This window comes from Engystomops pustulosus, chromosome 2 (assembly GCF_040894005.1).
Source record: "Engystomops pustulosus chromosome 2, aEngPut4.maternal, whole genome shotgun sequence".
Taxonomy (NCBI): domain Eukaryota; kingdom Metazoa; phylum Chordata; class Amphibia; order Anura; family Leptodactylidae; genus Engystomops; species Engystomops pustulosus.
This window is the reverse complement of record NC_092412.1, coordinates 160731337-160861032: the sequence shown is the minus strand read 5'-3', so window position 1 is coordinate 160861032 and position 129696 is coordinate 160731337. Positions and strand designations below refer to the sequence as shown.

The window sequence follows — 129696 nt, the reverse complement described above, 5'->3', positions numbered from 1 at the left end:
ATAATTGTAACAAGTGTTTGGTTTCCTGTAAGAACGTAGGTGTGACCCTGGTTAAAGGCTGTAAATAATGGTTGATCCATTCCCCCAGGCTTTCACCCAAATTACTGATCCCAGAAACTATGGGTCTAAAGGTGTGGGGGGGGGGACCCCCTTGTGGATCTTGGGTAGTGACTGAAAGACTGGGGTAGTTGGATGATCAGCCAACATGTACCCCTTCAATTTAGCAGATATTAGTTCTTGATGTTTGCCTTATTCTAGTATTTTACTCAACTTATGTGAAAAGGTATCAGTTGGATTCTGTTTCAAAGGGCGGTAGGTGGTGTCATCCTGCAATGTATCCTTGTTCCATTTTTTGTACAAGGGAGCATCCAGGACCACCACCGATCACCCTTATTTGCAGGTCTCACAACCACATTAGTCTTTTTACGTAAATGTTTTAATGCAACTTTTTCTTGTAGTGTAAAAATTCTGTTTATCAAAAAACTCTTTCCTTAGAGAAACTAAGTGCTTCTCCACTAACTCCTGGCATCTATCCAGGATTGGAAGGCTGTGAGGCTACTGGATAGAATTCAGGGTTATGTGTGGTGCTTGTCCACACAAGAGTTTGCGTAGCATAAGAATATTACTTTGTACTGTAAAACTCTGACAAACATTCGGTATTGCCACATCTGTAACAACCTGTACAATAAAATAGTCATTACTGAACCAGCACAGTGAACGCCCTAAAAAAAATTTAAAACACAGCAAAAATGATTACTTTTGTGCATCCAACTAAACAACAAACACCATAAAAACTGATCAAAAAGTCCCATTTCTCTCAACATGACAGCATGAAAAGTACAGCTCGTCCCACAAAAACTAAGCCCTAAAACAGCTCAATCAACAGAAAATAAAAAACGTTATGCTTCTTAGATGATGGCAATGCAAAATCAAAGTATTTTTCTCTACAAATGAGTTTTATTCTTTAGAACGAGTCAAATATATAGTCAGCTATATAAATGGGATATCCCTGTAATTGTACTGAGCCATACAACATAAGTAACATGTTATCTATGGTATTTGGTGTATAAAACACAAAAAAAAGGAAAATACAATGGAAGAATTTTTTTTTTCATCTTCCCCCCATAAAAAGCTAATAAAGGTTAAACAAAAGTGTATTGGGCCCCAAATATACTGCTTACTGCTACTGTATTCCTTGAGGGATTTTGGAGTATTACTGCCCTACTATCTTAGGGGCTTAGCCAGTGCGACAAAGTATCTGAAATCTGTTCCAGGAAAATCCACTCCCCAAAAGCAAATAGACACACCTACAACACTTTGTGATCATGTGTGATATTACTGCGTTCTGAAGAAACTGGGTAATAAACTAGGTGATGCGTTTTCTTCTTTAATCCCTTTAATTTAGGGGCCAAACTTTTTTGGGAAAAGATTTTAACTTAAACAACCAATGTTAATACTTTCTATAAAACATCTGTGGTGGTAAAAAAAAACTGAATAGTTTCCAAAATAGGATCAATTGTAGGTGGGTCATTGTAGCGGGGTCATTGTTCTGGTACTTTTCAAATGTGTAATGGCACCTGAAAACAACTTCATCAATATCTTCCCTTTAAAAGCTCAATGGCCCTCCTTCTGTGTCCTGATAGGGGCCCCTAATGTAGTTTACATTCACATGCTAATTGTTCAAAATTTTTACCAAATCTCCAGTTTTTTTTAATAAATTAGTGCAAAAAATTTCAACCGAAATATGGCATTAATGTGAAGTATAACATGCCTTGGAAAAAAAAACTGTCTAAAAATAAACTTGGTAGATTTGAAGAAACAGGCCTAAAGGTGAAAATGTTAGGGGATTGACTGATATCATGTGAAGAGTTGCATCCACAGCAGTATTGTCAGTCTGTGCAATGGGACTCCACAATGCCATTGTGAAACTAACCTAAATGAATCTGATGTTATATGTTGCAATTTTATTGCGCCTTCAGATTGCCTTTTGATAAAGCTGTTAAAATTTATACTAATACATTTTTCAAAATTTTTTTGACTATACTGTTTCCATTTCATTTTTAGAAATAACATTTTAACCCCTTATCACCGACACTAGTTTTCAGCTTAATGACCAGACTCGATTTTTCAAATCTGCCCTGTCTCACGATATTTGGTTATAACTTCAGAACACTAACATATCCCGGTGATTTTGAGACTGTTTTCTTGTGATACATTGTACTTCATGTTAGTTGTAAAATTTAAGTGATAAGTTTTGCGTTTCGGTCTGAAAAAAGTGAAAATTTGGCAAAAGTTTGTAAAAAGTTTATAATGTTCTGTTTTCTAGGCAGGAAGTTAAACTACCAGAAAAACTTGATAATTTACATTTACAGAATGTCTGCTTTAAGCTGAGATATTTTATGCATCCTGTCATTTTTCTAGGATGTTATGAGGCGCAGAACTTTAGTGCGATTTTTCTCATTTTCATGAAAATCCCCAATTCAATACATTAAAGATTCAATACACAATAAGATACAGTAGAATATGATTAGAATTTCTTATTTAACATTTTTAATAAAATATTACATAACCAATAACTGAATACATTCAAAAACAGTGAACGTAGAGATTGATTAAAACTCAAGTCTATATCGGTGTTTTTATGTATCATATCCATATATCATCAGAATCCATTGAGTTCAGGGTAGCACCATCTAGTTTTTCTTCTACACAGGATGGTATAAGTATTGAACCTGTGCTGTGTGTGATTTGCAGGCTGAATGACGTAAAGAGCTAGAAAAAAATGTAAAGAAAATTAAATTATAGTTGTGGGTGAATGGTAACATCACTTGTTCTTTGTATCCTTACCAGATCATAGGTGTACAGTAATTTTTAACAGTTTATAACATTTTAGAGCCTTATTTACAAATCTGTCCTGGGACAGAATAAAGCCTTATCGGTCACGCCTAAAACTTAACTTTTACTAAATTATAAGGTAAAAAATAACCTAATTGAGATCACGCTATTTTTCTTTAAAACTACATGTTTGGGCTGTTAACGTGACTATATATGCATAGCAGAATGAGAATTAGCTCAGTACGTAAATCTCAATATTGGATCTCTGCAGTGATCCTACTTATTGACAGCCACAAACATGACACTTAAAAAACACACTCGAGCCCCCCCAACTTAATATTGATATATGTGTTGGCAAATAGGTGTATAGGGTAAGCATCACTCCCTTTTAGTCGGACAGGAAATAACCCTATAATATAGAGACTGTTCCTTAATTGGAGAAGGCAACCTATTAACCCTTAGCTGTTCTTGCCTAAATCCGGTAATCAGTTTCCCAGCTATCAGCCTAGAAGCGTTCTGGGCACTTGTCCCACGTAAGGGTTATTGCCGTATTGGTCCTCAGTGTAGTGTTATCAGTGCACCCTTTGTGCCATTAGTTGTTACCGGAGGATCCCACAATTTTGATAAGTGGATTATTCAGCTCCCGTGGCAGTTCAGCCACCGCGCCAGCCAGCTCTCGCGATGATCATGTCGAAACTTTGCGCATGGGTCATAGGTCCTTCGCGCATGCGCGCAGAGATAGAAATTATTTGCTTGAGCCGGTGTGATATTCTAAGCTACTGCGCTGATGCTGGTTAATAAGGATACTAATATTTAGTAACTATCGTCTGCTCGATCAGAATTAGTATTTTAATAGGGTTAGTCTCTTCTAAGCAAAATTTGTACTGGGGAAATAAAATTTGATATAATGTTTATTAATGTGATGTTCATTCTATCCATATCCTGTATTTGGTAAGTATAGTTGACTTTACATATAGGAAATTAAGTCCTACATAAATCCAACTTAGGGATTCACACGACCGGTGCCGGCCGTACCGTAGCACGGCGGGCACGAAGCAGCGCGCGGGGAGAGGCGGAGGGGGAGAGCGCTGCTCACCCCCGCTCCTCTCCATAGGGATATATGGCGCACGGCGCCGTATGCCCTGAAAAAATAGGACATGTCCTATTTTTTCACGTGGCGCGGAGTAGTACGGTGCCGCATGTGTGCTGCACCGTACCACTCCCGCAGGGCGCCGCGCACCCATTGCCGTCTATGGGGGACGTATATCGGCTGTATATACGTCGGCCGTATATACATCCCCCTTGCGGTAGTGTGCATGCAGCCTTAAATGAAGCTTGAATAGTGTAAATACTGACACTTAATTCTTATAATGATATTATGTGACCTCCATTCTGGAAAATTACTCATTTTTATATTAGAACTGCTCAAAGCAGGTCCCACTAATTCAACTTCATGCTCTTGCAGGTTTATTGTTTCTAAAAGGAGAAGTTAATGTAGCTATGAAGATAAGCCGACTTAAATTACAATGGTTCCTAAATTGCGTGATTTATAACAATTCAATCATAATGTATAATACAATAATTCCAACAGGGCAAATCCAACACATTGAGATAATTTAACTCCTTAAGGACGCAGCCATTTTACAGCTTAAAGGGTAGAGAATGGCAAGGAAGGATAGGGAGAGAGCGCTAATAGTGTGACACCTTTTTTGGAAATAATCACAGGGTATAGGAGAGAAATGTGCTCACCGTGTGTGGTTGTGCTGAGAGTAGGCACAACACTACGTTCAGGTATTGCAGGTGCTGCCTTCAGATAGAGATCTCCTATGTGTCGTTCGCCAAAAACGACACAGGAGATGTGGGCGGTATTTGAAAGGGGTAGTCTAATCGAATGGCGCACTCTGGGGTATTGGTAAAAGGTATTTTATTGACAATTGATTTTATAAGATCTTTCAGTCACAACGCATTTCGGGGCGCAAGGACCCCTTTATCAAGTGGAGAAGACTAAGTACAGGAATGGTGGTGAAATAAAGAAAATATAGGTGGTAGTTCGAAATTATGGACATAGGTTGGAAAAAGATCATTGTAAAAAATTAGGTAATATTAAAAATTTATCCTTTCGAAATGTTTGAAAGAAAAGATATGTCTAAAACGTACATATGATAATGAGTGGTTAAATCGATTGATAAATTAATAGATTAATAAATTAATTACATAAATGTGTGCATAGATCAATAAAATTAAAATTAAAAATTGATTAGCTGTATACATACAGATATAGAAAACAATACATTAAAAGGCAATACATATGGTGAGATTTCATATAGTCGAATAAATAATGGTCATAGGTATTTTATCAACAACTTAGTAAAAATGCTAATAATAGCAATAACAATCAGTGGATGTCACAATATATAAATATGTCAATATATAAATATATATGTATATAAAAAATACATGAATAGCTAAAATGCATAAATAACTCAACACTTGCATAAATAACTCGGGGTCATGCTAAAATATGTCCCAAAGAAACAGGAGAATTGGCTAATTGGAATGGTTATTACCTGATGCCACAGGTAATGCTGAAAATCCGGAGGCATTAGGTATGCGTGCCTGCGCCTGATTTTATCTATGTGTGGTGGGGAGCGGCTCGCGCCTGAAATTTGATCCGGCGCATGCGCAGTGGTATACTTGTAACCTAAAAGATGTCGGTTCCAGTTAGGGCGACAGAAAGGTAACGGAGGCTGCGCATGAGCAGTGGGTAGAGAGCAGTGTCGTGCGCGCCTGCGCACTAGATGGAAGAACTGCCGTGTAGATAGACTGTGTCCGGGTATTTAATGAATACATAGTGGATCGACTTAATAGGTGAGTGCTGTTGGGGCAGGCTGGTAGGGTGAGTATATTTGGCATTGTAGGTCTGTACAAATAATTGGGGAAAAAAAAGGCTGATCAGGATATTATTCAGATTAAAATGAGATATTGGGAGATATATGCTATATAAGTTGAATGAGTAGTGTGGGATATAGAAAAAAACGGCTTTCTACACTGCTCTCTACCCACTGCTCATGCGCAGCCACCGTTACCTTTCTGTCGCCCTAACTGGAACCGACATCTTTTAGGTTACAAGTATACCACTGCGCATGCGCCGGATTAAATTTCAGGCGCGAGCCGCTCCCCACCACACAGATAAAATCAGGCGCAGGCACGCATACCTAATGCCTCCGGATTTTCAGCATTACCTGTGGCATCAGGTAATAACCATTCCAATTAGCCAATTCTCCTGTTTCTTTGGGACATATTTTAGCATGACCCCGAGTTATTTATGCAAGTGTTGAGTTATTTATGCATTTTAGCTATTCATGTATTTTTTATATACATATATATTTATATATTGACATATTTATATATTGTGACATCCACTGATTGTTATTGCTATTTTTAGCATTTTTACTAAGTTGTTGATAAAATACCTATGACCATTATTTATTCGACTATATGAAATCTCACCATATGTATTGCCTTTTAATGTATTGTTTTCTATATCTGTATGTATACAGCTAATCAATTTTTAATTTTAATTTTATTGATCTATGCACACATTTATGTAATTAATTTATTAATCTATTAATTTATCAATTGATTTAACCACTCATTATCATATGTACATTTTAGACATATCTTTTCTTTCAAACATTTCGAAAGGATATTTTTAATATTACCTAATTTTTTACAATGATCTTTTTCCAACCTATGTCCATAATTTCGAACTACCACCTATATTTTCTTTATTTCACCACCATTCCTGTACTTAGTCTTCTCCACTTGATAAAGGAGTCCTTGCGCCCCGAAACGCGTTGTGACTGAAAGACCTTATAAAATCAATTGTCAATAAAATACCTTTTACCAATACCCCAGAGTGCGCCATTCGATTAGACTACCCCTTTCATTTTACAGCTTAAGGCTTAGGCTGCATTCACACTGCCGTATGGAGGACGTATATACGGCCGACGTATGTACGGCCGATATACGTCCTCCATAGACGGCAATGGGCGCACGGCGCCCTACGGGAGCGGTACGGTGCAGCACACGTGCCGCACCATACCGCTCCTCACCCGGAAAAAGATAGGACCTGTCCTATCTTTTACCGTAATACGGCGCCGTGCGCCATTACTTCCTATGGAGAGGGGCGGGGGTGAGCAGCGCTCACCTCCTCCTCCTCTCCCCTTGCACTGCCGTTGCCCGCTACGATACGGTACGGGCGGGCAATGGCAGTGGGAATATAGCCTTAGTCACATTTTTTCGATTCTGACTTGCGTCGCTTTATATGGTTATAACTTTTGAAAAATGTTACTTATCAAAGCGATTCTGAGATACAGACCTATATAATATAAACACACATTACAAATACAACTATTAGATTTCTTTCAGGTCTGAATGTAAACTGTCTGGCCCACATTTACTAAAAACAGTGCAAACTACACTATGTGCAGTTTGTGCACTATGTGCAGTTTGTTTGCAGAGGGTGGCAGATTCAGGATTTTGTGGTGCCCTCTGCACTGCTCCGACAAAGTGCACCACATCACAATTCTTTTGGAATTGGCATGATAAAAGTGGTGCATGGCCCTACTAAGCACAGAAACGCCAATTTCAGTGCAGCTGTGACACAAATGTGTCTTGGAAACTTCTTAAATACATGTGCATGCAGTTTGCACTGAAAAGAATGTGCAAACTGGCGCAGGGGCTTTAATAAATCTGGGCCTCTGAGCTTGATTCTGCATGCTCAAGCAGTTTATATTGCTCTGCAATACAGTATTCTACAATACTATATTGCAGTGGTGGCAAACCTATGGCACGGGTGCCAGAGGTGGCACTCAGAGCCATTTCTGTGGGCACTCAGACCATCACTCCAGGATAGAGTTCACCAAATCTTCCTGCAGTACCAGGCAACTTAAGAGATGCTGCTCTCAGTGCTATTTTAAAGTGACACTTCATTGACTGTTTGGAACTGTGGGAAAAGTGAGAAGGTGTGGACAGAACTGCAATATCTTTAGAGGTTCTTATTGTGTACCCACTATTCTTCCTCAACAGAGACCCTGAAGATAAGCTGCAACGAGAGTCTGAATTTGCCCTCCTTATTTCAACTGTATTGGTTGCCTCCTGGGGCCGATATGATTGAAAGATGTGGAAAAACAGGTAGCAATAAGTTACTGCTTAAAATATTGGCACTTCATGGTAAATAAGTGGATTTTGGTTGTAGTTTGGGCACTCGGTCTCCAAAAGGTTTGCCATCACTGCAATATTGTGTGTGTATATATATATATATTATATATATATATATATATATATATATATATATATATTGTACAATATGTGTATTGTAAAGCAGTGGCTTGGACTTTAACAGACAATCAGAACATCACTCCAAGTGTACATAAAGGTAAAAAAGCTAAAAACATTTTTAAAGTAAATAAAATAAAGTCTGTAAAGTAGCACATTTCCATAGAAATACCTAATAAAGTATTAAAAAACAAATACACAAAAAACACATTCTGTATTGGTACACCCAAAACAATCTTTCAATACATCTGAATCATTATTGGACCTGTACAATGAATGCTATAAAAAAGAAAAACTTGCCAAAATATTATTTTTCATCAATAGCCATCACAAAAAAAGTTCAAAAAAGTGATAAAAAAATGTTTCATGCTTCGCAAAAATTAAACCCTCCCCAACAGGAAAATACAGAAAACATGAAATATGAAAATATGGCAGTGCTTAACCCCTTCACAACTGACCATCCTAAATATATGTTGGGCAATTGTTAAGGGAAGTATGGAAAGGGTTCATGGACAAAGCCCTCTACCTGGGAAGTGTTACATTCGGTCATGTAAATCAGAAAAAAGAGGCGACACTCACTGATGTGTAGATCCTTTTTATGTCGTAAACGGTGCAGTACAGGGATAGAGCGTGGCCTGGCGATGGGCCATTTCTTACCAACTGGCACATTCTCAAGCCTTTTGCATCGTCCGTCTGCGGCGCGCACAATACACGCATTGCGGATGTCATCAAGGAGACAGTGTAAACTAAGTGTGATAGTGACCGGGTGAGTCATGGATGCGTTAAAAACATATATAGGTAAGATCTCATACACTCTGCGTTTGTTTTGAATTTCTAATTTGATATTGTTTGTGTTTTTAATGCATCCGTGACTTACCCGGTCACTATCACACTTAGTTTACACTGTCTCCTTGACACCATCCGCTGGCCGCGTTGCATATATTGTGCACACAGCAGACGGATGATGTCAACGGCTTGAGAATGGCACAAAACGGCCCGTCGCCAGGAACCGCTCTATCCCTGTACTGCACCATTTATGAAATAAAAAGGATCTACAAATCGGTGAGTACCGCCTCTCTTTTTCTCTGATTTACATGCACGTTTGGACTATACCTTTTTGGAACCTTGTGACTAATATTGCCATTTTGACCAAATCTCCACTAATGACAGCTGTTGGGGTCGAAACATATGTGGATAGTGCCGAGAACTTTTTGCTTTTATGTGGATTTTACAGTTGCATTTGGTGCTGGCACTGATTGTGGCAGTTAACCTGTTGCTGCATGCATGCTGCAGGATGCCACCATCTTTAAATGCCAGTTGGCGCCCTCAGTGACAGCTGGGAGGCTATTAAAGTTTCCCGTAACTCTCATTAGCTATATTATATTACAGTCTGCGACACACTGTAATATAAAAGCAGTATATTTACCGTTGTTTTACCGTTTATTGTATACGTGATCAGGGCTGAAATCATATTAAAAAAAGTTTTAATAAATAGAAAATCAACCCTCTTATATAGGGATTGCTGCATCCTAAAATGCCAACAACTATTTTCAGTGGGGAACACTACAATGGAAAATAGCGCCTAAATGTCTGAATCACCACTTTCCATTGCATCCCCCATGATGGCCCCAATTGGAGGATGACCAGGGACAGGAAGCAGATAAATTAAATGCCCCACCCCTGCATCTACACACCAGTGTGTCCCTTTAGGAACAAAAATAGGTCTCTCCTTGTCTCCTCCAGTGAGATAATCAGGGGGATTATTCCCTTACCCTGTCAGTTGGGCTTCGATCTGTGCCTTGGCCCCTTCCTGGCCTTTCGTGTTTAACGGCTGCCGTCTATCTACAGTGATGACTTCTGCTGGGGACAAAGTATGCCGGAAGTTATTTCATGGAGAGCGAGTTCAGGAAGACGGATTGGTAAGTTTAAAAGTTGCAGGCTCGCATGGTGCTTTGAGGAATTCCTTCAGGTTGGCCATGTGTGCGCTTCCATGATCGGATACAGTATACCATTTGCAGTCCTTCTTTGGAGGTACAAGTGACATCCATATATGTTATATACATATATATACCATGCACTTGGACTTATTGTTTCTTTTACGTTCGCTTTGGCTCAGGCAGTGGGGCGGAGATTTCAGGTCTAAGTCTAAATTATGTGTAATCCCGTTTGAAGGAGCATACATGATCAGTACCGAACTAAACACTTTTCTGGAGAAAGCGGCTGATAAAAAGAAAGGGTTCCCAGAGTCAAGAACGGGCCAGAAGAAGCAGTCATTTCATGAAAACAAGGAGAGAAGATTTCAATACACAGGCAAGGAGAAGCATGATAGATGTATCTACCCTAAAAGCAGTAAAGGAAGAGGCTTTCTACTTTGCTCCAGCAATTCCACACCGCCTTTCCGAAAACAATTACACCTGAGTGGGGGCAAAATTGACGTCTTTTTATCAACAGTGGCTTCAGATCACATCAAATCCTTGGCTCCTGTCGATAAAAAGAGAAAGATACAAACTAGCATTTGGTTCTCTAAATTACATTGTAACCAAACAACCCTCACAGACTACTTCATCTCAACTGTGGCTGGAGACCCAGAAGTCACTCAGAATGGGTGTGAATATACCAGTACCTCCAGAGGACCCGAGCAATGGAGATTATTCTCCCATGTTCTTAACTCGACGCAGCCATTTTACAGCTTAAGGCTCAGTTCCATTTTTTGGATTCTGAATTGCGTCACTTTATATGGTTATATAGCTTAAGGCTCAGTCCCATTATCAATACTATTCTGAGATTGTTTGTTTATTTGTTTTTTTCCTCACATGTTGTACTTCATTTTAGTAGTAAATTTTGGCTGATGAGTTTTGCGTTTATTTACAAAAAAATTATGAATTTTTTTAAAAATTTGCCATTTTTAGAAATTCAAAATAAGTTGCCGAATAACATTTCCCATATGTCTGCTTTAGATTTTCATAATTTTTGAAATGTTTGGATAATTTATTTTGACGTGACGTGGCTAACAAATTGAATATCGGTTTTCCATGTTTTCAGAATTGACCATTTTGGGGATAAATACAGTTTTGAATGAAATTTTACATATTTCACATCAAAACCCCCCTATATAACCAACCCATTTTCAAATCTGCTCCCTTCAAACAGCTTTTACAAAGATTGTTAACCCCTTGAGGTCTTCATAGTAATTACATCAAAATGGAGGTGAAATTTAGAATGGTCAAATTGTGTTGGTTATACGTTCATTTAGCCCTAAAAGTTACACATTTCCAAAAGATAAAACGAGAAAACCCACCATACAATTTGTTCTGCAATTTCTCCCGAGTACAGAGACCCCCCCCCCCCACATGTGGCCGTTACTTGTTTTACGGGCGCACAGTGAGGTCCAGAAGGGAAGGAGCACCCTGCAGCTGCCAGGATTTTAGTTTCCTCATTGGCCCCTTTTGCAGGCTATAACATTTTTTCGGTTTTTCATTATTGGGGCCATGTGATGGCACTTTTTTTGCGGGATGAGATGCTGTTTCCAATGTTGCCTTTCTGGGGTTGGTATCCCCTATTGTTGAAAATTTAGGAATATTTTTTTGAGGGCAGGAGTAGAAAAGCATTAATTCTGTACTGGATTTTTAACTTTTTTCTTTTTCGTGTTCCCCGTATAGCCTAATAATCATGATATCTTTATTCTATGGGTCGATACGATTTCGAAGATACCAGACATGGATATTTCTTTTTACATTTTACTAAATTTGCCAAATAAAACCTAACACTCCGATCTCTGGTGTTACACTGGGATGTCGCCTATTAGTTATAGCCGGCACCCTGTGTTTCCCAATGCCAGTTTGGCTCAGATCTTGACCTGAACTGGCATCAGCATTGCGTCCGATATATCGGACGCTGAGCACTAAGTCACTGCACTCAGCGTCCGATATATCGGACGCAGAGCGCCAACAGGTTAATTAAAAAAACAAACGTGTTGTTCCGATTAATCTGCAATCTAAACATACATATTTGTTACAGAGAATTCAGGATGGAGTCTGTAAGGAGACATCAGCGACCTTTATACAGCCTGGAGCCTACGTGTGCACAATCGACCTGAGGAGCGCATTTTATCATGTGCCAATTGATCAATCATCCCAGAAGTTCCTCAGGTTCAGAGTATGGATGCCGGAAGAAGAGGAGACTTGTTTCCAATACAACGCCCTCCCTTTTTGAATTTCACTGTGGCTTTACTTCTGCTGGAGTGCCCGGGACTTGTGGGGGTATAAAGTACATAATCATGAGAAGTTGCTACTAAAACTTGAAACCTTTTCACATCCGTAAAAAAAAATGGAAACGTGAAACAAATAATAAAAATAAAAAGACGACAAATGGCTAAAGGTTTCTACCAAAAAAAAAAATTTGTGGTGTGATTTTTTTCCTAAATTTTTGAATCCCCCCCCAAAATAAGGAATGGATCACCGAAATGAGGATTGTCTAGTTAGTTAATACTTATGACACGTTAGGGCGGGCACATTTACTTACCTAGTCACTGGAGTTCACTGAAAGTTCATTGTCCATCTACAATGCAGCGTGCGACTATTCCCTTACATCGTGCGCCGGAAATCATGAATGTGTCGCTTGACCACTCAGGTCCGACAGAGTTGATCATCTTTTTTTGTGGTGCATCTTAAACACAGGGCATGCGACACAATTTAAAAGTACGGCGCTCAGTCCCAATCAGTTGGACTGTCCAATGGCACGCCCCCTAATTTGTGTCGCATGGAAGCCAGCGCAGCTACACCACAAAAAGTCTTGCATGTACCACAATCCCAGTGCACACACTTCTTAAAAACATGTGCAAGCTGTTTTAGCCCTGACAGAAAAGTGTGCAACGTGGTGACCCTTAGTAAATGAGCCCCTATATATATATGTAGGAAAGAGGCAGCACTCCGAAGTACGTGGAAAAGGGTGAAGCGTTTATTCCATGTACAACGCTTCACCCTTTTCCACGTACTTCGGAGTGCTGCCTCTTTCCTACAAATATCTTGACGGACCCCAGCCAAGGGTCCTACGGCTGCTGCACCCTCGCCTGCCTGTGCTGCTTCAGCCTCTCCTTCTTGTATATATATTATACCTTTTTTTTTTTTTTTTTTGCACTCTTGGATATGTTATAACTGGTATTATCTAATAGTGACTGTGAAACACTATATAGCTATGTTTACACATGATGGGAATGGTGGTCCCGTCATTGGATTGTGCATCACCTTATGTGTCCCATCTTGGCTAAATGTAGCTATAAATTCTTCTCATAATAATATTGTAATTGTTCCCATTATATGTGTTATGGATTTTCTAAATTAACTTTGACTGTTTTTAGGACGATGGGTCAATGCTTTGTCTTTCTTTTGGTTTTTGGTACGCTCTCAGCCCTACATCTGAAAGGAGAAGAGAACAAGGAAGCAGTCTCCCTCAGCAGGAAAAAGATTAACCAAAACGAATGGTGTCTATACAACAACATATTTTCAGATCTAACTGTGAAGTGGGGTCAACCAATGATAGATCTGTTTTCTACCTGTTCAAATACCAAAAGTATGCATTTCTTCTTGCTAGACCCAGAAGTGCCAATATCTCAGATGGATTTGTTTAGTCAAACCTGAAACGTTCCGTTAACTTATGCATTTCCACCCATTTCAGTCATACAGAGAGTGGTTAAGAACATACTACAGATATCTGCCCAAGCAGATCCCATTCTTCTCCCTCCTCGTGCCGACCTTTTGTTCCAGGGACCAGTCCACTATCTGGACCCGCAGGCTCTCCAGCTGTGAGTGTGGATCTTAAAAGGAGCTTGCTAATATGGCTATAGGCTTATCAGATATAGTACTATTAACCATGAAGGCAAGTCATAAACCTGTTACCTATGCCATCTACTGCATATGATGCACAGGATTTGATAATGGCCTAAAAACTTTCTCCCTTAAGGTCCAGATATCGTCTATCAGCGCCTTCTTTGATACATCTCTGGCAGATCATAGATGGATCCAAAGGTTTGTGAAAGATGCTGCTAGACTAAGACTACATTTTAAACAGAGCATCCCCAACAGGTCCTCACTGGTCCTCTCTTCGAACCTTTAAAGGAGGCCATCAGCGAGAAGGCTTGGAGAGATACAAGCCCTCTCCACTAGAGAAACGCACCTTAAAATTTATGACAATAGGGTTACTTTATTACTTGACAAAATTTTTGTTCCAAAAGTATCGTCTAGTTTTCATTGTAACCAGAATCCAAACACCAAATAAGTCACCTGGCATTCTCCTGATGTTAGAAGAACATTTGTTCATTATACAGGCGGTCCCCTACTTAAGGACACCCGACTTACAGACAACCCATAGTTACAGACGGACCCCTCTGCCCCATGTGACCTCTGGTGAAGCTCTCTGGATGCTTTACTATAGTCCCAGACTGCAATGATCAGCTGTAAGATGTCTGTAATGAAGCGTTATTGATAATTCTTGGTCCAATTACACCAAAAATTTTGAAACTCCAATTGTCACTGGGGCAAAAGAAAAAAAATTGTCTAAAACTTCCATTATAAAATATACAGTTTCGACTTACATACAAATTCGACTTAAGAACAAACCTCCAGACCCTATCTTGTATGTAACCCGGGGACTGCCTGTATTGAAATATTAAAACCTTGGAGGAAAGAGGGAACATACACGTGTGTGTGTGTGTGTGTGTGTGTGTGTGTATGTATGTTAATAATATATTTTCTGGCTAATTTTTCTATGTATGTGAAGTGTAACGTGCAATAAATTGGGTTGCATTCACTGCTGGTGTAGTTATTGTAAGACACTGGAGTATGAATGCAGGGGTAACTTCTCTGCTTCCTGTCTCTACAGAGGTCAAAAGGTCATCCTCCAAATAGGTCCGTCATGATGGAAACCGAATTAACAGTGAGAATAATTCCCATTTTTTGTGATTTTTGCCTCCAATAAAAATTTGTATAAAAAGTGATCCAAAGGTCATACAGTTTTCAAAATGCTATCAATGAAAACGTCTTTCCATCCTGCAAACAATGACACCTTACACCATTCAATGAAGTATAAAAAAGTTATAGGTGTCAGAATATGGCGATGCAAAGAATTATTTTAATAATGCAAAGCTTTTGTATTGAGACATAATTAAACTATATAAATTACTATATAAAGTATCACTGCGATCATACTGATCCAAGGAATAATGAAGTGTTATTTCGATTGCACGTTAAAAGATGTAAAAATAAATCACATCAGAATATGGTGCAACTGTGTTTTTTTGACAATTCCGGCAAGCTTCTCAATAGAAGCCACAGAATATTTAATGGTGCCACTAGAAAATAAAATTTGACTTGCATATAACAAGTTATATAACATATAGCTTTGTTAGACAAAAGAACTTTTCTCCAATTTTATTTTTATTCATTATAATTTGGGCATAAGTTTAACCCCTTAAGGACGCAGGGTTTTTTCGCTCATTTCTCGCTCTCCACCTTCAAAAATCCATAACTTTTTCATTTTTACGTGTACAGACCTGTGTGAGGGCTTATTTTGTGCGTAACAAATTTTATTTGTCCCTTAATGTTATTTATTTTAACATGCCATGTACTGCGAAGCTGAAAAAAAATTCCAAATGTTGAAAAATTGAAAAAAAAACGCACGTTCTTGTGGGCTCAGTTTGTACGACTTTAAATGTGCACTCAAAATAACACCTCAGCTTTATTCTTTGGTTCGGTGCGATCGCGGTGATACCAAATTTATATAGGTTTTATTGTGTTTTAATACATTTTCAAAAATTAAACGAATGTGTACAAAAAAGAAAAAAAAGCTAATAACTTTTTCAACTTTTAAATGCCGCCGGCGATTTTGCCGGCGGCAACGGAGGGGTTAATAGCCGCGATCGGTGCAAGCACCGACCGCGGTTATTAGCGGTGGGGGTTTTCTGCAATATGAAAAAAGCCCCACCTTTGTATGAAGAGGACTCAGCCCGTGAGCCCTCTTCATACACTCCTTATACCTCTGCGCCATAGAGCTACGGCGCAGAGTGTTAAGGGGTTAACAAAAACTATATAAATGAGATATTGCAGTGACCCAGAGAATAAAGATATTGGGGGAGATTTATCATAAACCGACATATGATAAAGCACCGCTCCCTGCGCCCACGGTGTATACATCATGAGGCTTAGTCCTCATGATCTATCTGCTGGCCATGCGCCAGGCCCAACCTGGCATAGTTTTGAGTAAAAAGCATACAGACACAGGGCAGAAATACAACTGCTCGCTAGTGCTGGTGGAAACAGTTGTCTAAAATAGTAGGTAAAATAGTTGCTAATGGATAAAATTGTACATATACTTAAATCTGTGTTTGAGTATACTCTAGATCAGTGCTTCTCAACCTGTGGGTCGGGACCCCAGCGGGGGTCGAACGACCAAAACCGGGGGTCGCCTAAAGCCATCGGAGCCGAAATTTTACTGTGTTTTTACTGCGAGTTGCATGGTTTGGGGGTCACCACAGCATGAGGAACTGTATTGCGGGTTCACAGCATTAGAAAGGTTGAGAACCACTGCTCTAGATTAACCTGTATTTTTTGTATTTGTCATATATTACAGCTAACAAGATATTATGTGGGTAAAAAAAAATAAAAGTAACCATAAGTTACTAGCCATTAAATAACTAAGGTTTGACACTTTATTGAGCTATTTCTACAGAACTTTTTTTTCTTTTTGCCAGCGAAAACCTTGGAAACACATTATTGTATGCAGTGTCAGACTAGGGGACCGAGGCACCCACCAGTGAAATTGATTGTAGGGGCCCACCCAGAAAATTAAATGCACTTTTTTAGGCTATGCTGAAAAAAGGAATTTTTGATAGTATGAACTATGCTTAAGGCCGTGTGCACAAGATGCAACTGAATTACGTTTTGAAAAGCATTTCAAGCAAATCCAGAATCACTACTCTCAGAACGCAGATGTGTCTAGAATGGAATGATTGTGTCTGGTAAGTAACCAGTGTTTTGGTTTAACATGGCAAAACACTTGCTGCTACTGAACACAATTGTTTAGGTCTAGACAAATTTGGGTTCTCAGAGGAGATATTCTGGTTGTGCTTGAAATCCATTTCAAAACACAATTCAGAAGCATCTTTGGAACATGGGAGCATTAAGCAGGACCTCTTATTAAAAGCAATTGATGTGTCCCCAAATGTTGTGGCCCCTTTCACATCCCTGCTCTTATTGTGGTCCCCCCTCACAACCCTTTCAAATTATGACTCCTCATTTTCCCTCATTTTGACATCCCGTCTCACCCTCATATAGTTTGTCCTTTCATCTCCCACTCTCATTGTGGGCCCCCTTTTATCTCACTTCTCTTATTTTGGGCTCCCATTTATTTTGAGCCCCTTTAATCTCCCCCTCTTAGTGTGGCTTCCTCTCATCTCCCCCCTATTAATTTGGCCCCATTTATCTCCCCACAATTCGTGTGGCCCCCCTTTTATCTCCCAGTGAAGATGACATCTGGCTTACGTCCAGCGGTCTTGCCAACATTTGAAGTGACATTAAAGGAGAGAAGATCTCTCAGAATGGCACCTTGGAGGTGCCCATGCATGTATCTATTCTACTAAGATTCCATTTTTTGTTTATGCATATTAGTCACTAAACCTAATCTATAGCCAATGAAACCATGGTGAGCAATGACGTAACTAGGAGAGGCTGGGCCCCATGGCAAACATATCTACACATATATATACAATTACACACATTAATATTCTTATATCTCATTCGCACTCTGCACCGTACAGAGCTACTAAGGGTTATGAAGAGGCCGCCATCTTTGTCAAGATCGCTGCTTCCCGTGACATCATCGGGGAGCTACGATTGACCGCCGTGATAGCCTCAGGTTTGTTATATGGCTTCTGGAGATTCATCACAATGTGCGAGTGGCTCACTGTAATGAATCCTATGTAAAAATGCTAAAAATGCCAAATACTGCAAAAACCTAAAAATTCGAATCGACGCATTGTTCTCAAAATGGTAGCAATGAAAACGTTGGCTTATTTACCAAAAAATGACACCTCACAAAGCTTTGTACACCAAAGTATTAAAAGTTATTAGCATCAGAAGATGGTGAAACAATTTTCTTTTTTCGTACACACTGGGGCAGATTTATCAAGTGTCTGAAAGTCAGAATATTTCTAGTTGCCCATGGCAACCAGTCATAGCTCAGCTTTCATTTTACCAGTGCTCATTAATATTTTAAAGGGGAGCTGTGATTGGTTGCTATGGGCAACGAGAAATATTCTGACTTTCAGACACTAGATAAATCTGCCCCACTGTTTCAATTATTGAAAAATGTTAAAACACAAAAAACCCTATAAATTTGGTATCACTGTGATCGTACCAAACCAAATGGAGTTCTGGGAAGAACAGTCGCAGCGGGAGGGGTCTGGTGGTACGTATCAGTGAATTATGACCCGGCTGTGTCCCCCCGGGCCTCTCCCCCTAATGTACCCGGCCATGGACGCTCCCTCTGCGACAGCGATTGTTACGCCCCTGATGGTGAGCACCTTGGAGGCTTATATCTTAACAACAATAATAAACTGCTGTAGCTAAACGATATACTAGACATTCTTTACTCAGATACCAAGAGTGTCTTTGGGGGAGATTTATCAAGCTAACTAAGAGTAAGTATGTGCTAAGTTGCCCATGGCAACAAATTACAGCTCCCCTTTAAAATATTCATGAGCACTGGTAAAATGAAAGCTGAGATGTAATTGGTTGCCATGGGCAACTAAGCACATTCTTACTCTTAGGCATCTTGACAAATCTCCTCCTTTATGTCTGAGTAGTTGATAATTACTTCATTTGTAGCAGAGATCAATACACCTAGTAGCAAAAAGGTTTTAGTTTGATATCCAAAACATCCTATTCTCCCCTTGTTATTGTGGGCCCCTTCATCTCCCCCTCATATTGAGGCCCCTCATCTTCCCTCATATTGAGGCCCCTCATCTCCCCCTCATATTGAGGCCACTCATCTCCCCCTCATATTGAGGCCACTCATCTCCCCCTCATATTGAGGCCACTCATCTCCCCCTCATATTGAGGCCACTCATCTCCCCCTCATATTGAGGCCACTCATCTCCCCCTCATATTGAGGCCACTCATCTCCCCCTCATATTGAGGCCACTCATCTCCCCCTCATATTGAGGCCACTCATCTCCCCCTTATATTGAGGCAACTCATCTCCCCCTTATATTGAGGCTACTCATCTCCCCCTCCTATTGTTGGCCCTCTCTCATCCTTCCCTTGCATTGTGGGCCTCCATCTATTATCTTCCCCTCTTAGAACTCCCAGTGACCCCCATCTTATATTGCCTCCCAAAATCTCCCACTAAATTTGTCAGCCCTCTCATTTGTGATCCCTCTTAATCAACCTCCAATTGTGATCCCCTTTCCTCTTTGCAATGCAGTTAAAAAGTAATGAATAAATAATAATAAATGTATTAAGGCTTCACTTAGCTTTAGCATGATCATATTCCAGAATGCTTTTCAGATCATGCGGTACAAATACAATAAAAAATAAGATATAACATGGAATTTAAATTGTTAAATCAAACAATTAGAGTGAGGTCCCCAGCCGGAAGAGCTTAAAGGATATCTACCATCAGTTTAGCCGATGGTAGATGTGTATCATCTTATAACAGACAATTTTTCTCAAAAATGAACTTTATTACAAAAGCTAATTAGCTCAAGTTGCTCTGTAGAGCATGGATGGGGAGATGAGTAATACACTTCTACCATTGGGTGAACTGATAGTAGATGTCCTTTAAATCTATGGGGAAGATTTATCACCGTTTCTACGCTAGAAAACTGGCATAGAAGCAGTGATAAATCTCACCCTACAATAATTTCTAGATTTTAGATTATCTTGAAGCTTGTTAAGCCATATATAAAAAACATTCTAATACTAAAATAGAGTGTGCATTCAGAAGAAAATCCTAGGAAAACACATTTAGTTGATGCAAAATCACAAGTCACTAATAATTGACATCTGATGCTTCTTCCAGTCTTCCCAAGTTCCAGTAGAGAAGTGCTGAACTTTGTTATTTATTCAGGCATACCAAGATTTTTTTTAAATTTCCGTTACTCATTACTTAAATCCTTAACGACCACAAACACTTGTTTCATGGTTAAAGCTGAAACACTTAAATAGAAAATAATGAATATTTAACAAATATAACATCTAATTGTCAATGAAATATTGAATTAGCGGTTACTTAAATACATAAAAAAATCTTCAGTGATTTACATACTTTGTAGAGAGCTCTGTGGAATTGGCTGAACACGGGACATGCCGAACATTGTGAAGTAGATTTAGTTATATTTAAAGGGAGCCTGTCAACAGAATTTGACCTAACAAACCACTACCAGTATGTTGTTAAACAGGTTAATACCTCCCAGGTGATGTCTTTCATGTTCCAATGTGGTGGTAATATCTGGAATATCAACTTTAAAGTGAGATATAAAATGGTCTAACATACTCAAGGAGGCAGAGAGTTTAGCACTTAAGGGGGTTTGCCCATGAAAGAATATTCTCAAATTTCAATCCACTAGTGATGTTTACACGATAAAGATCCTTTTTAACCCCTTACGTTATAATTTTACTCAGTTTTATTGCTGTTTTAGCTCATATGACTCAGTGATGGTCAGTGTAAAATTCCAAAGTGTGGACTGGGACTCTCTAACCAGACACTTCATGATTCATCTAGTTCTGTGTGGTTACAATGTGGTTAGATGATCAGGATACAGTGTTATGTACACTTTCGTTTAGCTTCTGAACATTCTACTAGTATCTGACACATAGAAAGAGAGATGAAACAGATCAGAGATGAGAGATGAGATCCATGAGATGGATATAACACACAATGACACTCTCAGATCTTATGTGTCTGTAGCTTGTAGCTTTACTCTCCTTGCAATGTGTTGTTTGCCGGCAGTAAGTCAATGTATGTCTGTGTCAGCTCGTCCTGGAATGCAAGGGTGGGGGCTAGAGGGAGAGAAGCTCAGCTCAGAGCAGTGTCAGACAGATGAACAATATTGTCTGCCTACCCTTAACTCAGAAGATACAGGGTCGGATCTAGGGGCAGCCAAATTTGTGTACACTTGGACTGATGGAGACTGGTTGGAAATATATCTGTGAAATGCTGTATTTTTGTTAATAACATTGAGAGAATGTGTTATTTTGTTATCCTGAGTACATTTAAGAAACTTGCTTCATGGGAATAATACCCCTTTAAGTCAAGTTCTAATGTAAGAATGCCACTTTGCTGTAATTGATGGCCTTGCATCGAGGAACATTGGTAACTGTCCCGCCAAAGTCCATTGCACAATGTCAATCACAGCAGAGAGAGTGTTCTAATGCATCAAAAGCTTGACTTCTGTGGCAACTGGCAAGTTCTTATCATCTGTGAATGTATATAACCAATTTACACCTCCCTTCAAAGTAGATATGTCTCTTTCATGATGCAAGATATTGGTATCATCCAAAATAAGTAGGAAAGTTTTAATCTCCTGCACAACATAATGGTGGTGGTTTATTAGGTCAATTTCTGCTGACAGATTCTTTTTAAATTGGGGATTGGGGTGTGGAAGAATAGCAATTAGAGATGAGCGAGCACTAAAATGCTCGGATGCTCGTTATTCGATACGAATTTTTCCCGATGCTCGAGTGCTTGCATCGAATAAAGAACCCCATTAAAGTCAATGGGAGACCCAAGCATTTTTTCACTGAAAGAAAACATTAAAAGAACAGTGCAGAATAACACATTACACATGTTTACAGATGTTTTCCTTGTAAGAACACATTGAAATAACACAATTCTTCACTTTGCAGGTGTTCGTGCATGTCTTCCGCTAAGTTAGGAGATGTGCACGAACATCTTTCAATGTGTTCTGCACTTAAATGGTCCTGTGTTCACTGTTTTCACTATTTTTATTCTATTCTTCACGTTGCAGGTGTTCGCGCGTGTCTTCAGATAAGTTCGGAGATGTGTGCGCACATCTGCAAAGTGAAGAATAGAATAAAAACAGTGAAAACGGTGAACACAGGACCATTTAAGTGTAGAACACATTGAAAGAACACTATTCTTCACATTCCAGATGTCCGTGCACATCTCCTGCGAACACCTGCAAAGTGAAGAATAGTGTTATTTCAATGTGTTCTTACAAGAAAAACATCTGTAAACATGTGTAATGTGTAATTCTTCACTGTAAACACTGTTCTTCACTGTCTTCTATTAATTTAAGGCTTGATCTCGAGCTGGCGAGATACTCGTCCAAGCAACGAGCCGGTCCGAGTATGCTAATACTCGACCGAGCAGTATACTCGGACGAGTATACTAGCTCATCTCTAATAGCAATACAATACACTCCAATAGAAAAGAAAATCCCAAAAATATTATAAATACGAGAAATGGTGTAATCCATTGGTGTAATCCAATGGTGTAATCCACAGAGGCATTACGAGGGTAAGTGGGGAGTCCTTTGACTCTTGCAGGGATCAAGGGGTATACGTCTGTGCCTCACATTGTGGTAGTCCATTGTGGTGTTGGACCAGTAAGAGTTAAAAACATGTTTTTTTATGTTTTTACTTTTGTGTTATGTTATCTCATTGTATGAATTTTTATCTTGCAGACACATTAGACAAAAGTGGTCCACTGTGACATCAAAGAACATCTACAAGAAAAAGGACATTTAATGAAATATAATTTCACACACAGGGAACCAAACAACAATTACCCTCTGCACCAAAACCAGGCTATAAAATATGGTATAATATTCAGTATTGTAGCTAAACAATAGGGAGGTAGGAGCAGCACTAGTCAGTAACAGATTTCTGCTTTCTTGGCTGTGTAAAAGCCTGCACACAGCCGACCAAGCTGAGATAAATCCACCAGAAAAAATAGCAATGGAGAATCACTCTATAAAAAAAGTACATTCTTTTATTCCACCATAACCAAAAAGTGACGTTTCGCCCTCTTTATGAAGGCGTGATAATGCCTTCATAGAAAGAGCAAAATGTTGCTTTTTTTGCTATGGCTAAATAAAGGAATATACCTTTTTATGGAGTGCCTCTCCGTTGCTAATTTTTCTGGTGAATTCAGTATTCTATATTTTATTGTGTGGCTAAAATTATGGTTGATTCAAATTAAGTCCAATCACATCTATCTGATGTGTACCAAAAGGTTGAAAAAGGTAATATTAGTATACAGTATTAGGTGTATAGTTGAATAAGTTAATATTAAGAATAATATTAAAAGTCAATAAAATAGGCTATCTTCACACTAATCAGAGATTCTGTTAGTATTTTGTAATTTTAGATTTGGCAACTTTCCAAGTTCCTTTCTGAATAATAAAAATAAATGTGCCCTGTCCACTGCTAAGTAACAGAAGACTCAACCTCAAGAACACTAGATTTCCAAGTTGTTGTAAAGGTCTGTCTCTGTCACTTTTAAGTGCCAAAAAACACAACAGCAACGATTAATGATACAACGAGAAACAAATCGGATTAATGATTATCATTATTGGTATGCCTCTAAACCCACTAGTTCCAAGTGATAAAACAACTTGCTATCAGTCATCCCAGCTGTTAAGTATATTCAAATACATGTCTTGAGGATAAACGAATAATGGTTAGAAATAAAGATATCTTTCCCTACCCAGGGCATGATGGAAGATTAACCTGTAATTTCCCAGTTGATAAAAAAGTTTGAGGCAGTCTATATGCATTTAAATCTACAATGAATATAATCAAGCACATTTATCCAGTAAAATAATTTTCTTCTGCTTAATCAGTAGTGTGAAAAAAATATGTACATTTTATGGTAAATATAATATCACTAAATTTTAAGAAAAATGATGGACTGTCCACCACTGGGTTCTACTGCTTGCCAAACATATACATACATATATCACTGACTAAAATTAATAGCCTAAAAGAAAAATCCCTGTTATTAATGGGTTTATCGGCTATCCCTTCTGGACTCCGATTCTGTACTATTCTTGCTATCTTGTTGTGACCCGGGCCCCGACCTCTCTTTCCGTGTTTTTTGTTTGTCAGTCTCGTTCCGGGTTAGGACTGTGGCTTAGGGAGGGGCCGACACCCGGTTAATGCCCACAACTTATATAGGCAGTAAGTAAGTAGGCAGGGGACAGCTTGGTTCAGTTTAGGGCTCACATTCCTGTCTGTCTTTCCCTGTGCTCCAAGCCATCCCCTCCTTACACCCTGTATAAATAATTTATACAGTCAAGACTCAACTGGTGTGTAATGAATAACACTATAAATGTATACATTACATTTAACAGTTTAAACACTTGTAATAACAAAGAAGAGTTTGTATGTGGATTTGTTAGGCAGCCAGTTTCTCTGTATAATTTGTATATAATGCCTATAATGACTAGTTGCTATATAGTCAGAGGTGGAAGTAAGCTAATCTGGGCAAATTTGGACAATCCAATTACAACTGGACTGCAGGCTAAATTCCATTCTGGTGTTCTATACCACAGTACAGTCAATCACTCCTCTTGAACCATGTCATGCCTCCCCATGTTTTAGCAGCCTAGGTTCATTTACAGTTTCTCTTTTGAATAATGGACAATGTCTGTGCTATATACACATATAGTACAGACCAAATATTTTTACAAACCTTCTCAATCAAATCGTTTTCTGTATTTTCATGATGTTAATTGTAGATTCACACTGAAGGTATCAAAACTATGAATTAAACACGTGGAATTATAGACTTAACAAAAATGTGTGAAAACTGAAAATATACGCTAGGTTCTAGGTAAGTAACCACCTTTTGCTTTGATTATTTCTTTGTACACACTTGGCATTCTCTTATAAAGTATACAGTTCCGACTTGCATACAAATTCAATTTAAGAACAAACCTACAGAACCTATCTTGTACGTAACCCGGGGACTGCCTGTACGCAGCTGATAGTCCTACTAAATGGACTGTTTATGTATTATGACAAGAAAACCGTGAATCGCAAATAAAAGCAAATCGCGTAATACATAGGTTAAAATCAGACAGCCTTGGGTCTTTGTATGACCCGAGGCTGTCCTAGTAACCGATCGCCGCTTCCTGATGACTACACATGGAGCAGCGATCAAATCCAAAAATCGAATTCCACGTGCTCCCGGGATTTAAATACCTCAGGCAGCTTTGCATGTTTAACACCCAGGATCAGTGTCAGCACCTACTGCGAGAGTTACCGGTGGGTGTTTTCTGCAATAAACAACAAACACCCACCAGGTATGGAGAGGGCTGAGCCGATGTGTGACATAGTATTATGTCACACGTCAGTAAGGGGTAAAAGACCTATCCCAAGTAAAGATTATTAACATCAGATCAGTTGGGGCTTAAACAGAATGCAGCATTTGGATGAGCACAACAGCAAGCTCTACTGTGCTTACCAAGCATAATGGTGTGTCTTGTTTAGTAGCTGCGTTTCACTTGAATCTAATTGGACAGAGTTACCAACAGACCATGTGGATAATGAACATGAGTTTAGGTGCAGATTATTTGTGCACTGATTTGTGGTGGCGCCAGGTGTCAGATCCCAACCAATATAATAATGCTAATCTATTAGTAGTTTTTACGCAAACGTATGCTATGTCAAGTGGACGAAGTGATGTTCCTAGCAACTAGTCATGGCTATGATTGGCCAGGAGGTCCACTTATCTCTACTCACTGCTCCTCCTCCACCATTATGATTCTATATTATCTGACAGAGTGAGCTTCTACCTTGCAGCTTTCTGCTTTGACAGATTTCACTGAATTGACAGAATATAAAGCAGATTAGGAGGAATAACGTGGACAAAGAAGCAGTTTACTCTGATAAGCTATGTTGTAAGGTTTCATATAGTAATTTGTACTAATGATTTTTGCAACATTGGTTAAAAAGAGAGAGAGCATTGAAGTGGATGGAAATCTACTAGAATACAATATGTGTGTACTTATAATGTTTATATTTTTATATATATATATATATATATATATATATATATATATATATATATATATGTGTGTGTGCTAACATTTATGTAAGGTATGTTTGTTTATGTTTTATAGTACTTTTGTGTACCATATACAGTACATGACGTGTGTGTGTGTGTATATATATATATATATATATATATATATATATATATGTATATGTGTGTATATATATGCATGCTGTACAAGCACATACAGTTTATTTTAATTATAGTTTTAGGTTTTTTATGTGTGGTAACACATGCTCTATGCTCTCTATATAGAGTAGTATCTGTGTCTATTCAATAACAATCTAAAACATAAAAAATGAAATCCCACTATTTTTTATGTGAAATTTTGTAAATGGTTTCAAATGACAAGGACCTACTGGAATATTTTGGCAAATTAGATTACTACAATATTTGAATTTGTTTCATGACTTGAAATCTCATATCAAATATTTCCATGATATTTCTCATGAAAAGCAACTACATCTTTAAAACAGAATCTATTGTTGCATGTCAAGAAATAATACAAGAATCAGTGCATCAAAGGGAACTGCTTGAGCTTTGGCTTGGCCTTTGCTCTGCTTCCCTGGCATGGCATGTATATTAATGTTCTCCAGTCACAGTGATTAACTTGGACCTTGGCCTGTTTCTACACATTTCCAGCCATCCTGCTAATTAAGTGGATACTATTTTCTGGTCCATGTCTCTTACAACCACATTTCACTCTTCTTCAGAATTGTTATGATTGGCCTTTTCCCATTAATGTACTTCATTAATTCTTCTCAACAGGTGATCCTACTCATTACCTTTTTGAGAGAGATAGACCATTTAGTTTCCCAGAACAGAAGCTGCTGTACCTAATATTCTCAGGCTTTTTCTAGTCTTTAGCACTTTAAGTTAAGGGGTTGGTTCACATGAATGTTAATTTCCTTTGTCTTATGAGGCATTCAGTCAGTTGAAACATAAAAATTAACATCTAAAAGAAACATATGGACTGGACATCAGAAATGTAATGTGTAGGAAAATATTTCATGTAAAATTAAAGGGGTTGGCCGCTTTTTGTAATGTGTGTGTATGTGGCGGGACATTGGGTAATTTACCAACATATATCTAATGAGTTCTGCACCGCTTTCTTGATATGTAAAGCGAAGCCGCCTGTCTTCAACCTAATCAGCAAGACATTCCTGTCCATAAGATGCCTGAAGATGGAGGGTCATGTGATCTCTAACTAGCCATTGTTCATGGACACATAGGGGCACATTTACTTCACCGAAAGTGCATTGTCCAACGATAAGGCACTCTGCCACGATTCACTAAGATTGTGCGCCTGATATCCTACATGTGTTGCTTCCCCACTCAGGTCCGCCGAGTTCACCTTCTTCTTCTTGATGTATGTAACTGCATCGGATTGCAACACAATTTGAATCTTAAATTCCGCGCTCAGTCTGAATCAGTCAGATCATCTGACGGCACCCCCCAATTTCTGTCACATGAAAGTCAGCGCCTGCGCCACAATCTGACACAATCCCAGCACAAACCCCTGTTAACTACCTGTTAAAGCCGCGCAATCCCCAAAAATGACAGAAAATCCAACTAAAGTGTGGACGCGGACCCTTAGTAAATAAGCCCATAGAGATCACATAACCCTCCATCAGCGGACATTTTATGGTCAGGAATGTCTGGCTGATGAGGTAAAAGACAGGAGATGTCAATTTACATATCAATAAATCAGAGCAGAACTTTTAATAGATGTTTATTGGTAAATTACCTAATATCTTGCCACTTACACACACATTACAAAAAACATGAGGTAAAGTGGCCAACCCCTTTAATGATGAATCAAAATGTACATGTAATCAATTGAGAACAATAGTTGTGTTTAAAGGTCAGATCTGGTTTATCATAGGGACAGATTCATATGCAGCATATCAGGTGTTAGTGTCTGCATTTGATTTTGGTGACAAACCACAAATTTTTGCGCTACTAATTCCTAAGTACTGAGTACTGGAGTGTATTCTTGCCTTCATAAATCTGTGAACTACATCTGGATTCACTTGATAAAGGGAGACATGACACCTTATTGTTTGTACTGTAGAGCACACCGTGGCTGGATGAGGAGTTGTGACAATAATATCATGATCATTTTTTCTTTTTTTGTAAATAAACGCACAACTTACCAGCCACAATTTACCGCTAAAATGAAGTATAACCTGTGGGGAAAAAAAAACAATCTCAGAATCGTTTAGATAAGTAACAGTGTTCAAAAGTTATAACCATATAAAGAAAGGCAAGTCAGAATCCAAAAAATGGGGCTGAGCCTTAGGCTATAAACTGGCTGCTTCCTTAAAGGGAACCTGTCACCAGGAGACCCATTTTTAGCACTCCCCCAGTCCCCACAGAGCATATTACATACACTGCCAAAGTGTTTTTGTATAAAAAATTGGTTTTACAGAAAAAAAGATATGTTATATTGTACCTGTCATTAGCATCTGCTGTGTGACTAGGCAGTTGCCTTTTGAGAGGAGCTGGAAAGGAGCAGTTCCCCCCCACCCTTGGGAAACACGTGGCCTTTTCAAATATATGAATAACTCCCCACACTCAGGATTGGCTGTAGAGCAGCAGGGGGCGTCGCTAAGCTAAGTGATGGGTGTTTTCAGGGCCGCATCTGCCATGAGCCATGATGAAAATCCTGCCTCAGGCGGCAGATGGCATAGCTCTGAGGCAGGCGGTCGTGCACAGCCCAACCACTGTGTACCTTCATGTGTACTGATGCTTCTAGCACCAGCGCTGCCCAGGCACTGCAATCAGTTCTCTCAGCATAGCATATGGGCGGCACTGGCTTCCTGGATGCCCCTGCTGGCTGCCCGTGATGTCTGGGAGGGATTGTGCTGGTGGGTGAAGTGGTTCCACACACAGCTGATCCTCCAGCTCTGCAGTGTAGGGAGAGTAAGCCCCGCCCACCAGCTTGGAGCTTCTGCTGCCACTCAGCAGACTTGTCCTGTGTGCTGCTGCTGCTGTCTCCCCTCCCTCTCCTGCACTGTTCTGGTAGTTTACTGTGTAGTCGGCAGTGACAGGAGGGAAGGGGAAGAATTAACAGTGACACAGGAAGCTGAACAGGAGGACAGGAAAGTGATGCAACAGATGCCCAACTCCTTCCCTGAACCTGATCCCTCCAGCAGCCCACACATGTGTCTCCCCTCAGCTGCTCACTTTCTCATCAGTGGCCCAGTCTTATCTTAATACTCCCCTCAGCTGCTCTTCAGCCTTCTCCATCCCCTAGCTGCTGCATGATCTGCAAGATCTAGAAAAAATGTAAGTAGTTATTTTTTATATGATTGTCTTGTATGTATCTATGTATAATATGAATATATTGTGAATGTGTATATGCATGTAGTAAGTGTGTCTGTGGGATGTGTATATGCATGTAGTAAGTGTGTCTGTGGGATGTGTATATGCATGTAATAAGCGTGTCTGTGGATGTGTATATGCATGTAGTAAGTGTGTCTGTGGGATGTGTATATGCATGTAATAAGCGTGTCTGTGGATGTGTATATGCATGTAATAAGCGTGTCTGTGGGATGTGTATATGCATGTAATAAGCGTGTCTGTGGTATGTGTATATGCATGTAATAAGCGTGTCTGTGGTATGTGTATATGCATGTAATAAGCATGTCTGTGGAAAGTGTATATGCATGTAGTAAGTGTGTCTGTGGGATGTGTATATGCATCTAGTAAGTGTGTCTGTGGGATGTGTATATGCATGTAGTAAGTGTGTCTGTGGGATGTGTATATGCATGTAGTAAGCGTGTGTGTGGGATGTGTATATGCATGTAATAAGCGTGTCTTTGGGATGTGTATATGCATGTAGTAAGCGTGTCTGTGGGATGTTTTTATGCATGTAGTAAGCGTGTCTGTGGGATGTGTATATGCATGTAGTAAGTGTGTCTGTGGGATGTGTATATGCCTGTAGTAAGTGTGTCTGTGGGATGTGTATATGCATCTAGTAAGTGTGTCTGTGGGATGTGTATATGCATGTAGTAAGTGTGTCTGTGGGATGTGTATATGCATCTAGTAAGTGTGTCTGTGGGATGTGTATATGCATGTAGTAACAGTGTCTGTGGGATGTGTATATGCATGTAGTAACAGTGTCTGTGGGATGTGTATATGCATGTAGTAAGCGTGTCTGTGGGATGTGTATATGCATGTAGTAAGCATGTCTATGGGATGTGTATATGCATGTAGTAAGCGTGTCTGTGGGATGTGTATATGCATGTAGTAAGCATGTCTATGGGATGTGTATATGCATGTAGTAAGTGTGTCTGTGGGATGTGTATATGCATGTAGTAAGCGTGTCTGTGGGATGTGTATATGCATGTAGTAAGTGTGTCTGTGGGATGTGTATATGCATGTAGTAAGCGTGTCTGTGGGATGTGTATATGCATGTAGTAAGCATGTCTGTGGGATGTGTATATGCATGTAGTAAGCGTGTCTGTGGGATGTGTACATTTTTAGTGTCATGTAAAGCTGCTTATATGGCAGATTAATAGTGAGGCAAAGTGCACCAAATAAAATGAAGGCGCTCCCTGCATGCGCAAAACTCATATAAATTGAGTGCAGCAGGTTTAATAAATGTTCGCCACAATTATGTCTGGCTTGCCAACATACATATGGGGCTCAGTGGTATGTTCTGATGCTCTTCTGCTTTCTCTCCATTTATTACACATACGTGCTCAAACCAAGCCGATCATATATGTGTATATGGGTATTGGAAGAAATATCTATCAACTTAATGAAGGTTCATCTGCCGGCAATCACTATCTGTGTACAGGATGTATTAGTCTTGCACTACTTCGATACTTTTGACAGTGGCACGTGAGTCTTAAAAAGACTGGCATGTTCATGGTGCAGTGATGTACAGTGCTTGTACTGCACCTCACTGCATCAGGAAAGGTCCTTCACAACCTTTGAAAAGAAGAATACTTTAATGAGGGGTGCTGTACACTTCAATTGATGAAGAGAGTGATGTATAATATATTAATATGGGGGGGGCGGTATTTCAGTTATCGCCTCAGGCAGCAAAAAGGCTAGAATCGGCCCTGGGTGTTTTTATATATTTGAAAAGGTCACATGGAGAAGCAGTTCCCCAAGGGGGGGGGGGAGTGCTCCTTTCCAGCTACTTCCAAAAGGCAACACAGCAGATGCTAATGAAAGGTACAATATAACATATATATTTTTTTCTGTAAAACCAATTTTTAATACAAAAACACTTTGGCAGTGTATGTACTATGCTCTGTGGGGACTGGGGGAGTGCTAAAAATGGGTCTCCTGGTGACAGGTTCCCTTTAAGGGGTTAACAGTAAAGCTTTGTTGCAGACACATTTAATAACAGTTACAGCTGTTTATTGTAGCCTAGGGCTAAAGTACAGTAAATTACCAAAATCCAGAGGTCCGTTTGTAACTAGGGGTCGTCTGTAAGTCCAGTGTTCTTAAGTAGGGGACCGCCTGTGTCTGTATATATATATGTGTGTGTGTGTTAAAAAAGTGTAGGCAGCACTCCCAAAATACAAAATTCCAAAGGGTGAGGTTTATTGAAACAGTAGCACAGACAAAGGGGGAGATTTATCATTAGGCAGGATTTTGCGCAGATGTTTATGTGTTTGACTGGCAGGTTTCCAGCAGTCTGATTTAACCCCATAAGACATACAATAAGATGTACCCTTATGTCTTGTTGTACATGGGGGAATATGAAGAGGGCTCAGGAGCTGAGCCCTCTTCATAATCACCGGGTGTTTGCTTCACTATGAAGCAAATACCCGTTGTGGGTGTTAACCCTTTGATCGCCGCCGGCAAAGCTGCCAGCGGCATTAACAGCCTCGGATCACACAAAGATACGAGGCTATGAGCAATTTGCACATTGTAATAGATGGTGTGCAAAATCCCCATATACTGCCATACTGTAGTATGGCGATATATGGTAGGATTAACCAGACAACCTAGGGTTAATGTACCCAAGGGAGTCTGAAAAATAGTAAAAAATAAAAAAATTATAAAAAAATTATATTTAAAAAAACCCTAAAAATTATAGAAGTCATATAAATATAAATAAACAGTAAAATCATAAACACATTAGGTATCACAGCATCCAAAAATGCCCGATCTATGAAAATATAATAACGTTTTTTCACAGCGTTTAAGCCCGTAAAAAAAATAGTGCCCAAAGCGGCAAATTGCATTTTTTGCCATTTTGAAAAATGTAAAAAATTCAATAAAGTGATCAAAAGGTCGTACAATCCTAAAAATAAAAACATTGAAAGTCATCAAAAGTCACAAACAAAGAAACCACCCTCAGCTCTATACACCAAAGTATGAAAAAGTTATTAGCGCAAGAAGACGGCAAAATGAAGAATTTTTCTTTTGTACAAGAGGTTTTAATTTTTGTAAATGAATGAAAACATTATAAAACCTATACAAATTTGGTATCCACCTAATCATATTGACCCAATGAATGAAGTAGACCTGTCATTTAGGGCGCACAGTGAAAGACATAAAATCCAAGCCCACAAAAAATGGTGCAAATGTGTTTTTTCATCATTTTTACTACATTCCGATTTTTTTCCCGCTTTGTTATTATTATTTGTTATTATTATTATTTGTTATGCAGAAAACAAGCTGTCACACAGCTCTCTACATGAAAAAATAAAAAAGTTATAGATTTTTGAAGGTGGGGAGTGAAAAATAAAGATGTAAAAACCAAAAAGGGCCTGGTCTTTAAAGGAAACCTACCACCACAAATCTACCTATAAAGGTAGATTGGGTGGTAGGTGGATCAATGGGACGTGATGATAGCCCTTTTAATATATTCAAATTTACTTATGTGGCTACTGGGGCGTGGAGTAGCCGCATCTGAGGTTACACGAGGCGGCTACTCCACGCCCCGGTAGCCACTTTACCCCTCCTACTCACCCATCTTCGGCGCGCAGCTCCGCGTAGCGATCCTGCCGTCTGTGCATGCGCAGAAGAGCAGGCCCGCGCCTGTTTCGGAGCAGTGACCGCGCAGGCGCGGGCCTGCTGTTCTGCGCATGCGCAGAAGTTAAAGTCCAGTGTATGTACAGTGTTCACGCCTTCTGATGTGAGTATCAGCTTTGTGTGCTGTGTGCGAATAGACTACATCAGTTACATGTATGTTTAATATCTGCTCAATTTCTGCTTTTCTGCTGTGCAATGTTTTTGCACAGGAAATTCTCAGATACCACAGAACATAAAATTGAGCAATAACTTTGAAATTGAGCTATTTTTTTACCGTGAGCTTTGTTTCCTCCATTGCGCTGCATCTATCTTCAAGTCTTTTTTTTTTCCTTGTGTTCATCTGATTTTATTTCCAGCAGTTTTCAAACTTTTGCTTATGCTGCCGCTAAAATACACCTACTCTAAGCACTTTACAGTAGCAGCCCAAGAGGAAGAAGGACCTGCTCGTTGTCTAGGCAATGTTTGCGGCAGGTAAAGGGAACTATTCTAAGTAAATGTGCCCCAATGTGTGCACAGGTCCCCAGATTTGTCCTACACATCTGTCGCTTTACACAGTACTTCCAAACAAAAACAACATACAGTTAGAATTGCTTGCCTCCGACCGCCGGCTGTGCTCCATAAAACCTGCTTAGAGTAGTGGTATTTTAATGACAGCATAAGCGCGAGTTTAAAAAAACTGCTGAGACAGGTGATGAAAAACATAGAAGCACTTCACAACAACATGGCAGCCAGCCAGCCGTCCAAAGATTCATGTAGAACGTGCACCACAAATCCTGAATCTGGCGCCCCCTGCACACTACACCAGCACATAGTACAGACTGCACTGTTCTTAGTAAATGTGCCCCAACATGTGCATAGGTCTCCAGACTTGCCCTACACATCCCCCGCAACACACAGCATTATCCAAACAAAAACAACTCTGCTTAACCCCTAGGCGCACCAGGACGTTATAGTACGTCCCGGTGGCTAGATACTTAGCGCACCAGGACGCACTATAACGTCCTGCTTCTGGCACCGGCTCACGAACGGAGCCGGTACCAGAAGCAGCGGCTGTCAGCTGTCTAGTACAGCTGACAGCCTGCGCTAACACCCGCGATCGGAGCCGACTCCGATCGCGGGTGTTAACCCCTTACACGCCGCGGTCAAGCATGACCGCGGCGTTAAAGGGTCTTCCCCCTATGGATCGGATCCCCCGTGCCGCTTACCGGGGGATCCGATCCTCTCCTGGGCAGCTCCGAGGACTGGCATGTGCCCCGGAGCTGCCCGGTTTCCATGGCAGCCAGAACCCTTCCGGGTCTGACTGCAAACTGTCTGAGCATGCGCAAGCATGCTTAGACAGTTTACACTGCTCTACAATAAAATAGTATTGTAGAGCAGTGTATTGAACTTAAACCAGTGATCAGAGTATCACTGGTTTAAGTTCAAGTATGTAGAAGTAAAATTATGCAAAAACACTTAACACTACACATTATAATAAATAAAAAATAAATACATAAAAATATAAGCCCCTAAAATGTCACTTTCCCATAAAAACACTTAATAAAGTATAAAAAACATAAAAACACAAAAAACCCCCGCATGTTTGGTATTGCCGCGTCCGTAACAATCTGCATAATAAAACAGAATCATTACTGGACCCGCACGGTAAACGCCGGAGGAAAAAAACGCAAAAAACGTTCCGAAAAAAAGATAATTTTTAATTAATACCCTATAAAAAATGCTCTAAAAAGTGATTTAAAAAATTTTATGCACTCTAAAATAAGCCCACTAAAAAGAACAACTGTTCTCGCAAAAAATAAGCCCCTAACCAGATTTGTCAGCCAAAAAATAAAAAAGTTATGCATATGAATAGATGGTGATGCTAAAATGAATAAGATTTTCTCCAAATTAGTTTTTATTCAGTACAATTGAATAAAATACACAAAACCCCCACATATTTGGTATCCCTGCGTCCGTAACAATCTGCATAATAAAACAGAATCGTTATTAGATCCGCAAAGTGAACCCCGTAAAAAACAACCTCAAAAAACTCTCTCTGAAAAAAAGATGATTTTTTATTAATGCCCTTTAAAAATGCTCTAAAAAGTGATTTAAAAAAGTTACGCAATCTAAAATAAGACCACTAAAAAGAACAATCCTTCTCGCAAAAAATAAGCCCTTAAACAGATTTGTGAGGTGAAAAATAAAAAAGTTATGCATATGAAAGACGGTGATGCTAAAATTAACAACAATTTTGCCAAATTACTTTTTATTCAGTAAAAATGGGAAAAAATAAAAAATATATATAAATGAAGTATTTTTGTAATCATGGCGACCCATAGAATAAAAATAATATACTATTTTTATGGTATGGTTAACGGCCAAAAAAAAAACACATAAAAATGTTCCTAAAAATTGACGATTTTCATTTCCTCCACCAACAAAGCTTTAATTAAATCTCACCAATTAGCTATAGATGCCCCAAAATTATGTACCAGAAAAGTGCATCTCATGTGGCAAAAGAAATAAGCCCCTATAGGTCCTCAATAAAAAAAGAAAAAAATTATAGCCTGTACAATGTGACATAGCAAATCGGATCTGGATGGCGCCTCCTTCCCTCCTATGCCCAGCCGTGCGCCCATACAGCAGGTAACCACCACATATAGGGTATCGGTGTACTCGGGAGAAATTGGGTATCAAACTTTGTGGAGCCTTTTTTAATTTAATCCATTGTAAATGTTTAATTTTCCACCCAAAATGAGTGTATTGTGAAAAAATATTACAATTTTCAGACTGCACCTCCGTTTTGTTTTAACCCCTATAAAACACCTAAAGGGTTAACAAACTTCTTAAAAGTGGTTTTTCATACGTTGAGGGGTGTAGTTTCCACAATGGGGTAATTTATGAGTCTAGCTATTATTTAGGCCTCTCAGTGTCAATTAGAAGTTGAGCAGGTCCATCTAAATACAGGTTTTGGTGATTTTACAAAAAATGTGAAAAATGATACCTAAATTCTGAGCCTCAGAACATTCTAGTAAAATATGTGGAATCTTAAAAAACCATGCCAACATAAAGCAGACATTTGGGAAATGTAAGTTTTGAATTTATTTGGGTGCTATGACTATCTGCATCAAAAGTAGAGAATTTAGAACGTTGAAAATATAGAATTTTTCCAATTTTTTGCCAAATTTTGTTTTTTTTCATAACTAAACGCAAAAGATTTCATCCAAATTTTTAAACTAATTTGAAGTACAATGTGTCACGAGAAAACAATCTCAAAATCCCCCGGATATCTCATAGCGTTCCAAAGCTATAACTACTTATAGTGACACAGGCCAGATTTGAAAAATGGGTCCGCGTCCTTTAGGCCAAAAGATGCTGTGTCCCGTAGGGGTTAAAGTAGGTATATTTTAGCTCCAGCATAAGTGCAAGTTTAGAAACACAAGTAAAAAAAACAGATGGGAAGATAGATGCAGTGCAAAGGAGAAAACCAAGCTTGTATCATAAAAACAGCACCAACCCCCCCCCCCAAAAAAAAATATGTGCCAGTAAATAATGTGCAAGAAAAAAAACGCAAAAAAACCCCACACCAACCCACCTTGTAGTAGCAATGGACCCACATACACCACCTCCAATGTGGTGTAGTTGTGCGATTAAATTTGCATTCTTTTGAAAACTCTCAGTTGATAAATCTGGTATGATGCCTCTGCATCATATTTTTTCTGCCATTGTGTGACTTAAGAAAAAAACCGCTTAAACTATATTTGCGCAAAAATTTGCGACAATTATACGCCAAGAAGTTAAAAGGACGAATGGTAAATCTCCCCCTTATACTGTAAATGTACATACAATTTAGTTTAGGTATATATAGTTTAGGTTTTTTATGTTTTATGTGTGGTAACTCTCTCTATACTATACAGTATGTCTATTCAATAGCAAATCTAAAACACAAAAAATGGAATCCCACTATTAAGAAATCCACATTCATTTAACATTTTGGTCAAAAGACCCTCCTCGGAAAGTCAGTACAGTGAGTACAATATTCTCTGAGACATAATAAGCTCTATAAAATAAATGTGTACAGGGCTCCTGGACCAGATGGGTTACAGCCCAGAGTTCATAAAGAACTCAGTTCTATTATTGCTGTACCGCTGTCTAAAATCTTTAGAAATTCCCTGATTACTGGTACAGTGCCAAATGTCTCATGCACGGTGGTGCCAATATTTAAAAAAGGTTCTAGAACTTTGCCAGACAATTACAGGCCTATAAGCTTAATTTCCATTGTGGGGAAAATATTGGAAGGTTTAGTAAAAGACTATATACTGGAGTATGTGACATCAAATAGTATAATAAGTGACAGCCAGCATGGGTTTACAAAGGATAGAAGTTGTCAAACTAACCTGATCTGCTTCTATGAAGAGGTGAGCAGATGCTTGGATGGAGGAGCTGCTGTGGATATTGTATTCTTGGACTTCTTGGCAAAATTCATTTGACACTGTCCCTCATAGACGCCTGATGGGTAAAATAAGGTCTATTGGTTTGGCAGAAATCATTTGCAATTGAATTGAGAACTGGCTGAAGTATCGTATCCAGAGAGTTGTGATCAATGATTCCTACTCGGAATGGTCACCTGTTATGAGTGGTGTACCTTGGGGTTCTGTGCTTGGCCACTACTATTTAATTTATTTATTAATTATATAGAGGTAGGAATTAATAGCACGCTGTCTATTTTTGCAGATGACACCAAGCTGTGTAGCGTAATACAGTCTATAGAGGATGTTCATAGGCTGCAGGGTGACTTGGACAAACTGAATGTTTTGTCATCCACTTGAAATTATGTTCAATGTGGATAAAGGGGGCGCTGTCTCCGTTTGGAGGAAACAAGGTTTAATCACTAGAGGCGACATGGCTTTTTTACTAGGAGAACTGTCAATCTGTGGAATAGCCTGCCTCAGGCGCTGGTCACAGTAGGGACAGCAGAGAGCTTCTACAAGGGTCTAGATGCCTTCTTACAGCTAAATAACATTGACAGTTACGTTATATAGAATTGTTTCCTCTAAATCCCCTTCATCCAATCCCTACCCTTCCTTGGTTGAACTTAATGGGCATGTATCTTTTTTTTAACTGTATAAACTATGATAATACATATAGGAACAGTGATTTGTAATACAATCAAAATAAAAGATAAATTGATGTACTAGGTATTTGCAGTTGGAACAATCAGGTATGCAGAAGAAAAAAACCCTTAAGTGGTAGAAAAACAAAACACCATAACAGAAGATAAAGGCCGGCCAAAGTGGTAGTGAGCAGAAGCTGAATGAGATGTAAGTAATGGAGGGCCGATAGAAGAAGCCAGAGAAATGAAATGAAATAGGCGATGAAGGCTTGATGGAAGGTGAAGGGTAAAAAAAAGCATAAATATGACTAAGAATTAAATTATATGTTAAAAAAAACTGAAAAATAGGAATAAAAAGAAAGAAGAGAATAAAGATATAAAGAGCTAGTAGCAGAACAAGAAAATTGGAGAGAAAGCAAAAATAAGGAATGAAGAAAATGAAAAATACGTGGACAATGAGGAAGAAGACCCGCCAAGGGGGACATGGTTACAGGGGCTTCAGGACCAACCATGAAGGCAAGATCTCAGGTAATTCAGATCCCTTTCTAGTTAACTTTTCTTCTGTTTGTCTTAGTCCCGCTCAAATGAATTCACTCCAAAAGGGACTTTCATTTTGCCCTTGATGTCTGTAACACTTTTTAACCTGAAATGAATCTACAAAGATGCTACAAATCCCTACACTGAAAGGACATCTACACCAGCATGAAGGATTGTAAACCAAGCACATCAACATACTGGTGTGTGTCCTCTCTGACAGGATCTGCTTTTCTTTTAGCTAATTATGCCCTGGTTTTTACAAATTATGCAAATGAGCCTGGGCCCCAAGCTCCATAGGCTCATTTGTGTAAGTTTTTAAAGCCTTTGTCTTAAATTCAAGGGCATAAGTAGCTTAAAGGACACCTGTCATCAGGTCTGTGTCACTAGTCCTGTCACCACTACCTGTTGGAGCAGCTCACAAGGATCCCATCCCAGCCTTTATCTAGTTATTTCATACATTATTCATTGTAAAATCATCTATTTTTTATCATGTAAATGAGGCTGGTCACATGGTCAGAGGCAGTGATGTCACTCCTGTTACCCCTCCCCTCTCCTCCCCCTGCTCATGTCTGTGTGTAATGTATAGTAAAGCATTGCTAGTGTGTGTGCTGCATCTGCTGACATGCTGCATCCTCCTAATACACAGAGACACAGACATCAGCTACACATGAATCTGACATGTTCTGCTGTAACATGGCTGCAGCCTGGAGCTGCTGTATCTCTCCTATGCACACACAGGCTGCAGGGGGCGCCAGCACCAGGAAGCACATCATTATACAGCCTCATATCATTACACAGGCTGTCAGTCATGCACTGGGGGTGTGGTTGTGCCTCCCACTCATGAATAGAGTGGACAGCTTGAATATGCTAATGCTTCATTGGACATTTTACAGGTCATTTGCATACAGCTTTAGGACCTCATTGCTTAGGTTTACAGGCATGTAGAGGGACAATGAAGGGATAGAGGCAATGCTCTCTAATGGTAGTTTATGAAAATATATTTAGTTTAGGGGGTTATTTTGCATGACGGGTTCTCTTTAAAGAATAGGGGGCACACACCACTATGTTAGTGTGTTCGAAAATTGCAGAATAATCCTACCTCTAGAATAGCGGCTAAAATCTGGTGATTGATCAAAGGGCATACTTTTCTATATAACCAGAACCCTATGGGCTCTGTTATTTACACACTCCCAAAAATACACAAGAGATCTGAAAAAAATCCAGGGAGACCAATCATGGCCTCCACCAACTCCTTGTTATCTTCACTGGACATATTGCTTGAAACGATTCTTACTCCACTTATAAAAGAAAAAACTTGCCATTAATGAGTTTTTATCTCTCATAACTCTCTCAAAAAACTATTAGTCCTATCCCTTCTGAAGCATATCTAGTTATATAGGGTGTTACAAGTTTGTATATGTCCATCGAACATGACAAAGATATTTTAGCTTTTACTGAATTATTGCCCACCTGTTGTTAGCCAAGTTAGACTTGACTTTGACTGGCTAACATTAATCCTCAAAGAAAATGATTTTCTATTTGAGTACACCTTTTTGTTATATGCGAGGGGTATAGCAATGGAGTCTAACATGGCGCTACCCTATGCTGATTCTTATATGTCCTATTTTGAACAACACATTGTAAATACACAGACACTTTTTGAGACATATGCTATCAGATGGCATAGATATCACATGGCCCACTTGAATCTTTGCTCTAATTTCATGATCTAATCAATCAGGTTTGCCCAGAACTTTACATTACGAGGAAAAGAAGATAGAATTTCAAATCCCCAGAAGGCATATTATCCACACACTGTACCTCTTTTCTAAAGAAAAGGACATGGTCTTCTTCACTATATTAGTGCCCACCCTAATAAATAGGCCTTTCCCAAGTCTCAGATCAAACTAGTTAAGAGGATAGTGTCAGATTCCACTCAATCACAAATCAGGACACAGGAAATGGGCAGTAAGTTCCAAGCACAAGGTTATCCCCAACGAGTACTTAGAATAGTGATGAATTGTGCAGCCACAAAACATATGTGGCGCAGGCACTGCTTAAATACCTGTGGAAGCAGTTTGCATTGAAAAGAACATGCAAAGTCTGCCAGAAAACTGGCACAAGCACCTTAGTGCATGTAGGCTATTGTCCTTTCCTTATTAATTCTCTTTTTTTGCCACGTTTTCTCTTTATTTCTTTTGTCGCTTTCCTTCCAATATCCTTGTTCTGCTACTACCTCTTTATATCTTCATACGCTTCTCTTCTTTCTTTTTATTCCTATTTTTCCCCCTTTTTCCATATAATTTAATTGTTGGTCCTGCATGTATTTATTCATTTTTACCCTTTCCCTTAAATCTATCTATCAAGCCTTCATAGTCTCTTTTATTTAATTTCTCTGGCTTCTTCTATCGAGATTTCATTTCATTATCACCTTTTTCTGTCACGACTGGGGCACTTTCCACAGTAACAGAGATGAGTGGATGTCATTTCCACAATCTGATGTGTTTTTCACCAGTGTGATTATTTACGGGAGACATATAGATACAACGGGGAAAATTTACACAAGGGTTTTAAACAGTTTTCAGGCACTTTTTATGCTAACACACCAGAAGTTTGGAGCATCTTTTTGATATAAACTAAGCAAACTAATAGGAGGTGCAAAGTACAAATCATTTGTCTTTTACTACACCAAATTTATCATCCAGCATCAGACACACTGATTAACATAAATATCCCAAAAAATGGAAATCAACCTCTGAATAAAATTCCTTACACATACCAATGGATAAAATTTCAATATTTTATTGAAATACAAAGATATAAAGAGTATATGTTACTTTCCAAATATATGCAACGCATAGCAAGTGAAAAAAAGGTATTACCACAGAATTACCACTAGGGGTCAGCAAAGTGCACACTAACCCGTAAGTGTCTAAACCAAATCACTATGTAGTACTATGTATAATTGAACAGGGCAGTCAAAAGATAAGACTATATAATGTATGCAAATAAAGTAATGAGAGTTTCTTGCATACCCTGTGTTTGTGGTAGTAGTGAGGGTTCCCTTGTATGGGAAAATTCAGCCCAAGGTAAGAGGATGGAACAGTCGTTCTGTTAAACAGAAACAAAGTGCCGTAGATAGCAGCCCAGAGTCTGACTCTCTCCACTTCTCCGTTTAGACTCTGCATGATACGCAGAAGAGAAGTCCAGCTTTACTTGTAGTTGGTTGCACAAACAACGCTAGAGCCTAGAAACAAACTGGACCCCTCAGTCCAAGACAATATGCTGAGATGTGGAGAAAGAACAAGTTGGCTAGACAAGGAGCTGACGGCAGATATATAGCAGGCAACATAGCAGGACTCTGAAAATATCGTTAACAAACTCCTGGAATATGGCTGGTGCGTTACAGAGTCTAAACGGCATGAAGAGATACTTGAAGTGTCAATCAAGAGTATTGAAGGTTGTCTGCCTTTTGTCACCTTCACGGATGCGGATGAATTTTTAACGCCCCCCCCCCCCCCATAGGCAGTGGGTAGCAGTTTTTCACAGTGATCTTATTAAGACTGCGATCATCTATGCATGGACAGAGTGAGCCATCTTTTTTGCCCACAAAGAATAACCCAGCACCAGCAGGAGAAGAGGACTTGCCTATAAACCCCTTCTGTAGATTTTCCTTCACAAAGGCTGACATAGACGCGGTGCCTGGAAAAAGTTCTATAGGCTAGTGGTAGGGTGTTTGTGTGGTGGTAGAGTCAATGCTTGCTTCTCTGAGAAGACATCAGCAAAGTCCATATATGCAGTTGGAAATCCCACCAGTGGCTTGGAGGACACTGAAGAATGAAGTGCCAGTGACTGGCATTTAGGTCTCCAGTGAAGAACTTCCCTAGGCTGCCAGTTGAGCACAGGAGTGTGGCACTGCAACCACGTAAGACCCAATAGAACAGACGACATATACCAGGGTAACACATAAAACTAATGTATTTTCTTGGCAACATCCAAGAAGTTTTCTGTAGAGCCGGAATCCAGGAAGGCAGAAGCTTTAAACTGGCTACCTGTCCCATAACTGAGGAGGACAAGAATGTTTAGACGTGTTTAAAGGCAGAGATTCTCCTGCAGTCATCGGGAGTGCTCTTGGGGTGTCAGACGAGCTTTTTCCACCTGCATTGCCTCCTCTGCAGCAGACAAGAAGGGCGGCTGATGTGGTCTTTGGAAGACGGGAGCCAAGCGGGCAGGTCCTGATTTGTGTGTGTTCTAAGCACTGCTTCTCCAGATGCTCAGAGAATCGGATGTCAATCTGAGTGGCCAAAGTAATGAGGTCACTCAGAGAAGACAGCAGATCCTGTGCGGACAGAGCATATTTTATGCAACTAGACAGTGTTTTCTTAAAGGTTGCGGCCAAGCCAAGAGCTCGGAGGCAAGAGTCTCTGTGACGCAGAATCAACAGGGCGGTCTCAGCACAAGATGCTTGGGTTGGATCCTTTTTTGTTGTTTTTTTTTTTGTTTGTTTTTTTTTTCTAGAAAAAAATCGCTCAGTCACTCGACCCTGGAGCAGGTGTATGATTAAAATCATGTTTAAAGAAAATCTACCATTTGATTTCATGCATTACGACATTCCAAACATACCTTGAGAATGCTGATGCAGGATCATATCTTGTTTAATCCCGGAGATGATTGGTTTTGCTGAAAACTATTATAAAATTATGATAATTAACCTCTGTCACCACTTCTGTGCCTTCTCCTCTTACATTAGGTATGCACTGCTCAAGAGAATTATGTAATCACTGTGTTGTGCCTAAGAGGCATAAGTAATCAATCGCTGCACCATACCCCAGCGGTTTTGTATGAATGATCCAGCTTACTCCTGTCTGGACCAAAGGTTGAATCCATAGGCCCTGCGGCTCTTCCATATTCTGCACCCGCACAAAAGAAAGTACAGCGCATGGAGGACATGAGGGACAGATGTGGAAGCTGCGGTCTCCCCGTGCGATGATAAGCTGCCTATTACTGCTGTGCAGGAAGCTTCCTGAGAACAACGTAGGGGCCCTTACCCCAGCCCAGGGTCATCCATGGATCTGCCTGCCAGGGGCTTGTAGGTCCATGCTGTTCCCGGCAGCAGTGGATACCTAATGGAGGAAGCACTGCTGTTCCCTGGCTTCCTGCTGTGTAATGTGACAGCCGCCAGACAGTTGCAGGGTCAGAAGCAGCAGTGAAGGAAATCCAGCACCAGCACTGTGGATCCACACTGCTGTCCTCCTGAGATGTTCCTTTCTATCAGTAATGCGTGTGCATGTACAGTAATGTATGTGCAGTGTGCATGTACAATGTGCATGTACAGTAATGTATGTACAGTAATGTAAGTGCAGTGTGTATGTGCACCGCAGGTACAGTCATGCAGGTGCAGTGTGCATGTACAGTAATGCATGTGAAGTGTGTCTGTACAGTAATGCATGTTAATGTTAATGTGTAATCGATGTGCGTATTTTTAATTAAATGAGTATACAGTATGTGGGGCTAGTTTTACTATCTATGTGTATGTGATATGTTAATACATTTTTTATTTTTCCACGTACAGAGCTGTGTAATGGTTCTTTAAAGTGACAGTATTTTATATTCCATGCTGTGTACTTGGAAGTGGAAACAAAAATTCAAATTCAAATTGGTGAAAAAACGCATTTGCACCATTTTCTTGCAGACTTGGTTTTATGGCTTTTATTTTGCACTCCAAATGATTGAAGTTCTTGTTGTTGTGATCACAGGGATACCAAATTTTCTTAAATAATTAGAACCTTATGTACGAAAAAAAATGTCTCTGTTTCATCATCTTCTGGTACTAATAACTTTTTCATACTTACTTTTTACACGGAACTGTGTGAGGTCAAGCTGATGGGTTTTTTGCTACCATTCTGGGGAATGTATGTGCTTTGACAACTTTTTATTACATTTTAATATGTTGCAAAATGGCAACAAAATAATGTTTTAGACATTTGGCCTCTATTTTTCGTTCTGGGGTTTAACGCTTGGAATAACCACTTGTGAAACATAACAATACTGAAGGTAACTTTTAGGTAGTAGTAACAATAGTCACTGTTAGGGTTGGTTGATCTGGTCTCCTTTCACTTGTGAGGGGAGCCCAGCATACCAATTTTTTTTCCTTTCTTGTTGGAAGTAGTTCTATTTGGTTGGAAATGTAATATTTGTGCACCCCCTGTTTGTCTTTGTCTGTCTTATCTCTTTTGTTTTTATTTCTTTTTCTCTTTTCCCCTATTCCACTACCAACGTAAAATGACTAATTTATCTTTTGCCACGTTTAATGCTAGGGGCCTAAATAGCCCAAGGAAGCAAATTTTGTATGGGTTTCATAAAAAAACGTGTGCAAATAGTCATGTCCCAAGAAACTCATTTTAAGGCCTCACCAAATCCATACAGAAATCCAGGGGGGTCTCTGTGGCATTTCACTCCTCCTTTTCCCCACAGGTCTTGGATTCTAGGGTAGACCAAGAGAGCAGATTTCTTTTTCTTAAGATCTCAGTATATAATTTGGCTAACGTCTATTTCCCAAATGCAGGGCAAATTGCGTATGGTATTTGACTCCTGTAGGATTTGACAGACTTTGCTGGGGGATCGGCCATCATACTTGGCGGCGATTTGAATGTACCACTCGATCCAGACCTTGACACTTCTGAAGGTAAGTCCTCAAGCTCATTTGCTTGACAGGAGATAGCGAAATTAAATCTAGTGGACCTTTGGAGAATATTGCACCCAGCACAAAGGGACTAAAGTCACTATTCTAGTATCCATAACACATATAGTCGTATTGATGTCATTTTAGTCTCCCACTCACTTCTTGATCTCAGCCCCACATGTTCCATTGATTCTATTTTATGGTCCGACCACGCGCCTGTACTGGGTGACATTAGGCCTTATCCTCAGAAGAGGAAGATATTCTCTAGGCGGCTGAATGACCACTTATTAAAAGATGCTCTTTGTCTGACCGAGGTCAAGGCGGCCATTGAGGGATTTAAGAAAGGCAACTCAATTGACCAGGATTAAGAGGCAAAATGCCTTTAAACTTAAGACTTTGCTATCTACTTTGGTCTTCCTTGAATCTGCAAACAAAAGACAGAAGACTAAGGCCTTAAGAGCAGCTATCTTCCCTAAAACCCTATGCGCAAGGGATCGGCTGCCTTTTGGCTTCTTTGAGTATGGCAAAAAATGTGGGAAATGGCTCTCCAGGGCCTTACACCCTAGAATACTTTTCTCACCAAGGTTACACTGCACAGCCCTTCTGAAATTCTTGAGGAATTCAAGGAATTTTATGAATCTCTTTATAATATTCTGACGCAGGCTGTTGTCGACAAGAGAGAGGACATAGCTGCATACTTGTCTAAGTACGTCCCTAAATGCATATTGCAGGCGTTGGCCCAGGGCTTGGAGGGCGAAATTTCACCAGGAACTTACCCAGGTGATTAAAGAATTAAAAGTGGACAAGGCCCGGGCCCTGATGGCTTTTCCCCGCGTTTCTATAAAATAATGAAATTGGACATAATAGAAACCCTCCTAGCCTCCTATAATGCGATAGCGAAAGGGGCTACTTTCCCCAAACAATCCTTAATGGCACATATATCTGTGATTCCAAAACCAGGGAAAGATATTACCCATTGCGCCAACTTCAGACTCATTTCCCTTATGAATATAGACATTAAAATATATTCTAAATTGCTGGCACAGCGTTTGCAAACATTGATCCCTGGCCCATACATAAAGAGCAGGTAGGTTTTGTCCCGAGTAGAGAAGCTAGGAACAATACAACTAAAACAGTGTCCCTGATGCAAGCTGCTCGCTGGCAAAAGGTGCCTATGTGTTTGCTCTCTGTCGATGCCGAAAAGGCATTTGACAGAGTGAGCTGGAGCTTTATGGAACAGAGACTTAAGCAGATAGGTCTTGGCCCTTCCATGTTAGCTCGCAAAATGGCTCTATACCACCATCCGACGGCGGTCAGGGTAAATGGGGACCTTACTGCCCCATTTGCTATAAAGAATGGGACTCGTCAAGGATGCCCTCTCTCGCCATTGCTATACATTTTAGTGATGGAATCCTTGGCAAATGTCATTAGAGCTAACGAATCCATTAAGGGTCTGCATCACAAAATGGCCATCTTCACAGATGACTTACTGCTATTCATTACGCCGAGTTCCCCTTCCGGTGGGCCGAGAGTGCCATTACGTATTTGGGGGTACAAATTCCAACAGACTTATCTAATATTTTCAAGTTAACTATCAGCCCCTTTTAACTTCAATTGATCCTCTCGCCATCGGCTCTCTTGGTTTAAAAGGATTAGTGTGATTAAAATGGACATTTTGCCAAAACTACTCTATTTCTTCCAAACAATCCCCCTACACGTGGCTCCTCCCTTTTTAGTAGACTTAAAAGGGTAATATCAGGGGGGTTTATATGGGACTCCTCCAGACCCCGGATGTCACACAACCTCTTCACCAGGCCTAAAGAGTTAGAAGAGGCAGGTTTGCCTGATATAGGCTTATATTATGAAGCCTCTCTGTTATCTTGCCTATCGGACGCTGTCTTTAGCTCATCTTCTAAGTTATGGGTGATGCTGGAAGCCTCTTTAAATCCAACACCTTTGATGGCATCCCTTTTGCTTTCCGCCACAAATTGAAACTTATCCTCTCCTTGCAAGCCTTTATATAAAATACTTCTTGGTAGCTGGGACAAGATGAGGAGAAGTCACAACCTGACTTCAATACCTGGCCCTATGTCATCAATATTTATGGATCCAAGGTGTCCCCTGCGAGACCTAAATCCTGACCTTTTTGGACTTCCGTCAAACTTGGTGGTGCAGGTGCGACATGCACTGGAAGGTCGTGATATACACTCCCTTGAAGGGTGGTTTTCCACCGACATGAGGTGTAACAGATGGTTTATGGCTAATCAATTGAGTAGTTTTATACAGTCACTAGGTCCCACACAATCCCTCACACGGGAACTGACATTTATAGAACAGATATTCACGAACAAGGCCGCCCCTAGACATATGATCTCTACAGTCTACGAGTGGTTGCTGAGAGAGAGGGCTAAGAAAGTGCCTGTTCCTTACAGACAGGCATGGGAGAGAGCATTGAACAAAATATTCTCTGAGGAGGAGTGGGATAAGGCGGCTGTTTTGACCCATAAATTCTCTATTTCATCACAAATCCAGGAGACGAATTTCAAAATCATGGCCAGGTGGTACCGAACTCCAGCAAAGCTACACAAGATGTTCCCTTCGGTGTCTGACACCTGCTGGAGGTGTAACCGGGGACATGGTTCCATGTTGCATATCTGGTCGTCCTGCCCTGGGGTTAGAGACCTGTGGGTAGCGGTTTTTGCACTCTACAATAAATTATGGTCAGATACTATTACATTACTTCCAGAGATTGGGCTATTGTCTATGATCGCTGGTTCTATTTCAGCAGTAAAGAAAGGCTTTCTGAGACACTGCATTTCCGCCATTCGCCAGATCATTCCCAGACTCTGGAAGTCAAGTGTTTGCCCTTCAAGGGCTCAATGGACAGAAGCGCTGAACCACATCATGAGAATGGAGGAGATGAGAGCTATGGAGGGATTGGGAGATTCACAGATTGATAGATACACCAAGACTTGGTCCCCGTGGATTGATTTTCCAGTTCGACGGAATTTGCCTCTTGGATAGCCGGAGGTGGGGTAGTCCTTTGATCCCTAATATGCCATCTGCCGTTCGGTACAAATCAAGCAGTGGATAACTACGAATCAGTTGGTTGTATCTCCATACCCTCTTTCCCTTCTTTTCCTTCCTTGTGTGCTCTCTCCCATTGCCCTTCCCTCTTCCATCCCTCTTCATTTCAATATGTGCTTCCCTTTGTGTTTCCATGTTTTCTGTGCTTTGTTATTGCTTTGTATTGTTGTTAGTATTGTTGTTAGTACCTGTTAACTTGGTCTTGTATAACATTTTCTCTATGCATCCCATAAACAGAGACAGCCTTTATACCGACATTAATATTGTTTTGCTCATGACAAGATTATTCATGTACATCATGTATTCAATGCTAATTTCAATAAAGTTTATTGAACAGAAAAAAATATTGAAACATTTTTTTGATGACCATTCATATATTTAAAATCACACCTAATTACAAATATGCAAAGTTTAAATTATTACCTTGTGTTTTGTGTGTGTGTTTTAGGTTTGTTTCAAGGAGCATGTATGCGTTTTTTGTTTTATTTTTATTTGTATTAATAAAAACACAAATTGCGATTATTTTTAACGAAAATAACCAACACTATGTTAAAAATCGCAACATGCGATTAAGAAAATGAACTACACATATTTATGATTAAAGACAAGTTAGAAGAAATAAAAGACACCAAAAGAATGATTTGAGACATTTTTCACAACAACGACTATGTTATCCGCTTAAAGGTGTTTTTCCACGATAGAAAATTCTCACATCTCAATCCCCTGGTGATGTTAACACAATAAAGATAATTTTTAACCCTTACTTTACTGCGGGCGGGACTCTCTAGCTGGGGCACATTTACTTACCCGTCCCGTTGCGATCTCTGAGGTGCATTTTCCGACGACAAGTCAGAGCAGCTACGATTCAATAAGATCGTGCATCCAATTTCCTGCATGTGTCGCTTCCCCGCTGAGGTCCGCCAGAGTTCACCTTCTTCTTACCGGTACATGTAAGTGCATGGCTTGCGACACAATTTTGAATGTTTAATCCCGCGCGTTGTCTGAATCCATCGGATTGTCCGACGCCCCACCCCTGTTTTGTGTCACGTGAAAGCCGGCGCCGATGCGGCAAAATCTGATCACGCACAACAAAAAGCCCTTCCAAATGGCCGCACATCGGAAATCGTCGGATATATTCCGACGATAGTGCGGTCCGCGGACCCTTAGTAAATGAGCCCCATTATGCTCCATCTAGTTCTGTGGGGTGACAATGTGGTCAGATTATTAGGGTATAATGTGTATATACACTTTCATCTGGCTTCTGACATTGTACTAAAACACTAACACATAGAAGGAGAGATGAGACAGATCAGCGATGCATGAGATCCATTAGATGCCTATTACACACACAGCTCTGCTACATCTGTGTTCTCACAGATATGTGCCTGCTTCCCCCTTCCCCTGGATCACTTATCTTGCTTGTGTCTCCTCAGAATCTCCTGCCAGGAAGTGAATCAGTGTCTGTGTCTCTGAGCTCTGTTCTAGGACTGCAGGGGGCCAGGCTCATAGCAGAAAGACACAGAAATCTCATCTGCACGCTGACACACAGAAATCCTAGATAGCGGCTCGACCCTAAGTCAGAAGTTACAGGGTGGTGTCTAGGTTTTATGAAAGTGATTGCCTCGCCACCAATATGATATATATGTGGAAAAAAACACTGGAATTGCACAACATGTTAAATAATCGACCAGGCCAGTCTCATGAACCAAAACCAATCTTTAAACTGGGGTAAAATACAAAACTTTATTGGTATGCTCCAAAAACACATAAAATGAGACACTTCCTAATGTGCCACTATAAAAATATATAACAGTGTGCTCTTCCTCACCAATGCCTACCAATCTGGCAATCTATATAGTATGGACAAAGTGCAGATAAAATGCAGGTGAAACAATGATCAATGGTGATGACAATGATAACATGACATCAGCAGTATAAACATGAAAAAATGATAAGTATCACCATCTATGGTGGGAGGAAAGACATTCCCATGCGTATCGCCGCGTTCCTACGGCTTCCTCAGGGATATACAAATACCAAATGATCAGTCCTTATTTTTGTGATTCACATAGTGTCGGCGTCTGACGTCACTTCTGCCCCGATCTGAGGCCAGGTGTGCACGCGCACGCACCGGAAGCGTGCGGCGTCCCCACTCCTCCACCTCCATGTGGGAACACCACCTGCGCCAAGGGCCACGCCCCGCCGGCACACACACGCGAAACCCCGCCCCCCCAGAAAGAGCCGGCTTAGACCTCCAGGTATGCCTGTCTAAGATGAATAATAACAATGCGGTCCAATGTTTCCTTCCTAATGCATGATCAACTGAATATGCATCGCCAAGCAGTATTTCTTTGCTGGTGCTGCTTGACTCTAAAGTTCTTCAGGGCCCAACCATTCATTCGATACAGGTTAATAAGGTTTGTAAAACATCAGATGTCAGGGGAAAATACCTATAGTGGAACTATAAGACATAGAAGAGCATCAGTAAGTATAAAAAATGTTTAAACAAACGGATGGTTAGATAAACCATGTAAATCAACCATGTGACACCGCGTGTCCAACTAGTGATGACATGTGAAGAATGCAAAATATGTGCTGGTGAAACATGGTGATGATAGTCCAACAGACGTGTAGCCCAAATCTATGTGAACATATATGAAATCTACTGTCTGAAATTATATATATATGTATGTGAAAGTGAATAAATGATGAAGAATGTGTCTAGAAGCCGTGTGTGACCTCACGGAGTGCTGTGTGTGTGTGGTGTAATAAAAAAGAAGTGAACCCTCTGTGAATCAAAGCAATTAGCCCCTGTGTACATCAATAATAAAAAAAAAAATACTTACCTAATACTCCTGAAAACAAATGTGCATGGTGAAAAAACTGTTCCTCCCCACTTGCCAACCTCACTCACACACCACCTTACTCTTACCCCCCATCAACCCCCCATTAACTACCCCCCCCCAAAGAGTGAAATGAGGAAGAGTGTAAAAAGATACCTTACCTTTATGGTGTTGGAGAAAGTGATTGGCCACTGCCGTCAAGTTCTTGTCATTCTGGAAATTTCTTTGTGCCGTGTTGATAGTAGAGAAATGTTGTTGTATTCTTCTTTTGAGTTCCTGTGATGTTTGCCCTACATGCACTTTTGGGCAGGAAGCATACACTACATCTCTTACAGTTGATATAATGTTTAAGTTGGTAAATCTTACCATTTAGTGGGTCCCTGAAGGTATATTGTGATATCATGTATTGACATATGTTGCAGTTGTCGCATGCATATGTGCCCTTCAACCGATGGCCTCCTGTAGAGCCCCCACCAGGTCTAATGAAATGGCTATGGCTCAATTGGTCCATGAGATTTCTGGCTCTTCTAGCCGTAAGGGCAGACTTGTCAGTGATGTGTTCCGTCAATTTGGGCTCACTTAATAGGATATGCCAGTTTCTCTTCAGAATGGTATGTATGTCACCCCATTGATTGTTGTAAGTGGCAATCGTCTAGGGGCAACTGAATTGTACACATAAGAAACTTGTCTTTGTGGGAATACCCCTTTAATGACTTGGCCATTTTGCACCTTCCTGAAACAGCCTTTTTTTTAAAATCATTTGACATATGTCACTATAGTATAAAGGTATGGGCGGGAAAAATTAAGGAGCACTATTGGGGCCCTAAAACGAAGTTGTAAAATGAATTATGGAAGCAAATAAATACTTTCTATTTTTATCAAAGATGCAAGCGATGTCTCTGGGACCCTTTCTCAAATAATGAACAAGTACAAAACAACCCTATACAAGACAGACAGTAGAAATAATAAATAAATAATAATAAATAGTAGTGTGTTTAAAATAATTTCATAATCAATGAGAACAATACATTAGTGTAATAAAAGTGATAGCTAAAACCATACGTAATCATAATAATCGATTGTCCTAGTAAAAAATTATAGATGGTAAGTGGATATTGTTTACAATTTCATATATTGTACAAATTTTAGTATTCCGACGATTTCCATTTTGCGCTGCATTTAGAAGAGGATTTTGTTGCACGCTATCAGGGGCGGACCGTCGGACTAAGCGCAGGATTTAGCTTTGAAATTGTGTCGCAAGCCAAGCACTTACATGCACTGGGAAGAAGATGGTGAACTATGGCGGACCTGAGAGGGGGACGACACATGCAGGATATTAGGCGCACAATCATACGTGAATCACGGCAGAGTTCATCCCTATCGGACATTCCGGATCAGGGATCGCGCAGGGACAGGGTAAGTAAATGTGCCCCATTGTGTTGTAAACTCTTATAGATTATTGGATGGTAAAATGCAATGATTGTACTTTAATTCCAGGAAAACGTGATGAGTGTATGGGAATGGTGTTTACAGGCGCGCAGGCTTCCTGGCTGGCTTTAAGCAAAGTGTATATAAACCTGTACCCTGATAATCTAAGCACATTGTCAGCACATTGGGGCACATTTACTTACCCGGCTGACGGAGTTCATCCGAAGGCATTGTCCGACAACAATGCACTGTGCCGCGATTCACAAAGATCGTGTGCCCGAATTTCCTGCATATGTTGCTTCCCTGCTCAGGTCTGCCGGAGTTCACCATCTTCTTCCCGGTGTTTGTATGTGCATTGGTTGCGGCACAATTTGAATATTAAATCCCGCGCTCAGTCCGATCATCTGATGCGCACTGATGCGCCAAAATCCAATTGCGTGCAACACAATCCCCTTCTAAATAGCTGTCACAGCGACGCAAATCCCAAAAATTTCCAAAATCCGACTAAAGTGTGTTCTGCGGACTCTTAGTAAATAAGCCCCAATGTATCTCACTGCGCTAGAGAGATCATGAAGTGTCTGCTTAGAGCAGTGATGGCGAACCTATGACACGCGTATCAGCACTGACACGCGTAGTCATTTTTGCTGACACGCGGCCGCCCAGCGCCCGCTGTCCCCCCCCTCCCTGTGTAATGTGCTGCCCCTGTGTAATGTGCTACCCCTATGTTAATGTCCCGCCCCCGTCCTTGTGTTTCTGTCCCTGTGCAATGTGCTCCCCCTGTGTTAATGTCCCTGTGTAATGTGCTGCCCCTGTGTTAATGTCCCTGTGTAATGTGCTGCCCCTGTGTTAATGTCCCGCCCCTGTCCCTGTGTCTCTGCCCCCTGCTTACCTGTCCGGCGCCGCGTTGGTCCGCCCACCTTCTGCAACTCCTCCGGCTCCTCCAGGCTGCAATGCGCGCTGCTCGTCACGTGACTGAGGCGACCTGACGTCAGGTAACGTCAGTCACGTGACCCGAGGCGCGCGGTGCAACCTGGAAGCTACAGGGAAGAAGACATCACTGGGTAAGTATGTAAGTTTATTATTATATTATATTTAAAGGGAGGCCGCTAGGGGTATTTTAGTAGTAAAGGGAGGCAGCTAGGGGTATTTTAATAGTAAAGCGAGGCCGCTAGGGGTATTTTAGTAGTAAAGGGAGGCCACTAGGGGTATTTTAGTAGTAAAGGGAGGCCGCTAGGGGTATTTTAGTAGTAAACGGAGGCTGCTAGGGGTATTTTAGTAGTAAAGGGAGGCCACTAGGGGTATTTTAGTAGTAAAGGGAGGCTGCTAGGGGTATTTTAGTAGTAAAGGGAGGCCGCTGCTGGACATGTTATTAATAAGGGGAGGCCGCTGCTGGACATGTTATTACAAAATTAGGTTTTTCCTAAAGGTGACACAGCACCCGAGTTATGCTCGTTTTTTGGTGAATTTTGACACACCGAGCTCAAAAGGTTGCCCATCACTGGCTTAGAGAGTCCCCGCCCATACTCTTGGATTTTACACTGACCATGTAAAATTGGAGTTAAAAAAGGGGTTAAAAATGTACCTATATTGTGTAAAGATTAACCCCTTTAACCGTTTAAGCATTGAACATGAAATAAAACAAAATGGAGGTTCTATATGAAATTTAATGTTTATTAAGCCCTAAAATATACATGTTCATGTAGGTTAAAATGAGAAAACATATCTCAGATTTTGTTGTGAAGTTTCTCTCGAGTCTGGCAATAATCCACATGTGGATGTAAACCACTTTATGGGCCAATAACAGAACACAGAAGGGAGGGAGCGCTGATTTTGCTGAAACAAATTTCAGGTCCTATGTGGCATTTGCTGAGCCTATAACATTCCTGAACAAAATAAACCCCTAAAAAGTGACCCCATTTGAAACTAAACCCCTCAAGGAATACAGTAACACTATTTTGGGGTGTCTATAGCCCATTGATGATATTTTATTAACCAGTTTTTTTACTTTTTTTTTACATTTTTGGTTTTATACACTGTAATGCATAGATATGTTATTTTTGTTCTATGGTTCAGTGTGATTATGTCCATATCCCATTTATACAGCTTTTTATGTTTGAATAATTCTGCAGAATAAATACGCATTTAAAGTTAAAAATAAATCTTCTAAGTGACATAAAATGTAGATTTTTTTAAAATGAGGTTTGTTAGGGCTTATTTTTGGCACAATGGGGCTTATTTACTTAGTGCAGCCGCATTTTCGCCGGGTTTTCCGACTTTTCGGGGATCGCGCTGGGGATTTTGCCGCACGCCATCGGATTGTGTCGCAATTGCGTTGGCTTTCACGCGCCACCAATTGGGGGGCGGGCCGTCGGACGATCCGACGGATTCGGACAAACCGCTGGATTTCGCATTTGCAGGAAATCGGGTGCAATATCCTAGTGAATCACGGCAGCTGTGCAGGATTGCTGGACAACACATCTTGGGGATCGCGCTGGGATGGGTAGGTAAATGTGCCCCAATGAGTCACTTTTTATTGGAATCATTATGGTGGAAATGTGACATTTGTCAGGGTACGGGATCAGTGGATCCTCTGGCCCACTGCGGGAGATGGTACTAGCGGGTACCACCAGGTCATTCCACAGGTGTGACTAGCCCACGGTGGCAGCTGAGATCGAAGTACCTCTACGGAAGACAGACTCGTGGTTGGGCCAGGCACAAGGTCAGGGCAGGCGGCGGAGATGCAAGGTCAAGTCCAAATCTGGGGTCAGCAACAGGAGGTCCAGGCAGATGGGAACAGAAACACAGGAGCACAGTAACGCAGGAACACAGCAACACGGAGGAACTCTGGTAACAGAGGAACACACAGGAACGCAGGAATACACAGGAACGCAGGAATATCCCTGGGGAGCTTTTGCTAAGGCTGTGAGGCACAATGCAGGAAGTGGCCAGCTTTTATAATATTCCAGGAAATGGCCAGCACCAATCAGCGGTGTTCTGGCCCTTTAAATCTTCGAGCGCTGCCGCTCGCACCATAGGCGACGGGACTGCGCGGCGCGCTGACTAATCCTGAGCAGGAGCGTATAGAGGTAAGGCAGTATGGGGGGCCGCGGAGGTGCCGGGGATCAGGGCATACGTGGTTCGCGGGAACACCCGTGACAACATTTTGATCACTGTTATTGCTTTTTTGTTTGGTGGATACCAAAAAATTATAGTTTGTGGCTTTTTTTTGTATTTATCGTATCATCGTACTGGCTCAGTTAAAATTTTATTTTATTGTACAGATTGTTAAGGATCTGGCGATACCATATATTTATGGGTTGCGTGGTGATTTTCACTTTTTTTATTATATGTGGGAGTTTTATAATATATGGGTTATTTATGGGACTTTTATTTTAGTTTTTTATTTGTACAAATTAAAAACATATTACATTTTTTGAACTTTTTTTTATCTAGGGCTTAAATCGCCCTTACTGCAGTTGCAAGGTGATTTTCGAATTAACCCTTTTATGGCTTCCGGTACCAGGATGAGAGCAGAAACCAAGACACACCAGTCTCTTAGAAAATTCAGAACTCACCATCTTTATTAGTGCGCAGCTGCATATACAAAACACATAAAATCATCAGCAAAAGGGCGTGAAAAGGTGATAAAATACTGCATCAAAATTTTTACAAAGCTGGCCATTCGCTGTCCCTCTCTGAGCGTTGGAGGGCCGGAATAAAGTTTAAAAATAAATAGCGGTACATGTGACCACATCCGTAATACACTGCCCCCCCCCCCCGTGAACTATTTTATATATTGAATATAAATGAATGAATTAATTGGGTTAATTATTAAATATACTGGGACCCCTCTCCACTAATTGTTTCCTATAATGCCCCCACACTGATTATTTCATATGCTGCCCCAAATAATTAATTATTTCCTATGCTGTCCCCTCCACCATTAATTGTTTCCTATGCTGCCTCTCCACCATTAATTATTTCATATACTGCCCCCCCCCACCATTAATTATTTCCTATGCTGCCCCCCCCACCATTAATTATTTCCTATGCTGCCTCCCCCACCATTAATTATTACATATGCTGCCTCCCCCACCATTAATTATTACATATGCTGCCTTCCACAAATATTATTTCATATACCCCCACAATGAATTATTTCTTCTGCTCCCATAATGAATTGTTTCATATGTTGGGCCCCGGGCTGGCACATTGTTTTTACTCTCTATAATAAATAAAAAAAAATATCTTATACTCACCTCTGGCTCCTTCTGGTTCCAGTGTCTTGTTTCTTCTTGCCACGGCCAGACAGGAAGAGGTGCATGGCCGCATGATGAAGTCATCCCACGGCCACGCATCCTAGGTCATGGAGCGATGTGCGCCGGGGTTGTCTTCCGGCCACATCGCTACAGTAATAGTGCTCGAGCGACCGTTTCCGTTTTACTGTGACGGGCAGGAGCTTCCTCTCCGGACGGACGGAGACCCCTGCCCGACTGCTGAAAACTGCGGCCCTCCGTAGGCCCCTGCAGGAGCCTAATCATCTGTGCTTTTGCTGCACCTGCCGGGGGCCCCCAACCCATAAATCCGGATACGGGAGGGCGGCGCTGCCGCTCCAAGAGCGCCAATGATGACAGGGGCCGGATAGAAACGGTCTGCGGACCGTAGTTTGTGGAAACCCTGATCTAAGACATTTATCAGGGCTTGTGTGTCAGTTTTGTAGCGTACAAGCCCTGAAATAATCGCAGTGCCTTGTGAACCACCAGGAATTGTGATTATTTTCCCCTTCATGCCTTCTCCATGCCAAAAGAGAATGAAGGAGATGCAGAAAGTGGAGACTGTGCCGTCGCTATAACCTATGAAGTTTCATGACTGAAAGTTTGCAGGTTACTAAATAGTTCCACGTCGTGCAGAGCATGACGTATCTTTGTACGCTGTGCAGTTCAGATGTATCTAGAGGGTTGGGGGCATCATCATACGATAACCCCATGTGTATAAATAAGATTGTACATATATGTTTCCGTGCATGTGTGTATGCAGGAATTGGTGCTGGAGAATAGTAATAAAAGGAAACCTGTCAGGGGGATTTACCACTTAATGCATTATGACATGGCGTTAACCCCTTGCCGATGTGTGACGTATTAGTTTATCAGACATCAGCTGCGGGTGTATGGAGGGAGCTCACGGGTTGAGCCCTTTTCATACAAGGTGGGTGTTTGCTGCAGACAAACTAGGGTTAAAAGATTCTAGGGTGGCTGGAAAATAGAAAAAAATTTTTTTTTAAAGTTAAAAAATAAAATAAACCCATAACCTCCCTTTTATCTAAAACTGATCTAAAAATAAATAAAAAAAACAATAAATATCATAAACATGTTAGATATAGCCACGTCTTAAAATGTCTGATCTATCAAAATACAGGCGGTCCCCTACTTAAGAACACTCGATTAACATACGACCAATAGTTACAAACGGACCTCTGGATATTTTTAATTTATTGTACTTTAGTCCTAGGCTACAATGATCAGCTGTAACAGTTATCACAGGTGTCTGTAATGAAGCTTTAGTGTTAATCCTGATTCTTATGACAACCCAACATTTTTAAAATCCAATTGTCACAGAGACCAAAAAAGTTCTGGCTGGGATTACAATGATAAAATATACAGTTCCGACTTACATACAAATTCAACTTAAGAACAAACCTACAGACCCTATCTTGTATGTAACCCGGGGACTGCCTGTATAATGTTTATTCCGAGTTTAAACCCATAATGGAAAATAGCGAAAATGACACTTTTGGACCATTTTGAAAATCTAAAAGATGAAATAAAAAGTAATCAAAAGCAGTACTTAACCCCTTAACAACCAGGCCCTTTTTTGTTTTTGCATTTACATATGACATATGACAATGACATATCTACTTTATTCTTTGGGTCGGTGTGATCACAGGGATACCATATTTATATAGGTTTTATAATGTTTTCATACATTTACAAAAATTAAAACCTCCTTTACATAAAAAAAAAAAAGAATTCATTTTGTCATCTTCTGGCACTATTAACTTTTTCATACTTCAGTGTAAGGAGCTGTAAGTGGTGTAATTTTTTGCATCTTTTGATGACATTTTCAATGCTTTTATGTTAAGGACTGTACAGCCTTTTGATCACTTTTAATTTTTTAATAAAATTTTTTATATTTTTCAAAAGTGGCATTTTCGACTTTGAGCACTAGTTTCCATTACAAGGTTAAACGCTGGGTAAAACTGTTATTACCGTATATACTTGAGTATAAGCCGACCCGAGTATAAGCCGAGACCCCTAATTTTACCAGCAAAAACTGGGAAAAACTATTGACTCGAGTATAAGCCGAGGGTGGGAAATGCATTGGTCACAGACGCCCCCCAGTATATAGCCAACCAGCCCCCTATAGTATATAGCCAGCCCAGCCTGCCCCCAGTAGTATACAGCTTGCCCCCAGTAGTATACAGCCTGCCCTTAGTAATATACAGCCTGCCCCCAGTGGTATACAGCCTGCCCCCAGTGGTATACAGCCTGCCCCCAGTAGTATACAGTTTGCCCCCAGTAGTATACAGTCTGCCCTCAGTAGTATACAGCTTGCCCCCAGTAGTATACAGCTTGCCCCCAGTAGTATACAGCCTGCCCCCTGTAGTATACAGTTTGCCCCCAGTAGTATACAGTTTGCCCCCAGTAGTATACAGTTTGCCCCCAGTGGTATACAGCCTGCCCCCAGTGGTATACAGCCTGCCCCCAGTAGTATACAGCTTGCCCCCAGCATTAAAACATAATAAACTTATATACTCCCTCTCCAGTGGCCCCGATGTGCAGCGCTGCTCCCCCGATGTCTGCGCCGCCTGTCTTCAGGCTTCCACGCCCATCTTTCTTCTTATGGGTGCCGCCATTGCTCTCTCCCGGCCGGCGCCTAGTAGGACGCGCCGCTGCTGAAGACCCGATGACACATTCTTCGGAAGACCCGAGGTTACCATGGAGACGGATCGCGGGGAGCGGCGATCCCAGGTAAGATGGCGGCGCCCATGCGCTGCTATCTTTTTGAGGCTGCCGGCTGCTTTGGCGGCAGCCATCGCGGTGAAAACACGGCGGGCGGTCGCGAACTGGTTAAGGTGCTGTCACATATTCATGTTTTGATTCCGTTTTGTAAAGCAATCATTGTGCATTTATGTATACGCGAGAAAGGGAGGTGGCTAGGGGTGTGGCCAAGGACGTGGTTAATGTCCCTCTTTCTATGTTAGAAAAGTTGGGAGGTATGTGTATATAGTGACTAGCCTGGCAGCTTTTATCATATGGAGTTGTCTGAAACATGTAATAAGTAGTAAAATCAAAAGTAAAATAGTTACATTAAGTGTATACCGTATATACTCGAGTATAAGCCGAGTTTTTCGGCACAATTTTTGTGCTGAAAATTCCCTACTTGTCTTATACTGGGGTATATATATTTAAAAAAAAAAAAAAACTGACTACTCATCATTCCGACGGCCTGGGCAGATCCTCTTCTAGCTCCTGTGTGCGGCAGGTCAGCGACAGCTCCATGGGCAGCTCCTCTTCTTTATTGATGCCAGCGCAACGTCCGCTACAGCTCCATGTGCACGGCCCGGTTGGCGCACAACTATGATGTCAGCCACTGCTGTCGTGGACCTGGCGCCAGCGCACTTGAAGATAGAAGAAGAACTGCCCGGGCCGTCGGAATGGTGAGTAGTAGTTTCTTTTTTTTACCGGCAAGCTAAAAGCTAACCTACAGGGGTCTGGCAGGCAATATACTAAAGGGGGCTGGCTCCCCCGATCGCACCCCCTCCTGATCACGACCTCCCTTTCCTCCCAATCGCCACCCCTCCCTCACTCGGTTGGGACCCCCCCCCTGGTCACGACACTCCCAGAACTGTGGGAATGCCACAAGAAGGGGTGGAGCCTCCCATAAAGCCTCCTCTCAGTGTAGGAAGTAAAGTAGCTGTGCTGTGACAACAAACTACATGTGGAGAAGTGAGAACTTACATATGCGTTTCAGGGAAACCCTCCTCCCGCTTGCATTTTGGATGCGTTTAAAAAATGCAACGAAAACGGCCCGGTGTATGTTACATGGGACTGTATGGCTGGTGGGGACTGTGGTGTATGTTACATGGAAATGAGTGGCTGGTGTAGGCTGAGGTATATGTTACATGGGACTGCGTGACTGGTGCAGGCTGAGGTGTATGGTACATAAGGCTTCATGGCTGATGTGGCTGAGATGTATGTTACATGGGACTGCGTATCTAGTCAGTCATAGAAGAAAAGTCGTCACTCACCATATCTTGAAAACTTCTTTCTTTTATTCAGTCATCCTTAAAGCGGCATACACAAAGGGAGAGGGTGGAATTGCGTTTTTTAAAAGGGATGAATCGTTTCGCACTACAACCAGCGCTTCATCTTGGCAAGACTGACTCTATATGTACTGAAGAATTCAGACTTGAACTTTTCTTTTCACAAGTTTGAGCACCACCATTAACACTAAACCACACCTTCATCTACCTGGAGAAAGCATATGCTCTACTGTCTCTACGTTGTATGAAAGCCCTGGGTAGTTCCCCTCTACAATTTTCTTGTTTCTGTATTTTTTATATGGGACTGCGTTCCTGATGCAGGCTGAGGTGTATGTTACATGGGACTGTGTGTCTGGTAGGGGTTTAGGTGTATGTTACATGGGACTGTATATCTGGTAGGTAGAAGGTTGGTTAAGGTAGATGCATTACTGGGGACGAGACAGCTGTATGTAGCTGTGTGACTGGGGGCCAGGCGGCTGAATGTAGCTGTGTAACTGGGGGCCAGGAGGCTAAATGTAGCTGTGTTACTGGGGATGAGGCGGCTGTATGTAGCTGTGTGACTGGGGGTGAGGCGACTGAATGTAGCTGTGTGACTGGGGGCCAGATGGCTGAATGTAGCTGTGTGACTGGGGGCCAGGAGGCTAAATATAGCTGTGTTACTGGGGATGAGGCAGCTGTATGTAGCTGTGTTACTGGGGATGAGGCGGTTATATGTAGCTGTGTGACTGGGGGCGAGGCGGCTGTATGTAGCTGTGTGACTTGGGGCGAGGCAGCTGAATGTAGTTGTGTGACTGGGGGCCAGGTGGCTGTATGCAGCTGAGTGACTGAGGGCCAGGTGGCTGTATGTAGCTGTGTGACTGGGGGCCAGGAGGCTGTATGCAGCTGAGTGACTGAGGGCCAGGTGGCTGTATGTAGCTGTGTGACTGGGGGCCAGGAGGCTAAATATAGCTGTGTTACTGGGGATGAGGCAGCTGTATGTAGCGGTGTTACTGGGGATGAGGTGGCTGCATGCAGCTGAGTGACTGAGGGCCAGGTGGCTGTATGTATCTGTGTGACTTGGGGGCGAGGCGGCTGAATGTAGCTGTGTGACTGGGGGCCAGGTGGCTGTATGTAGCTGTGTGACTGGGGGCCAGACCGCTGTATGCAGCTGAGTGAGTGGGGGCCAGGTGGCTGTATGTAGCTGTGTGACTGGGGGCCAGGTGGCTGTATGTAGCTGTGTGACTGGGGGCCAGGGGGGTGTTTTTAGCTGTGTGACTGGGGGCATGGCGGCTGTATGTAGCTGTGTGACTGGGGGCCAGGCGGCTGTATGTAGCTGTGTGACTGGGGGCCAGGCGGCTGAATGGAGCTGTGTGACTGGGGGCCAGACGGCTGAATGGAGCTGTGTGACTGGGGGCCAGGCGGCTGAATGGAGCTGTGTGACTGGGGGCCAGGCGGCTGAATGGAGCTGTGTGACTGGGGGCCAGGCGGCTGAATGGAGCTGTGTGACTGGGGGCCAGGCGGCTGAATGGAGCTGTGTGACTGGGGGCCAGGCGGCTGAATGGAGCTTTGTTACTGGGGGCAAGGAGGCAGAATGTAGCTGTGTAACTACAGGGATAGTGAGCAGGCGGACTTGTATGCACGCTACACTCAGTGGGGGCCCCCACTGACCTTAATCCGGCCCTGATCACCATAGTCGCCCCGTTTGGAATCATTTTGAGTTAATTGGAATTAAGCCTAGAAAAACAGTGACACTTACTCCAGGCACTGTGCCTGTGGTAATCTTCTTATATTTGTTATCGAAGGCCTACTTGCTTCTAAAACAAACTTTTAAAATGATGCTAATAAGTCTGAGGGGCTACCCTAGCCCCTCTGTGGTCAACTTTACAGGCTGTTACACTGTCTAGCCTTCATTTCTGCTTCTTCAGCACTTGTGCAGAAGCTTATCTCCTTAGGTACACTGGAGATCAAAATTGGCCCACATTTTCAAAAACAGGGCAAATTTCTCTATGTGCAGAGGGCGCCAGATTCAAGATTTCTGGCGCATGTTCATGAATCTGGCACTCCCTGGACTGCTCCGACAGAGTGCACCACTAAAACATGATAAATGTGTCCGACAGAGCACAGAAGGGCCCATTTCAGTGCAGTATAGTGCAGCTGGGACACAAATGTGTCTCGGACACTTTTTAAATACATGTGCATGCAGATGCACTGTAAGTAATGTGCAAAGTCAAACAGAAAACTGGAGCTTTAAAAAAAATCTGGGCCTATGTATGATCACCTGATTGTTGAAGAAAGATAACACATTTTCTGAAGGTTACAACACTCACCAATCAGTAGGAAGTATACAAGCCTTTGCTGTGAATGACTCCACAGGACATCACAGGGTCTCTATTTGGGCTAGATCAGGACTCTGGGCTGGCCCTTTCATTGGTTCATTGTTTTCTGTTTCAAGGAACTGCATTACGTGTTTTGCTGTGTCAGAGGGCATGAAAATTGCTTCCTTGTTGAGTAAAGAACAAAAGGACGGAACTACATGTTATTGAAGAAGGTTCTGATATACACTTGCATGCACCCTGCCATGTAGCTTTATGAGAGATCCAACACCGTAGTGTTGAAATTTTAAAATGACACAATTTTTTGACATTTTTAAAATACAGTTATAATAGTGAAGTCTATGGGATGCATCAGAAAAAACACCACACCTCGAGAGAACATTCCTAAAACTACAATAACCATGAATACCACATAATGGCCCAGATATATCAAAAGTGGTGCAAACACTTCATAAATACATGTACAAGCTCCAAAGGCAAAAACTGGCGCAGATACAATGATATATCTTGGCCAATAAGTTATACATACACAATTTTTCATACTTATTGGGGTATTCTTACATCAGGTCTTTAGGACTTTCCATTAGTCCACATAAACTTATAAGGTATTTCAGGTAATATTATTTTTGCTTCTTTCAACCTATTTCCTGTCTGTGGAATAATATATAACCCGGGCAGGAAAGGTTAAAGCTGCGTGTGATCTGGAGGCTCCTGAGCCTTTGTCATGTACAGGGCAGGTGCACGGCTCTGGAGGCGGGGTTTAGGCTCAGCAATGTCACCGCACAGCTCCGTCCCAGCGTCGCGGGAGGTGTCACCAAATGACATCCCGTAGCTGACGTTTCCCGCATGGCGGTCTCTATACGTGACAGACGTCGCAGGCAGCGCCATTCATAAGCGCTAGTTCACTTTATCACAATAACTGCTGAGTCCTCCTCAGAAACCGGAAGTGACTGTTCCTGTGTTGCCGGAAGTAGTTTGGGTTCCTCTTTATTTACAGCACGGAAAGATGGCAATGCGACCGGGAACCGGGGGTGCCGGCAGTGGCAGGCGAGTACATGATTTATGTGGTTTCCGTTTATTGAGCGGCTTTTACATGCCATTGTATATGAAGGCATCTGCAGATATTGACCATTGCGATGAAGGAAAATAACCCAGTCAGGTGTCTGTAGCTTAGTACGCCACTACCCGGCAGGGCTTGTGTATCAGGAGGCTGGCACCGGGGAACAATGAGTCTGCAGACATTGTGAATAAATCATGCGCATATCATGTGTGGCCACCAGTAAGCTATGTAATGTATTAAATACATGTCACCTGTACACTATACATTACATAGGGTTGTATGTATTTTTTTCAGACCTTTTGTCCAACTTTCTTGGTTTGTGCTTCGAAAGAAATGTGAAATAGCAAACCCCTCACATTTCGGGGGAAAGTTTTGATGTACATGAAATGGGTTTTGCATAAAGAAGTTGCATGTTTTTGACTCTAGAAAGCTGTTTAGGGATTTTGCAAGATGCTTGTTGTTTTTCAAAAAACATTTTCTGTGAGGATACCCTACAGGTATAAAGGGGTTGGCCCCTTTAATATAAAAATAAAGCATTGGCAGGATTATCGGCATGTTCGTATCTTGCCTTTATTATGAATTCTTTAGTGTTGTTCTGTTCTTGACTAGCGAACCGCCAGTCTCTTCTGCATCTTTTTTTTCTTCCTCTGCTTGCTGTGCGTCCGGGCCACAAACAGGATGAACACTTGATGTGCTGTGAGCGTTAACAGCTCCGTCTCTACTCAATGAGCAGAGGCACAGCGCATGCGCAGAGCAACGTTGCTAAGAAGATGGTGCCTGGCCATTCCCTCATACTTTTCTGCACAACCTTGCAGAAAGCCGGGGGACATGACCGGGACAAGAGGAGACTGGGTAAGTTAATTTATCAGGTACCGGGCCAAAAGTTTGGCATACATTTTTATTTTATTTTTTTTATTTTTTTTTTGGGATCCTCGTGAACTGTGAGTGATCTGTCAACATCTCTTCCGCTTAGGATATGCTCTTCTTTTTAACTAGTCAGCAACATTGAATGAGGATGATTGACCATTCTCGTCCTGAATACCGGACACATATACTGTAAAAGTGTCAATTCAAGCTGATCGGCTGTTAAATGCAGATCTCTCAATGCAGGGAAGTTTAATGCCTTAATTGTGGCGGAAGCTAAGAAGAGCATTCCCTCTGTCGCTGGGGAAAGCTAAAAAAAATGGCACTGGCTTTGTCGAATTGGCGTGATAAAACTTATTTTATAAGTTTGGAACAATCAATCATAATAAAAAGTATATATAAATAAAGAATAACGCGTTTCGCGCTTGTGCTAAGCGCTTCATCAGATTCATCTGATCAGATTCAATCTGATGAAGCGCGAAATGCATTATTCTTAATCTTTTTATATATACTTTTTATTATGATTGTTCCAAACAAAAGAAATTGTATCATGCCAATTCGACCAAGCCAGTGCCATTTATTAGCTTTCCCCACTGGAGAGAAGAAAAAAAGAGCATCATCCATAGGATGCTGATAGACTCATATATCCATCAGTGAGTGTGAAGGGGTTAATAATAACTGAGTGTTTTGTCCTTTGCTGAGGGTTAGATTTCTAAAGGTAAGGCTGGAAGTACAGTACAAGCTTTCCTAACAGAGAATTTGCCAATTAACCCGTTGCCGCTGAAGCCAGTTTTTACATTTTTGACCAGGCCCTATTAAAGTGTCCAGCAACAGCACCCCCCTTAGCCCCATGTACAGCGCTGAGGAGCGGGGACTCTTCATACATAGGTAGGGCTTGCAGAAAACACCAACCACTAATACCCGCTATTGGTGCTAGCTAGAATTAAACCTTCCGATGCCATCGGCATTTAAAAGATGGCAGCGCCGTCTTTGTTCCAATCATCGCTCACTGGATGAGCGGCAATTAGTTGCCATTGGTCGTCAGCCCTAAGGGTGCATGGCATATGCAGTTTCGTTACAATGAGCCAGTGTCTGTATGAAGTGGCTCATTGTAATGAATATTGTGTAAAAATGCCATATACTGCAATACGGTAGTATTGCAGTATATGGTAGGAGTGAGCAGACCATCTATGGTTAAAAGTTCCTTAGAGGGTCTAAAAAAATAATAAATAAATACCATCACCGTGGAATGCAATTTGTTGCACAGAAATAAGCCAACATATAGCACACGGTAAAATAATTTCTGATGGCGGGGAGCAAAAAAATGAATAAAAAGACCTGTCACCCAGAAATTCGGCACTAGTGCTACAACAAACGCAGCAGTGTTAGAATGATAGCGTTATCAGAGGTTTCCGATAACGCTATCTAACACTGCTGCAGAGTACAATAGAAACCCCGGACCTCTCTCAAAGCTATCCAAGGTGCTGCCTCTTCCCCAGACCGCCCCGCTCGCTTCATAGGCCGGTGATGACTGCCGCGCATCATGCAGCAGTCACCGCCCACAATCCGCTTTGAGATCGGTCCGGCGTTTCTACTGTACTCCACAGCAGTGTTAGATAGCGTTATCGGAGGCTTTTTTGTTATAAATAAAAACAAAAAAAACCCCCCAAAAATATGGCAAATTTGAGGGAGATACTCAGCTTTTAAGTAACTTTGAGAGGGCTAAATAATAGTAAAACCTTATAGCTAACCCCATAAAAAATGCACCTTCCCAAAAGTTGTTTTAAATATGTGAAGTTTTTTTTAAACCCTTTAGGTGTTTCACAGGTAGAATCGTGGTGGTAGGTTCCCTTTAAAACAAAACAGAGGGGCAGTCTTGAAATGGTCTTTTTTGTGGCTAATGAAAATATTAAAAAACCAAAACACATAGTTCTGATAAAAACGCCTTCCAGAATGGGCAAAATATTTGTGCCTGTGGCATTGACATTCTGGCTTTTTGTTAAGGACATGGCTTCTCTGGTGGTAATCAGAGCTGGTGAACTCTGAAGTTTCCATGTGGTGAATTATATATTGGGCTTGTGACCCCCTTTGCACTGGTGATGTGCAATTTTATTTTTTCTTTTATATTGTTGTCCTCAATTTCTTAGGCATTTTATAAATGTAATCTTGTAACTCTTGGTAGCATCTAAAGAATTTATTTTCCCATCTTGATGTGTCAGAACATAATAGAATGGTGTAATGGAGCTGATGTAGCTTTATATCTAATGAGCTGTTTGCATACAAAGGTAGATTTGATACTGTGGCAATTGGTAGGTCAGTTGATTATTTCTTTGCTTTTAGAAGGAATAAGAAACATGAAACTTGTGAACAAGAAACATGATATTTATTATTATCTGTTTTACTAATGGATAAACAAGGACTGTATTGCTTGCATATGATTTCCAACATATTTATACGTTTGCTTTTGGTTTTCTTTTAAATTTCTAATTGCACATTTCTGTATAGACTATTTTCTGAGCATGAATATTGTGGCAGCAGTCTGCACCTAGATCAAGTCTATGCCAGGCTCTGGCTGCCGTAGAATTTAACCTTAAAGGGGTATTCCAGGAATCAGCATAATTCATATTCAAATGGGCACTCAAAATATAAGCTAATGTGTAATTAGTTGTTATTTAAAATTTTGCTCCCATTAGCAGAAAATGCTGATGACATAGACTGTAATGAAGAATTATAAATGCTGCTGGCCCTTTAATCAGTCCCTTAATTTTCTCCTCGCGGTCCGTTGTATGACAGAAGATGGCCGCTGGTCACATGTCCACATCACGTGTCCTGTACCTGCCTGGGCAGGTCATGTGATCACCACTACGTTTGGCTGTAGTCGGTTGGTTGCAGTGCATCCAGTATGGCCAGTGTTTTTGTGATGTGCAGTTACACTTCATTACTATGGTAACAGAGCAAGAAAATCTGTTATATCATCACTGGGAGCAGAGCATAAGAGGGAGGAGGAGTTACTGAGAACTAAAGAATCATGGAACTTGTAGTTTCCAGTGGCGGCCATCTTAGTGATGACTCCACCTACTTTAGAGAGGCAATAAACTTTGTTAATCATATAATCAAACTATTTAAGCTCCATTTTGTGATTAATGACATTGAGTTTTGTTGTATTCATTTATTTAAATCATCATGGGTTTTTGTGTCAGACGTTCATATTCCTGGAATACCCCTTTAACCTGCAACTGGAATTGCTGCAGGCTTTAGTTAATTCGACTCCATGGATTGGCTCAGCCCATTTTGCACCATTCCCCACCTACACTCTTGGTGCTTGGCAAAAAGGGGGGAGGAGTTGCAATTTGGCCTTACACCAATACAAGCCTTGATAAATCCCTCACAAGGAACGTATAACCTGTGAATTGTGCCTATTGGGAAAAGTGTTCCCTTTTGTTTTGTATAAATATTAAACCTGTCATTCTCTTGCTGTGTTAACGGTTTCCACTCTTCACTTTTGGAGGCTTGCCTTTTTTTTTCTTTTTTTTTTTTGTTTGTGAAAAACAAACATTTTCACTATGAGAATTTTCCAAGAATTTCTGGGTCAAATTTATCATATGTGTGCACTAGGCACCACTAAGTGGTATGATATTTGTAGAATAAAGGATTTGTATTTTTGACCTTTTGACATGCCTCTGTTCTTTCTCTTTGTACTCAAGCAGTATTTTTGTTATGTTATGGTCACTGTTTACACGAATGGTAGTGCTGGTCCGTTTTCCTTTTAGTAGCCCTTAGGTTACATTCACACAATGTATGCCTGCCCTACCGTAGTACGGCGGGCATACATCGACGCTGGGGAGAGGAGCAGGGGATGAGCGTCGCTCAACCCCGCCCCTCTCCGTAGGAATACACATCACGCGGTGCCATATTCTGTGCGAAAGATAGGACATGTCCTATCTTTCTGCGGGCTACGGAACGGTGCCGCGTGTGTGCAGCACCGCACTGCTCCCATACGGCACCATGAGGCCATAGAAGTGTATGGGGGACATATATACACTGTATCCATACTTTCATGTGCATGTAGCCTTATATTGTATTTGTTGACAAGTTAGTGACCATAGAATTTTACTATGAGCAATTGCATGTTCAAGACTCCTCCCAGCAGCCATGCTTGTTTAGGATCCTCAAGTTAGAAAGTATTTCACAATCACTCAAGTTAATACCATACTATTTTAAAATGAATCTGTATTTTTACCTTTTACAGCTTTGTGTTTCCATTGGCCACTGGAATTGGGTCGTCTCAAGGTTTGTAAATAATGTTTTTCCCCTATGTGTTCATCAATGTTTATTGCAGCAAAAAAAGAGATTTTGTACGTATGTTCATTTCTTTTATAAATGACTGGAAATCTTTGTAAAGTGTAACTGTTAAAGAGATTGTACGGTCAGACATTACCATGCACCTTTTAGATAATCCAAAGTCATTCCTCACAGATATTAGCGATTCCTAGGGAGTTTTAGAGATCATGTAGTATAAAGTCATTAGCTATTTAAAGTTTTTTTTTTTTTAAAGTTACAAGGTGTATATAGTCACCCATCTCCAGAGAAACGACAAGTTCACAGTCCCCAGCACTGGCCGTGCATGCGTGGTAGGCAGTCCGCGATCCACCGCCACTTGCAGTCTTCACCCTCCTGTGTGCACGCACATGTGCTGCACACAGTGCAATTCTCCATACAGCCTACTTGCTTGTATGGACAGTGCCCGCCTCCTCTGATACAAGCCCACAGCACAAGCAGCCAATCACTGCTGTGCTGTGCGTTCTGTGCACGAGCACACTATGGTTGGTAGGAGCAAAGCATCATAAGACTTGTAGTCCCAGTGCATAGTGTGGCGGCCATCTTGCTTTCTCAGGTTCCTGCCTGCAGCAATAAAGAGGTAATGTTTTGTAAAAAGAGCAATTCCCACAACATTTAAGTGGAAGGTATTTTTAACAATAGGGGGTGTATTTATCACACCCATGCACTTTGGAGGTTCAAGAATCGTACAACCCCTTTAAGTTATTTGTCAAAAAATTGAAACTGCCTTTGACAACACAACAATTCCAACAATACCTGTACCATTCTTCTGGCTTGATCCTATACTGAGATATTGCCTCATATATCCATCAGCCCTATCTTCTCAGCTTCTCCTGAAGTGAGTGGGACTTTTTAAGCTATGGACACTGAGGGCATTCACATGAACGTGCAGAAACACCCCTGCCAGTCAGGACATAGACATTATAGTAAGAAATGATCATACAGTAATCTCCTAAACCACAAAGAAATAGATAAATTAAAACCTATTCGCCTACATAGGAATAAAAAGATAAACATGTGGCAATCTCTTCTCTGAGAGGACATCTTCCTAACAGACTGTTGGGGTGTGTGTGTGTGTGTTTTATGAAAGCTGCCTCCTATCTGTAGGCCACTCCTTTCCTTTTTTTTTTTTTTTTTTTTTTTTTTAAATAACTGTATTTTTTATTGACAATTTTGCAGTTTTATCTATTACAATAATACAAAAAGCAAGGTAATACAATGATCATCATTACAAACACAAATAGGCCACTCCTTTCTTGTGTAAAGAAGTTCACTGTACATATATTGTGCTATGTGTGCAGGATCTGATGCCATCCATTAGAATGGATGGGGAGCCTGAGCTCTGTCTTTTTGTAACTTCTACACAAACACAATTCTGCTGCTTTCAAACACAATCAACTCTACTACATTCCATTCCTGTGGCAGTATAAAGAGACTTCCTCTTTGTAATTGAATGACTTGAAGGATGTGATCAGCCACATGCTTGTTAAGGCAATCAAGATACTAGAGAAGTGGTGGCGAACCTATGGCATGGGTGCCAGAGGTAACACTCAGAGCCCTTTCCTTGGACACCCAGGCCTTCACCCCAAGACAGAGGTTGCCAGATAAGACTAAAGGCTTTTTCCTGTGGTCCAATACAGCCTTGGACGTGCCATGCTCAGCACTATTTTTAAAGCCACATCCTTCGCTGCCAGGACTACGGGAAGAGCGAGAAGGCGTGGATAGAGATGGATTGTCATTGGAGCTCCTGCACTGGGTCCCCTGATTCTTCTTCTTTAGGGGGCCCTCTGGAAGCTACAGTCCAATTTTCTCCATAGTCTTTCTATTGTATTGGTAAAACCTGTTATACAGCAGGGAACAATGATGTGCTGTTGGCACTCTTTTGTTGGCACTTTGTGACATGTACGTGGGTTTTGGTTGTACCTTGGGCACTCCAAAAGGTTTGCCATCATTGTACTAGAGTTTTATACATGCTGCCAGCAATAGTGAGGAATGGTATTAAAATTTGGATGAAATCTTTTGTGTTTAGTTATGAAAAAAACAAAATTTGACAAATTTTGAAAATTTTTCTTATTTTCACAGTTCTAAATTCTCTATTTTTGATGTGGATAGTCATAGCACCCAAACTAATTCATAACTTACATTTCCCAAATGTCTGCTTTATGTTGCCATGGTTTTTTTAAGATTCCAAATAATTTACTAGAATGTTATGAGGCTCAGAATTTATGTACCATTTTTCCAATTTTTTGGAAAATCCCGAAAACCTGTATTTAGATGGACCTGCTCAACTTGTAATTGACTGTGAGAGGCCTAAATAACAGCTAGACTTGTAAATTACACCCCTCAACGTATGTAAAACCACTTATAAGAAGTTTAACCCTTTTGGTGTTTTATAGGGGTTAAAACAAATTGGAGGTGCAGTCTACAAATTGTAATATTTTTTTCACAATACACTCATTTTGGGTGGAAAATTAAACATTTACAATGGATTAAATGAAAAAAAGGCTCCACAAAGTTTGATACCCAGTTTCTCCCGAATACACCGATATCCCATATGTGGTGGTATCTTGCTGTTTGGGCTCATGGCCAAGCATTGATTTGAAAGGGGCGCCATCCGGAGCAGATTTGCATGGTCTTTTTTTTTTTAATGTGGACCTATAGGGGCTTATTTCTTTTGCCACATGAGATGCACTTTTCTGGTATGGTGAGATTTTATCAACTCGTTGGAGGAAATGAAAATCATCAATTTTTAGGAAGTGTTTTTTTTTTTTTTTTTCCGCTGTTTACCATACCATAAAAATAGTATATTATTTTTATTCTATGGGTCGCCACGATTACAAAAATACTTCATTTATATATATTTTTAATTTTTTGCCCATTTTTACCGAATAAAAAGAAATTTGGTGAACATGTTGTTAATTTTAGCATCGCTGTCTTTCAAATGCATAACATTTTTTTTATTTTTCGCCTCACAAATCTGGTTAAGGGCTTATTTTTTTTTTTGCGAGAAGGATTGTTCTTTTTAGTGTTCTTATTTTAGAGTGCATAACATTTTTTTAATCACTTTTTAGATAATTTTTTATAGGTTATTAATTTAAAAATTATCTTTTTTTGGGGTTATTTTTTATGGGGTTAACTTTGCGGATCTAATAATTATGTTTTATTATGCAGGTTGTTACGGACGCAGCGATACCAAATATGTGGGGTTTTGTGTATTTTATTCAATTTTACTAAATAAAAACTAATTTGTAGAAAATCTTGTTCATTTTAGCTTTACTATCTTTTCATATGCAGAACTTTTTTTGTTTTTCGGCTGACAATCTGGTTAGGGGCTTATTTTTTGCGAGAAAAGTTGTTCTTTTTAGTGGGCTTATTTTAGAGTGCCGAACATTTTAGAGCAAGGTATTAATTAAAAATGATCTATTTTTGCGTTATGTTTTTCTCCAGCGTTTACCGTGCGGGTCTCTTAACTATTCTGTTTTATTATACAGATTGTTACGGACGGCAATACCAAATATGGGGGGGGGGGGTTTCTGGGTTTTTATACTTATTTTTATTTTTATGGGAAACTGACATTTTAGAGGCTTATGCTCTGATCGTTGGGTCAAGTCCAGTACACTGCTAATTCATTAATTATACTAATTCATTGTAGAGCAGTGTAAACTGTCTGAGCATGCAGATGCATGTGCAGACAGTTTACAGTAAGACCCGGAAGGGATCTGACTGTCAGGAACGTCTGGCAGCCCCGGGGCACTTGGCAGAACTCGGGGCTGCCCAGAAGTGGATCAAATCCCCCAGTAAGCGGCACGGGGGATCCGATCCATGGGGGAACACACTTACATGCTGCTGTCATGCTTGTTGGACCGCGGCCTGTAAGGGGTTAACACTTGCGATCGGAGTTGCCTTTGATCGTGGGTGTTAGTGCGCGGTGTCAGCTGTGTTACTCAGCTGACAGCCGCTGCTTCTGGTGCCGGCTCCGTTCATGAGCGGGTAGCAGAAGCATGACATTATAGCACGGTCCCGGTGCGGGAAGTATCTACCCGCAGGGACGTACTATAACGTCCTGGTGCGCCTAGGGGTTAAAATCAAGCAATCATCGCAGGGAACATATATGCTGCTCCTTTTTATACACCCACTGTGATGATCGCCTGTCTTGTAATGAAAAATAAGTTTTAAAGAATGTTATGGTAAGCTCTAACTTCCTTCTTTCTTTGCCCGTTGATGACTACTAAGATTCCGAACATGTATCTGTTATAACATGAGTTATAATTCTCTGTTTACAGTTACATTCTCGTAACAGTGTTTACGAACCAAAGCCAAGGGAATTGCATCCCAGATCAGGACTACTAATAGCGCCCCTTTTGGCAAAAGTCTTTATATGTTGTATGTGTAAGGTCAATGTACAGGAGAAATGTGTTTTGTTTACATTTTTTTTCTATAAACATTGTAGGTCTAATACCCATACAACAACAAACTGCTCATTTTCCCATGCTACCTGTAATGCAGTCCAATGTACAGAATATGATGACCATTGGGTACAGCCCTCAGATGCCTCAAGCAGCCATGGCTATGCAGGTAACCCTGTACTACTTGATGATGTGTATATACACCAGTCTTTTTATTCTTTTATTAAAACAATTTTTGGAAGTTTTTATGACTGCCATCAATGACCTCTATGCAATGTGCTTTTCAAATCTCTATCTACAATGCCCATAAGCACTAGAAGATATACATATATTTATTGCATGAACAAGCTTATTTTTTTTTTCCAAGTTGAAGAGGGATTCAAGCAAAAATGTAGTAATTGCTATATACTAGGAAATGAGTATTTGTAGATTTTTGTTTTAGTAATTGTAGCAGTAAAAACTATATTTAACTCTTAAGGACGAGGCCCTCGTTTTTGCATCTTTTTTTCACTCTCCACCTTAAAAAAATCTAACTGTGTATGGGCTTATTTTTCTGTTTAATAAAATTGCACTACATAGTGATGGTATTTAATATTCTATGCCGTATACTGGGAAGCAGGGAAAAAAATTCTGAATGCAGTGAAATTGATGAAAGACCACATTTGCGCCATTTCTTGTGGGCTTGGATTTTACGGCTTTCACTGTGTGCCCCAAATGACATGTCTACTTCATTCAATGGGTTAGTACGATCACGGGGATACCAAATTTGTATTTTATAATGTTTTATACATTTACAAAAATGAAAAACTCTTGTTCAAAATAAAAAAAAATCTTCATTTTGCCGTCTTCTGGCGCTAATAACCTTTTTCATACTTTGGTGTATAGAGCTGTGGGTGGTGTAATTTTTTTTTTTTTGTGACTTTTAATGACGTTTTCAATGCCTCTATTTTTAGGACTGTACAACCCGTTGTTCACTTTTTATTGAATTTTCATATTTTTCCAAATGGCAAAAAAATGCCATTTGCGACTTTGGGCGCTATTTTCCGTTACGGTGTTAAACGCAGTGAAAAAACTTTGTTATATTTTGATCGGGTGTTTCGGATACGGCAACGCCTAATAGGTTTGTTATTTTTTTTTTTTTTTACTGTTTATTTATATGACTTCTAGGGAAAGGGGCAATTTGCATTTTTAGTGAACCCTCTTCATACTCCCCCATGCGCAACGAGACTTACAGGTAAGTCTTATTGCACTATGGGGTTAATTGCTATCTATAGCAAATATTTTTATTTATACAGATAGATGGCAACAGAGAGAGTCCCCCCCCCCCTTTTTATCAATTGTTTGTTTACTTTTTTACAAGGTATTTTTATAGGAAAACGACATTTGATTTCATGCATTATAAACTAAACATACCTAGAGAATACACTTATGCAGCAACATATCTTGTTCAGTTCCGAAGTTGAGTGGTTTTGCTGAAAAAACAATTGACATTCAGGACCTTGGGAAAGCTGGATTGTATGCTTCTTGAAGTACATAAACATATTACACGGAGATTCCTGAACTCTCCGGACAGGACTAATAAACCTGAGCTGGATCACTCATACGCAGCTGATGGGGGATGGTGCAGCCATTGATTTCTTCTGCCTGCCAGTGATTACATCATTCTCCTGAGCAGTGTAAGAAGAGAAGCGCTGAGCCAAGCAAAAGTGATAGAGGCTCATTATCCTGAATATTATAATTGTTTGTTTTTTTCAGCAAAACTACTCAGCTTGGGGATTAAAGTAGCTACATTATTCTCAAGGTATGTTTGGTTCATAATAAAAGTCTACCATGCATTAAGTGTAACTAAAAGTTTAAAGGTAATTTTTAAACAAAAACAACAAGATTACATTCCATGTGTCCTGTGCTTGGAAAAAAGGATTTGCAGCCTGCCGGAATTCTGTACCGATTATTTTGAAAATCTTACAAACGCCATTTTGTCTAGTTTAGTAAACCAAGCTTTTTATGCCAGGGTGGATTACCAATGGGTCCAATGCAGCCTACAGCAATGACGTTTGTAGGACAGGCTGGATTTTTAGGAATGGCGCCTCCAAGTCCGGCCTACCCTCCTGACATGAAGAAGCAATTTGTTGAAGAACAACAGTAAGTTTGTTATACATACATATGTTTGGTATAATTTGTGTGTGTATGTATATCTTCTTCCTTCTTCTTTCTTCTTCCTTCTTCCTTATGCATGAGATGAAATGTTATGTTATGACTCGAAAGCGAAGTTCCTCTAGGCCAGTGATGGCGAACCTTTTAAAGCCTGAGTGCCCAAACGTCAACCAAAAGCCACTTATTTATTGCAAAGTGCCAGCACAGCAATTTAAGCAGTTCTATATTTCTCCTTGTTCTTTGACAACTTTCAATCGTTCAGCCTCCTAAAGACACCAACACAGTTGAAAGGAGGAGGGAAAATTTGCCTATCATTGTAGGAAGATTCTTTGAATCCTGTCTGGTGAACTTCATGCTGGGGTGATGGGCTGGGTGCCCACAGAAAGGGCTCCGAGTGCCACCTCTTGCACCAGTGCCATAGGTTTGCCACCACTGCTTTAGGCCGATCATAGTTGTGCAGCAGGTGCTTCTCAAAGTGGATATTTTTCCACTTTGAGAAGCTCCCTCAAGAGAAGTTCCCTCTCTTAGTTTCCCATATTTTGAGGTCCACACCCTCAAACTTTTCCGCCCATTCTCTCTTCGTGTGGCTCACCCTATCAGTTCCTTGACCACTTTGCCTCTTGGCTCTCTCACTTTCTATCCTGTGACATTCCAACCATCATCATGGTTCAACATTCCTGTTAACACTCCCAATTCCCCTCCTGCCTCTCAGCTCTTAGTACTAACTACTTCTATAGGTCTTTCACAACTCTGCGTTTTTTTCCCCACTCATAATGAGGGAAACATACTCATATTGGTCTTCTCCCAACCATCTTCAATATCTAATTTTACCAATTTTTCCTTTCCACTTTCATACTCACAAGATCACAGAAAACTTAGTCTGCACTGTCTCCCATCTCCTCTTTCACCTGGTTACTAACCACTATAATCACACTGTCAGACGCGCGCTAGATGAGGTGGCACCACTCACTATCCGAAATTTTCACCACACACGCAGGCAACCTTGGCACACTGAACAAACTCGTTTCCTTCGACAGTGCTCCAGAATTGCCGAACGTCTGTGGAGAAAATCGTTCACATCTGCAGACTTTCTACACTTCAAATATATGCTAAAATCCTATAACTCTGCCCTTCACCTTGCTAAACAGGTCTATTTTACTCATATCTCATATCCTCTCTCTCTAACAACCCCAAAAGGCTCTTTGATGCTCTTCACTCCTTACTAACACCAAAGGTGCAGCCACCTGTCACAGACCTTGTGGCTGAAGATCTGGCCATCTACTTTAAGGATAAAATTGATTGCATTCAGGAAATAGTTGCTCAATCCACTCACCCCACTAATCCCCTTCCCTCCGGTGCCTTACCTTGTTCACGCTCTTCCTTTGAGCCGGTCACAGAGGAAGAAGTGTCCAGGCTCCTTTCTTCTGCTCGACCTACTACCTGCATCAGTGATCCCATTCCCTCATACCTCGTACAGTCTCTCTCCCCAGCAATCACTTCTCACCTTATTAAAATCTTCAACCTCTCTCTCTCTTCTGGTGTCGTCCCCTCTTCTTTCAAGCATGCTGTTGTTACCCCCTTCCTAAAGAAACCTTCACTGGACCCATCCAATGCTACTAACTACAGACCAGTTTCTAACCTACCTTTCATCTCCAAACTCCTGAAATGCCTGGTCTATTCTTGACTAACCCGCTTTCTTCCCATCTCTATGACCGCACTTTCAGTGTCTCCTTTTCTGGATCTTTCTCTTCTCCTCTTCCTCTCACTGTCGTGGTTCCTTAGGGCTCAGTCCTAGGTCCTTTTCTCTTCTCCCTCTATACTGCCCCCATTGGACAAACCATCAGCAGATTTGGTTTCCAGTATCATCTCTATGGTGATTACACCCAGCTATATACTTCTGCACATAACATCACCCCTGCCTTAACCCAGAATACTACTGAATGTCTCTAGCATCATGCCCTATCTCTTCTTGAAACTCAATCTTTCTAAAACTTTCCACCATCCACTAACTTGCCTAACCCTGACCTCTTCATGTCCGTCTGTGGGAACACTATAGTACCTAGGCAGCAGGCCCGCTGTCTTGGTGTTGTGCTGGACTCTGACCTCTCCTTTTCACCATATATTCATCTCCAGAATCCGCCCATTTCTTTTTTTATATAATTGTATTTTTATTAAAAGTTGAACAAACCATGTGATGACACATGTCAGCAAATAAACAGGCAGTAAAAGATTTTTTTCTTTTTTAAAACAATACATACAAATAAAGGTAGGAAATGTCGGATCCGAAAATACAAGTTTTCAGCAATTTGCTTCTTTAACTAGAAATTAACCCTTCAACAAACATATTTATTATATAGCGATTCTCCGGTCCAAGACCTTACCCTATAAAATGCAGACAGGTCTGGGACCTGAACGTACGCAACCAATAACCGTATGTGGTGCCTGAAATTGTTAGCCTCATAACTGAGGTTTGTATTCGGACTTATCCGCTTATGAACTAGCTCATTTCCAGCAAAAGTCCTAATACACAAGAAAGGAAAAGAGAACCAGTAGAAGAGAGACGGGGACCTCAGTCATACCCACAGGGACAGAAGACAACATATAAATTTCAAGACAGAACCTCCTCAAACAGTTGGGTTCTCACTTCACTCCTCCCCGCGCCCCAACTCCTCCGCCCAGAAGCAATCGAATCTGCCCATTTCTAACGATTGACTCTTCTAAAATGCTAATTGTTGCACTTATTCACTCTCGACTAGACTACTGTAACTCCCTACTTATTGGTCTTCCACTCACTAAACTGTTTCCTCTACAATCTATTAATGCAGCAGCCAGGCTCGTCTTTCAGGCCAAACGCTACACGGATGCCTCCAGTCTGTGCCAGTCACTGCACTGGCTGCCGGTCTCCTTCCGTATTCCCTTTAAAATAATAACCCTCATCCACAAAGCTCTGAATAATGCTGCCCCCTCCTATCTCTCATCGTGCTCTTTGATCTGCCATTGACATCAGATTATTCTCTACCTTAATTCAAACCTCTCATGCGGACTTCTTCCGAGTTGCTTCGATTCTCTGGAATGACCTTCCCCAGACTCTGACTAATACCCACCCTCCAAAGCTCACTCTCACTAACTGCATGAAACGTCAACTCTCCCTTTTCTAATCCATCCTATGTTATGTCCCATCTCCCATCTATTATCCTGGAAAACGGCAGATATATACCAAGCTCCAGGCTTCTCTGCAGTCTTTTTCACCTTGGACCCTGTAAATAAGATGGCGGCTGATGGCTGGTTAAAGCGGCAAAATTTTTATTTATTAACTTATTTATTACATTTTATATTGTTCTCTTATAAAAAATTGGCTGGACCATTATACAACTTCTTGTGTATCCTCATAGTCTGTAAGCTCTTGCGAGCAAGGCCCTCACGCCTATTGTTCCATATGACTGTTTGTTCTGTGTAATGTAATATTATATCAGTATATGTCCCCTATGATTTGTAAAGCGCCACGGAATTTGATGGCGCTATATAAATAAAGATGATTATTATTAATTTTGCTTCCAGAGCAGCAAAAACTGGCTCGTCTGGAACGAGAGCAGCCAGCAATGAATTTATTGGTCTGATTGTTTCCTCCATTCCCGAACAAAGAAAGCACTGGTGTTAAGAGGATATGAAGTCAATCCATGTATTGGGGATGCAGCCATGATTTCTGCCTTTAGCTTATATGCTGGAAAGCTGATTGTTTGACACTGACAGATCCTAAGGATATGTCTTCAATACCAATATTGTAGAGATCCCCTTTAACCCATTTTACCATCCAGCTTAGCTGCTATGTCCCAAAGTACAGTGTTTCATCCATAAGAAGGCTTCTTGCCTCCTTCATTGAAGCATAAAGCACTTACCATCTGTACATGTTCTAGACAAAAGGAATAAAACACAGTTTCTATCAATGGAAGAGGCGTGAAGACCTGTTTGGCCATATGCACCACTATCCTTTGTCACTTTATAGATGGTTGCAGTCTGAAGGGAATAAAATACCTAGCATTGCCTCCTTAATGTGAAATCATGTTTACCCATAAAAAAAATACTTTTGCAAAGTCGTGAGAAAATGATGGCAGCCATCCAAGACATAGCGGTACAACAGCGAATGATTGATTGAAGCACACTTTTTTTTTTTTTTTTTTACATAAGGATACTGTTTCTGTAGTTTTACTTTCTTCCATTTTAATCATTCTTCTCTCTTTTAAGGAAACGATTTGAGCAGCAGCAAAAAATGTTAGAAGAAGAAAGAAAGCGAAGACAATTTGAAGAACAGAAGCAGAAGTTGAGATTGCTAAGCAGTGTGAAACCCAAAGTAAATTTCAACATGCATAGCTCGTTGTTTTTTAATTTTTTTTTTTCCCCCTTACCAGAGCTGTGCGCTGTAGATCCTGCAAACGCCCTACCAGCCCATAACTGAATATAGAATTTTGTAGAGCACTGTCAAAGCTTTCTAGACCTATATTTTCTGTTTGTCAGTGACCAGTCTATTTTTAGAGAAAATTCTTTATGCAAAGGAGCTTTTAAGGGCCCTTAGTTTGGCGACCAGAACTGAAAGTGAATAGAATAGGAATCTATTAATCCTCAAAGAGAAATGAAATTGCTTCCCGTGGCTTCTCAAAAATACAGATTAGACATGAAAACATTTGAAACCATGCATAATTTATACAAAATATTCAATAGACGGCTAAAAACAATAATGACCTCTAATAATCTCCACACCTTCTCTAACACTTGTCCTTCCTATCTGTACTGTTTAACCCCTGTTTTAACACAGGGTTTTTCCGCTCATTTCTTGCTCTCCACCTTCAAAAATCCATAACTTTTTAATTTTTTTCGTGTAAAAAAACTGTGTGAGGGCTCATTTTGTGCGTAACAAATTTTTCTTTCCCATGTTATTTCTTATTCCATGCCGTATACTGGGAAGCAGGAAAAAAATTCCAAATGTGGAAAATTGTGGGCTCAGTTTTTACGACTTTCACTCTTCGCTACATTATTCTTTTGTTCGGTGTGATCGCAGTGATATTAAATTTATACAGGTTTTATTGCGTTTTAATACATTTTCAAAAATTCAACAAACGTGTACGAAAAAAAGGAAAAAAAAATGTTGCCATCTTCTGATACTTTGGTGTATGGAGCTGTGTGAGGTGTCATATTTCGCGAAATGAGACGACTTTTTCACTGCTACCAGGCAAAACAAAAAGGGGAAATGTGGCACTCACCAGAATGATGTGAAAATGCTTTCTTTACCGCGACGGTCCGTTTTGTGTTCAAACACGCTTTCTCAAGCCATTTTGAGGTCTGTGCGACATTTTGAACACTTGTCATTACATTTTTTATGTCATGTTAAAAGGTGTAAAAGTCGCATTTCTGACATTTGGGCGCCATTTCCCGTCTCGGAGGTCACCGCCGTCAATAACCAATTTTTATTTTTTTTTTCACTATTTCTTAGACCATCTAGGGTACATTAACCCTAAATGATCATATCGTTCCCACCATATACTGCAATACAAATGGCGGCGCCTTGCTTTCAGTGCCGCCGGCGACTTTGCCGGCAGCAAAGAAGAGCTTGACACCCGCGATCGGAGTATACACCGACCGCGGGTGTTGGCGATGGGTCTTTGCTGCGATATGCAGCAAAGCCCATCTCTGTATGAAGAGCCCTTTTCATACACCCTTCATAGCTCTGTGACGGATATATCCACTGCAGAGTGTGAAGGGGTTAAAGAGGGATATGGGAAAACAAATAAACCTCTCTGTCCTACGGCATATTATATATGGCAGTAGAGGTACTGTACTTGCCTTCAAGTAGTTGGTATAGTGAATGTGGGGGATTGCCTGCAACTAACCAGAACTTTTGAAGCATCTTATTCTTTAGTAAACAATTACAAATATCCAGCCTAACTCCGACTATTGGTACTGCTCACATTTTTATCTTGTGCATCCCTTTTGTATACTACTCCCCCAAGCTATTGCAAACAACCATATATTAATCTTTACATACTGATATAATAGCTGGCATGTTTGATGACGCACAATTCCTGAGGAATAGTATGGTACTCATTCCCTTCGAGTTCCCTCATTCCATTCACCGTTCTTGTGATCAGTGGGGGTCTCGGACTTCCACCAATCACATTATTAACCTTTATATACTGATATAATAGCTGGCATGTTTGATGACGCACAATTCCTGAGGAATAGTATGGTACTCATTCCCTTCGAGTTCCCTCATTCCATTCACCGTTCTTGTGATCAGTGGGGGTCTCAGACTTCCACCAATCACATTATTAACCTTTATTCTAGGGTTGGGGATTGCCAATATTATTATGTACAACCCCTCCTTTAGCATCCCAAGAGACCATAGCCAATCAGATATAAAGTCTCTTTAAGGCACTGCTTTTCATCTTGGTTTTGCAAAAATCATGGCAATAAAAGGAATGTAATGGCAACATTTGAGTAACCCCAAACACTAATAGGTGTATTCGACGGTACAGACGGGAACACCTGAAAACTATGCTTGGACTGGACCAGATGTGTTGCACACTTGCTGTGCCTTTTTTGATTTGATGCTCTCTTCCTATAAAGGCCTATATAAAAGTCAAGAAGTAAGCCATTTACAGCAACTGCCTCTCTGCTGATGGTGTTTTTCCCCAAATACAATTACAGCCAAATACCATGGTTTTACTATTAGAGGTACTAGATTTTGGTAATACTCTTGAAACATCTTAACACACTTTCCTCCAACTCCAACATGTGGAAAAGCATCTGATGGGAGCGTTCACAAGTTACTTTTCCATTGCATTTTGAAACGCAATAGAACCGCTCAGGAGAGGAGATTTGCCTCATTTTGTTGTGTTAACAAAATATGATGTTAAAAAGGACCTGTCACCTTACTGAAGTAAGCAGCTCCTATTGCTACAACAGATGCAGCAGTGTTACACTGCTAGCATTATTGGAAACACTGACGCGTATTCATGAGGGGGCGTTGATGGCCCCTTGACACTCGGCAGTCCTCGGACCGCCCCTTCATGAATACGCCAGACCGTTTTGAGAGTGTTTCTAGAGTACTTCTCGGCAGTGTCTGAGGTTTCCGATAACGCTAGCAGTGTTACACTGCTGCATCTGTTGTAGCATTAGGAGCTGCTTACTTCAGTAAGCAGCAGGTGACAGGCCCTCCTTTAATGCTTTTGTTTTGTTAACACTACGTTAATGCACATTGACACATATTAAGTAATAGTGAGGTAGACTGCATTGTCCCTCACTATGGTCCAGAGTGTGCCAGATTCACGAAGACCAGAGCACATTCTTCATGCATCTGACGCACCCTGCTGGCGCCCAAAGTGCTTACACTGAGTGCACCAAGTTTTTTTTTTTTCTGGTTTGCTCAGTTTAACGGACTTCTGACATAAATGTGGCAGCCGGGGTGAATAATCCTTGGAACACACCTTTCTGTCCGCTGTGTTGTGGCATACAAAGTGTAGCCGCCACACAATGTTAGAACAAACACTTTATAAATCTATGTGCAACCAGCGTGCTGTTGTATTTATGTGCCATCCACACCTGAAAACGGGCGCATATTGCTTTATAAATGTGGCACATTACATTAACATTTAAGTTTTGTTAACACTACGTAATTGGGCAAATCTCCTCTCCTCCGCTGTTGTGTCGTTTCCATTGCATTTTGAAACACGTGTGAAAGCAGCCGAAGGGAGCAGAGAGCAATTGTGATAATTCTAATTTTTTTTTTTTCAATCCCTTTGTCCTTAGACCACTGAAAAATGCAGAGATGATGCGATGGAAGCTATTAGGGGAAATTTGGATGGATTTTCTCGAGATGCAAAAATGCACCCCCAACCTGTGCTGCATGCTATAAAACCAGGTATAAACTTCTACTACTAACTGCAAAAGCATTGAATTCTCTTCTGTTAGAGGTGTTGGGCTAAATAGTTTTGTAAATGGGAGTTATTTATTTTTCATATGGTGTAGCAAAATGTTTAGTCTTGACTGATTAAAAAATATTTTCAAACATTGTGATACAAACTACAAGTGGTATTTTTTAATTCTTCACACAGTGCAGTTAAATCCACTCTAGAATAAATGAAGAACATGTTAAGGGTACATACACACAGCGGTATGCCTGCCGGACGGGCTTACTGCTGTGCACAGGAGGGAAAGAACAGCGGTGCACGGCCGCAGACGCTGGGAAAGACAGAGCATGTTTTTATCTTTATCTTTTCCCCGTGTATGGTGCGGATCGGTGCAAAACGTGTGTGGCGCTGTACTGCCGCCATTGCCGTCTAAAGGGACGTATATGCGGCCCCCAAATTTGCGGCCGCATATACACATCCCCACAGATGGCCGTCTGAATGAGGCCTTATTGAATGTTTAACTCAATCGTCCTAAATTCCCCTAAACATGTTTAGAAACGTCTGATGTGTTTTTATCAGAATGTTATTTTGCAGATGATTTGTGACTGATTTGAATCCAAAATGTCAAGAATATACATGACTTTTAGGAATAATAGTGAGGGCTCAAGACTACATCCAGTTGCTAGACGATGCAAACTTCATAAAGCAAAGGCAAATGTTCAGTATTGTTACTCCACACCACATTGTTGGTAGACTCTGCCTTAATGCTAAACAAGGACCTAATGTGCAAAGAATGGCAATAGGAGATGAACTAGAAACAAAGGAACAATACATGAAACAAACACACAAGCAGGGAAGATTTACTTTTCCTATGTGCCATACATGTACAACACATGTATAAGGGATTGATACTGCCTCCCATGTACTTAAAGTTACTAGAACAGTTTTAGAAAAATACAACAATAAAGAATATAACTGAAATACTGTCTTCTATATATAAGAATAAAACAAACACATTACCACCTTCTAAGGCTACATTCAGACGGCCATATGGGGGGGGGGCGTATATACGACCTATATACGTCCCCCTTAGGCGGCAAAGGGAACACTGCGCCCCATGGGAGTGGTACAGTGCAGCGGTACGGATGACCAGTTACTCTGACTTTTACCTGTATAAAATCTACAGCATAATACATTAACAATATAGTGTTGGGATTTATTAAATTCCCTTACACACTTCACAGAAAAATCTGCAGTGGAAATAGGGTAGCCATTTCACTACATATGCAATTATCCTAAGGCCTATTAATAATAATAATTTCTTTATAACACAGAGCTTGCTAAATCGGTCCTATTGCCCACAAGTGAGTGTGAGGCGATTTACTTGCATCGGAAGCGCCCGCCTCAATGTCCGGCCTAGTTCTGGTCTCTAAGCGCTCGGGCCGAACATTCAGACAAACTTACGATGCAAGTGAATAGCTCGTGGGCAAAAGGCCTTGAGCTACATGAACACATGATGTGAGAATGGGGAGGTGTACTAGTTTTTTATTTTCTGCATCTAGCACACGGGCTCATGCACAATGCTGTGGATTTCAAGGCCCCATGCATGAGCCGATTGCCTGAGCCACAAATGATGCACGTACCAGGTGGTTTGTGGATATAACGTGGTTTCGATCTGCGAATGGAAACTTGCAATAAGGAATGATTTGGATTGAAGTTTTAGGTTGAAATCTAACAGTGCGCCACCGTTTTAAAGAGTGAAATTAAAAGGGTGATGATGGTACAGTTGGTGGCAATGTCCCTGTCATCCAAAACAGACTTGGTAAGGATACTGGTTGGAGTAATTGGGATTCCAGTGTGATCCACCTAGGCATGTTTTTGAGGGTAGCTATAAGGCAAATTGGGCTATTTCAGCTGCTTTGTAATAGAGGAGGAAGTTGGGCAGGGACAAGCTTCCCAGGCATTTTATGGTCAAACATAGTGTAGAGTGGTATCCGTGGGCGTTTTATTATTCCAAACAAATTTAGAGTCCTGGGAGTGTATAAGTTTGAATGTTCGTAAGGGGACTAGAATGGGCAGGGATCGAAAGAGGCATAAAAACCTCGGCAAGGTCACCATTTTAATTGTGTGGATACGACCCAGCCAAGATGTGGAGGGCCTGTATTTTGAAACCAAAGGAATCTACCTGGGCCTCCTGTGTCCTAGGCGGGATATATATACAGAGGGCCTCTGACTCGTCCATATTTACCCTTAGCCCAGATGCTGACTTAAAGCTGTTCAGGAGATGCAATAGGTTTGGCAGGGATGTGTGGGGGCTGGTGATTGACAGGAGCAGCTTGTCTGTGAAAAGGCTAACTTTATAAGTGTCACAGGTAGTGGAGCAAAAAGAGCAGGTGACAGAGGACAGGCTTGCCATGTGCACCTGGCAATCTGAATTGAGTTTGAGGTAAGCTGTTGGCTGGTCATAAAGAAGCTCAAGGGAGTAGACAAAATCTGATGGGAATCCAAAATGTTCCATAACTTAAAATATGGCCAGAGGACAGTATCAAAAGCCTTTTCTATGTCCAGTGAGAGCATAAGTAAGGGGGTGCGCGTATGGTTTGCTGAGTGTATAATGTTCAGGTTTTTTTTCTAATGTTGTCTGGAGCATGGCGGGACGGGATAAAGCTGACTTGCTATCTATGAATTAGTGTTGGGAGAAAGTAGTTTATGCATTGGGTTAGGATGGAAGTAAATAAGAGATGGGTCTGTAATTGCTTGGTTGGAGGGGGTCTTTATTTGGCTTTGGAATGATTGTTACATGCGCTGGGGCATTTGTTCGCTCTTGAGAAGAGCATTACAGTAGGCTCAGATGTGTGTAAGTAGAATATGAAGGAATTTTTTTGTAATAAGTGGCAGAAAGGCAGTCAGGGCCAGGGGATTTTCTCAGTTTAAGGTGTTTTTTACCTTCTCTTTAATTTCTTCATCAGTAATTGGTGCCATGACAATCCCCATTGCTGATGATGGGAGATTAAAAAGCTCTAGCACTTTTAACTTCTTCTGACCCGGGCATTTGTAAGTGAGGTTTGTGGTTTCCCCTTATATTTGGGGCTAGTTTTTTAATGCTAAATAAAAATTAAACTTTGTATATACATATCTTCTTTTGTTCTTTTCTTGTTTATACGAAGTAATTGTGTGTTTTTATATTTCTCCACTTAAACAGTAAGCGTTCCGATGTTTTCCAAACCAGATGTCATTGAGCCAATGCTGCCTTCCTGGATTTTTAATGACAGTCTTGTTCCAGGTATTTCTGTTTTATTGTATTAAGTCTCTCTTGAGTATTGTAGTAATCTTTTCTTTTAAAAAAATGATATTGTGTGTTGGCCAAGTGGAGATTGGGGGGGGGGGGGGGTTAACAGTCACTCCTCCCATCTTCATAGAAGTTAAGCATCTCCCCAGCTCAGTCAGAGCGGTGAGACTCGCCACACTCTTATTGTGGACCATATTTGGAGAAAAGGAGTGCTTCTATAGTGCAATCCCCCCCCCCCCCCCCCCCCGTGAAATGATATGGCAATATTGTAGTATGAAACCTTTTGCTTGGCGTCCTCTTGCAGCCATATTCTGAGTCCTTTCTCCAGGTTGGGAGAATAATTCCTGAAATACAATATCCACTGGGTTTGTTTCTATAGACGACTCTGTTTTTAATTCCGCTGTAAATTTAATTCATGGTATAGAAAGTATTACATAGTATAAAAAAATTAAGTGATTAAAAAAATTTAAATATTGCACGAACAACGTGTTTCGCACTCGAACTGAGCGTTTCCTCTAGTTCTTGACTAACATACACAGTGTAGTACAATTTAAAGGAGTACATGGCAGCTGAATGGTTACAGTCATATAATTACTTGGGGAAAATGGAGAATGTTTCTCCATGTCCCTAAATATGAAAATGTCAACACTTTCTGCTGCAAGGTGTGTCAAAACATTGCAGCAGAAAGTGTTGACATTTTCACTTCTTCACCCCAAAACAAAATATTCCATCTCTATTATGCCGATTGACCACATACTTGAGACTGCATCCAATGGATTCCTATTGTTTTGTAGACGTGAAGCCAACGAGACCATCTTATAAACAAATAGTCTTGTTGAATAAAATTCCGTCTATAAATACAAGTTTCTCCACCGTCCTTTTACTTTCTACTCTTGTTACAATAACTACAATAAATCAATATACCCCAATTAATAATATGCAGTACCCTAACATCATTTAAAAAGCCTGTTTTCGACTCGCCCCCTGTGTTTCCAATCACCACGTCTGACAGGTCCTTACGATTCTTCTTTTTTTTTTTTTTTTTTTTTTTTTTAACTCCAATCGGCTTCCGTAAAAGGTAGTTCTACAACGTGGCTGCCCTCCATTTGTAGTTCCTAGGTATCGTAATACCTATGTATTATGCAAATCAGGTTCTTGTTGTAAGATATAAAATATGTTCTCACAATCCGCTGTTGGATTCGTTTACATCCGGACAGTGCATACTCGCCTCGCCTCATACTTGCCTTTCAGCTGCCATGTACTGCCTTAAATTGTACTACACTGTGTATGTTAGTCAGGAACCAGAGGAAGCGCTCAGTTCGTGTGCAGAACGTGTTGTTTGTTCAATATAGTTAATATTTTTTATACTATGTAATACTTTTTATATCATCATTTAAACTTTACCGTTGAATTAAAATCAAGTCGTCCAAGGGCCTATTCAAACAACTATAGAAGCAAACGCTATCGAAGCAAACCCAGTGGATATTGTGTACTATATACCTCTATTGCATCTAGCTCATGGCCACATATACAGTCAAGTGCATGAGGCCTTAATGGCTTAACAAAAAGTAAAATGTAAAACCTCTGGCATCACAGTCTTTTAGTCAATATTGTGAAGCAAAAATAGCCATTTAGCACTCAAAGAAATATAAAATGTTCAGTTTAATCCATCTTCTTTAAAATCTCAAAGGGCATATGCAAATATTTTGTATGCTGGATCGCTATTTTTGCTTCAGAATTGTGTCAGCCATCCGGCAAGGTGTGGATTCATGTGCACTGAACCCAAGGTGGGAGGGAGGACTGCTGTAACTATAACGCCTATTGTGAGTGAGCTGGCTGCTTGGATCTTTTCATGTTAATATATTTATATTGTTTTATGGTGTTTACAGGAAAATATTAATATACTGCAACTGATCTATACACTTTTTTTTTTTTTTTTTTCCTTTTCCCTCCCCCCTTTTCCCTCCCCCCATAGACCTTTACAAAAACATTTTAGAATCAACGCTTTCAACTTCCGGAATCGACACAGCCAAGCTGTATCCAATTCTCCTGTCCTCTGGTCTTCCTCGGGAAACTTTAGGGCAGATTTGGGCAATGGCAAATAAGACCACTCCTGGAAAACTTACAAAAGAAGAGCTTTATATTGTCCTTGCTATGATAGGCATTGCACAGGTAATTGTTAATGGCATCTGATTAATATTGGAAATTTCAAAATGATATTAGTGGGCAACAAGGGGAGAATGGAGAGGGCTCACATGCTGAGCCCTCTCCATACAGAAAGGTTGTTTGCTTGAGGCATTTAATGGCAACATGGAGCAATGTGGCCAGAGGCATTTATCTATCCACTCACACACAAGCACACACAGCTATGTGAATATATGTGTCTTCTGTTTAACATGTGTTAAACGGAACCGGTCATCAGGAGCTCTTTTTCTAACTCCCCCATGTACCCATAGAGAATAGTGCACACATTGCTTAGTTTTTGAAGTTTACCTTTCTGTATGGGGAGCTGTGTTTCTAGTCCCATGGGAGTGGCCAGTGAGGAGTGGGACAGACATGTATGACGACCTTAGGGGGGAAACAACAATGTGTACCCTCTGGCAGGAGCTTTTGACACGCAGAACTTGCATTGCACTCTGACCCATTGAAAAAGCCCATTTATTACAGACTTGCATTTTTTTTACACGTGCATGTTTTCAACGCTCGTTTAAATCTCGGCATGCTCTACTTTTGCAAGTCACGTGCGTGAAAAACGCACCATACAAGTCTATGGAGATGCATCAAAAACGCATTGCACTCTGAGACGCACGCAAGTGCAATGCGTTTTTCACACATCAATTGCCATAGAAAAGATGGAGCTCAGTCCGGAGTCCTTGTCACGTGCAGATAATGCGCGTGAAAAACGCATTGAAAATGCATTGAAATGCGCGTGAAAAACTGAGACCCTGAACAAACTCTGATGCAAAATGTCAGTTTTTCACTGACCAAACCCTGATCGCACCCTGATCAGACTCTGAGGTGATCTGCAATGCAAGTGTGGAAGGGGCCTACGTGTTAGACTTTTTTACTGGCTAACGTTAGGCCTTGGCCCTAGTAATGAGTGCCATCTACTAAACAGGGCATGTTTTTTTTTAAGGAAATATATTGTATTAAAATAAAAACTCCTTGAAACACCCTTGTTAACCATTTTAAAACAAACTTGCTAAGTGACTGTCCCAGCAGCGACCTCCCCTCACTAATAACGTGTCCCAGCAGCGACCTCCCCGCACTAATAACGTGTCCCAGCAGCGACCTCCCCTCCTATACAGATGTGGATTATACTCGCCGCCAAGATGGCAACCATCATAATTTACACTGAAGGCCTGCTATCTATTTAGTGTATATACTTACCTATAGAAGTGAAGATATCCAGACTGCAACTGGCAGCTCCTCCATACTGCACCTGTTGTCGTGATGTCGGGTCACGTGACAGGGACCGGTGGAGCAGTCGGGCTGGCTGTGGGGGCATTCCCCGGAGGAAGAGGCAAAGCTATGCGGTCGCCTCACTGGTCCCGTAGCTAGAATTACACCCCTGCATAAAACGCTAGAAGATGAGCAGATGTTGCCAGAGGGCACACTCCAAAATCCTGGGGATAGATGTCCTTTAATTTTAATTAATTCATGCATTACAAAGCAGTTTCCGGAGATTTGGGGGAAACCACTCCTCACTGGCCAATCTCCTGGGACTAGGTACACACAGCTCTGCATACAGAAAGGTAAACTTTGATGTAACTTTTAGCTTTTTTTTTTTTTTTTTTTAAGACCGTGTAAAAACTCTTTGGCAATCTGTACACTATTCTCTATGGGAGAGCCAGTAAAAGGGCTCCTTATGATAGGTTCCCTTTAAATAAACACCAGTGTTATTAATATATGATATTAATTGTGTGATGGCCAATTTATATTTAATGCAATGTTCAAGCATAGAAAGAAGCGCAAGAATTAAGGGTTCTAGTTAGCCAATTAAACTCCCTAAGCTCCCGTTGCCTCTCTAGTAACTGTTGTGGCACTGAAAACTACTTTGGAGGTTCTGTGCTTGAGCTTCATACCTAGTTACTTAAAATTAGTTGCATCTTACACCAAAAAAAAAAAGTCAGTGGATGTGTGTGATTTACTGGACAGAATTTTGAACTTCTGAATAGAACCAACATATTGCCAATGTGTTGTGTCGCTGTTAGCATCCCACTGGATCCATCAAAGTGGGCTGTTTGCCATTTCTACAGCCTATGTATTTTGTAGCCCATTCATATCACACTGTTAGTCTTTGAGTCAGCTGTTAATAGACATAATCATTTAAACCTTTATCTTTTATGTTTACAAGCAGAGAGGAGACTGTTCCTTGAATATGGATATGCTGAACAAGTGTACATCTGCGCCAATACCAACTTTGGGTAGCTTTCCAGCTACTTTCCCTAGCACCATGGATCAGAGACATGTAGCACCGTCAAGACCTTCTATGGCTAAGCCTCTTGAAGTTAGCCAGCCAACAGTCACACTGAAGAGTGCATCTACTGCTCTAGCTGATGTCACCCAGCACACTTTCACAACCCCCTTGTTCACTCAACCGGTAGGCACCAATATTTCCTGTAGTCCCACTTATAGATTTTCTACATTCTAGCCCTTATTTATTTGTCTGCTTTGAGTACATTTAGATTCATACCTTGTTAGGACCACTGTTAGTGGTGTATATATAGATGGTTGTTTCGGCAGGACTTTTTCTTTTTAGTTAGAGTCCAAGGCAGCACTGCGTGTGTGTGGTATATTGTTTAGATGGATGGATGGATGGATGGATGGATGGATGGATGGTATGTATGTATGTATTATATTAGGGTTGCACTGATACCAGCATTTTGAGTGCGATATGATACTCTATACCGATACAATATTTTCAAGAAAAGAAAAAAGGTGTTATCTGAATGTTTAGGGTGCGGTCACTTGGGGCATTTACATTGTGTTTAGAAATGGGAGCGGGGCTCAGTCTGCTTTGAAACACTTGCGATCAGTAATGGTCAACGAGGTTTTTTCAAGGAGAGCTGTAGTGTTTTATGACAGTGTAGTATATGTTTTGTAAAGGTTGTTCATATTTTTTTTTTTTTTTTTTTCATTGATGTGCAGACAGTGGGGGAAAAAAATGCAGCATGCATTATATTTTCCCGCATATGGACTATGTACATCCATAGAAGTCAATGAAGTCATATTTATTTATTTTTTTAAATGTTGCTGGGGAACTAGCACAGCAAGCAGTAGCTTAGAAACCCATTAGTTTTTTTTAGCATATGTGAAAATAATGGCTGGCGTATGGACATGAAAAAAACCGATACGGTATGGTCTTAACACAGACATCATGTCCACATTTTTTTTTTTTTTCTCAGGTGAGCAGCGGACATGCCTGTCTGAATTTTTTCTTATATGTTTTTATTCATTTAACTGTATTATATGCCAAATAATAAATAATCTGATGATATAAATAGAGATCTCTGAGAAGATCCATCTCTCTATACAATTGTATTAAGCCTGTCTCACAGGGAATCAAAAACCACTAAGACCAGAGCCTAGTGGATCGAGGCTCTGTCCTGTATCTATGTGGCATGTGGAGGTTGTGGGTTCAAATCCTGGACTGGGCAAAATATTATTTAATTGCATAATTTGGAACCTTGTGTCGGGGGAAGCCCGGGGAGATGTAGAGACGCCATATTTGGACAGATGGTGATTTTTCCCTGATGACATAGTCCCTGCTCTGCCACTAACCCGACATATCTGTTAAAAGGATACACAGCACAGTCTTTCGAGCTCTATCAGAATCCTCTGCAGACAGATATAACGAGTCTGTACAACCGAAGTCTTTGAGTACCACAAGCTACAGAAACCTGGTATTGGACCGTTCTCACTTTGAAAAAATTGTACAAGTACTGAGATTTGCAACCCTACTATACATAAATATTATATTATACACCGAACAGGAGGATGGATTTGATAGGTATTGGTAGGGGTTTAATCAGCTTATTAATGGCGACTGTTGCATTTAACTGCATTTCATACTGTGCCAATGAAGCTAAAATTGTTTCTATAAATCTTCTATTAAGTTTCTACAGCTCCTATAATGATTCTATGCTTTTCTGCCCAAAGCAGAAATGACAAAGTCTGGTTAGTGGAAGCATGCAGTTAGATCCTCTCTTGCATCTGTACCAAGAAGTAAGGGAGAAATAATAGGAAAGGGGGCAATTGCAGCATATATGCATCTCTAAACAATGGGACATTATTTTAATAAAGGCTTTTCAAATTTGCTTCATTTTTAAATTGATAAATCATACTTCTAATAACATAAAGTTGGTTTTACTGGTGAACATAGCCTTTAACCAGCATCTCAAAAGTGTCTTGTTTACATCTATAGCTTTTTAAAGCGGATGATGATGATTTCCAAGAATTTCAAGATGCTTCTAAATCTGGACCTATTGATGATTCCTTCTCTGATTTCCAGAGTACTAGTACAAAATCCTCCTCTTCTTTTAACAGGTAAGACACAGTAGATGTAATGATTATACATGGCAATATAAATATATAATTACTATACCTAAATCTAATGTAACATGCAAAAGTTCCTGCTTCAAATGGGGAAATAATAAATGTTCTGTAAATTGCTGATCGAAGGGGTGAGATGAACAGAAATCTAAAAGTTTTACAGTGCAAAATTTGGACAAATCAGGACAATACTGCACAGGATATTCATTGCCTCATTCTGGATGAAATCTGGCATAGCCTTACCTGTAAACATTGTACAGTGCTTTGGTATAAAGGCTGAATGGACAGAACTCTCAGCCTGATCCCTCACCATGCAGGGTGGGTGACTGCTATAGTATACAGGAAACACTTGCCGCTAACACCTATGATTGGTGCTGGCACCTAATGCTGCAGTTGAGTTTAAGTTGAAAGCGACTGTGGCACTAACATGACAGTGCTGTCATCAGAGGCATATAGATGCATAGAAAATATAATATATATAATATATAATTATAATTTCTATGCATCCATATGCCTCTGACACAGCTCCCATATTCAAGTGTGCCTTGAATAGATGACAGCGAGATCTTGCTAAACTGGCTATATCTAAATCTCGCTGACTGACACACATGCCCTTAACCTACTACTGCTTCACATTAGCACTTTAGTTCAGTGTGGCGGCAATACTGTGATAGAGTGGGATCTGATAGGATTCGATTATCCTAGGTCTCATTTTCCCCTATGCACACTGGAAGCCTGAATTGATTGTTTAGTGGCTGAAGAGTGGCCCTCATTTTAAAAGTGTACAATAAAATTGAATTTTAAGTGTTCTACTTCAGGCAGATATTACACCTACTCGCTTGAACACAAACCTTCTATTTGATTTTGAATTTTGTTATTTGACTTTAGTATAAGCCTAGTGTGGGAAATGCATTAGTCTAAGCCTTTCCCCAGTATATAGCTTTTCATCCCCATTCCCCAAATATATAGCCAGCACCATTATGTAGTGAGCCCTGTGCCCCTGTATGTAGCCAGCCCTCTGCCCCATTAGCCAGCCAGCATTTCCCCATTATATAGCAAGCACCCTGCCCCATTATTCCATACCCCATAAGGAAGCGTGGGCAAAACGCGCATTGGGGAGTCCGCGGGCGACCACATAGCAACAATATGGGTGAGAAACTTGTCTATGACATATATATCCACCGCTAGTATCTATACTAGTTACTGTGTAATGAGATGCAACTTTAGATATGAGAGTTATTTTGGGAGGTATTTTTGTATAGTTGGCTGATATACCCAATTTGTTGTACAGTCGGACCATAGTATTAGATTTTCTGATTACATCAATTGTGCCTGTTTTTATTTTTTAACATATCCAATAAAGTTTTAGGAGGTTTATTTTTATATAAAGAATGGAGTAACTCCTGTATCTTCTACACTTTTGGTAGTATAACCCCTGCCCTATTATATAGCCAGCCAGCCTTTCACTAGACCCTGTCTGAAAGTCAAAACTTACCTTACCAACGCCCCCGCAGGTCTTCTCCGCCATCTGTCCAGCAATGGCGGGTCTGTGTCAGGTCTGGTGCACAAGCTGTGGCATTAGCCGCTGCTGACATTGTGCGGCCAGCATACATAATATTATAGCAGCGGTGGCCAGCGTCAGAGCCTGCGCGGTCGTCGGAAAGTCGAGTTTTGACACACACACCTACACATACCTTAACTTCTATGTACAAAATGGATATTCCTCTCATTTTACTTGGCTCGTCCATACTTGTTTATATTGACTAACCTGAGCTGATTCTTGCGCTCCTGGCTCTGGTGAGGCCTTATTTCTCATTATCATAATGTTGATTTTAGAAGGAAGGAGGCCATTGATAACAAATGTAAGATTGTAGAAGCAGTATTTGTTGGTGTATTTCTAAATTCTGAGGTCAAATATAAGATTATTACGTACCAAACAGTCAGTGCCTAAATACGCAAGTGTCCCTGGTTTATCATGCTTGATTCTGATGGTAAATATCCCCTTTAAATAATTTTTTTTTGATCATGTGACAAATTCTTTCCTGCAGATTAGGTAGCCTATGGTTTGATTTTAAGTGTAATTTTATTTATTTATTTTTTTTTTAAAGTGCACCCACTCCACTTATTCCAGTTCCTGGGACAGCAGCACAAACTTCTACCATGGCTGATAAATATGCAGTATTTAAAACCCTCAGTGTGAAGAGCAATGTGGAAGTCACAACAAACTTTACAGGTATTATTATTATTATTATTATTATTATTATTATTATTATTATTATTATTTATATAATTTTTTTTTTTTTTTACAAAACTAATTCCTAGCCATCTTGCGATCGGGGTCTGGATTCATGTTGATTTGATGAAGGCATCCAGCCCCCTCAATCAGTCCAGTGTGTACAGAGTTGGCATACCTCTGACAGCTATTGTGACTTCGACAAAAGAACTTATACTTGCCTCTGTCTTAACTTGGTCCACAAATATAAAAGGGCTGATTATTCTATTTGAATTTCATGTTCTTTAACCACTGTAGGATATAACCAGTTTATATCTTAACTCCTTAACGACGAGTGACTTATTTCTGTGTATTATTACTGTAGTATGGTAGGATCAGTCAGACAATCTAGGGTTAAAGAATCCTAATGCGTCTGGAAAAAAATAAAGTAAAAGTAAAAAATTGTAAAAATTCAAATCATCCCCCCTATTTAATAGAACTGGTATAGATATTAATAAACATTAACAATTATAAACCTGTTGGGTATCCCCATGTCCCAAAATGTGCGCATCAAAATATAACAACTGTTTTTCCCGGTGTTTAACCCCGTAACCGAAGATGCCTCGTTTTGCTAAAGTGAACAAAATGGTAGCATTGAAAATATCATCAAAAGTCACAAAAAAATACTTGCAGTCTTCAAAATTATCTCATTTTTATGCAGATGGTTTCACCACCTAAATTAGTTAACATTAATAACATTTTCCATATGTCTGTTTTAAGTTTTCATACTTTTTGAAATGTCTGAATAATATATTTTGATGTTGCGCAGCTTGCAAATCGTTTTTCTGCATTTTCGAGATTTCAGAATTGACTTGACTTGAGGTGTGTGTGTGTGTGTGTGTGTGTGTGTGTGTGTGTGTGTGTGTGTGTGTGTGTGTGTGTGTGTGTGTGTGTGTGTGTGTGTGTGTGTGTGTGTGTGTGTGTGTGTGTGTGTGTGTGTGTGTGTGTGTGTGTGTGTGTGTGTGTGTGTGTGTGTGTGTGTGTGTGTGTGTGTGTGTTACGGCATTCATTGTGTGGGTATAATTTTGTTTTTATTGTACTGGTCATGGCACGGCTATGGGTTTATTGTACAGACGTGGCAATACTACATTTGTGGGGTTTGGTGATTTTCATTGTTTTTAAAATTGTATACGTAAATGTCATGTGTAATGGGTCTTTTGGGGCTTTTTGATTTATTAGTCTTTTATTTAAAACTTTTCGCTTTTACTTCCTAACTTGTTTAACTTTGGGACATGAATTGATTGTCTGTTCATTGCAATACTGTTGTATTGCAGGGTATTAGCAGTGTCCGCCTATGCTGGTGCTTAGGCTGACACACTGCCTCTAAGGTCTCCTATGTAACAGGATCTTACAGGCACTTAGTATCGACGGTGTTTTGGCTCAGACCCCGAAAATGCAGAGGGTGTCGATTTGAGCAAGGGGAATCTTATCTTCCTGCAGCCATTTAAATTATGCAGCCGTGCTGACCGCCGCATTTAGTGTTAACATCCGTGGTCAGGGCTCACTCCGACCACAGGTATTACACGGGGATGTCAGCGATAGATTACTAGTACGGTGCTGAGCACTGACCGCAGAGGTCACCACATTTGCACATATGCAGCCAGTGACAGATTCCTATAGAGCTCTATTAACTGACTGACACCCTGCTAAAAACCTTTTAGCTAGAAATTGTTTTGCTTGCATCCATATAAATCACCTTTTTATTTTTTTATTACCTGGCATCAGATGTGGGGGGCGTGTCCTTCTTGGCCGGTCCCTACCATCTAACGCTCGCCATGCCTTATGCCTCCTTACTGGTCGCTGTTTTAGAATCTTAATAATAGCAAAGTGTACCCCATGCATGTATCTGACCACATAAAGTCACATCTGCCTCCATGGACTTCTACTCCTCTCCATCCTCCATGGAAGCTGCTGTGATTTCTTAAAATTGCATACATGGGGTACAGTTTGCTATTCTTAGACGGCTGAGAGACCTGCGATTGATGTCACTGGTCACATGTCATGAATGTAACACAAGGCACCGTGTAAAAAGATTGACACAATATTTCCCATCTGTGCACAGGTCTGTAGTTGAATATTAGCAGACCATCTCTAAGTACAAGGAGGCAGAGCAGTGATTTTTTAAAAGAGGACTGAGCTGTCAGCTAGAATAATGGGGCAGGTTTCACTGGTAGCTTGGACGTTTCTGCTAGAGATGAGTCAGAAAAGCTAATTTGCATATCAGAAAAACATCTGTTCAGTTCACAGTGCCCCACTGGCAGCTAATTTTAGGTGATATAGGGAGGACTGTACAAACTACAGTCTTGATCTAAGGAGTGGGGAAGGCATCGCACAGTTGATTGTGTGGTGTTTTGATTAGTTGAGATAACAGAGTGTGTCATTGTGTCTTATGAGAAAGATCAGAGTCATGCAACGGATATATATTTTTTTTCTTTGAGTTAGATATTAGTAGAATCCGAATGAAAATGTAGCTAAAACCTGTACCATGATGATCTAAGCAAATTGTCAGCACAGAGGAGTCATGAAGTGTCTGCTCAGCTAGTGCCATCCACACTGCTAAATCTTCATGGGCAACTACTTTAATTGAAAACCAATTGTGCGATGTCTGGTTTTGAGATATATTGCAAAGTGTTTCATGTGCCATTTTGAAAATGTCTGAACTGAAAACATCAAAACTTAATTTCTCTTGAATTTTTTGTGAAACGCTTAAAGGGTTAACAAACTCCCTCAAAGCCTTTTTTAATAGTGTGAGGGGTGCAGTTTTGAAATTGGGCCTCCAATTAAAAACAAACTGTTACCAGAATTTTACCCCTCATACCAGTAATACCTGCTGGCAAAGGGTTAAACATCCTCCCAATTTCCCCTAAAATGATCTGCCCCTTGGGCAGTACGTTAAATGCAGCCATTTTAATGATGTGTAGACAAGAGTCAGTTTCTGAGGTGAAGAGTCACGTTTTCTCCAGGCCGCCAGTGAACCACGCCTCCTTCTTTTGACTGACTGCTCTGTGTCTTCAAATCATGGGCTGAGCTGACAGGAAGTCCTCTTCCTGTCCTTGCCACAATGCAGTGGTTGTCATGGTGTAACTGCTGATCTCTGTATATGAACACATCCCCATGTGGAAATATCTATGTGCGCTAACCTATGTTGTGGAAATTCTGGAATAGTTTTGGGTTCAGAAAACCCCAGTAAAAATGGTAGTCCTAAGCTATGCCAATGTTTCATTTAATGTGATTTGCATTCACAAAAAAAAATATTTTTGTCAATTTTGCAGGAGATGGCTACACAAACTTCAAGTCTGGAGCAGATGATGGATTCACAGATTTCAAGACTGCAGACAGCATATCTCCACTAGATACTCCATTGAGAGAAACCCAGTCATCACTTCCATTCCCCACTTATCCTCAACAGAAATCTCCAACACAAATAAAACCATCCTCCGATCTTGATTCGTTCTCCTCTTCAGTGACCAGTAGTAGCTTCCCCAAGCAATTTCAGTTGTCTAAGCCTGTACCTTTGCCTGTACCCCCACCTTCATTATCATCTTCATCATCATTGTTACCATCCTCATCTGTCACTGCACCTACTAAAAATTCCTCTCTGCTTAATGACTTTGGAGACTTTACGCTCTTTGGCCCTACCACCAACACAACAACCGGTTGTCAAAATGACTTTGCTGACTTTGTAACCATTAATTCTAGTTCTGATGACAAATATAATGCCTTTAAGTTGGAGGCCGGCTCAGCTGACACAATAACATCTGCTGCTGTTTCCCACACCCTTCAGCCCACATCTTCAAACTCCTTTAATAAGTATGAATTATTTGATCAACTTTGTCTGGAAAGTTCTTCAGTGACACTTGATGAAACAAAAGATTCAAGCAATGTAACAAAAAGTAATGACTTTACATTCCAGTATGACAAATTCACCTCCGCAGACAACACAGAAAGGTCATTTGTGGATAAGTTTGTTGCTCTTAAACAAGCGAAAGAGGACTCCGTGTCTATTAAGTCGCTGGATCTTCCCTCCATCGGTGGCAGCAGCTTTGGAAAAGATGACTCTGAAGATGCCCTTTCCATCCAGTTTGACATGAAGCTGTCAGATATGGGCGGGGAATTGAAGCATGTTATGTCTGATAGTTCTCTGGATTTGCCAACGGTTAGTGGTCAGCATCCACCTGCAGCAGGTGAGGAATTGGTCAGATTACTTTGGTAGTGCTGAGGTAGGTCTAGATAAATGCCTGCAGTGTTTGATATTTGTGAGCTTCATGCAGTATTCAGTTCTCGGTCACAATGAAGGATCTCTTTGTGCACAGTATTACTATAACACCTTATCTATTTATTTATTTACTTGTTGTATTTAGCAGCTTATAATAATTAGCATATTTATTCAAGGAGAATTTACTTTAAATATCAACATTTTCATTTATTTATTGTTCTTCATACAATCCATGAAACACATGGATATAACTTCCTCTGAGACTATGTGTTGTATAGCATGTAACATTTATTAGTCGGTATGGGTAATGAACCCTTCCTATGTAACTTGTTGACATTAACTGAAATAACTTGCCCACACAGGCTGACACTCACTCCTATATAGTTACTGCTCTGCCATATATGGGTAACTGCAAAGCCATTCCACAAGCATTAGAAACTAGCTGTAATCAACTGGTTTCTGATGCGCATAATGCTGTGGTCGGTGGACAGAGCCCAATCTTGGCAATTCAAGGTTGATATCCGCAGCATTAAGTGGTAGGTCACTTTTCTTCTGCGGATGAAAAAAACCATAGTGGAAAGGTTTGCAATTTTGTTATGGGTTTGTCCTTAATCCCCGGCGCTTTAATGCTAATATATTACAATATGAAGGTAATGCTATACGAGATTGGGTAACATGTGCTTTAGTATTAAATTTAACGTTTATATTATAATCAGAAATCTGGGCACCAAGCTGAGATTTTGGGGGGAGGCTTGCTAAGGTATATTTGGCTCAGTATTTTTTAATACGATTTACCAGCTAAAACGAGATTGGGTCCAAAACGTGGAAGAGGTAAATCTTTCCATGTTTCACATCTAGTATTAGCTTCTGATACTGCTACTGTATACTCCATAACATTTCTGTATGAATTTAGATTCTTTATGAATAAGTCTTGAATTCATTGATGGTGTTAGACCAGATATTCCATTAGTTTTCTAGGCTATTTGTATTTTCTTAAAGGGGTTGGCCACTTTCAGCAAATAATTCCTCATGTTTTTCTAGATCTTAGAAGCTTTCTACAGCAGGAGAGCAAGCAAAGTTTGCTTCCAGTGGATAGAAATCTCTCCATGGTCATGTGATGGACACACAGGTGCACAAGCCATTATTATCTCTGAGTAATCAGAGCTGTGTTATACTAACGGCTCATGCACCTGTGTGTCCACTGGAAGTAAACCTAGAAGCTTTCTATAGAAGGAGATCAAGCAGAGATCCAATAAACCATGAGGAAATGATATAGAAGTCCAATATCAATCATATATTAATCAATCAGTCCATTATCAATATTAATCATTTCATATAGCAATAACAAAATAACATTACCGTTTTGTGCTATGGCAAGGGATTTATCAATTCTTGGGCCCTACGTTTTTCATGCACACGTATGTAATGGGGGATATAACCTTGCTGTAAAATTTGTGGCTGGATCACGGCCCCCATAGAGGTCTATGGCGCCTGATCGTGGTTCGGTAAGCACACTGTCTCACTTCCCCATGACCTATCCAGGCAGCCGTCATGCATAATATGGTACATGTCCTATATTTTGCTGGATTATGGCAGCTGATGCTTCACTTTCTATGGATGGGGGAAGAGTGGGTAGCACCCGGGTGAGCACCCAGACGTGTGCAAGAAACCTATGTTTTACGGTTTATCCTGTCTTAACTGGCCCCAAATTGATGCATCAAGTTAAAACATTTTCCTCGATCATGCTTTCTGCTTGTAAAAAGTTTAGTTGTTCATTTTTAAAACTTTACATTGGCCTATGCAAACTTACCTCAACTTCATAGGGGCAAAAAGTCTTTAGTCATGCAGTCATCAAGCAAAATCAAAACCTTTTGAAGCATGAGTGCAAGTCCTTTTCTGACTGACGTCACTATAATGCTTTCCTGATCTGCCATCCGAATATCCTGAAACTTCACACAAAGTCTGCCACCCATCCAGCTTGTATGAATCCCTTAAGTTTCAAAAGTTCACAATGGAAAGGTCACTACTATATGCTGCATGTTCTTTTCCAACATAAAAATTGGAAAAACCATCCATCAGATCCGAGCAAGTTGAATTTACACATAGCAGACTTGTTCCTGCAATTTCTGTGCTTTAAAATTCATTTAATAAATAAGTTTGTTTTTTTTGTTAGCAGCAACTACATGGATTTTTGTGATCCACTTAAAATTCTTCAAAATAAGATCTGCCTTATATAAACTTAAGGGTGCATGCAAACAAAGTGTGTGCCCGCACGGCGGGAGCGCTGGCAAGGAGAAGAAGGGAGTGATGCTTGCCCCTCCCCTCTTACAGGCAGTCATCGGGTTACATACCAGATAGATACTAAATATACCTGTTATGACTTAAGAACAAACCCATAGCACCCAAGTTAAATTTGTAAGTGTAACTCCTCCAAAATTAATTTTTTAGTCCTTGTGACAATTTGGATGTTAAAAATTTTTGGTTGACATGGTATCTAGGATTAAAAATAAAGCTTCATTATAGACACCTTAAAGTTGGTCACTGCAGTCTGGGGGACTAAAGTACATTGAATGACCAGCATACAGAGCACTTCACCAGTAATCATGGTGGGTGGAGAGGTCCGTTTTTAACGAGCGGTGTTGTGTAAGTTGGGTCTTGTTAAATCTACCATTAAAATCCAGCATGATAATTCAGGGACATTTGCTTATGGATCCAGGCACTGTGACTGTGATCTTTTTCCTTCTAAAATATACCTTCTAAATGAGTAAGCAGCTCCTAGTGTTGTTTTTTTACAGGTGACAGGTCTCTTTTACCCTTCCCAACGCGCATCGGGTCCTGGTGCATGGAAAGGGCTCGCGGGCCGAGCCCTCTCCATAGACGGTCAGTCTTTTCTGCATATTGCTAGCACCGATCGCGGGCGTTTTCCGGCGCATGGGCACCGCAATCTTGCCGCGTATCGTCGCTCCCGTGGTGGCATTGGAGAACGGTAATCCGTCGCCATGACAGCCTCGGGTCTTCCGAAGTCCCAAGGCTGTCTCGTTTTAACCCATTCATTACAATGTGCTAATTGTAATGAATGAGGATGAAAATCCCCATATACTGCCCCATGTACTGGATCGATCAGACAACCTAGGGAACTGATGGCATACCTTTTGGAGACAGAGTGCCCAAGCTACAACCAAAACCCACTTATATGTCGCAAAATGCCAACATGACAATTTAAGCAGTAACTTATTGATCCAAGCTGTATCACAGGTTTTTTTTTTTTTTTTTGTATTGGCGTCCTGAGTTCACCAATACAATAAAAAGATGATGAAGAAAATTAGATTGAAACTTCCCTCCTGGGTCCCCTGAAGTGGACCCTGGAGCAGGAGCTCCAATGACAATCCATCTCTATGCACACCTTCTGGCTCCTCCTGTAGTCCTGGCAGCCAAGGATGTCACTTTAAAATAGCACTGAGCATGGCACATCTTGGGCTGCATTGGACCACAGGAGAAAGCCTTGAGTGCTATCTGGCAAACTCTGTGGTGGGGTGAAGGCCTGGGTGCCCACAGAAAGGGCTCTGAGTGCCACCTTAGGCAACCGTGCCATAGGTTCGCCACCACTGACCTAGGGTCAAAGTACCCTAGGTAGTCTAAAAAATGGTAAAAGTAAAAAAAAAAGTTTAAAAAGTGTAATTAAAAATTCATATCACCCCCCTTTCCCTAGAACTGATCTAAATATTAATAAACATTAAAAAATATCATAAACACATTGGGTAAAGCCGCGTCTGAAAATGCCCGATCAAAATATAATAACTGTTTTTCACAGCGTTTTAACCCCGTAATGGAAAATAGCGCCCAAAGTCAATAGCACTTGCCATTTTGAAAAATATTTAAAAAATCATCTATAAAAAGTGATCAAAAGGTCGCACAGTCCCAAAAATTATAGGAAAGAAAAAGTCACAAAAAATGACACCACCCACAGCTTCCGGTATCTCTGTAATCGTACCGACCCAAAGAATAAAGTAGAAATGTCATTTTGGGGCGTAAAATCCAAGCCCACAAGAAAACGGTGCAAATGCGTGTTTTCCCGATTTTTTTTTTTTTTTTTTTCACTGCATTTGGATTTTTTTTTCCCCAGTACACCGCATGGAATATTGAAATATGAAGAGCAATTTGTTTAGCAGAAAATAAGGCGTCACAGAGCTCTTTATGTAGAAAAATAAAAAAGTTATAGATTTTTGAAAGTGATGATGGAAAAATGGAAGTGAAAAACTAAAAAGGGCCAGGGCGTTAAGGGGTTAAGAAGATTACCAAAGTTGCAGTTCCTGGATGTATGAGTCCCTTATTTTAATGCTAGATTTTCTTTAAAGTTGGGGACTTCAGTTTTACTTCAGTAATGAAATGTGGTATGGATAGGGCAAATTTGAAAGTGAAATTTTAATGCCAGGGATTTCTTATTTGAAATTTCTGCAACTGTCCCATTCATTTTGAAGGACTTTGAGAACTGAAGGTGCTTGATACCAAAACAACCCTATTTAAATAAAAAACAGCTGTGTTCAGACTTTCACTGCTGCATACACTTCTAAAACACATGTGGTGTTACATATACGTCCAAACGCATGCCCAAAATACTGTGGACCACATTTATCAAAAGTAGTGCAGCTTGTACTTTGTCCTGTTTCCTCACTAGTGCTGCAGATTCATCAAAACTGGCGCACGGTCTCCATGAATCTGGCGCCACCTGCACAGGTCGGTTAGTGTCAACAACTTTTTCTATGCTCCTGTAACAGAGAGCATAGAACAATTCTGTCATGTCGCAGTAATAAAGGTGTCGCACTGTCCAACTCTGAACCAGAATGTCCTTTCATGTGCAGACTTTTGAGATGTGTGGAACACAGAGCAGCCGCAACAAACTGGCGCAGACTCTTTATAAATACATGAACAAGAGGTGTCACGTTCTTTCTAGTGCAAAGTCTGACACAAAACTGGCGCAGACACAATAATAAATGTGGGCTTTTGTGTGAACGCTCTTCAGGGGTTTTAAAGGCAGAAAGGACATACCCTGTTTCCCCTAAAATAGGACATCCCTGAAAATAAATAAGACCTAGTACAATTTTGTTCAAGCTTAGATCTATAAGGCCTCCCTTAAAGATAAGACCTAGCAGCAGCCATTGGCTCACCCCACACCATACATTATCATTAGATCTTTTAGATGCTGAGAGAGGTTATGCCATGGGTGAAGAATTCATGGGATAAAATCACTGACTGACTGTTGCACTGCATATGTAATACAAGCAACTACCTAGAAAAGAAAGGGTCATTTAAGTGCTATTGCTAAACTTGAGAGATTGGGCAAAATGATTGAGTGTGGGGGTTATAAGGATGTTGGAGAAGTTGTGTTTTTTTTTTTTTTTTTTTTTTGTTCAACAATAAATGTGAATTCTTGTTCATGGAAAATTAAACATCCCCTGAAAATAAGACCTAGTGACTCTTTAGGAGCAACATTAATATAAGACACTGTCTTATTTTCAGGGAAACAAGGTAGTTGGAAAGCAAGGTGACCTGGCAAATATAGTTAGGTGGTTGGAAGTGGGAAAGGGACAGTAGGTCAAAAGTGGTGGAACAGGTGGCACAGATAAAATGGCTGGGGGCAGAAAGTGGGCATGACAAACTTAACCCTATCATGCTGTCCTCTGGAGCCTCCTCAGACAGGGTCACCATACATCACACTGCAGTGGATGGAGATGACAAGTTCAGCACATGTTGCATTCTGCCTCCAGTCTGTATGGAGGCTCCTCCGTGTATCTGATAAGGCTGAAGCCCGACCCCGAACAGCGCTGATGGCTGAAGGGCAGTGCTCTGTAAAAAAAAAAAAACACATCGGGAGGCTTGGCCGTGGGCCCCTACAAGAGCCTGGTGCAAGGCTGCAAGACGGCCACTGATGATGCAGAGAAAACCACTTTCTGCATGATCATTATATCAATGGCACACACCTTCCCCGCCTCAAGTGGGCCCTTCCAGCACTAGTGCGCCCCGGAACTTGCCTGGGTGCTAGTGCCGGCCCTGATTGAACTTTTGAAGCGGACACATTGAAATTCTGTGTTTTACTTGATCCTGATGCTGTTTGGTTGGTTGGAATTATTTAGATTTTTCCTTTGCTGCTTATCTACTTGCACTTTTAAAGCCACTAATATATATAATTTTTTTCCCCTTTCCCTTTTATTTATCACAAATGGCTGTTTTATTTCCTCCAGTGTTTTATAGTTAATGCATTTTGTCCATATATTGTACTATAGCAGCAGCAACCTGTGTGCCTGTACCTCCTCACCCATACTCCACACCACTCCTCCCTCTCCTTCCTGCTCAGTGCGCATGACAGGAAGTTAGTAGTGGTAAAGGAAGGGCAGAGTGAAGTAGGCTGCTACCGCAGAACCACCCAACCCCTCAAGCACTGGGGGTGCGGCTGTGCCTCCCACGCATGAATAGAGTGGACAGCTTGAATATGCTAATGCTTCATTGGACATTTCACAGGTCATTTGCATACAGCTTTAGGACCTCATTGCTTAGGTTTACAGGCATGTAGAGGGATAATGAAGGGATAGAGGCAATGCTCTCTAATGGCAGTTTATGAAAATATATTTAGTTTAGGGGGGTTATTTTGCATGACGGGTTCTCTTTAAGCTACAAACTGGTTGGGTCCTTAAAGCTCAGCCCCATTTTTTTGTGTTCTGACATGCGTCGCTTTATATTGTTATAACTTTTGAACACTGTTACTTATCAAAACTATTTTGAGATTGTTTGCTTGTTTGTTTGTTTGTTTTTTTCCTCACATGTTGTACTTATCATTGGCTCCCTTTTGGCTATAAAGGCTACAGAATTCTAGTTTCTCCCTTATTTGGGCCATGTGATGACTTCTTTTTTTTTTTTTTTTTTTTTTTTTTTTTTTTTTTTTTTGCGGGATGAGATGCTTTTTCCAGTGTTACCATTTTGGGGTTGGTATTGTTGAAAATTTAGGAACTTTTTTGAGGGCAGGAGTAGAAAGCATCAATTCTGTACTGGATGTTGTGTTTTTTTGTTTTTTTTTTTGTTTTTTTTTTGTGTGTGTGTGCACCATATAGCCTAATAATAATGTAATTTTTATTCTGTGGGTCTATACGATTATGGGAGTATTTTTTCTTACATTTTACGAAATCTGGCTTGTTTTTTGCAGGACATGTTGTAATTTGCAACAGTATCAGTCTGGAGTACATATGTGGTATTTTGTTTTTCACTTTTTATTGAATTTTTTTTGTGGGATTCAATAGTTTAAAAATAATAATTTTTTTTTTAATGGCGTTCATTGTGTGGGTTCAATAATTAATTATTTACTTTTATTGTACGGGTTGTTACAGATGCGGTGATACTATATATGTGGGGTTTGTTATGATTTAGACTTTTTTTTTTTTTTTTTTTTTTGTTAAATGTCTTTATATATGTTATGGGAATTATGGGCATTTTTATTGATTACTTTTTATTTTTTTATTGAAAACTTTTTTTTTTTTAACTTTTTTTATTATTTCCACCATGGGACATGAACAAACGCATTGCTTGTTCATGATAATATTCTGCAATACTGATGTAGTGCAGGATATTAGATGTGTCAACCTGCGCACATGCGAAGGCTGACAGTGTGCCTTTTAAGATGACTTCTTAGACGTCATCTTACAGGCAGCCCTAGGGTCTTGATCGGACCTCGGGGCTGCCAGGAAAACAATCGGCGCCCCCCGAAGACAGCAGGGGGGGTTTGATCGTGGGGGAAAGACACCCCCCCCCCCCAAAGGCAGTTTAAATGCCGCGGTCGTGCTGACCACAGCATTTGATAAGTTAAACGCCCATGATCAGAGCCCACTCCAACTGCGGGTGTTATACTGGGGTGTCGGCTGTTAGTTACAGCCAGCACCCTGTATTTCCCGATGCCAGTTAGGCTCAGATCTCGAGCTGAACCGTCATCAGCTCTGTGTCCAATATATCGCACCCTGAGCCCTAGGGGGTTAAAGGGGTTGGCCACTTGTAGTACACCCCTATTATACTTACCCTGTTAGTTTGCTGTTCACCATCTGGAGCCACAAGTAACATGACCCTCTTGCAGCAGGGCTCTGGACTGTGTCCTACTGGCTTCCAACCGCGGCCTCATGCTTACGACTGTATGTTTTTATTTTTATTTTCCTGTTATGTATATACAGCTGTATTTTTGGCTGTAAAAATAACAAAGTTTTTCACTTGTATGGCACTGTAGCCGTATAAAATACGGTGGACTGGCAAATAATAGATGGATGGCTGACTATTGGCTGGCTGACAGAATGCACCTCCCACTGGTTGTTTTCTCATTAGATACTGCACATATATACGGCAGCATATGGTGCTCAACTATACGCAACCCTTATATGTTTCTATCGTGAGTACATAACAGAAATAATAAATAGTACATGCTCTATTTATTTTTATTTATTTTTCTCTCGGTATGGTACGTTGCACAATCAGGCCATGAAAATAGATGACCATATCTCGCCCATGTAATAATTGGGGCCATGTGCTACACGTACATACAGTCGCATATACGGCTGCTGTCATACGTTCAAGTTCATAAGGCCTAAGGCTACTTTCACACCTAAAGTATGCTTGCTTGCCATAGCATAGGGCAGCGCATTACTCACCCCTCCCCTGACCATAACAAAGCATGGTGCCTTGCCATAAACATATGGAAAGATAGAGCATGCTCTATCGCAGTGATGGCAAACCTTTTAGAGACCGAGTGCCCAAACTACAACAAAGACCAGCTTATTTATCGCAAAGTGCCAACAAAGAAATTTAATGTGTGATTTATACTCCCTTCTCTGTCACAGTTTTCATTGATACCAGCACTCTGAGGCACCAATAAAGCAGAAAATAGTCCCAGGTAGTCCTGTCACTTTAAAATACCTCTGCACAGCAAGTCCTGGGCTGTCTGTGACTGCAGGAAGATACCTGGAGTCATCTCTGGTGATGGCCTGAGTGCCCACAGAATGGGCTCTGAGTGCCACCTCTGGCACCAGTGCCATAGGTTAGCCATCACTGCTCTATCGTGTCCCTGTGCATGGTACGGTATGGCACCGTACCACCGCTGGCACCTATAGCCTGATCTGGGTTTGGGGTCGGATATACATCCCCACACGGCAATTGTGAAAGGGGCCTTTATATGGAAGTTATGATGAGAGGGGCATGCAGACAGTAATGGCTACACGACCCCCACCATCTGTCGGAAGCAAAAGTATAATATGGGTGAATCATCTGTTTTTACTATTATAGAGTTATAAACTTGCACTGTTAAAGTTTGCTATACATAGCTAACCCCTTTAAGAAAGAGCCTGAAGAGATGCAGAATGCAAGTTATTATGCCCTGAAGCTATGGCTGTGACACATTAAAGGCTTATCTTTAGTTTTGTGGGAAGGCTGTATATCAATTTATTAGGTTCTTGGACAATCTACAGAACCTCAAATAACCTAAGTCAAAGTCTTAGCAGGAGAGGAGGGATATTCATTGACTCTACAGATTTACTATAATTTACACCAGAAAATGACGTAATTATTTTAGCTCAAATGTATACTTTCACCTTGCTTAGGTGTGTATGAGGTGCGCCTAATTTATTAAGAGTATAACTCGTAGAACTGTGCACTCATCTCCCTAGCAGATCGGCGATAAATCTCCCCCTAAAGTAATTTGACTGTTCGTGTATGCATTGAGAAAGAGGTTTCTTCTTCTGTTTTCAGTGGGACTGAGGAATATGTTATTTCCCTCAAGTCTCTCTATAGTGGGAGCTATACTCTTGTGCCCACTCATGTAGATCTTGTACAAGCTCACTACCCCTACACACACAGTTTCGGGGAGATTGTTGCTGTTTTGAACATCTGTCTTAGTATTCCTCCTGCAAGCTTTCTGCTACCCAGATTTACTAAGAGACCTTGGGTATAGTTTTTAGCAGTTTTCCAGCAAAATCTATAGTAAATAAGCTGGGCCATGGCGTTCAAGCTCTCTTGACCCACAAAACTGAAAGGGTGGTTGTTACATGCCTTCTCTGCCTAGAAAACTGGCACAGTAGATCTCCCCCATATGATCTTTCCTTCCTGTCTTTAATACAACCCTGGCAGCATCTGAAATTCTGAATAGGAGGGATAGAGAGGGTCTGCACAGCCTGGAGCAGTGCTTGTGTAAAAAGCCGCAACATAACCTCTTATGTGAAGGAGTTGCCCAGACTCTACTTTAAAGGTTCTTTAAAGACTTTGGAAGAAGTTGATCTTAAGTGTGGAGTTGTCTACAATTGTATCCATTTGTGACAGACCTCCACAATATCTACATCCAGCAGCAAAGTAACTAAGAAAAAGTTGCTTTTGGTAAACGCAACTAGAGAGATTTATTAATTTGTCTACAAAAAATGTCATATAAAAACTGTGTATACCACGTTTATAAAGGATTTTCAGGTAATCCTGCGACTAGATCTACATAGCATATGAAAAGGGTAACTCCACGCCAAAAAAAGCGCAGTGTAACAAAAATAATGCTTTGTCCAAGTTTTCTGCCATAAAATAAGCCAACCCAACTAATAGACAGATTATTACAGATAGACTTAAACTACAACAGATTTATCATCCTGCATCAGACACTTATATGGGGCCTGTGCACTATTTAAAAATCTGCCCCAATCCTGTTTGTTGGTTGTCCCTATGGATTTGGATGCTTTGAACTGCAGTTTTTTTTTTTCATATTTAATCTAAATTAGGCCTTTATTTTGTTCTCAGAGTATATAAGTAAATAAATGGGGAACTTTTTTTTTTCTTTTTTTTTTTCCCGCACATTAACATAACTGAAACCGTAACATCCAAGCAAACAAGTGCCATCTGTAAATGTGCTTTAACCCCAAGGTTGTCCTGTATTACTATTTTAATTTTTTTTTTCTTATCTTTTACACTTTGAGTTTGCTGAATGGTTTATTCACCTTTTTTTCATAATATTTATTTATGTTCTCTTTTTGAGTATACGTTGTGTGCCTTTTTTGTTTCTTTATTTTTGGCTTTATTTTGGAATTTTCATGGATTCTGTAAGGACAAAATGTGAATTGCCATGATCAGTATTTGTATTTCTCGCCCTGTAATGAAACTTGATTTCATTGGTTGTTACTGGAGGAAATGCCATTGCTCTGTATTATATTTGTGTATTTCAAGAGAATTTACTGTTTATTTAATAATGTTCTGTGCTTTCTTCTGTTAGTGGGGCAGATGTGTTTTCCTTGTTTTTTTGTATCTCTAAAAAATTTTTGGCATTGATGCTTTTATATTGAAAATGTTTGAGGAAAGGGAATTTTGTACCCATGTGTACTTTTTCCACATTTCTGAATCTTGTTTCTAGTCCTATATTTATTGTTTCTTAATAGAGACACTAGTGAATTATGTTCACTACAGCTGCTATCACCAAACAGTATTGGTATTGGAGGAGCTTTGGTTCCTCCACTGCATTAGTTGCTGAATTTAGTTCTCATGTGTGTATTTCTTTCTGGCTCATAAATAAATTGCTATAGATGTTAAGCTACCTTGAGTGCTTTACTGGTGTTTTTATTCTTTCAGTATTCACATGTTGCCTATGGTATTATACCAAGGATAAGTCAAAATGTTAATTTTGACATGTGGACAGTCTTTTTATAAGTGAAAAGTCTTGAGTAATACCTAAAAAATCTCATTGTACCCTGTCCCCTGATTGGTATTGATAAACCTGTTAAAACTATTTACCATGACTTAAAGAAAATCTTCCATCAGAATCAAGTGTACATTTTACCACAACATACATGTTACCAGAATGTGTAGCACATTCACAGGCTGTTACAATGAGCAAAACATTTCTCACCCTCTTCCTACTCTCTCCCTCCTCCCTCTGCCTGCATAATCTAACGGCAGCAGGAAGAGGAGGAGAGACCTGCTTTGCTCCTATTATAACAGCCTGTGAAGGCAGAGCACTGAGGGGCTCTGGGAATCCATCCAGCACTTAAAAAAAAAAAAAAAAAAAACTTACCCTCCGGCGGCCCTGATGCTCAGTGCGGCTCCTCTTCGGTCTTCTGTAACATCCGGCAGAGACGCGGCTATGCGTACTATGATGCGGCCACTGATGACTTCATAGTAGGCGCCGGCCATCAGATAACATGGCCGTGTCTGTGCCGGCTGTTACAGAAGAAAGAAGATAAGCCGCAGGGAAGACAGAAGAGGTGCAGCCCCGACATCGGGGAGCCGAGATGAGCATCGGGGCCACTGGAGGGCGATATATAAGTTTTTTTTGTTTTTTTTTTTGTTTTTTTGACTCGTGTATAAGCCAAGGTGAGGTTTTTCAGCACATTTTTTGTGCTGAAAAACTCTGCTTATACACGAGTATATACAGTATATCAAGCTCCATTTAAAAATCAGGAGCACTAAAAGTCAAAGGATAACTCTAATAATATTCTTTGACTATTCCCCATATTATGACATAAGGGTGATCTCTATTGCAGAAATTAAAACTGTTACCTGTGTCCATACTGAGTATGGGCATAATTTATTAACATTTTCCATTTTATACTTTATACTATAATAGACATGTATTACAGTGGCTGATACCAAGAGATTTGCCACAATTGGCAAGACTTGTTACATACAGGTTTCTCTTCTCATGGCCACCTGTTTTGGTATATGTTGCACTAAAGCGTTGGGCTGTAGCCCATCTTAAACCATGCCACTTTTTCTCTTCACATTTTCTCTTCTTTAGGCCTATTACAAATTGTCTTAAAAGGCACAAACATAAAATATGTTGTTTACATTGGTAGTTAAGATGGCATAGGATTCTCTTAACTGGCACCCCCACGCTTCATCTCGTCACAGGAACTTGAATAGAAACTGAATTGCGCTAGCTCAGCCACTGCACGTTGTATGGAGCTGTTGGCTTTTAATTCTTTTAACTGTGTAGTTCGCAGTGCCATATCTCCTGCTATGTGATCAGAGGGGGTGCTGGATGTCAGATCGTCAATTTAATGTTGTCCAATCTTAAGGAAAGGTAATTTGTATAAATCCCAGAAAAAGCCTTCATTTAAATTACATTTCCACAGGGATAAATATATTAGATTTTTTTTTATGACTGGCAGAACTTTTTCTGTGCAAATCTGGAAGTCTTTAAGCAAGATGGGACTACCTGCTTCATTCTATTCCCATATGAAATAATTTACTTGTAGCAAGAAACTCTGCAATATACTCGAGTATAAGGCTATATACTCGAGTATAAGCCTAGTTTTTCAGCACAAAAAAAAATGTGCTAAACCCCAAACTCGGCTTATACTCGAGTAAAAAAAATATAGGTTTTACCAGGTTTTTGTGGTAAAATTAGGGGCCTCGGCTTATAATTGGGTCGGCTTATACTCAAGTATATACAGTATTTAGATGAAAAGGCTTCTTCCTCTACTATTATAACAATCTCTCATTCACTACTAAGCTCACAGAACTGTCTCACTAAGTTGTAGAGTTACAAAGACGCTCTATGTAAGGAAGATTGCACGCCACATGATGACAAGAAAGCATTTTCTCTTATGTGCACACATTGGTATACTGATTTCTGGAACATTCTAGATCTGAGTAAAGTGTTGAGATTTAGTCCTGTTTTTCTTGTAGATTTGTTATTATTTTAAAGTGGGTTGTCCCACAGACTTAACAAATTTCCCTGCCATAGAATAACATATTTTTATTATTTTTGGGCTCCGAACGCCAAAACTTACAAACTCATAAAAATTGTGACCACTGTGATTCACTTTTGTGTTATTATTTGGAATGGAGCACTAGTGAAGAGTGTACATTTCCATTCACATAGGCACTTGGGACTTCAATTCTTGTGTTCATTTGGCCCCTATATGTCATATCCACAGGAAGCGACGACCCTTTATAGTTCTCTAAGTGTTGGTATAAGCATTATTAGAAAACTTAGGTATATGTTGTAGATGGCAGGAATTTTACATAATGTTAGCACTATCCTACACATTGTTTTTTTGTTTTTTTTTGTCATTTTGAATGTAGATGATTTTAAAGGCCCGAATGACAACAATTGCTCCCTACTAAGCAGTTTGACAGTTTCTGACTGGTCAGAGAAGGACAACGTACACACAGCCGAAAAACAGGCCGACTTTTTTTTCAGCCCTGATCACAGTGCTGCCTCTTCTACAGCTTTGTTTGCAAAAAAGGAAACCTCCTTTGGAAGTACCGAAAATCTCACTATGACCACCATATCAAAGGTAACCACCTTTTCTAGTGATATCCAGGTTTCAGACGATGGCTTACATGAGACTGGAAGCTTAGAAAGACGAGCAGAAAAAGTAAACAATGACACCTTAAGCAGTCTTATTTCATCATTTGCAATGGGACCTAGCGTGGACACCATTAACGTGACAGATGCTACTGTTGTGGCAGAACTTCGAAGCAATGACGACTTTGGAGAATTCCAAAGTGAAAAACCAAAAATAAGTAAATTTGACTTTCTGTTGGCTACTTCTCAAGGGAAAATGAAATCAAGTGAAGAAATGATTAAGACAGAGCTTGAAACTTTGGATCTTTGTGCACAAGGTATGTGGAATTCATGCTTGGAGTTCAAAAGATGGAAAAATGTCTGTATGCTTGGAAAAAGTATTTAATATTTTTGCTGTAGTTTTACAGGGTGAAAACTTTGTGTAGCCTCTTGCTTGCATGAACATATTTATGATCAATATGAACTTAGTTTATTTTTATTTTACCCTTATCATAAAAATCTTATTTTTGAGCAGGGAGTGATAACCAGCCTGCAGGTGTGTGTTCATTTTCCCGACATTTGTCTTTACAGGGTCTCATAAGAGGAGCCACAGTCTAGGAGATAAAGAAATAAGCCGAATCCCCTCTGCTATGGAGCAACCTTTTAGAGACCGCTCTCATACTGTTACTGAGAAACCCACTTTACCAGTCATCAGGGACAAGTACAAGGACCTTACAGGAGAAGTGGAGGTGTGTATATACAGGCAATGCCCAGGTTAGATACATGGCAGGTTCTGTTAGTTTTTTTATTATAGTGGTTGCCCGTCAACGAAAGTTCATGTTTACGCAAAAAGATGATTTTTAACCCGGATACCTTACAATTTTATTGATGTTTTGGCTCCAATAACTCAGTGATGTTCAGTGCACAATTCCACTGTATCTACATGATTCCTCTGTTCTGTGAGATGCTGTGTGCTGACAATGTTCTTACATTATCAGGGTACTGGTTTATTTACACTTTTATTTTGTTTCTGAACATTCACTAGTTTCTAACACATAGAAAAGGAGAGATGCGACAGATCAGAGATGATGAGATCCATGACATGGCAGTCTTCTAACACACACCGTGAGCTATACTATAACTCGGCTATAACACAGACTGTCGGCTCTGCTATAACTCCTTCCCCTGCTATATAAAGCTCTTATCTTGCTCGTAGAGCAAGTCTGTGCACACTGCTGCTTGCCGGCAGAAAGTGTCCGTGTGTGAGCTCCACTTATAATGCAGGGGCAGACAGGAGAAGCTGTCTAGAAGGTAGAAGATTTATGGTTGGATCCCTGGGCAACCAAAATTGTGTACACCAGGACTGATAGACCGGTTGGAATTATACCTGTCAAATGCTGTATTTTTTTTTTTTAATAACAGTGAATTAGAGTGTGTTATTTGGTTATCCTGAGAATATTTAAAAATCTTGTCATTGTGGGAATACCTGTAAAGTTGGCACTTATATATTTTGTAAGTTTCACACCAGACAAAATTTTCTTCTGGAGACCCAGGCTGTCTCGTTTTAACCATTTCATTACAATGTGCGATACACCGTAAGTATAGAAATGTTATTAGTGCCAGAAGATGGCAAAATTAAAAAAAAAATTTGGACAGGAGGTTTTAAATTTTATGAATGTATGGAAACATTATAAAATTTTAGTATCTCCGTAATCGTACCCACCCAAAGAATAAAGTAGACATGTCATTTGGGGCGCACAGTGAAATCCAAAAAAATCCAAGCCCACAAGAAAACTGGGCAAATGCGTTTTTTCACCAATTTCACTGCATTTGGAATTTTTTTTCCACTTCCCAGTACACGGCATGGAATATTAAATACCACCAGATTTTCAAAGGTGGGTAGTGAAAAATGAAACCGGAAAAACAAAAAAGGGCTGCGGCGGGAAGGGGTTATGAACAAACCTAAAGAACAACTCCTGTATGTAACCCAGTGACTGCCTGAAAAAAAAAGTTTATAGGGGTCACTTGCAGTCTATGTAACCTGAGTCTTAAGTGCTTAAGGTGCATGAAATGTAACATTTAAAACCTGCTATGAACAATATCTGTGTCTTTTTAATTGTTTAGGAAAGTGAAAGATATGCATATGAATGGCAGCGGTGTTTGGAGAGTGCCTTACAAGTAAGTGTCTGTTTTTTTCCTGTTTTCCATGTCCAAAAAATGCTAAATCCACCCTGTTTATACATAGACCATCTGTGTAAAGGTTAATCCCTTTGTGACTGAGACCAGGGCCAGCACCAACACTGGGCATACCTGAGCAAGTGCATGGCCCCAGTTAAAGCTGTACATAAGGAATCCATTGGGTGAGTGGGGCCGTCTATAAAATAACCATGAAGGGACTGTTTCGGATGATCAACCAGGGAATATTTTAGGGAACAGGACACTGTTTTAGTTTCTTAATTTTTAAAGCCACCATTTAAGTTCACTGCAAAGGGGGCCACTGAGACTCTGTCCTCCAGGGGCTTACTGAAACCTGGAGCCGACCTTGACTGAGAGTCATTGGTGCCTTACTGATTTGGTGAATATTTGCAGTTCTGTTTTGCGCTTCTTTAAATGATGATGTCTTTGGAAAAGCTTTACATAACATAACATGTTTTACTATGTTGTTTCATGACATGTGGGAGTGAAACCGTCATTCTGAGCAAAAAAAAAACTAAAATACATAATTCTGCTCCAGGTGTCCCTGGGAATTATTCCTAAAAGTATTTTGCCTCTCGGTTCTCATTTAGTACCTTTTTTTGGCCCATAGCAACCATGGTTTCCAGCTCTCAAAAAAACTACAATCAGCAAGATGGAGGGGCGGGACCTGCCTCCTGTCACCTCATCACAAGGCGCACTACTGACCAATGACACAGTATCCATCCATCTCATATCTATCTACTTAGCCCATATCTATCTATCTCATATCTATCTATCTATTATCTACTCATATCTATCCTCTAACTAATATCTTTCTATCTCCTAGCCATCTATGTATATCATATCTATATCATACCTATCTATGTATGTGTCTATATCTATCTCTCATATCTATCTATGTAAGTAACTATCTATCTATGTAACACTCCAGCACAGCACATGAGGGGACAGCACATGAGGGCACAGCTTGGAGACTTGGAGATTGTCTCCTGCCACTTCCTTGTGTGAGGTGATGGGGGAGGGGAGGGGGGCTGCAGTTTCTGTCTGTGTGGATTATGTGTTTATACACAAGTGTAGGAAAGCTGAGGAGAGAGAAGTGTAGGTGTTTGGGCACTACATTAGTTATGGCTTCTCCCTGCACATGACTGAGCGCTGGGGCAGTGAGATATGAGCTAATCAGCTGGGTGCAGGGATGGGGGCATGTCTCTCCTTCTGTAGTCTCAGCTTCTTTATGAAGACGGAATGTCCATAGTAACAGACATATGTGAGATTGCTGACATCTAGGGGAAGTCTGCAGAATACAAGAGGAAGGAGCAAGATTCGGGTAAGTAATCCAATTGCAAAAGTGCTTAAAATTACCTGCCCTACAACATATGAAAAGTTTTTTGAAATGACGGTTACACTTTAACTTGCTAGGATAATTTTATTAATTACCGTATAAATAGTGTATAATACGAAATTGTGCTGCAAAAAACCTAACTCTGCTTATACTCAAGTCCCTGGCAGGTCCTCTTCTTTCCATCGATGTTCTGGCTTTGTTCTGTACATATTTTAGTAAAAGTTTGTTCAGTTTAAAGTAGTAATCTAAAAAAAATTACAAAGAAAAAAAACATGTACCGTATATATTCGAGTATAAGCCAACCAAGTATAAAACCAGAAGCCCCTTGTCCCCAGTATATGTCCAGCAGCCCCTGCCCCCTGAATATATGTCCAGCAGCCCCTGCCCCCTGAATATATAACCTGCAGCCCCTGCCCCCTGAATATATAACCTGCAGCCCCTGCCACCTAGTATATAGCCTGCAGCCCTTAGTTACAGAAAGACCCTCTGTAACCTCTGGTAAAGCTCTTTGGATATTGGTAATGTACTGAACTTTGCTATGAAAATTTATTGTTAATCCGTACTCCCATGACGACCCAAAATTTTGAAAATCCTATTACCACAGGGACAAAAAATAGTTTGGAGTAACAAAATATATTAGTTCCAACTTCAACTTAACAAACTTTAAGAACCTATCTGTAGGACCGTCTGAAAACATGTGTTTAGAGAAGTCATATCGCAGTTCCCACAGCACTATTAAGCTGCCTATCCATCAACAAATTCAAAGTATGAAAACTGCCAAATGCTAACCGTACCATTTTCCTACAGGTAGCATACTGCCACAATAATTTCAATGGGTAATACGGACATCCCTTTAAATTGCTGTTTTGTCCACCATACCGCAGCAGCATATGGTGGATGTCCTTTTTTCTTCAGTATTTACTGTACAATCCGTACTCTCCAAGAAAAGAGTTGAGTTGTTCAATTTTCAAAATTATACATAAATATATATGATGGCATATTCAGATGCCTACACAGATCTTGGCACATATGCATCGTCTATTGATGTTCTTATAAGTTGAGAAATGTTTTAATACACCTACATTATAAATATCTAAATTTTTCCTTTCAAAACTAGGCAAGTTACAAAGTGCCTATTCCCCTGATTCTGAACAAATAAATTCTTTACTCAATTGCCTGCCTGCCTATGGGTATATCTATTTGAATAATGTAATGGTACGCATATATGCAGATATACGCTCATGCTGTTTGTGGTTTCTTAGGTTATTAAGAAGGCTAATGATGCTCTTAATGGAATCAGCAGTTCCTCTGTTTGTACTGAAGTTATCCAGTCTGCTCACGGAATGGAATATTTGTTAGGTATGGTTTCAAAAGAAATTCTCTAAGCTTATTGCCATATTATTGAAACATTAATTGTATTTTTAAAGGAAATCTTAATCCAGAGAAAAACTGATGGAGATGGTGCCTGCCTGCTGTTAGGTTCTACTAAATTTTCCCCAATGATCACCACAACCCCTTTAAGGCAAAGCATTCAAAAATACATACACAGAGCTACCATCTGCAGACGGGCAGATAGTGGCTCTGTGTTTTGGAATGCTGTGCCTTAAAGGGGTTGTGGTGATCATTGGGGATCATTTAGTGGAACCTCTGATAAATTAGTGAACTGGGAAATTGTATGTCCACTGCAATATATTGTTAAACATACTCCAGTCACTTCTGTGGCACCATCCTGGAAGGCCTATTCTCAAAATGAGTGTGATACATGGTTATTGCCTACCACTTGGTTGACAATAACCTTGCATCATTTTGTGTGTATCTCGTGTTACGATTTAAACATGGAATAAGGCAGAAGGCTGGTTTTATTGGGTAACCAGCTAGGTATCTTCACTATAACTGGCAGTGAACAGGTAATATAGGTTTACATGGAAGCCAAGAATATTTGCTCTAACCATAAAACAAAGCAGAAAACTCAAAAAGAGGTTGCACACCATATTCAATGTTCCATATCCAATGATACACGGTCACACTCAAAGCGCCTTGTCAGAACACTTGCAAACAGAGGAAAAAAGTCCAGGATGACTTTCAAACTTAGATACATTATTCAAGGTCATTCCAGAACACAGTCACACAATCGGACCGACATGGATCCCACTGTGAGCCCACGAGGAAAGTGCAAGCCAAAGCAGTTTTCTGGTTGCTGAACTTAATTTTTCTTATTGGAAACCAAGAATATCTGGTATGGTATTCCGGCAGCACTATCTGGCAGTACTACAGTTATCAGATGAACGTCACACAATTGCATTCCTCCAGCAGTGCTTTTGGCAATCCATAACAAACATGACTCGCATAAAATGGGGTATAAATTGTACTTATCCTGTTCCTGCTCCCGTTTCCATTGACATATCTTCCTGTCCATTCAAAGGTACCATCAGCTGAGTGGCTCTATTTTAGTTTTGTTTTTCCTTACACCTGTCCTGAGCTTAGGCATTTTCCAGTCGTTGTTAGCCAATTGCATGCTGTGGTTACGTAAAGTCCTCCAATCCAATGACTTCCTATTCATATTGCTGTTTTACTTTTATCCAGGTGTGATTGAAGTGTACAGGGTAACTAAGAGAGTCGAATTGGGTATAAAGTCCACTGCTGTGTGCAGTGAGAAACTGCAATTGTTGTTAAAAGATATTGACAAACTATGGAACAATCTAATAGGTTTCATGTCACTAGCCTCCTTAATGGTAAGTATATTATCTTTTTATTCTATAACCTAGAAATTTATATTCAAAGTTCATATAGAAATTGCTTGCAGTGCTTATGCCCGAACAATGTAGCTAAGAAAGTTCAGCTTTTCATACAATCTCCACATCCTTTTCAACTTTGGATGTGAATAAACAAAAATATACTGTGTGTGTATATATAAATTTCTGTCCCAGGAGAGGAAAGATTTTTTTTTTCATATAAATGTGTTTATAAGTGTGGGGCCTAGGATATCAGGTAACTTACCAGTTGACATCTATTAAACATTGAGCACCAATTTCTTGAAATGTAAAGTGGTTCAAAAATGTATTTTATCTCATCTATCATGTGATACTTACGGTCCATGATCAGTACCTTTAGCCTGTATTATGAATACTGTCATAAGGTCTTGGAAGGACAATTGGTCATGGTCAGTTAAGATCACATGACACTACACCTTGGGCTATTTTAGGGACAAGAAATGTCTGCTGATGAGGTAAAAGACATTTCTAACTTGGGACTTGAATATGTATTGATAAATTACCTAATATCCTGCCCCCCACACATTACAAGTAACTTTATGTAAAGTGTAAAAATGCCTTAAAAATTCTCGCTCCCACTATTCTGACATTTGGCAAATATAAACAGTTTTGGTAAACTTATTTGACCAAAGGTTTATTCTAATTTCATATCTGCTAGTGAGAGATATATAAACTTAAAGGTCGGGTTTATCATCAAGTTTCTATGGTAAAATTGTTCTAGTTGCCAATGGAAACCAATTAGCTTTAATTTTAGAATCCGCTATGGGGAAATGAAAGCTAAGCTCCCATTGGTTGCCTTGGGCAACTAGAACAGTTCTACTCTAACAGACTTATGATAACTATCCCCCAAATAGTGTATTTAAATGTATAGGGTTATTCCTTTAATAAATAGAACTGATATTTAAATAGGGCATTAAAATATAAGATATGTGGTGCCCAGGTTCCCATAGACACAGTAAAGCATAATATAAAACAGTTTTTACTCGACGGTCGCCGAGAGAGAGGGAGGGACGGACGGACGGTCGCCGAGAGAGAGAGAGGGAGGGACGGACGGCCGGTCGCCGAGAGGGAGGGACGGACGGCCGGTCGCCGAGAGGGAGGGAGGGACGGACGGCCGGTCGCCGAGAGGGAGGGACAGACGGTCGCCGAGAGGGAGGGAGGGACGGACGGACGGTCGCAGAGATAGATACATATAAAATCATTTTAGTAAACCTGTTCTATTTTGTTATAGCAAAGAGCAGTTATTTCCTATCCCAGGCAGCACCGGGATCTACAGCTAGTACATTATAAATTTGATGCATAGGGCGACATATGCCTAACTTTTTCTACAACACAGCACCAGGTATCTACTTGCATAAATGCCCTAATTGTAACCTTGATGGGGCTGATTTTTATCATGCTATTTGGGTGTGCCTGCAAATCTCTCAGTAATAGGGAGAGAAACAAGACTTCCTAAAGCAACTTTGGCAGGGAATGATCTCTGTATCAGCAACTGCTATGCTGTTCCATTTCATTCCTATAACCTCGGAAGAAAATTGCATCATAGACAAGAAAGGAAGCTGCACCATCGCGTTTATAGTCACCAAATTTTGCACATCTGTTCTCTGGGACTCCGGGAATGTCATAGACTAGGTTTTTAGTCCCAATTTTCACCCTGCGCTTGCCAACAGTTTACTAAACAGTGATTGGTTGCTGTATTGCCATTGGTCATTATGACCTCTGAGCTTTGATTACTATAAGCAATGAGTATAAGACAGCTTATGTGTGAGGTAAAATGTATAGGGATACGGAGATGGGGGGAGATTTATCAGAAATATCTATGGTAAAACTGTTCCAATTGCCCATGGAAACCAATCACAGATCAGCTATAATTTTATAAACGGCTGTGCAAAAATGAAACTTGTGCACTAAATGGTTGCCATGGGCAACTACAGCGGTTCTGCTGTCATACACTTCTGAGAGAGGCGGTCGTTGAAAGAGCAAGGCGGTCAGGGACGGTCAGGAGAGATAAGATTCCCTAAAACAACTTTGTCAGGGAATGATCCCTCTAACAGCAATTACTATTGCTATTCCATTTCATTCCTATAACCTCGGAAGAAAATTGCATCATAATCAAGAAATTAATATATGTGATTATATTGGTGGCAAAGAAATGCATGTTAAGATATTGGCTCCAACCCACAACCAAGTTGCCGCTATATGACAAAACTGAGGCAGAGAGGCGTTGAGCATTTATTTAAGAAGAGGCTTTATAGAAAAATATTATACATCAGAGGAGATTCAATCACTGGTGAAGATATTTTGTTACATTTCATGGTACAGCTACCAAACACTTCAAGGGAGGTTGGGAAGGCTTGAGGGAATTGGTCAACAACATGGGGGGCAGAGGGGTGTTTCAGAGGAATGTTATGTGTTCCTGGGTAGTGATGAGCAGAGCATTAAAATTTGGGTTTGCCTGAAGCGAATTTTAAAGATATGTTCGGGTCCAGGCCGGAACCCCCTACCATTAACCATGCAGTTCTGGCACAAATCGTGGGTATTAACCGGTTAAATGTTTGTTGTGGCCACGCATGCGCTGGAAATAACTTACAGCCATCAGCGAGCAACAATCCTCCCAAAAATGGCAGCGCAGGACCACAGCAATTTAAATGCCGCTGGCAACTGTGAACCCACCAATCGCGGGCATTAACAGTGGGGATGTTGAGCTTAAGCCAGTTTGGAGGTTTTCAGTTCGAGTACGCTAAACACTATTCCTGGGTTTTTGGTTCCTGAGTGTTTACTTATACAATTTCTAAAAGCCTTGTTAAATGTGGTGCAAGGCAATTTAGAGCAGAATTCTGCCGTGAGTGCTTTTAATAAATTCTCCCCATTGTGTACACATAATCATATTGTGTCATCAACTGTAGCAGCGTCTTATTTCCAGTTCACCAACTGTTCTTACTGATCTCCTCATATCTATTCGTGATCCAGCAGCTGCCTTCACGCCTGTTGCAAGAGCAACAAGTTCTCTGGCTGTCTCATTCTCTGAAGTGCACAATATACCCCGTTGTTCACATTTTTTGGGTCTGTTATGCTACTTTTTTTTTTTCTTGTTTTCCCTGTTTTCCAACACAATGTGACTCAATGTAGGCCCAATTACTCCAAAAGACATCCAATATAAGATGGGGAAGCATTGGGTGAGGGAAAATGATGGCATGTACAAAAAATACACAGGCCTAAAACATTAAAGAGGACCTGTCCCCCACCAAATGTGCACCCCCATAATCCTTTCCCTAGCCCCTTTCTATATCTGCAATTTTTTTTTTCTATTTATGTTTGGAAAGTTTGTTTTAACAGATCCGAACTCTTACCAAATAAGAGATTGGATCCTCGTACCCCCTGAGCAAGAAATCTGTCAGCAGGGACCTGTAGGAGAAGCAGGCAGCATCGCAAATATTGTGAGGGGGTGTGTCGTCCTGAATAAGGCTGACTTCTAGTTCAGGGGATTCGAGGATCCGACCTCTTATTTGGTAAGAGTTCGGATCTGTTAAAATAAACTTTCCAACCATAAATTTAAAAAAAAATTGCAGATATAGAAAGGGGCTAGGGAAAGGATTATGGGAGGCACATTTGGTGAGGGGCTTTTTGGGGTGAAATGTTCTCTTTAAAAAAGAAAAAAAAAAGATCAGATATTGTAAAATGTGTCTGTAAATGTGTTTTTATTTTCCTGCAGCCTGATGAAAGTGCGTTGGATTTTGCTTCTTGCATGCTAAGACCAGGAATAAAAAATGCTCAAGAATTAGCATGTGGTGTATGTTTGCTAAATGTGGACTCTCGAAGCAAGGTATGTAGATAGACTTGGTAGGCAAGAACATTTTATCATAATAAATATATGCATAAAAGTGAAAGATAAAACAATGAATAGTTTTTCGCTGACACTTCTGATAAACCTCCCCCATTATTAGTCTATAGTTTACAATAAATTGCAGATCACTATACATTTTTTTTAAAATGCTTACTCTTACCACTGAGCCATAGAATAGTGTAACACAGTGGCCACGTCTAAAACAGAATAAAATGTATTGTTAATTTAAAGGCTTACCGTGTATACTTGAGTATAAACCGAGTTTTTCGGGGGGAGGGGGGGGAGTGCATATGGATCATCAAGCAGGAAGGTCGGCAGGTCAGCAGTGAGACTGCAGTGTAAACACAGGAGTTCTGTACCTGATTCTGCAGGTACCTAAAGTGCGTTTTAGTTTTTTTTCGCTATATAACACTCCCCAGCAATAACTATATAGAGCCACCCCAGTAATCACTATATACAGCTCACCCATCAATCACTATATACAGCCTCCCCCAGTAATCACTGTATACAGCCTCCCCCAGTAATCACTGTATACAGCCTCCCCCAGTAATCACTGTCTACAGTCTCCCCCAGTAATCACTGTATACAGCCTCCCCCAGTAATCACTGTATACAGCCTCCCCCAGTAATTAGTTACGTTTTCCCTCTTTTTTTTTTTTTTTTGTGGTAATATTAGGTGCCTCGGCTTATATTTGGGTCAGCATATGCTTGAGTATATACAGTATTCTCATTTCAGCAAATTGTTATTGTTTGCATGATGAAAAAATATATATTTTTCCAATATACTGTCTGTATCGATTCCTCATTGTTTTTTTTTTTTACATCTCTGCTTGCTGGCATTCTATAGAAAGCTTCTATGTTTATTTTCAGTGGACTGGCTCGTCAGTATCACAGAGAGTAATCAGAGCTGTGGGTTATAATAAACTGGTCACCTGTGTGATCATGGTGAAACTTCTGTCCACTGGAAATAAATAATGAAGCTTTCTATAGAAAGACAGCAAGCAGAGATCTAAAACCTTGAGGTATTGATACAGAAAGTATATTGGAAAATTGTATAGCATTTCTTTATACAAACAATAACATTAATTTGCTGAAATGAAAAAAACCCTTTAATTTGCATTCAGTCGTGGATTTATGTAGAGAGATACAAAACAAGTAGTATCCCACTCAAGGGATTAAAACAAAAGACAATTCTTGAATCTCAACGGTGGGTAGTTCTATTGTGCTATTTTAAAGGAAATCTACCATCAGGAATCTATTTACTTAGTAGATCCAGATGGTAGATTCCCCAAAATTAATTCATCCCTATACACCTTTTATTATTTTCTAAAATGTAGTCTATTTGTTTTAATACTTTATTTTATTTATGTACTTATTAGCTGCAGAGGTTACTCAGGGCCTAAGGTTAGTCCACACCCCAGGTATGCCTCTAGATCCACCTCCCTGCATGTTTATGCCGCCTGTGAGTGTAGCAGCACGGCCTGCCTTGGTGCAGTGGTATTTGGGTTGCATGGACACACAGGGAGGCGGATCTGCAGGGCAACACAGGATGTGCAGCAGCCTTACCCCCCGAAGTTCACAGAGGCTACTTGACGCCCTAAGTATCCTCTGCAGCTAATTAGCATATAAATAATGGCGAATACGCACAAACATAGTGGGACGGGTATACGTCCGGAGACTCGCGTTGGAGAGATGAATGGCGTACGGAGTAGTACGATGCTACACTTGTGTTGCTCACTATGACCATTGCTGTCTATGGGGGAAGTATTTATGGCCGCAAGTTTGCAGTTGTACATATGTCCCCCTTACGTTCGGATAAATGCAGCCTAAAATAAACTATTTAAACCATCTACATTTTAGAAAATATTAAAAGGTTCATAGAGATGAGTTAGAATTGTGAAATCCTGATGGATTTCCTTTAAGCAGTATCACAATGATATTAACGAATAACTAAACAGAAGGTAAAGAAAAGTAGATGGAGAACAGTAATAAAAAAAGAAAATTGCTAAAATGCTGTTATTTTACATGCTTTTTATCATGGTTTTTATTTGTGCTTTGTTTTCACAGGCATTTAATTCAGACACCGATCATTTTAAACTCTCCTATGGCGGCCATCAGTATCATTCAAGCTGTGCAAATTTCTGGATTAACTGCGTTGAACCTAAACCCCCTGGCCTTTTATTGCCAGACTTACTGTAATTTATAGTGACTGTTTTAAGGATACCTGGCAGAGTTATGACTAGACACTACCTTGTGGGAAACTATTATTTATTCTTCCTCTAGCTTGAAATAACACCAAAACTAGATATAAAGAACACGTGAAGAATTCTGTAAGTGATGTAGGGAAGTTGCCTAATAAGCACTGCCAGTTTCACCACATTCCTTTTATTTCTGAATTATATTTGTGTTGTAAACATTTTATTGTCTCATTTTATTTATTGAAAAACATCTACTACTAAGTTATTGCTGCTCTGTAGTGAAATTGCGTTGTGTTATAACATTGCAGGAATGTACAGCTTCTATAGGAGGTCAACATTTCCATTAAAATAGATAACATTTGGACCAGACAGTTGAAAATTAGCTTCTAGTCTCTTGTCTTTCGTTGCTAACCTTCACCTGGACTATATTACTGCATATACTCAAGTATACTCAAGCCAACCCACCTATTTTTACCACAAAAACTGGGAAAAAGTATTGACTTGAGTATAAACCTAGGATGGAAAATGCATTGGTCACAGCCTTTCCCACAATGAAATACACAACAGCCTCCCCCACTAATGATTTGCCCAGAAGCCTCCCGCCACTAATGAAATGTCCAGCACGCCCTACCCCACTAATGAAATGCCCAGAAGTTCCCCCTGCCCCACTAATGGAATGCCCAGCATCAGCCTCCCACACAGGACCGCTAGTTATATTGAAAAATAGACTTTGTGTTTGCCTATGGTACTCCCACTGCTCCTTTTCTAACTTGAGGTTCCTGTGCAACAGCACGGGTAGAGATGGGTCCATGCACTCTGCCCGAGCACACGCTGTCATCGGGTGGCTACACGTCCATGTTATTCTTATTATAAGAATAAGTGGGAATGTAAATTACAATCATGATTTTCAATAAAATGTTGTGTAGCTCTAGAGGAAGATATTGCTCTTTTTTCAATATAAGTCACATGTTCCACTACACAATGTTAAGTTTTTTTTAAAATAGTATAGCCTATATATATCAAGCTACATTCAATAAGTATACAACAAGATGTGAATCGCAGTCAATAAAAATGCAGATGTTGAAAGATCTGCCATCAGTAGCACATAATGCATTAGTCTAATACATATATGTGCAAATTTTGCACTGTGACCCTTCACATTTAAATTAACCTTTTAATGAGACAAATTTTGATATTAATAGTTCTTATTAACTTGCTAAACTCAGTAGATTACTAAAGGTTTTTTTAGTTTCTTAGCCACAAATGTCCCTTGATCCAAAATCATTTTTATATTGATATAAAATGGGCAACAATTTCTAATCTGATCAAACTTGGTACTTATAGGAGTTTGCCCGTGAAAGAAAGTTCTTAAATTTTATACCCTAGTGATGTTTACACAATAAAGATCATTTTTAACCCTCTTATTTTACAATCTTTCTCATTTGTATTGCTGTTTTAGATAATATTGTGGGCAGGGACTCTCTAAGCAGACACTGCATGATTCCTTTGTGCAATGAGATGCTATGTGTTGACAGAGTTCTTAGATTATCAGGGTACAAGGTTTATCTACACTTTTATTTAGCTTCTGAACATTCTACTAGTATCTGACACATAGAAAAAGAGAGATGTATATAAAACACAATAACACTCTTAGCTGTGCTAATTCCCCTATAACACCCTACAACACAGCTCCGCTATATACCTCCCTTTCCGGATAAAGACCTTATCTGTTTGCAGCTTTTGTCTCTGCACACTTCTCCTTGCTGGGGCATGAGTCAGAGAGTCTTGCAGTGTACAGAGTGTCTGCGCTGCGATTGTGGCGCACACGACCCTTTTGTGGCAAAGCTGGGCTGGCTTCCATGCGACACAAATTAGGGGGCGTGATGTCGGACGGTCCGACTGATTCAGAGCGAGCGCTGTATTTAACTTTCAAATTGAGTCACACACCCTATGTTACAGGTGCACCAGAAAAAAAGATTGTGAACTCTATCAGACCAGTGCGTGGAAACTACACATTCACATTCATGATTTCTGGCGCACGATCTTAGTGATTCGCCGCACACTGCATTATAAATGGACAATGCACTTTTAGTGAACTGTCTGAATTTGTAAGCAAATGTGCCCCTATATCTGAAATGCTGTATTTTTGTTAATAACAGTGAATGAGAGAATATGTTATCCTAAGTATATTTAGTGGGAATACCCCTTTAAAGAAAATCCAACATCAAAATGAAGCAAGATAAATAGGTGGCACTTACTCATAGATCACTGTGTAATCTTCCCCCATTCTCCCTCAGCACTTCCCCGTTCTTTCTGTCTGATATAATCTCACTATAGCAGAGGAAGTTTTAGCACACTGTAGAAGATGGAAGTTCTTCTGCAAGCTTTACCAGCCTGTAAAATTGCTGCACGAATAGGATCTGGTAACACTTTGCAGAACTCTTTTGGCTC

General features: G+C 40.4%; 1 protein-coding gene and 1 long non-coding RNA gene across 4 annotated transcripts; one reads left to right on the top strand and one right to left on the bottom strand.

Annotated features, from left to right (window-relative positions):
* Nucleotides 1-2608: 2608 nt before the first annotated feature.
* LOC140116640 (uncharacterized) lies at nt 2609-28792 on the bottom strand. The gene is made up of 4 exons (XR_011852877.1): nt 28706-28792; nt 28407-28439; nt 24886-24938; nt 2609-2772 (listed from the first exon to the last, which is right to left on the bottom strand). It is a non-coding gene; the product is annotated as an uncharacterized lncRNA (long non-coding RNA).
* Nucleotides 28793-64311: 35519 nt separating this feature from the next.
* SYNRG (synergin gamma) lies at nt 64312-127627 on the top strand. 3 transcript variants are annotated; one of them, XM_072137159.1, is made up of 19 exons: nt 64312-64609; nt 69736-69776; nt 74275-74399; nt 76242-76372; nt 80627-80732; nt 84185-84296; nt 87515-87568; nt 89550-89746; nt 91932-92177; nt 94002-94123; nt 96238-96362; nt 99674-100585; nt 114694-115236; nt 115490-115647; nt 117023-117076; nt 119696-119792; nt 121017-121165; nt 124917-125027; nt 127115-127627. In XM_072137159.1, exons 1-19 carry the CDS (start codon nt 64569-64571, stop codon nt 127244-127246), a joined length of 3456 nt encoding a protein of 1151 aa, XP_071993260.1. In that variant the 5' UTR covers nt 64312-64568; the 3' UTR covers nt 127247-127627. The 3 variants fall into 3 exon arrangements, with proteins under 3 accessions (XP_071993260.1, XP_071993259.1, XP_071993258.1); XM_072137158.1 differs by having other exon boundaries at nt 87488-87568; nt 91935-92177; XM_072137157.1 differs by having other exon boundaries at nt 87488-87568.
* Nucleotides 127628-129696: the final 2069 nt, after the last annotated feature.

What these genes read in the sequence shown, in the direction of transcription:
- SYNRG (XM_072137157.1), top strand. Translation starts at nt 64,569, where the DNA reads ATGGCAATGCGACCGGGAACCGGGGGTGCCGGCAGTGGCAG. An exon ending in GGGGGTGCCGGCAGTGGCAG is followed by an intron (nt 64,610 to 69,735) that starts GCGAGTACATGA and finishes TACCTTTTACAG; the next exon opens with CTTTGTGTTTCCATTGGCCA. An exon ending in GTTTGGAGAGTGCCTTACAA is followed by an intron (nt 117,077 to 119,695) that starts GTAAGTGTCTGT and finishes GTGGTTTCTTAG; the next exon opens with GTTATTAAGAAGGCTAATGA.